General features: G+C 42.5%; 2 protein-coding genes and 1 long non-coding RNA gene across 7 annotated transcripts; all 3 read left to right on the forward strand.

Annotated features, from left to right (window-relative positions):
• The first annotated feature begins 1,175 nt into the window (after positions 1–1,175).
• Positions 1,176–7,196, forward strand: col10a1a (collagen, type X, alpha 1a). Its single transcript, XM_029674949.2, has 3 exons — positions 1,176–1,297; positions 1,670–1,805; positions 4,946–7,196. Exons 1-3 carry the CDS (start codon positions 1,292–1,294, stop codon positions 6,790–6,792), a joined length of 1,989 nt encoding a protein of 662 aa, XP_029530809.2. The 5' UTR covers positions 1,176–1,291; the 3' UTR covers positions 6,793–7,196.
• A 26,217-nt stretch (positions 7,197–33,413) lies between these two features.
• LOC135574331 (uncharacterized) lies at positions 33,414–34,998 on the forward strand. The gene is made up of 2 exons (XR_010465358.1): positions 33,414–33,882; positions 34,221–34,998. It is a non-coding gene; the product is annotated as an uncharacterized LOC135574331 (long non-coding RNA).
• A 22,499-nt stretch (positions 34,999–57,497) lies between these two features.
• On the forward strand, positions 57,498–116,915 carry LOC115138272 (brain-enriched guanylate kinase-associated protein-like). Of its 5 annotated transcripts, none has more exons than XM_029674951.2 (7): positions 57,498–57,636; positions 89,035–89,257; positions 95,152–95,313; positions 97,669–97,735; positions 105,925–106,032; positions 108,731–108,814; positions 111,353–116,915. In XM_029674951.2, exons 2-7 carry the CDS (start codon positions 89,187–89,189, stop codon positions 112,850–112,852), a joined length of 1,992 nt encoding a protein of 663 aa, XP_029530811.1. In that variant the 5' UTR covers positions 57,498–57,636; positions 89,035–89,186; the 3' UTR covers positions 112,853–116,915. The 5 variants fall into 5 exon arrangements, with proteins under 5 accessions (XP_029530811.1, XP_029530810.1, XP_029530812.1 ...); XM_029674950.2 differs by having other exon boundaries at positions 89,038–89,257; XM_029674952.2 differs by having other exon boundaries at positions 89,038–89,257; positions 97,669–97,723.
• Positions 116,916–117,599: the final 684 nt, after the last annotated feature.

Here is a 117,599-nt window from a genome sequence, read left to right on the forward strand (position 1 = left end):
CAGAACAGAGCATAGAGTCTCTAACCAGAATAGAAAGAGGAGTGGGAGGCCCCGGTGCACAACTGAGCAAGAGGACAAGTACATAGTTTGAGAAACAGAAGCCTTACAAGTACTCAACTGGCAGCTTCATTAAATAGTACCCGCAAAACACCAGTATCAACATCAACAGTGAAAAGGCGACTCCGGGATGCTGGCCTTCTAGGCAGAGTTGCAAAGAAACAGCCATATCTTTGTCCAGTGTCTGTGTTATTTTGCCCATCTTAATATTTTATTTTTATTGGCCAGTCTGAGATATGGCTTTTTCTTTGCAACTGCCTAGAAGGCCTGCATCCCGAAGTCGCCTCTTCACTGTTGACGCGGGTACTATTTAATGAAGCTGCCAGTTGAGGACTTGTGAGGCATCTGTTTCTCAAACTAGACACTCTAATGTACTTGTCCTCTTGCTCAGTTGTGCACCAGGGCCTCCCACTGCTCTTTGGGGTTTTAGGCTCGGTTTTTGTATAGCACTTTGTGACAAATTGGATTGATTGATTGATAATTAGTTCACTCCAGTGTAGAGTGAAATGCCTATTAGTTCACTCCAGTGTATTGTGAATTTCACACAGCCAGTGTAAATTATCTACTCTGTAAAGGGTTACAGAAAAACTGTCTAAATGTAGACATTTGAACAATTTTGAAAGTACGAAATTCACTCTGCTGAGAGTGGATGCATATACACACGGCAAAAGTGTTAAAATTAGCACTACAGCGAGTTAATTAACACTTTTAACACAGATTTTGCTGTTTACTCTTATGGTAATATTGACAGAAAACTGACAAAATCTCGAAGAACATTTACCAGATCTGTTCACCACACATAAGGTAGAGGAAAAACGTTACAGGAAAAACCCATATGAACAAGAGCAATAATTAAAATAAATCTTCAAACCAAACGGTAAACTATTTTACATTTTGGTGTCTAAACTTGATTATTTTGCTAGACTAAAATAAGTCCTAATCATGTGTCTTACTAAGGATAAAGCAAATAGGCATCCTTACAGTATGTGACATGCCTGCATTGGGCAGATCTGTTTGCTAATTACAGCATAGCTCTGAGAAGGGAGGTACTTGTGTGGTTGGGGCTATTTTTTATGATGCAAGGGGCAGATATGGTATAAATACTCACATCATTGTACTGGGAGGCAGCAGATTCTCCAACGTGCTCCTAACCTAAGGATAAACAGCAGCAGTAGGAGGACAGTGGTGCTGAAGATTTCCTACCCCTTTTTGGAACTCCAACTCACTCAACTGCATGCTGGTATGTGTGCTCTTCCTCTCTATCCTCTTAATCTCTTGGCGCAGTGAACAATAGGGCCCTTCTGAGGCCTGACTCCTACTCCCACTGGGATGAGCTAGGACTGGGCAGGTGGAAGAGATGTTGGTGCCTTATAAAACCAAGCAGGATAGCCAGAGTTCAAAGAGAACAGGCTGAAACTCAGTATTCAAATGAATTTCCTTGCTATCTATATAATTTGTTGTGCTTTTTCAGGGGGGTGATTCAGTTATGTGTGCAGTTCAGAGTTCAGTATATGTGTGCAGAGAGAAGAGTGTTACAAAAATGTCCTTGCTTGAGTCATTGCAGCAACTTCAAAATTAAAGCTAAGCAGTACTGAATATTTTCCTGTTTCAGAAAATGGAAGTAAGAGTATTGAGCATCCTCCTCCTCCTGGTGGGCTTGACAGCTGTTCATGGTAGTGGTTCATATATAGTGAAGAAGGTCATGAAGGCCTCCCCCCAGTACCAGCCCTACTCTGTGAAGAGCCACGGTAAGAACCAACATCCTAGTCTACATTGCCTAGTATGATACAGGTGATGTCTTTGAAAATCCTGTGATAGTTTCAATGGACAATGTAAGAGTTCAACTATAATCAATGATAAATCTAACATCTTCACACTTTACCACAAACATGCATATATATGTGCACATTTTTCCACTTAACATGTGATTTCCATCTGAGGATGTCCACTTTCATTTCTTGCACAGGGACACTCAGACATACAGTTGAATTAATAAATTACATTTTATTTTTGTGTCATATTGGCAGTAGACAACCCATCCCTTACGGGATCAATTGACACATAAACACACAGCGATAGTAACACAGCGATAGTAACACTTGAATCACATTATCTTACATACTGTCTGAAGTGAGTATACTGTGTATGTAGTTGTTATGCTCTCACTCAGGCTAAGGAGCCCTATTTCTTCAACAGTCAGTTTGTTACAATTCTCCAACTGAGCGTTTTAATACCTTCACGATATCTTCACTTCAAATTAGTTTAAATCAAATTTTCTCAGTCAATCTCTTGGTGCCTTCATTAGGTCTTAAGAAGTGATTTTAGGATGACCAGTTAGAGCAGTGATTCAGCAGTTGATTGATATTAGGATCCCCAGTTAGACCAGTGATTCAGCAGTTGATTGATATTAGGATCCCCAGTAAGATCAGTGGTTCAGTTGTATAGAACTTAGTGGGGAATATAGATGTGCTGATATTTTAGTATTTTTTTTAAATATTTAACCTTAAAAAAATTGACACTTCAGTACAGATGATGGCTCATTTCAGTCATTTATAAAATGGCAATAAGTTGAGCTGTCTATACGTTATTGAATTGTTATCTTCTAGATCTTCCATTGTAATGAATAGCTGACTTTTCCCTACCTAACTGATGGTAACAGTACCGATACTGGATTCATAGATATAGTTAGCTAATGCATTACTAAGGATAAAGACACATATTGTATGATTCTGCTTATGTTTGTTTTAATTAACTATATATATATATATATATATATATATATATGACTTTTAAAAATCCAGTATCAGTACTGTTACCATCAGTTAGGTAGGACAAAGTCAGCTATTCATTACAATGGAAGATCTAGAAGATAACAATTACATCATTTATAGACAGCTCAACATCATTGGTTTCTTGCCATAGCAAATGGACATTCACTTGTCTTCAACTGTATTTTCATATCATATAAAGTAGTGTGTAAAATAGTATGTGCCTCTTGTTAATATTATACGACTTTTACACCGTCAACTACAGTTCAATCACCCAGAAATGTATAGGTGTGCCTTTCAAAAAGTAGAGACATATGTTTTGATTCATCTAAACTAGGCCTCTACATTTGACCAAGGACATGTCGTTTACACACTGGGTCATGTGACCACATAAACAATTCATTTTAAAAAGACTCTTACAATTCATCATTCTGCTTTACAAATGCTTGTTTTCTCGCCATACTACAGTTTCTTAAGACAGAAATGTCCTCTTTTTTATGGTGAAATAAGAACAGATTGAACCCTTGAGAAAATTATTTCGAGCTAATAATTCAACAGGTTTAAATGTCTATGCAGGTTTGACTTGCACTGTTAATGCTATCATACCCAATGCTTTCAAAGTGTCAATTCCTAAAAAAAAAAAAAATTTGATTTAATATTCTAGTTTGCCTTATTAGGCGATTTCCTCCCCATGCAGGTTTAACATACATGGACAAAAGGGCAATTTCATTGATAAACATTTTGAATAAATGTGCCAAAATCGTTGGAATGACCTTGAGGGAGAGAGTACCCCGACATTTTGCAGTTGATTGGGGGCCATATATAACAAGCATCTCCGGGTAGGAGTGCTGATTCAGGATCAGTTTTGGATCAGATCACAATGAATAAGATTATATGGATCATAAATCAAAACTCCTAATTTGAGACACTTGATACATACAGCCCCAGGACTCAGGTTCCCATGTTTCCAGCAAAAGGGGGTGTTAACCAAATGTCAAACCAGAGCGAGGTTAAATTAGGAAACACTACTTACTTCTGTCTAGCTAGCTAACTATCCTGCCTACCCAAAACAAAGATGTAGTACACCATTTTGGTAAATGCGGTGAATTCCATTCTGGGAATCCTAGTATAAACAAATAAGGTTTCCACCAAATGTACATGAAATTTGAATATGGAAGCAGAACAGAGAAAAAAAATATGATAGTTCCTCTGACAATTGCTGAGTGTAACACAATACTTTACTTATTTTAATCAATTCTAATCCTCTTCATTTTTCATGTCCATAAATTAAAATGTCCATCCTCCATTACTCAAACAAATAGGAGGGCCTGTCCATGCCATGCCAGGCCCACCCAATTAGATTGAGCAAATACAAAACAAGAATACGTTATTATGAAAACAATACTCCATCCACCATCCACCAATGTATTTCTGGCTATGCCCCTGCTGTACAAAGACCAAAAGTACCTCAATTTGTTGCCTGGGGTGGTCTAGCGGTCTAATCGGCTGCCTTTGATCATATGTACTGTGCAGCTGTGAGCTCAGTGCTCTAGCACCCTCTCTCCTCCTTTCTTTCATCTCTACACCTCTATATCTACACCCTATCCAATAAAACACAACAAATAGGATAAGGTGCCCCACTTGTTTGTAAATTAGTGTTATTAGTAGTATTATCTTAGTATTCTTTTTTTTATTACATCCTGGCACCTAAATGTGCTCATAGTACCTTGAGGTGCCCACATAGGGTAATGGAAGTCGAAGAATTGTGCTTTTAATGTGCACTACATTTCTGCCTCCCAATTCTATACACTTCTGAACAATTATGTGCACTTATATATACTTAATGGATTCAAAAGGGAAAATATACGAATATGCTTACACCTTTCCAATGCTTTAAAATATGTATGGAGGAGTGGACAAATGCACACTTCAGGAGTGGCACACCAATCTCAGCTCCTAGTCTTAAATTAAAATAATAATAAATGGAGAATGATCGACAATAGTAGCTGACTTAATTATAATTCTATAATTAGGTAGAGACAATTGCCAATAACACATTTACTACAAGAGGATCACTTGGCATCAGTTGTATTAATAAGGTGACTTGTATTTCTCCACAGTGGTGTCAGTGGCAGGAGAGCCCGGTACCCCAGGTGAGCCCGGCCCAGAGGGCCCCCCTGGCCCACCTGGCCCCGCAGGGGAAAGAGCTGTGGGACAGCCCGGACCAGAGGGCCCTGCCGGACCACCCGGACCTGCTGGCTACTCCGCACCTGGCAAACCTGGCTCCCCGGGTGGTCCTGGTAAGCCTGGTGTTCCTGGTGCAGCTGGCGAGAAAGGAAAGGTGGGGGCAGCTGGACTTCAGGGTCCCAGGGGCATGCCTGGACCTGCTGGAAGCCCCGGACCTGCTGGAATCTCTTCCACCGGCATACCTGGACCTCACGGTCTGCCCGGAGCAATGGGACCAAGGGGGGAAACAGGTCTTAAGGGACATCCAGGTGTGCCTGGTTTGTCAGGAGCTAAAGGGGACAGAGGAGTGGGTATCCCAGGGGCACAAGGTGAGACAGGGGCTGTAGGACCTATGGGACCAGCTGGGCAGCCTGGAGCAGTCGGTGTTGGAAAGACAGGCAAGCCAGGATTCCCAGGTGAGGCAGGAAAATCAGGTAGCCCAGGTAGGGATGGGGGCGCTGGTCCCATTGGATTGCCAGGTGCTAAGGGCCACACTGGAGCTCCTGGTGTAGGTCAGCCAGGAAAACCAGGTGATAATGGCGCTCCAGGTATGCCTGGTTCATCTGGTCCTAAAGGTCATCAGGGAGCAACTGGAGCAACTGGTGCTCCTGGTATCCCTGGATATGGAAAGCCAGGAGCAAATGGACAGAAAGGTGAAAGGGGAGTTGTAGGAAGCTCAGGTACAACAGGTCAGAAGGGTGAGCCAGGAGCACAGGGATATACCGGTGCTACTGGTGCTACTGGGCCCATGGGTCTCACTGGTCCTCAGGGTGCAAGAGGCTTCCAGGGAGATAATGGGGCAATGGGTCCCAAAGGTGACACAGGTACAATGGGACCCCAGGGACCAAAGGGATATAAGGGAGATCAGGGAGCACAAGGTTTCCAGGGCAAGCAAGGTTATACTGGGGCAACAGGGCCAACTGGTGCCACTGGAGCCACTGGAGCTCCAGGTAACAAAGGTGACACTGGCCACACAGGTTCAACTGGTGCTTCAGGTGTCCCAGGACCTGCCGGGCCCAAAGGTTTCCCAGGGCGCAATGGTGAGGCAGGTGAGGCTGGAGCTGCCGGTGCCCCAGGTACCAGAGGCTCGGTTGGGCCTGCTGGTCCCGCAGGTACACCTGGCCTTAAAGGACACCCAGGTTTCCCTGGCACACCTGGCCCAGCTGGACTTGCCGTTAAGGCCACCCCCGGCCCTCAGGGTCCCCCTGGGCTCCCTGGTAGTGATGGTCAGGATGGTGGCCAAGGCCCTGCTGGACCTCCCGGCCCACCTGGTCCTCCTGGCGAGGTCATTTTCGAGAAGAGCATAGGCATGAGTGAGGTAATGGTGCCTACTCTTGTCAAGGTCCCAATGTCTGCTTTCTCTGTTTCCCTGGCTAGTCCTTATCCTCCATCTGGGGAACCCATTAAGTTTGACAATGAGGTGTACAATGCAGAGAATCACTATGACACTACCACTGGGAAGTTCACTTGCCAGGTCCCTGGAGTATACTACTTCTCATACACCATTCACGTGAATGGGGCTCATGCTCTGGTGGCTCTGTACAAGAACGTCAAGCCGGTCATGTTCAGCTATGATGAGTACAACAAGGGCTTCCTGGACCAGATGTCCGGTAGCACTGTCCTTATGCTTGATGTGAATGACACAGTCTACCTTCAGATTCCTGATGATGAGGCCAATGGCGTCTTTGCCGCTGAGAACGTCCATTGCTCTTTCTCTGGGTTCCTTATCGCTTCAACGTGATATCGGTGTCACCCAATAACCACACAACAAAATCCGCAAGCTATTTATCAAACAAGTTATCTCCCTGTCTTTACCAACCAGGCAGTTTTCTCTTTTTGAGGAATAGAAGCATCTCAAATTGAAAATACAAGAAGTGGGTGCTAAGAGGAAGGAAATCTAACACATTATCAGGGATGGGGAGGTAATCAACAAAGTTACCAATGATTCAGAGTTTTATTTTGTGAGTGGAGGCAACATGTGAAATTGAGGTGTTCTGGCTATGTTGTGTCCTGAAATGTTCTTATTTCACTTTTTTTCTTTTTTTTACTGATTACAGCAAGTGATTCTTGTTTTTGTGTACGTCTGTGTTTTTGTACAACCTTTTTTTTGGTGACCAATCAGATACATTCATTACTTTCTGTGCACCATGTTGTACCTGACTTCCTTGTATGTGACTTGAATATTGTGAAATGGCAATGGTCAAATTGACCATAAGAAATAAAACAAAATATAACACATCACAAAATACTGACATACAAATGTAAATTGTTTACCAACAACATTGTTATATCTCCAAAGATTAATGTCATGTAAAGCAAAATTACCAAAATAAATGTCTTTAAAAAAAATGGTGTGATTGGGACTTTCATACAATGCAAAGGCCATTAAAATGCACACATAATACTGATGAAGTTCTTGTCACATAGATGTCATAACATTTAAGGAAAGCCAGGCAGTTAGCTAGTTTACATAAAGGGATAGTGCAAGATTATTTTACACAGCATCAGATGGATACCCTTTTTGCGTCTCTGCGTGCATTTTGAAGGAAGTTGCTAACTAGTGTTAGCGCGATTGCTAACTAGGGTCAGCGCAGTGACTGGAAGTCTATGGGATCTGCTAACATGCTATAACTTATGTGGCAGTGTCATCTCTCCCTCTTTTTCAGAAAGCTCCATTTTCAGAGCACAACTTTAGCTTGGCTTGTGGAGGCGTAGCAAATTGATGAGGAAGTGGGCATTGCACATGCAAATTAGATGCATAGGAGAACCAATCAAAAATTCGGTCAAAGTCACTCAAATCTTTTGCTAACTTCTCTTTTTACAAGTCTGATATAGCAGACCAGTGAGTCACAGCTCGCTGTGTTTAGTCATGTGGGTTGCATGTCAGCCAGGCTAAGCTGACACTTTCTAACTGAGCGAGGCCGCAAAGCGGAAAAAAACAGCCCGCCCAGCTTCGCTTAGGTCGTTATAATTCAAAACACACTAGCTTTTGTTGAGTTTAGTTCATAACTGTATTGACAAGCCAATGGCTGATGTGTCTTTGGTAAATTCAACCAATTTAAATGAAGTATTTGGTGCTGGGAAATTGGATGTAGCAAGGGTTGTGCCTGCATATGACACATTGTGATATTAAGGGAAGTCCAAGATCAAGGCTTAACGTTTTCTGTACAGTGCACCACATGGTTTACAGCTCAAGTTTGATTATGGAAGGAACTACATTTAGTTAATCGTTAAACAATTGGTGTTCATCCCATTATCAGATTTCACTATTTGAGACTTTAGACTGCACATTATGCTCATGATGGGGTGTACACAAAGGACTAAATTCCTTTTTACGCGTTTTTCAATTTTGTAAGAACAAACGTTTGGAAGATATTTTTAAGCATACTGTATGTGTGTGTAGCCTCACCCCAACCCTAACCCTACTGACGGACTGACCCTAATGCCCAGCCATCGCACTGCCAGGGCGGCAGGTTAGCCTAGTGGTTAGAGCGTTGGACTAGTAACCGGAAGGTTGCAAGTTCAAACCCCCGAGCTGACAAGGTACAAATCTGTCGTTCTGCCCCTGAACAGGCAGTTAACCCACTGTTCCTATGCCGTCATTGAAAATAAGAATGTGTTCTTAACTGACTTACCTAGTTAAATAAAGGTAAAATAAAAATAAAATAAAAAAATTACAGGTGGGCAACCAAGGGGTCTACTACAACTCTGGCCGGGTGTACCCGGATCCCACGGGCTCATGCGTCAATGCCGTGGAGTCACCCTCTCTATTCCCCCCTCCGGTTTCCACATGGCAGAGATGGAAGTGGATCAACCGACTCCACAACTAGCAAAGAACCTAACACTAACCCAAGTTCGCATCCCACCCCTAAACCTAATCTTAACCCTTACCTGTGTTCGCATCCCACCCTTACCCTTACCCTAACCTGGTTTCGCATCCCACTCCCACCCCTAACCTTAACCTAACTCGGGTTCGCATTCCACTCCCACCCCCGACCCTAATCCTAACCCAGGTTCGCATCCCGCTCCCAACCTTAACCTTAACCCTTCCTCCTCATCATCCCATCAACAGAAAATACTCATCCCCTTGGTATCAACATGTGCACATAGAGTCAGACCCCTACATCAAGCAATAAAACACAACTTCTCCATTGTACAACAGGTACCCACCCCTTCAACCTTACAGAATCATTTAGACATTCAGGAAGACTAAAAATCTCAAAGACTTACAAAGTTCAGTAACATACCACCACAACCCCCCAAACCCCATACCACCCACTACAGAAAGAGAAAATGAATCTCCAATCCCAACAGTGACACCTCTGCCCCAATCACAGATAGCACCTCCAATGTTATCTATATTATCACCTGTACAATTTGCAATAAACCCTATATCGGTCAAGCAAAACATACAATAGAAACCTGGTTTAAACAACATCTGTACAACATCAAACAAGCATAATTACAGACAGTACTGGTTAATCACTTTCAAGATCACCCCATCACTAACCTCAGTGTATCGGGTCTGCAGTCGGGTCCTGGGTGGACCGGGAGACAGCGAGGGGCAGCAGAACGCAATTGGATCAGAGTTTTAAAAACCATAACACTGGAGGGTTTAAATGAGAAACAGGGATAGGGCTGTGGGGAGGGGTTGGAGGGATTGAACCTTTTTAGTTGTAATACAAAAATTTCAATTATGAAAGAAAGATGGTTTGATGGATAATGTGTATGTTTCTCTGTTAATAAATAGTTCTAAAACGGATTGATTTTAGAGCATGCACTTGTTTATTCATGACTTAGAAAATTCGGCCCTCCAGAGGCCTGGCCTACTGCTTTTAAGACTCTCAGTACCATCTTTGTTTTATTTATGATCCTATGCTGCCATCTAGCGACTCATATACTGCATTTGAATAACACATTTTATTGAGACATTGGAGGGGCACATAGGAATAGGCCTGTGTACCTAAATTTTTATTTATTTATTTTAACCCTACCAAATATAAAACCTAACCCTAACCCCCATCTCAATATTAACCCTAATCCTAAACCGAACCCCCATCCCAACCCTAATCCTAACCCTAACCACATCCCAATCTGGACGTGCTTGTGTGCCCCATTCTAACCCCCGTCCCGTCCCAACCCCAATCCTAACCCCATCCTAACCCTAACCCCCGTCCCAACCCTAACCCTCATCCCAACCCTAACCCTAACCCCATCCCAATCTGGACGTGCTTGTGGACGTGCTTGTGTGCCCCATTCTAACCCCCGTCCCGTCCCAACCCCAATCCTAACCCCATCCTAACCCTAACCCCCAACCCTAACCCTCATCCCAACCCTAACCCCATCCCAATCTGGACGTGCTTGTGTGCAAATTGATTTTGTCCCCCCACACCAAAAACGATCACGACACGCAGGTTGAAATATCAAAACAAACTCTGTGCCTGACCTCGTGTTGTTAACCTTGTCTGCCCCTTATAATGTATTGCGATCCCCATTTTGTCACACCCCATAGTTTTATCCATACCGAATAACGTTTTAACAAGCCTTGTGTTACTACAAGGTTGGACTTTTGTCATATTGGGTCACCAATGTATTGTTGTCATGTGTGCCTGACCTTAACTCTAACCCCCCACCAACTTTAATTGCATCCCACTCAAATTCTCCCCTTAATCTGAACCCCTTACCCCAAAACCTGTTATCTGCCACACGGCATAGCAACAATACGGACCAACCAAAAATTCACAACACCACCTGGGCCACGCCCACCAAACACTAGAGGAGCAGCAAACCCCCTTCCACACACTTCTCATAATTTTACAGTGGGACAACCAGAAACACATCGCTCCACAAATGTAACCAAGATTACATCAAAGGTAGGCAAAACACATAGAACACCACACCTACAGATATACACACATTTTCACTGACCTTAACTCTAAGCCTACACCAACCTTAATTGCATCCGACTGAAATTCTTATTTCAATCTGAACCCCTCAACCCAAAACCTGTTTTCTGCCGCAAGGCAGAGTAACAGAACGGACCAATCGAAATGACCCACAACACCTGGGCCATGCCCACCAAACACTAGAGGAGCCGCACACCTCAACTTTACAGGGGGACAACCAGACAACACATTGCTCCACAAACTCAACCAAGACTACAACAAAGGAAAGTAAAACACACAGAACACTGCACCTATAGATACAGTTGAAGTCGGAGGTTTAAATACACTTAGGTTGGAGTTATTATAACTCGTTTTTCAACCACTCCACAAATTTCTTGTTAATTAACAAACTATAGTTTTGCAAGTCGGTTAGGACATCTACTTTGTACATGACACAAGTACATTTTCCAACAATTGTTTACAGACAGATTATTTCACTTATAATTCACTGTATCACAAATCCAGTGGGAAAGAGGTTTACACTAAATTGACTGTGCCTTTAAACAGCTTGTAAAATTCCAGAAAATGATGTCATGGCTTTAGAAGCTTCTGATAGGCTAATTGACATCATTTGAGTCAATTGGAGGTGTACCTGTGGATGTATTTCAAGGCCTACCTTCAAACTCAGTGCCTCTTTGCTTGACATCATGGGAAAATCAAAAGAAATCAGCCAAGACCTAAGAAAAAAATTGTTGTAGACCTCCACAAGCCTGGTTCATCCTTGGGAGCAATTTTCAAATGCCTGAAAGTACCACGTTCATCTGTACAAACAATGATATGCAAGTATAAACACCAGGGGACCACGCAGCTGTCATACTGCTCAGCAAGGAGACGTGTTCTGTCTCTTACAGATGAACATACTTTGGTACGAAAAGTGCAAATCAACCCCAGAACAACAGCAAAGGAACTTGTGAAGATGCTGGAGGAAACAGATACAAAGTATCTATATCCACAGTGAAACAAGTCCTATATATCGACATAACCTGAAAGGCCGCTCAGCAAGAATGAAGCCACTGGTCCAAAACCATCATAAAAAAGCCAGACTATGGTTTGCAACTGCACATAGGGACAAAGATCATACTTTTTGGAGGAATGTCCTCTAGTCTGATGAAACAAAAAAAAGTTATATTTGGACCTAATGACCATCGTTATGTTTGGAGGAAAAAGGGGAGGCTTGCAAGCTGAAGAACACCATCCCAACTGTGAAGCACAGGGGTGGCAGCATCATGTTGAGTGGGTGCTTTGCTGCAGGACTGGTGCTCTTCACAAAATAGATTGCATCAAGCTTGTGGAAGGTTACCCAAAACGTTTGACCCAAATAAAACTATTTAAAGGCAATGCTACCAAAAACTAATTGAGTGTATGTACACTTCTGACCCACTGGGAATGTGGTGAAAGAAATAAAAGCTGAAATAAATCATTCTCTCTACTGTCATTCTGATATTTCACATTCTTAAAATAAAGTGGTGATCCTAACTGACGCAAGACAGGCATTTTTTATGAGGATTAAATGTCAGGAATTGTGAAAAACTGAGTTTAAATGTATTTGGCTAAGGTGTATGTAAACTTCCGACTGTATATACACACACTGTACAGTCGTGAACAGTTAACCCCTAGTACCGACTTTTTGCATTTTTTATCCCTATTTTTGTCCTTGCTACCTGCTGAAGCCGAGTAAGGCACGAACATGTCGTGGCTGGGACCCCTCTAGATCTGTAGTGTTGCTGTAAGGAAGGCAAGTCCCACACAGTCGTCAGAGGTGTCTCTTTTTGGCTCCTTCTTCATTTGTTCTTTTCTTTTTCCTTAATTTGAGTTTTACACGGCCTTATATATATACACACACGACGATGAAGGATAGTGTTATGTTGTATCACCACTATGTTATCCCTCAGTCCCCTTGTGGGGATGTATATGATTATAAACTCAGCAAAAAAAGAAACGTCCTCTCACTGTCAACTACGTTTGTTTTCAGCAATTTTAACATGTGTAAATATTTGTATGAACATAACAAGATTCAACAATTGAGACATAAACTGAACAAGTTCCACAGACGTGACTAACAGAAATGGAATAATGTGTCGATCGGGCGTATTCATGATGTAATGGCCGTACGCCATGGATGAAGAGTTGGACAGACTATTTTAAGTTTATGTAACTCAAAAACCTTTGAGGAAGTGGAATAGCCATTCCATTTAAAAATGGCCATTATATTATTATTGTGTTTAGAAGAGTATACTCGACTGGGCAAAAAGCTTACAGCACTTGGTATTCCAAAGCGGTCACCCAACCAAGCCTGCCCCTGCTTAGCTTTCGAGATCAGGAGTTTTCAGGATAGTATGGCCGTAAGCCATGGAAAAAGAGTTGGATAGACTATTTCAAGTTTATGTAATTCAAAAAACTTTGAGGAAGTAGAATATCCATTCCATTTAAAAAAAAATATTTGTGATTAGAAGAGTATCCTCAACTGGGCAAAAAGCTTACAGCACCTGGTATTCCCAAGCTGTCTCCCAACCAAGTACTAACCAGACCTGACCATGCTTAGCTTCCGAGATCAGACAAAATCAGGCATATTTTTTAAATGTATTTATATAAAAATTATTCAATTACAATATCTATAGAATTAACAATACACAAAACTCTAGACTAACATCGGCAGGTGAACAATTCACCCCCTATCAAATCAAAGAACTCAAAGAAATAAAAACTAATATACAAATACAGTCAAGAATAAGACATAAATTCCACTCACAAAAAGAAACAAAAAAGAAACAGGTTAAAGCAAACCCCTATCAACTATAGAAACCAAATAAAATACCAAAACAATGCTTTCAAAAATTATATGTGATTCCTCCACCATCCTCCCTTGCAACTAACCCACTCCCATCAACAAAAGCTTAATCAAAATCCAAATGTTCCATTCTATAAAAATAAAACATATCTATGTGCTTCTTAAACAATGCTATAAAAATACTCCACACCCTTACCCCCTTCCCCTCAAAATACGCAGAATTTCTCCCACAAAAAATAGCATACCTAACAACCTCAAAACAACATTCAACAAATTCACATGAACCCCATCCCATTCATCACACACACCAAATAAAACCTATTCCTCCCACACATACTTTCACAAAAAAACACTCCCCCAATTTTTACTTCTCATTTCCTTTACTTTCCAAAACAAATGTTTAATTCCTCACATTCTACAAATAAGTGTAATACATTTTCCGGTATCCTACAACATATATCGCATTCTCTTTTTATTTCTTTATTAATTTGATGCAACACTACTTTTGTGAATATCTTATTTTAAAATCATTATTTTTACATTCCAATTTATTTACAGGTAAGTATACATTTTTCCATGATAGATTAACATCCAAATTCAGAAACAGTTCCACCCACATCTTCTCAGCAGCAGGCCTGTCAGTAACCAGTTATCTAGAAGAAAAAGAAACGCACACCTATTCAGACGAGGTGCTGGCTAGCGGAATAGAAACTTGAAAATAAAAGAGAGCCGCACACTCTAGGAGCTCAGATGCAAAAAAAAATTAATACCAACGTTTCGACAGCCAAGCTGTCTTCATCACGGTATAATCACAAACACTGCGGGATGACTCGTTTATATAGTGTCAAAAGACACAGGTGTCTGTAATCATGGCCAAGAGTGGCCTAATATCATTGGTTAATAATCAAATATTAAAATGTCATACAAAGAACAGCATACAAACAACAAATGGATAGCATATGATCATAGATTAATTTGACTACACAAGTTTACAAACAATTACAATGGCAAAGTCACAATAATCACAAGAATGGCTTCAGGTCAAAGTCTACGTTGAGACCGAAGGGCGCAAGGGTCTTTAAATTAAAGATCCAGGCAGCCTCTCGTTCCCTAGGAGAGGGGGTGACCTTGATAATTTATTGTGAAACGAGAGATTTTTTTTGCATCTGAGCTCCTAGAGTGTGCAGCTCTCTTTTATTTTCAACTGTCAGTAACCAGTAACATTTTATAAAAAACATTTGTTCTGACACAAGATAATGATTTCCATTTATCCCCATTGCCAATATATAGATTCGGTAATACATACAAATCTTCCCTAATTTCATCTCTATTTATGACTGAAACCCAGTCTGCTGGAATGCTACCTGTTCAAAAGCATGCAATATACAGTCGTGGCCAAAAGTTTTGAGAATGACACAAATATTAATTTTCACAATGTCTGCTGCCTCAATTTGTATGATGGCAATTTGCATATACTCCAGAATGTTATGCAGAGTGATCAGATTAATTGAAATTAATTGCAAAGTCCCTCTTTGCCATGCAAATGAACTGAATCCCCCAAAAACATTTCAACTGCATTTCAGCCCTGCCACAAAATGACCAGCTGACATAATTTCAGTGATTCTCTTGTTAACACAGGTGTGAGTGTTGACGAGGACAAGGCTGGAGATCACTCTGTCATGCTGATTGAGTTCGAATAACAAACTGACGCTTCAACAGGAGTGTGTAACTTCCGGGTTGGAGCGAGCCGGTCGCATCCGCTTCGGTCTGCAGGTTGTATAACTTTTTCATTACATTTCATTACATTTCATTATAGTACAACGGTCTGATTTGTCTAATCTTAGCAATTTCTTCTTAGCTAGCTACATAGTCGTCGTTGTATCAAAGATAATTGCGTAATTATCGTATTTCGTCGTCTCCTATCTGCCCAACACGTTCACCGTCTACCGTAGCACTGTAGTAACTATCACACTCAACTGAATGACTTGATTAGTGTAGTGTTAGCTAGCTACATAGTTGTCTTTGCTGTCTTCGTATCCAAGATAATTGTGTAGTTTAGAGTGTGTAGTCTTAGAGTGATTATCTTAATTCACCGAGGTTAGCTAGCCAGCTATTTTGTCGTCCTTAACGTAGGAGACACTCCTAGCTAGCCAATAGCCAGCCAACGTCTACTGAATAGAACTTTCGCATTCCGGTCGCATTCCGCTTCGCTCCACAGGTAGTATCACATTTTCATTTCATTTCATTACAGTCCCAACGGTGTGATTTGTTTGATCGTAGCTAGCTACATAGCTAGCTACATAGCCGTCTTTGTTTCAAAGATAATTGTGTAGTCTAGAGCGATTTTCTAGGTTAGCCAGCCAGCTATTGTCGTTCTCCTAACGCAACGTAACGTAACCAACACTGCTAGCTAGCCAGCTAGCTCCCGAAAAGCAGCATTGTAGAAACTTCACACTCAACGGTACGACTTGATTAGGGTAGTGTCAACAACGCAGCTAGCCTACCCCAGCAGTACTGTATCATTTTAATCATTTTAGTCAATTAGATTCTTGCTACGTAAGCTTAACTTTCTGAACATTCGAGACGTGTAGTCCACTTGTCATTCCAATCTCCTCTGCATTAGCGTAGCCTCTTCTCTAGCCTGTCAACTATGTGTCTGTCTATCCCTGTTCTCTCCTCTCTGCACAGACCATACAAACGCTCCACACCGCATGGCCGCGGCCACCCTAATCTGGTGGTCCCAGCGCGCACAACCCACGTGGAGTTCCAGGTCTCCGGTAGCCTCTGGAACTGCCGATCTGCGGCCAACAAGGCAGAGTTCATCTCAGCCTATGCCTCCCTCCAGTCCCTCGACTTCTTGGCACTGACGGAAACATGGATCACCACAGACAACACCGCTTACTCCTACTGCTCTCTCTTCGTCCGCCCACGTGCTCTCGCACACCCCGAGAGCTTCTGGTCAGCGGGGTGGTGGCACCGGGATCCTCATCTCTCCCAAGTGGTCATTCTCTCTTTCTCCCTTACCCATCTGTCTATCGCCTCCTTTGAATTCCATGCTGTCACAGTTACTAGCCCTTTCAAGCTTAACATCCTTATCATTTATTGCCCTCCAGGTTCCCTCGGAGAGTTCATCAATGAGCTTGATGCCTTGATAAGCTCCTTTCCTGAGGACGGCTCACCTCTCACAGTTCTGGGCGACTTTAACCTCCCCACGTCTACCTTTGACTCATTCCTCTCTGCCTCCTTCTTTCCACTCCTCTCCTCTTTTGACCTCACCCTCTCACCTTCCCCCTACTCACAAGGCAGGCAATACGCTCGACCTCATCTTTACTAGATGCTGTTCCTCCACTAACCTCATTGCAACTCCCTCCAAGTCTCCGACCACTACCTTGTATCCTTTTCCCTCTCGCTCTCATCCAACACTTCCCACACTGCCCCTACTCGGATGGTATCGCGCCGTCCCAACCTTCGCTCTCTCTCCCCGCTACTCTCTCCTCTTCCATCCTATCATCTCTTCCCTCTGCTCAAACCTTCTCCAACCTATCTCCTGATTCTGCCTCCTCAACCCTCCTCTCCTCCCTTTCTGCATCCTTTGACTCTCTATGTCCCCTATCCTCCAGGCCGGCTCGGTCCTCCCCTCCCGCTCCGTGGCTCGACGACTCATTGCGAGCTCACAGAACAGGGCTCCGGGCAGCCGAGCGGAAATGGAGGAAAACTCGCCTCCCTGCGGACCTGGCATCCTTTCACTCCCTCCTCTCTACATTTTCCTCCTCTGTCTCTGCTGCTAAAGCCACTTTCTACCACTCTAAATTCCAAGCATCTGCCTCTAACCCTAGGAAGCTCTTTGCCACCTTCTCCTCCCTCTTGAATCCTCCTCCCCCTCCCCCTCCTCCCTCTCTGCAGATGACTTCGTCAACCATTTTGAAAAGAAGGTCGACGACATCCGATCCTCGTTTGCTAAGTCAAACGACACCGCTGGTTCTGCTCACACTGCCCTACCCTGTGCTCTGACCTCTTTCTCCCCTCTCCAGATGACATCTCGCGTCTTGTGACGGCCGGCCGCCCAACAACCTGCCCGCTTGACCCTATCCCCTCCTCTCTTCTCCAGACCATCTCCGGTGACCTTCTCCCTTACCTCACCTCGCTCATCAACTCATCCCTGACCGCTGGCTACGTCCCTCCTGTCTTCAAGAGAGCGAGAGTTGCACCCCTTCTGAAAAAACCTACACTCGATCCCTCCGATGTCAACAACTACAGACCAGTATCCCTTCTTTCTTTTCTCTCCAAAACTCTTGAACGTGCCGTCCTTGGCCAGCTCTCTCCACTATCTCTCTCAGAATGACCTTCTTGATCCAAATCAGTCAGGTTTCAAGACTAGTCATTCAACTGAGACTGCTCTTCTCTGTATCACGGAGGCGCTCCGCACTGCTAAAGCTAACTCTCTCTCCTCTGCTCTCATCCTTCTAGACCTATCGGCTGCCTTCGATACTGTGAACCATCAGATCCTCCTCTCCACCCTCTCCGAGTTGGGCATCTCCGGCGCGGCCCACGCTTGGATTGCGTCCTACCTGACAGGTCGCTCCTGCCAGGTGGCGTGGCGAGAATCTGTCTCCTCACCACGTGCTCTCACCACTGGTGTCCCCCAGGGCTCTGTTCTAGGCCCTCTCCTATTCTCGCTATACACCAAGTCACTTGGCTCTGTCATAACCTCACATGGTCTCTCCTATCATTGCTATGCAGACGACACACAATTAATCTTCTCCTTTCCCCTTCTGATGACCAGGTGGCGAATCGCATCTCTGCATGTCTGGCAGACATATCAGTGTGGATGACAGATCATCACCTCAAGCTGAACCTCGGCAAGACGGAGCTGCTCTTCCTCCCGGGAAGGACTGCCCGTTCCATGATCTCGCCATCACGGTTGACAACTCCATTGTGTCCTCCTCCCAGAGCGCTAAGAACCTTGGCGTGATCCTGGACAACACCCTGTCGTTCTAAATAACATCAAGGCGGTGGCCCGTTCCTGTAGGTTCATGCTCTACAACATCCGCAGAGTACGACCCTGCCTCACACAGGAAGCGGCGCAGGTCCTAATCCAGGCACTTGTCATCTCCCGTCTGGATTACTGCAACTCGCTGTTGGCTGGGCTCCCTGCCTGTGCCATTAAACCCCTACAACTCATCCAGAACGCCGCAGCCCGTCTGGTGTTCAACCTTCCCAAGTTCTCTCACGTCACCCCGCTCCTCCGCTCTCTCCACTGGCTTCCAGTTGAAGCTCGCATCCGCTACAAGACCATGGTGCTTGCCTACGGAGCTGTGAGGCGAACGGCACCTCAGTACCTCCAGGCTCTGATCAGGCCCTACACCCAAACAAGGGCACTGCGTTCATCCACCTCTGGCCTGCTCGCCTCCCTACCACTGAGGAAGTCCAGTTCCCGCTCAGCCCAGTCAAAACTGTTCGCTGCTCTGGCCCCCCAATGGTGGAACAAACTCCCTCACGACGCCAGGACAGCGGAGTCAATCACCACCTTCCGGAGACACCTGAAACCCCACCTCTTTAAGGAATACCTAGGATAGGATAAAGTAATCCTGGATGTCATAAGGTGAAAGCACCAATTTGTAAGTCGCTCTGGATAAGAGTGTCTGCTAAATGACTTAAATGTAAATGTAAACAGGAGGGTGGTGCTTGGAATCATTGTTCTTCCTCTGTCAACAATGTTTACCTGCAAGGAAACACATGTCGTCATCATTGTTTTGCGCAAAAAGGGCTTCACAGGCAAGGATATTACTGCCAATAAGATTACACCTAAATCAACCATTTATCAGATCATCCAGAACTTCAAGGAGAGCGGTTCAATTGTTGTGAAGAAGGCTTCAGGGCGTCCAAGAAAGTCCAGCAAGCGCCAGGACCATCTCCTAAAGTTGATTCAGCTGCGGGATCGGGGCACCACCAGTACAGAGCTTGCTCAGGAATGGCAGCAGACAGGTGTAAGTGCATCTGCACGCACAGTGAGGCAAAGACTTTTGGAGGATGGCCTGATGTCAAGAAGGGCAGCAAAGAAGCCACCTCTCTCCAGGAAAAACATTCCGGGTTGGATGTGCACTGTGTTAAGAAGCAGTGCGGCTTGGTTGGGTTGTGTTTCAGAGGACGCATGACTTTCGACCTTCGTCTCTCCCGAGCCCATACGGGAGTTGTAGCGATGAGACAAGATAGTAACTACTAACAATTGGATACCACGAAATTGGGGAGAAAAGGGGGTAAAATTCCCCCAACAAAGAAGGAAAAAAAAGAAAACATTCAGGCCAACTGAGGGCACAAGGCTGGTTAGGAGACACCGCTAGAGACACTGTAATTGTGATGAACTGAGAGAATATTAGGGTAGCACTGTAATTAATGAATCATATCCTGTCTGCCTCTGTTCTTACCTTTTTCCCTTTCTGTCTTCTACATCTTTCTCCCTACCTCGTCTTTCTTCTTCATGTTATAATGCACACCATATGTGCATTGAAGTACAGATTGAACTTGTAATATAATAATATATTATATTATAATTATCATAATTAATGTGCATGTAGTATGTATTTATAACACTTGGATATTGAACTTCTTTCAATAAAGCATTTCACATTGGTTGTCCACTGGTTGAAATTAAGTATCTCATTTAAATACTATCCTGTGTCCTCAGATTATTGTAGATGAAGGGAGTTAGATATGCATAGTTTTTTTCTGTATATATGAATTACAAATCAGCCTTTACTTAAATCATGTTTCTAGTCTATTGCATAGTTACAATGTGTAATCATTGATGTCCCAGTGTCACGATCGTCATAATGATTGGACCAAGGTGCAGCGTGCGTAGAGTTACACATATTTTAATTAATAGAAACTCACCAAACAAAACAAACAAGCACAAACGAAACGTGAAGCTACTGGTGTGCACACAGGCAACTATCTGTAGACAAGATCCCACAAATCGCAATGGGGAAAATGGCTACCTAAATATGATCCCAAATCAGAGACAACGATAAACAGCTGTCTCTGATTGGGAACCATACAAGGCCAATATAAACCATTAATCACCTAGATGACCCACCCTAGTCACTATCACGCTCCAACCAACAGAGAATAAACAGCTCTCTATGGACGGTGGCGTGACACCCAGGAGCAGGAGTGGTAAACACTGTTGAAGTGTGTAATTGTAATACATACATGTAGACACAGCATCATTCAAATAATGGAGTTTGATAAACCTGGTATTGGATATGACTGAAAAATAATGTCTCACATCTGAACCACATCTTAATATGCCAAGGAAGAGTACATGATCCGTTAATATTTTCAATGTACAGGCTACAATGTGGGGATCTCATGTGTGGTAGTAACTACAGTACATGTATATAGGACTTGCATCCTTGGCACAATAAAGTTATTATATTCTACTCTATCCATAGGCTTCATTAATGTCATTCAGACATGAAGTTGATACAACAACTATGATAGCTGAGGTTCATAGATTGGTATTAATATTAGTTCAGAACCTAACATTTTACACAGATCGGCTACATACCGTAGCTAGCTACACATCCATAGGCATACAGTTATTTTTATCCTCCATTACACAATAAGCAAGCAAATAGTTAGCTAGCTATGTTACTTCAGCTGCATTGCACGGCAAGGCAAGCTTACACAATTATACATTCAATTTGCAGTAAATGCTTTAGCTAGCTAGATTCTTTACATCCACTGTTTCCCATGACGACAGCCTGGTTTGCTGGTTTTCGCAGGAGTCCCTAAAACATTAAACAACACGAATTACAATGTCATACTCATGTCATAACACCAGCTAGCTAGCTGGCTAATGTTAGCTAGTCAGTTAACTTGCTAAATAGCGATTTCTGTAAATTAACTTTATGACAAAGAAATATGTGTTTGTCGCTACATTAACTAACATATTCCTCTCAATTGTAATGTTTTTGCTTGACTCATTATGACGTTATAATTACTTACATTTGTTTCCCGCGTAATGTTTTGTCAGGTATTTTTGCTGAAGAAAGTCACAAGTGACGGGTGGCTCGCATCAAATTTGTTATTGGAACCACTCGATATGATTGGTCATATAAAAACGTTGGGACCCAAATGCATAATGAGTGCTCTAACTCCCTCTTGTGGGAGTCTGGAGCAATTCAGCCTTGACGCTGGGTACCTCTAAGTCCCGCGGTGTAAGGTCGAAACTTTTAAAGGAGGAACCACTGTACCAAGCATACAGCACACTGTCCATGACACCAACCAAGCGTTTACGTGCATTTACCACTACCCCACTGACTGAGACTTTCCGAACCTCTCTGAGACATAAGACTGATGTTCTTACATGGACATCATACCCATGTGCAAATTGGTTTCAAACTCCTAAAATGAACATAAGTTCTGCATGACTGTTACTGTCAAAGTTGTGATTCTATTTGAACATTTCTTTAGCCACCAGTCCCACTTTTAAAACTCCATCATTCCCAATATCACGGATCCGTGATTTGGACTGGTTCTGAACACCTCCTTAGTCGCCTGATTCAGCTACAGTCTTCCAGAACGCGTCATTTGGCATGTCTATTTGTCCTGGATCCACCCATTATTATCCACAGGCCTGTGCTATGGATGGAGGTTGAGTTAGAGTGTAGTTTATGAGACCAGGAGACATCCCGAAATCAGTTGTTCTCATGGAAACATCTCTAAAGTCCGAACGGGTTGAACTACAGGAAATGTTACTAATTTCCGCACATGAAATAGGGTCTATAATGTTGTAATAAGCTTACATAGTTGCTGTCACAAACTCCAAACTCCACACAGTTGTCTGATTAGCTGGATATTCATTTCCCACTGAGCCACCCATTTCTGTACTTACAGCACTCTTATAAATAAAACATTTATCAGGTTTTTGCTTGCAGGCATTATTACATTTGTGAATGTCAATAAACAAAGACAATTGTGAAACACTTCAATCTGAGGCTAAATAAGAGGGCAGAGCAAGCAGATGAATGAAAGTAGTGAATTTCAGATTGTTTTGCTATGGCCTGGTTACAATGGCGTGAATACTTGTGTGTGTATGAATTCTCCAAAACCTCTATGATGGTGCATGCAAAGCCCCTTTATCTAAATATAGCAGGTCTATCTGAAGGTGTCTTCCAGGATAGCAGCTGTTGCTGACAGTGAGGATGAAAAAAGACCTACCCCAACAGATGTAACTTTGTCTAGACACCTGGCCATTAAGGATGTATTTCTCACTTATGGGCATCAGTTCTGCTGGTTGAAATGTAAAATGTTGGCCTCAAATTAATTATCCACCATGCCATGTCTTCAACATTAAATCCATATATTTCTAGTGAGCCACACCTTTTATGGTACAAAACGGGTGGGGAAAGTGAAGGGGGAAAAAATGGTTTTTACCCGCTTGTATCTTGTTTTGATGAGGTGATCTGTCAATGGGAAATAGGTAGTATGATATAAAATAATGAAATACTACCGGAAGCATATTTCAATTATAGCAAATACAGCACAATGCACCGTTTCTATTAAAATACTGTTTTGAAAGGCTCAAACTCATTGCATCTCTGCTTTAATAGTTGAATGCGTAGTGTACCCTTCAGGTGCTTAGTTACAACACATGGAATATAAAACAAAACTCTGTGTGACTGTAATGCGGTGCGTGCTGGTGGCAGGGAAGTCAGGCGCAGGAGAATGAACTTTGTTAAAAACGGAGCTGTTTAATAAACATTCAAAAAAACTTTGAAAACGTTTTCAAAGTATACAAAAATGACATAATAGGGTGCAAAACCCATCACACACCAGAACAAATAACACACCTACATAGAAACAAACCATCTCTGACAAGGACATGAGGGGAAACAGAGGGTTAAATACACAACATGTACTGAATGGGATTGGAACCAGGTGTGTACGAAGACAAGACAAAACCAATGGAAAATTAAAAATGGATCAATGATGGCTAGAAGGTCGGTGACGTCGACCGCCAAACACCAGAATCTCTCCTCCGGACCATACCCCTCCCAGTCCAGGAGGTACTGAAGGCCCCTCGCCCGACGTCTCGAACCCAGGATGGAACGAACAGAGTACGCCGGTGCCCACTCAATGTCCAGAGAGGGTGGAGGAATTTCCCACACCTCAGACTCTTGGAGAGGACCAGCCACCACCGGCCTGAGGAGAGACACATGGAACGAGGGGTTAATGTGGTAATCGGGGGGAAGCTGTAACCTATAACATACCTCGTTCACTCTCCTCAGGACTTCAAATGGCCCCACAAACCACAGACGCAGCTTCAGGCAGGGCAGGCGAAGGGACAGGTTTCAGGTCGAGAGCCAGACCAGCCTCACTGCAGTGACGGTCTGCGCCCACTGAAGGTGGACATGAGCCACCACAGGAGCCCTGGTGTGACTCTGATGCCAAGGAGCCAGAACCAGCTGATACACACTGGAAAGGGGTGAAGTTTGTGGAGGAGTGACGAGGTGACGGAGCGAGATTTGGGCCATCTCTGCCCAGGGCACGAACGCTGCCCACTACCCCGGCCGGTCCTGGCAATAGGACCTCAGAAACCTACCCACATCCTGGTTTACTCTCTCCACCTGCCCGTTACTCTCGGGGTGAAAACCTGAGGTAAGGCTAACCGAGACCCCCAGACGTTCCATGAACGCCTTCCAGACCCTTGAAGTGAACTGGGGACCTCGATCAGACACTAGTAGTATCGGAAGACGTGTGTCAACAAGGCCTCCGAAGTCTGTAGGGCCGTAGGGAGACCGGGCAGAGGGAGGAGACGGCAGGACTTAGAGAAACGATCCACAACGACCAGGATAGTGGTGTTTCCCTGTGAAGGAGGAAGATCAGTCAGGAAATCCACTGACAGGTGCGACCATGGCCGTTGTGGAATGGGTAAGGGTTGAAACTTACATTTACATTTACATTACATTTAAGTCATTTAGCAGACGCTCTTATCCAGAGCGACTTACAAATTGGTGCTTTCACCTTATGACATCCAGTGGAACAGCCACTTTACAATAGTGCATCTAAGTCTTTTAAGGGGGGTGAGAAGGATTACTTTATCCTATCCTAGGTATTCCTTAAAGAGGTGGGGTTTCAGGTGTCTCCGGAAGGTGGTGATTGACTCCGCTGTCCTGGCGTCGTGAGGGAGTTTGTTCCACCATTGGGGGGCCAGAGCAGCAAACAGTTTTGACTGGGCTGAGCGGGAACTGGACTTCCTCAGTGGTAGGGAGGCGAGCAGGCCAGAGGTGGATGAACGCAGTGCCCTTGTTTGGGTGTAGGGCCTGATCAGAGCCTGGAGGTACTGAGGTGCCGTTCGCCTCACAGCTCCGTAGGCAAGCACCATGGTCTTGTAGCGGATGCGAGCTTCAACTGGAAGCCAGTGGAGAGAGCGGAGGAGCGGGGTGACGTGAGAGAACTTGGGAAGGTTGAACACCAGACGGGCTGCGGCGTTCTGGATGAGTTGTAGGGGTTTAATGGCACAGGCAGGGAGCCCAGCCAACAGCGAGTTGCAGTAATCCAGACGGGAGATGACAAGTGCCTGGATTAGGACCTGCGCCGCTTCCTGTGTGAGGCAGGGTCGTACTCTGCGGATGTTGTAGAGCATGAACCTACAGGAACGGGCCACCGCCTTGATGTTAGTTGAGAACGACAGGGTGTTGTCCAGGATCACGCCAAGGTTCTTAGCGCTCTGGGAGGAGGACACGATGGAGTTGTCAACCGTGATGGCGAGATCATGGAACGGGCAGTCCTTCCCCGGGAGGAAGAGCAGCTCCGTCTTGCCGAGGTTCAGCTTGAGGTGGTGATCCGTCATCCACACTGATATGTCTGCCAGACATGCAGAGATGCGATTCGCCACCTGGTCATCAGAGGGGGGAAAGGAGAAGATTAATTGTGTGTCGTCTGCATAGCAATGATAGGAGAGACCATGTGAGGTTATGACAGAGCCAAGTGACTTGGTGTATAGCGAGAATAGGAGAGGGCCTAGAACAGAGCCCTGGGGGACACCAGTGGTGAGAGCGCGTGGTGAGGAGACAGATTCTCGCCACGCCACCTGGCAGGAGCGACCTGTCAGGTAGGACGCAATCCAAGCATGGGCCGCGCCGGAGATGCCCAACTCGGAGAGGGTGGAGAGGAGGATCTGATGGTTCACAGTATCGAAGGCAGCCGATAGGTCTAGAAGGATGAGAGCAGAGGAGAGAGAGTTAGCTTTAGCAGTGCGGAGTGCCTCCGTGATACAGAGAAGAGCAGTCTCAGTTGAATGACTAGTCTTGAAACCTGACTGATTTGGATCAAGAAGGTCATTCTGAGAGAGATAGCGGGAGAGCTGGCCAAGGACGGCACGTTCAAGAGTTTTGGAGAGAAAAGAAAGAAGGGATACTGGTCTGTAGTTGTTGACATCGGAGGGATCGAGTGTAGGTTTTTTCAGAAGGGGTGCAACTCTCGCTCTCTTGAAGACGGGAGGGACGTAGCCAGCGGTCAGGGATGAGTTGATGAGCGAGGTGAGGTAAGGGAGAAGGTCACCGGAAATGGTCTGGAGAAGAGAGGAGGGGATAGGGTCAAGCTTACCTCTGGGCAGGTGTCTAGGAGCCTTGCACTGAGCGCACACTGAGCAGGAGGTAACATAAACCCTCACGTCCTTAGCTAAAGTGGGCCACCAGTACTTCTCACTAAGACAGCTCACCATCTGACCTATACCAGCTTGACCAGAGGAGGGTGACGTATGGGCCCAATAGATTAGCCAGTCGCGGACAGCAGACGGAACGTACATACACCCAGCCGGACACTGAAGGGGAGCGGGCTCTGTATGCAACGCCTGCTCAATGCCCGCGTCCAGCTCCCACACTACCGGTGCCACCAGGCAAGAGGCCGGCCGAGGGTATGGGAGTGGGATCCATGGGCCGCTTCTCTCTGTCATACAGCCGGGACAATGCGTCTGCCTTAACATTTTGAGAGCCTGGTCTGTATGAAAGGGTAAATACAAAATGGTTGAACGGTCGCCACCTTGCCTGGCGAGGGATCTCCTTGCCTTGTACTCCAGATTACGGTGGTCAATCCAGATGAGAAAAGGGTGTTTTGCCCCCTCAAGCCAATGTCTCCACGCCTTCAAGGCCTTGACGACGTGAGCACTGCGAGAGCACCGCTCCTATTCCAGCCTGGAACGAGTCCACCTCCACTATGAACTCCAAAGAGGGATCAGGATGGGCCAGCACGGGAGCTGAGGTAAACAGCGCCCTCAGGTGGCAAAAAGCCCTGTCCGCCTCAGCTGACCACTGCAAGCGCACCGGGCCCCCCTTCAGCAGTGAGGTAATGGGAGCTGCCACCTGACTAAAACCCTGGATAAATAATTGGCAAACCCTAAAAACTGCTGCACCTCCTTTACCATGGTGGGAGTCGGCCAATTACGCACGGCTGCAATGCGGTCACTCTCCATCTCCAACCTTAAGTGGAAATGCGATACTCTAGGAAGGAGACGGACTGTTGGAAAAACAGGCATTTCTCAGTCTTGACTTACAGGTCATGCTCCAACAGGCAACCAAGCACTCTGAGCACCAGGGACACATGCTCAGCGCGTGTAGCGGAGTATATCAAGATGTCATCAATATACACCACTACACCCTGCCCATGCAGATCCCTGAAAATCTCATCTACAAAGGCTTGGAAGACTGATGGCGCATTCATCAACCCGTACGGCATGACGAGATACTCATAGTGCCCAGAGGTGGTACTGAAAGCAGTCTTCCACTCGTCTCCCTCTCGGATACGCACCAGGTTGTAAGTGCTCCTGAGATCTAGTGTGGTGAAGATGCGCGCCCCATGCATTGACTCTATCGCTGTAGCTATGAGTGGTAGCGAGTAACTATACCTCACAGTGATAGTCAATACACAGGCACAGACCCCCATCCTTCTTCTTCACAAAAAATAAACTCAAGGAGGCGGGTGAAGTGGAGGACCGAATGTACCCCTGACATTCGGAGACATATGTTTCCATAGCCACCATCTCCTCCTGTGACCGAGGCTACACGTGACTCCTGGGAAGTGCAGCGTCTACCAGGAGGTCTATTGCACAATCTCCCCGTCGATGCGGTGGTAATTAGTCGCCTTCTTTTTAGAGAAGGCGAGAGCCAAATCGGCATATTCAGGGGGAATGCGCACGGTGGAGACCTGGTCTGGACTCTCTACCGTTGTCGCACATACGGAAACCCCTAAACACCTACCTGAGCACTCTCGCGACCACCCCGTGAGAGCCCTCTGTGGCCAAGAAACAGTGGGGTTATGACAGGCTAACCAGGGTAGGCCCAGCACCACAGGAAACGCAGGAGAGTCAATGAGGAAGAGACTAATTCTCTCCGTATGACCCCCCCTACGTCACCATACTCACAGATTCCACTTGGTTCAGGCGGGAAAGGGGCATTCAAGAGAGACCCAGGTTGGGCTGGTGTAGGCGCTGGAAAAACTCCCTGTCTCTCCCAGCGGTCCATAGTTTGGACAATGCGATCCATGGTGGTGCTAAGTTGGTAAAGCATTGCTGCATGCTCCTGGACGCACTCCTCCACCTCAATGGCAGGGGTATCCTCTCCTGCTGACTCCATAGTGTGGTCAGAGATTCTGTCGGTCGGTGATGTCAACCGCCGAACAGCACCCGAACAAGGAGAGGGACCTCCGTCGGTGAAAGTTGTGACAGCGGCAGCTGTGCCAGTTGAATTTCAAGCACTTAGGTTCTGTAATAAGCTAAAGTTGACCAAGCTGTGTGTGTCTATTATTTTGTCCAAAATCAAATAACACCTACTATGTGCCACCTTAAAAACTGTCCCCCCCAAAGAGTCATTGATTATGGCAGTCTAACTTTGTTTGGATGCCCACATTCCAGATGTCACATGGTATCTGTGATCAATGTCTCTGCCCCACCAAGCCAATGACCTGGAAAGCATTCTGGGCTCTGCTGTAAAACCTATATAAATAGCTACACATATTCATTACAAATACTGTCCACAGAGTGTATGCACTTGAGCTTTCTAATGCCTTTTGCAAACAGTAATAGATTATGTTTAGAATGTCAGCGGGGCCATAATGGAAGTACATCCCCAAATCCAGTTCTACCCAGCTGGGGGTTGAAACTTTGTCAGTCCTCAGCAATAGGCAGAGATCATAATGGGAAGCCAACACATCTAGGACGACCAGTGATGTAGAAGCTACAGGACAGAAAACCTGTTTTAAATCTGTCCCACTCAGCTGGCCATGGTCAGTTGCCTGTGCGAGCGATTACTAAGGGTGCAGCTCCAAACTCCAGCCCTCAAATGCAGAACGGATCAAAAAATGGATCTGCAAAAGGATTAGCGAATGGATCATCAAAGACGGGTCGAGGGACGATGTTGAACAGGACCACAGGAGCCCTGCAGCAGCAGGAGCGCAGTTCCTGCTCCTCCACCGCCTCCTGTCCCGTCTTCTCCGGCAGGCATGGTGACCAAGAGGAGGACCCACCTTCACATTGTCCCTCCAGCCTCTCCTTTCCCAACCTCCAGGGCTCCAACTCCAGCCTGTACTCGTTTATCTCCGACTCCAGCCTCCACAAATTTGTCTCCAGCCTAACCTCGTCCGGCAAAAGACCCAAGTGCTCTTTACCCAGTCTCCACTCGTCCGGTCCCACCTCGAAGGGCTCTTTACCCAGCCTCCAAGGCTCCTTACCCAGCCTGAAGGGCTCCATCTCTGGGAGGCACTCTTTGGCGAGCCTGGATCGCTCCAGCCCGTACCTCCGTAGCTCTATCCTGGGTCCACGTAGCTCTAGACTCAGCCCTAGCGCCAACTTGCGCAGCTCCATTCCCAGCTTGCGAAGTTCTAGTCCCAGTCTGCACAGCACCTCTAGCTCCAGCCTGTGCAGCTGCAGCTCCAGCGAGGATGACAGCTGGGACACCAACACCTGGAGCTCCGGGGCCACCTGCCTGCTGCGCACCTCCATCAAGCAGCACAGAAACAAGGTGTTCTGGGCACACGCCAGCTCACCTGGTCCTGGTGGCAGGACTGATAAGGCCAGCGACACATCTACAGAGAACGTCTACCAGACCATGGGAAACTACAAGACTCATAGCAGAACAGACCGAGCTGAGAGCCAGGAGGGGCCGGCAAGTAAAATGGGATTCAACCCAAAGTCTGTCGTCATCCAGCAACCAGGGTCAGGCCAAGGTTGTAACCTTCTCAGCACAGCAGGAGCAGAAAGGGGATGAGCGGCTCAAATTCTCCCAGTTCCTGGATGAGGTCACCAACAGGGTGCTGATTCCCGGGAGTCCCTGGGAGTTCTTCAACCCAGTCCGACAGAGAGAACTAGCTGCAGGTGCAGCCTCCTGGTACAGCCCAATGTCTTCCTCTCTACAGATGTTTTATTGTATTGTTTTACATACATCCATGACTGAATGGTTTCACAAACTACCTTTAAAGGTTTTGTAAGAAAGTTGTAACAGGCCTCATTCACCAGTCTAGAGATGAACCCAGAGACACCAAAAACATCAACGTTTAGAGCAGCTTGGAGATTATTACCCATGTAAGGGGGGAGCAAAGATGACAACCGTATACCTAATGAGAAATATAGTCTAATAAAACAAATGTCTGCATAATGAAAGACATGAAAACTGTAGCCAACAATGTATTTTGAGCTGTTTTAAATGGGGACATTGTCAGTAAGGTCACTGAGACTAACAATAGACAATAGTTATTGTGGGCGGTTTAGGGTTAAAATATATGGGAAGGATCAGGAATGTTAGAGATTTGGTCACTGGGGCAAAAGAGGGAGATTAGAACCACAAAGTAAGAGGGTGGTAAGAGATCCTAAAGGTAATTTCATATTTCGGTTTAGGTGTTATTAACTTTATGGAAAACAATATTCCCACTATGTGGATTATAAACATGTACGTACATAAAGAGCCAACACATCAAGATATAACAGGGATGAGTGGGGATTCATAGTACAACAGGAGGCTTCTGTAACCTGCAATACGTGTTAAATATGTTTTACATACATCCATGACTGAATGGTTTCACAAACTACCTTTAAAGATTTTGTAAGAAAGTTGTAACAGGCCTCATTCACCAGTCTAGAGATACTTGAGATTATTACTAATGTAAGGGGGAGCAAAGAGCTGCGGTCAAATGAACCCAGAGACACCAAAACATCAACGTTTAGACCAGCTTGGAGATTATTACCAATGTAAGGGGGGAGCAAAGAGCTGATTTACCTCTACGGTCAAATGCATCAATAGTTTTTAATGAAGGGGTCGCTGCATTCATTTAGATTATTTCAACATAGTCTAGAACCAGTAAGAACAGAGTGAATGATCGGCTTTGTGCTATTGAGCAAGAGGCCTGACCCATTTCTATGTAAGAAGCCACACTTTTTATATTCAGCTTCTGAATTAACTAAATCATAAATATGTTTTTAAGTCAGCTTAATAGCTTGATACACTTCAATCATTAGAATAATTTGCATAATGTAGTTCAGATAGAGCACGAGCAGCAGGGCGGGCGATAGAGTACACAACTGTATCAACGGCTTGAATTTCTGACAAAATAATATTATCAATGTATACAATATATCTGTTTATTAGACCTACCAACATAGAACACAATAGTGTATATCATGGGTAACTCCCGTTTTCATGGTTAATGTATATGTTGTGCAAAGTATTTTGGATTCTCAGTCCACAGAATTGAACACCTATCAATTAACCAAAACTTTTTTTGTGTGTGTTTTGACTTAGTGGTTGTTTCTTTACTAACTAGGAAAACTCAACAGTGTGTAAGTCTGAGAAACATTATTGAGCTGGTTGGTTTATTGTTGTTGAAAGCTTGAAATGTACCCACATTGAGAAGTGATTTTGCAGCAACAGTTTTAAAGTGGGTAATCGTCATATATATAATATATGTTATATACATGTTTATATATATATATATATATATATATATATATATATATATATATATATATATATATATATCCTTGCATGTTTGAATTAGAGCTCCTTTAAAGTGTTTTAGATTATGATAATAATGTTATATTATTTTTATAATAATACATATCTGCAAACCAAATGTTTTTCTGAAAACCCCTTTTTGCATCTTCAATAGTTGTAGATGTTCCAACGTTCGTAGACCTTTCATACAAAAGACCTAATACTGTCTGTTTCTCGGTTCCTCCGATACAGGATATTTGGTTTAGAGAACACAGGCTATGAATTCAAACAACAGGAGGGGATGTCGAGACATTCTGTCTGCAACCGGGGTGGGGGGTCACCGGCCGCAGATTAGAGATATCTATGTTTAACCCCGGGTGGTCGGCTGATATCTCGACATGCCTTATGCATGATAGTGCACCTTGGTTTCAAACGATTCTCTACAGATAGAATGGGGCTACATGCTTGGGCCCCTGTTGAACACACACCCACACCCTTTGTTTTTGAAACAAACACACACACACACACACTCCTGCTGCTCCGTCACACGCACACTCATGCACGCACCCTGATTTTCCGTGTCTTTTTTCTTTGTGACAGACCGGGGTGATGTCGGGAAAGGACATTTTCCTATCGTTAAAGGGTGAGATACATTTTTTAAACCAGTGATTTAATTCCAAAATATTTAGTACATACGTTTTAAAGACGTGTTAGAATTAATGACCAAATTGTACTACTATTTAAACAAGAATCATTAGTATTTTATGTAAAAACATCGGAGGCCTACAGTTGTACCGCACACTCACGCACGCACGCACGCACCCGGATTTTCTGTATTTTTTTCTTCGTGACAGACGTGGTTGATGGCTGGAAAGGACATTTTCCCTTCGTTAAAGGGTGAGATACTGTTTTAAAACCATTGATTTAAGACCCAAAATATATAGTACTAACTTTTTAAAGACATGTTCGAATTAATTACCAAATTGTACTACTATTTAAACATGCATAATTAGTGTTTTTATGTAAAAACATTGGAGACCTACAGTTGTACATTATTACAAACTTTATAACATACCATTGTAGGAAAGACTATAAATTGCTTCTGAGAATCTACGTCTAACAGTCGCTTCCCAATCACCTATGTCCAGTAGCCTTCAGAAATATCTATTAGGAGGGATTCCCTTATTCACATCTCTTTTTAATCTGTCCTGGCAGCTAAATATTCGGGGCTGTGGGTTTGCGCTAAAGCTGTGGTAACAGTGTTAAAGTATATGCTCCACGTTCTGTCCCTAACTATGGGTGTGTTTCGAGACATTTTTTGTTTGTTTTAGTTTTATAATGGTTACATGTTCATTACACACCCCTGCATTCTATATTATTAAGTAGGCTGTTGGTCTTTGAGGTCCGTTATGTCAATTTGCCTTTATACATCTCATTGACCTACTGTCAACTCCCTCAGTTGTAAACATCTACAATAATCATTAGACGTACGCGTCAGAGTTATCATACCCCGTGTCGGGGTTTGTACAGAGTTGGTTAAATCCGCTCTTTTGCTCCCCGCTTACATGGCTAATAATCTCCAAGCTGCTCTAAGCGGTGTTGTTTGTGTGAATATTGTTTTCCATAAAGTTAATAACCCCCTAAAACGAAATATGAAATGACCTCTTCCCCTATCGTTAAAGCGTGAGATACATTTTTAAAACCAGTGATTTAATTCCAAATATTTAGTACCTACATTTTAACACATGTTATAATTCCAAAATGTTTACTATTTCTTACAGATAAAGGGTCCTGTTAGCCCCGACCTGTAACTGACAGTTAGACTTACAGGTTATGTCGTTGTCTTTTGTTTGTATTGTTTATGTGTCCGCTGTGCGGGGAAAATGATAATACAAGCGGAACTACGTAGCTAATACTGTTGTAACGGGGATCCTTATTGTAGCAACACACTTTTGTAGGGAAGGCAATCCTGCGCTGCGTTAGCTAAATTTTCATGTCATCGGGTGTAGTTCATAAAGGTTGAAGAGTGTATGTTAGGATGAAGTGTGAATTCATGCCAGGAATAATAAGTGTGAAGTTTGATTTCCTCCCTTCTGTAATAAGCAGCCAATGAGGTATTTTTTCCTTTATTCATGTGTTTAATCTGAACCCGTTATAACGCCTGTTAAACTGTTATGTATGTAAGCACTTCAGAGTTATACCAAGCTAATAAGTCACTCCTAAGATAATGTTGTAAGAGTGTGCTTAACTGTATTTTTAATTTACTTTATAGTTCTCACTGAAGGGGATAATTTTCACTGAAACTACAGAATAAAGCCGCCAGTTAAAATCATGGAACGGTTGTGCTCGTGGTTACTGAAGGGAGCTACAAGACCATTATTCGTTTCGAATTCACCAACTCAAAGACGCTTGCCCGCTCCATCATAACTCCGTAAATTCCCTCCCTGTGTAGATCAAACGTCCTGCCTGTAAATCCTGGGTATGCCCACATCATTAATGAATAAGATGTGTAGAAAACTGTTTAGCCATAGTTAAAGGCCTTTCATAAAGAGGCTGTCATGATTGCCTGTGCCTCATGTTTAACACGTATTGCTTGTTACCGAATACTACTGTTGTACATTTAATATCTACTAGCCGATTTCGTCGCATTTGCACAAATTCTGTCATGTTACTGTGGTCTTTTTAAAAGTCAATAAATATGTGTGTAGAGTGTACATGTTTGTTTCACTGTAGATCTGTTTAAGACCTCCTAGAAACACCTAATTTCATCCCACAGCATTAATTAATAAGCTGTGTAGAAGCTGTTTAGCCATAAGTAAAGGCCTTTCATAAAGCAGCTGTCATGATTGCATGTCCCTTATGTTTAACACGTATTGCTTGTTACAGAATACTACTGTTGTACATTTAATATCCCCTAGCAGATTTCGTTGCCTTTGCACAAATTCTGTCATGTTACTGTGGTCTTTTTAAAAGTCAATAAAAATGTGTGTAAAGTGTCCATGTTTGTTTCACTGTATATTTGTTTAAGCCCTCCTAGAAACACCTAATTAAAGGCCTTTCATAAAGAGGCGGTCATGATTGCATGTGCCTCATGTTTAACACGTATTGCTTGTTACAGAATACTACTGTTGTACATTTAATATCCCCTAGCAGATTTCGTTGCCTTTGCACAAATTCTGTCATGTTACTGTGGTCTTTTTAAAAGTCAATAAATATGTGTGTAAAGTGTACATGTTTGTTTCACTGTAGATCTGTTTAAGACCTCCTAGAAACACCTAATTTCATCCCACAGCATTAATTAATAAACTGTGTAGAAGCTGTTTAGCCATAAGTAAATGCCTTTCATAAAGCGGCTGTCATGATAAACCTGAATCTGAAAGTACCTTTAGGATCTTTTCTTTGGGGTTCTAATCTCCCCGTGTGTACATGCACTGAAAATCCTTAGGCTGGAGCCATCTGGAAGCTCTGTGCCTGTACATATAAAGAAAACTCAATAGGAAACTAGGCTGAGAAACATTATTTAGATGGCTGTTTAATTGTTGTTTAAAGCCTGAAATGGACACAATGCCCAAGGGACCTTGTTTCTAACACACACACACACCCACACACATTCCTTGTTTCTCACACACACCCACACACACCCACACATATTCAGGTCTTAAAAATGGCTTGTTCTGGACATTTATAATGCTGAGGCCCCAGCGCTATCTATAGCCCCAGACATTCCTGCTTCATAGATAACAACCATAAGGGAGATAAAACTGGGGGATGGAGGGGGGCATGGGCCCCAAAAGTTCAAACACCCTCTAACACATGACCACACGAACAGGTGGGGGGGGGGGGTGGGGCGGGGGCACATATTCAGTACACGTCATCAGGTCATAAGGTCAGCAATCAATCATTTTTGACACCTGTCAGCAATCAATCAATTTTGACACATGCCGTATCCTATTACTCTCTCACTGACTCTCTTACATAGACTCAACTCTAACCACACACTCACACATACTATACTGACACTCCAACACACGCACACATGCATATTGTAGGGGGAGGTATTATTACATTTTTTTGGCAGGGGAAAAAAATAGGGAAATAACATTGTAAAATTAATGACCTGCTCATTTGAAAAAGTAACTAAGTAACTGATTACTTAAATTAAATAACTAACATGTTAAGTTACTTGTTACCACACAAACGTTATCTGAGTACTCTAACAAGTTACAAGTAACGCATTACCCCACAACAATGGCCATCACCGGTGAGTAGGCTAGGCTTCAATTTATTTAGTAGCCTATAATATTTAGTCTACAAAACATGCTCTTTACATGATATAGACTGACCAGGTGAATCCAGGTGGAAGCTATGATCCCTAATTGATGTCTCCTGTTGATACTCCCAAGTGGCGCAGCGGTCTAAGTCACTGCATCTCAGTGCTAGAGGCATCACTACAGACCCAAGTTTGATCCTGGGCTGTATCTCAACTGGCCATGATTGGGAGTCCCATATGGTGTCGCACAATTGGCCCAGCGCTGTCTGGGTTAGGGGAGGGTTTGGCTGGGGTAGGCTGTCATTGTAAAATAAGAATTTGTTCTTAACTGACTTGCCTACTTAAATAAAAAGTTAAATAAATAATACAAATAAAATAAATAAACTGTTAAATCCACTTCAAACAGTGTAGATGAAGGGGACGGAACAGGTTAAAGAAAGATTTTTAAGCCTTAGGACAATTGAAAAAGATTGATTATGTATGTGTGCCATTCAGAGGGTGATTGGGCAAGACAAAGGATGTAAGTGCCTTTGAACGAGATATGGTAGCAGTTGCCAGGCGCACCAGTTTGTGTGTGTCAACAATTGCAATGCTGCTTGTTTTTCACGCTCAACAATTTCCTGTGTGTATCAGGAATTGTCCACCAGCCAAAGGACATCGGAATTCAAGTTTTAATGTCACATGCACAAGTACAGTGAAATACCTTTCTTGCTAACTCAAAACCCAACAATGCAATAATCAGTAACAATGTAATACTAGAAGAACACACAAGAAATAAGAAAAAATATGAAGAACACAATGAGAAAGTAAGTATGCATACTATATATAGGGTCAGTTCCAATACTATATTTACAATTAGCCAGCAGCGTACCCCCTGCATACCACTGCTGGCTTGCTTCTGAAGCTAAGCAGGGTTAGTCCTGGTCAGTCCCTAGATGGGAGACCAGATGTTGCTGGAAGTGGTGTTGGAGGGCCAGTAGGAGGCATTCTTTCCTCTGGTCTAACAAATGTGACACTGTGTAGGGTGCTGTCTTTCAGATGGGATGTTAAACGGGTGTCCTAACTCTCTGCGGTCATTAAATATCCCATGGCACTTATCATAAGAGTAGGGATGTTAACCCTAGTGTCCTGGCTAAATTCCCAATCTGGCCATCTAACCCTAATAATCCCCAGTTTACAATTCACTCATTCATCCCCTTCCTCTCCCATGTAACTATTCCCCAGGTTGTTGCTGCAAATGAGAATGTGTTCTCAGTCAACTTACCTGGTAAAATAATGGATAAATACAATGTGAAGGGATGTTGGAGGTAGATATGTATAGGGGTAAGGTGAATAGGATATAAGATAAACAGAGTAGTAGGAGCTTGTATGTGTGTGTGTAGAGTCAGTATAAATGTGCATTCAGAAAGTATTCAGACCACTTCACTTGAACCATATTGTGTAACGTTACAGTCTTATTCTAAAATGGATTAAATTGTTTTTCCTCCCTCATCAATCTACACACAATGCCCCATAATGCCAAAGCAAAAACATGTTTTTAAACATTTTTGCTAATTTATTACAAATAAAAAACGGAAAAAATGTTCAAACCCTTTACTCAGTACTTTGTTGAAGCACCTTTGGCAGCCTCAAGTCTTTTTGGGTATGATACTACAAGCTTGGCACACCTGTTTTTTGGGGAGTTTCTCCCATTTCTCTCTGCAGATCCTCTCCAGCTTTGTCAGGTTGGATGGGGAGTCGCTGCACAGCTATTTTTAGGTCTCTCCAGAAGTGTTTGTTCGTGTTCAAGTACGGGGTCTGGCTGGCCCACTCAAGGACATTCAGAGACTTTTCACGAAGCCACCACTGCGTTGTTTTGGCTGTGTGATAAGGGTAGTTGTCCTGTTGGAAGGTGAACCTTCGCGCCAGTGTGAGGTCCTGAGCGCTCTGGAGTAGGTTTTCATCAAGAATCTCTCTGTACTTTGCTCCGATCATCTTTCCCTCTATCCTGACTAGTCTCCCAGTCCCTGCCGCTGAAAAACATACCCACAGCATGATACTGCCACCACCATGCTTCACTGTAGGGGTGGTGCCAGGTTTCCTCCATATGTGATACTTGGCATTTCGGCTAAATAGTTTAATCTTGTTTTCATCAGACCAGAGAATCTTGTTTCTCATGGTCAGAGTCCTTAAGGTGCCTTTTGGCAAACTCCAAGCAGGCTATCATGTGCCTTTTACTGAGGAGTGGCTTCCGTCTGGCAACTCTACCACAAAGGCCTGATTGGTGGAGTTCTGCAGAGATGGTTGTCCTTCTGGAAGGATCTCCCATCTCCACAGAGGAACTCTGGAGCTCTGTCATAGTGACAATCGGGTTCTTGGTCACTTCCTCTAGGAAGAGTCTTGGTGGTTCCAAACATCATCCATTTAAGAATGATGGAAGCCACTGTGTTCTTGGGGACCTTCAATACTGCAGACATTTTTTGGTACCCTTCCCCAGATCTGTGCCTCTACCCAATCCTGTCTTGGAGCTCTAAGGACAATTATTTGTCCTCGTGGCTTGGTTTTTTCTCTGACATGCACTGTCAACTGTGGGACCTTATATAGACAGGTATGTGCCTGTCCAAATCATGTCCAATCAATTGAATTTACCACAGGTGGACTCCAGTAAAGTTTAAACATCTTAAGGATGATCAATGGAAACAAGATGCACAGGAGCTCAATTTTGAGACTCATAGTAAAGGGTCTGAATTGTAATGAAAAAAGTTATTTCTGTTTTTAATGTTTAATACATTTGCCAAAATTCTAAAAAGCTGTTTTTGCTTTGTCATTGTGGGGTATTGTGTGTAGATTGATGAGGGGGAAAAAACAGTTCAGTCAATTTTAGAATTAGGCCATAACGTTACAAAATGTGGGAAAAGTCAAGGGGTCTGAATACTTTCCGAATGCACTGTATTATTATGTGTGTGAGCAGGCGATGGAGTGAGTGTGTGTTTGTGTGTAGGGCCCTGTTAGTGTGCATAAAGACAGTGCAAAACTAAAACTAAAAGCTCAATAAAAATACAAGGTTAACTCCGATTGTCCGTGTAGCTATTTTGTTAGCTATTTATCAGTCTTATTGGTGGGAATAAAAGCTGTTCAAGAGCCTGTTGGTGCCAGACTTGATGCACCGGTACCGCTTGCAGTGCAGAAGCAGATAGATGATTGGTGGTTGTCGTCTTTAACAATTTCCGGGCCTTGCTACAACACCACCTGATATAGATGCCCTGGATGGCAGGGAGCCTGGCCCCAGTGATGTACTGGGTTGTCCGCGCTACCCTCTGTAGAGCCATGTGATTGAGGTAGGTGCTATTGCCACATCAGGCAGTGATGCAGCCAGTCAAATTGCTCTCAATGGTACAGCTGTAGAACCTTTTGAGGAAACCTTTTCAACCTCCTGAAGGTGAAGAGGTGCTGTCGCGTCTTTGTTCACGACTGTGCATGTGTGTTTGGATCATTTGAAGTATTTAGTGATTTGTACACCGAGGACTAGGTACACACCCCTGGGTTGCGGGTCAGTGTGGCGGAGGTGATGTTGCCTACCCTCTCCACCTGAGGTTGGCCTGTCAGGAAGTCCAGGATCCAGTTGCAGAGCTCCCTCTGTTCAGACCCAACTTGACACAGCTGTCGGAAGCATCCCTGTGGAACACTTTCGACACCTTGTAGAGTGCATGCCCTGACAAATTGAGGGCAAAACTGGGTGCAACTCAATATTAGGACGGTGTTCCTAATGTTTTGTACACTCAGTGTATATTTTCCTCTCCTAATATTGCAAAATCTGTGTCCCTTCATAGTTTTTATTGCTCTCAGTTTGTCACTGTCAGAGTAGCCTCTTATTTAAGTTATTTGTGTGGTTTTAAAAAATATTCTACTTATGCCTTCTATCATGTAAATGCGTTTATAAAAGTCATTTTTTTCCAGACCCCGCTAAAAGATTCTCCCGATGTGTAGAAATCCAGGAAAAATGCTATAGACATGTTTAATAGCAATGGACATATCCGCGGGAAGATGTTTTGAGTTAGAGGGGCTGGGATAAAAATCCCCTTCATAATAAAGCGTTGCATGAATAAATAATCACATTTGCGTATTGGCATACAGTTGAGCAGACAGATTACTTAGTTACAGTATGGTGTACAAAACTACACAGGCAGGACAGGGACCAGAGTTTTATGTAATGGCGTGATACGTTTCACACTTTGCAGCTAAACCATAAATGCAGATACACACATTTGACAAGTTTATGAATGGGATTATATTCCCACTACAACCTAATTTTACAGGTAACCCAAGCCTTTTTCCAAATTTTCATGGATTTGTGTAATGTCAATGGAATAGACTGTAGTTATACTATATATCTGTTCTAGACATCTGTTGCCCATATACAATTTTTCTCCCCTCTAAACTGTGAGCAGCCATAGCAATATAAATACTGATGATGGTTATGGTCTTTGGCATATGTCGATAAATATACATTAGCTTTATTCACAACCCCTCTCACTCACTGTCCACGCTGAGAAGAAACATGGCTGCTTTGACAGATGGTTTAAAAACACATTTCACAATTCTACCTGCCTGTGAAGGTACCCAACATAAATAATTCACTATCCTCTTTCTTTGGCTTGGCTCCAGCGTTGCTGCTTCTGAAATGCCATTAACAACAGTGGTCTCTTTAACACTGCTAAGGGCACTAGGGTAGTAGTATAGGCTATTATACAATGGGTGGGTCTAATCCTGAATGCTGATTGGTTAAAACCGCATTCCAGCTGTTACCACCATCTAAATCTATGATGTTAAAATGCCTATTTACTCTGGTCCAGCTGACTGCGCAATACATTGTCATCAGCTCAGCCAGGCAATTTTTAAACTTGATCTCCAATATAAAAAACATCTAGACATTATCTCACATTTCTTTTAGACTAAAATGTTGTTTTCAACAGTGGAGATTTGTATAAACCTTGCTCTCTGTCTCTACCGACATTTGCAGCATTGTTTCAATATTCAAATTTGATCTCCAGCTGTCCCATAGTAATGAACGTGTCGGGAGTCGAGATGAGACAGACAGGTAGGCAGCTTCTCTCAGCCAGTCGAAATCATGAATCGGCATAATTTTTATGGATATATACAAAGAACTATCAATAGAAAACAGGTCAAACTAAACAAAGTGCAGCTACTTTGAAGTTCCAATTTCAGTTTGAAGTGATTGTGTTAGCTGTGTTGTTGGCTAGCTCTCAAGCAACAGTGTCCATTTTCTATGCCAGGTGAAATTGCACATCATTAGCTCATTGTTATGGATGTATCCAAATAAATATTGATAGAAAACAGGTTAAACAAATGCAAATGCAGCTACTTCGTTGTCATTCTGGCTGCACTGTTTGACGTGACTGTAAGTTAGCCGTAGTTGGCTAGTTAGTAAACACGGGATAAGAACGTTGCCAGCCAATATCGCATAGGAAAATTTAGAATGAGCGACTGGGTCGCCATTGATGAAGAACAAAAAGACTGAATGACTGTCACATCTCTGGCAACCGAACTGATAGAACGAAAAACCAGCCGGCTTGGGTAGCAACCCAAGATTTGTGTCGGGACTATATCTTGAGGAAGGATGAAATAGTATAAATAAAGTAAACAAAATAACGTTTTTTAATGAAAATATGTCAATCATTATTTGAATGTGTTAGTAACCTGTTGTATAAAAGTGATAATGCACTCGAAGCCGGTGTTTGGGGGATATATTGGCACGGTTTGCCGGCCCGAGACAAAGTATTGGGCTTAACAACACCCGTGCCAACATACCCTCCAAACACCAGCTTCTCACAAAGCCTAAAATCAAGGGAAGGTCGATTTCCTGATTAGAATTCAATGTGAATTCAACGTGTGCCAGTAAACTAGCAACTGTCTATTAGTGTGTGGGTGTGTGTTGGGGGGACAGGTTGGGAGATTGAATTAATTTGAATCAATTTGAATTAAAGTCGTAGTCATAAATATAACGATAATAGTATTATCACAATGATATTTATAATAATCTGTTTTGTTATACAGCATAATAGGGGGCTGCAGGTAGCCTAGCGGTTAAGAGCATTGAGCCACTAACAAAAGGTTGCTGGTTTAAATCCCCGAGCTGACTAGGTGAAAAATATCTGTCGATTTGCCTTGAGCAAAGCACTTAACCTTAATTGCTCCTATAAGTCGCTCTGGATACGAGCATCTGCAAAATTACTCAAATGTACATGTCAATATTTTACAGCAGGGTTCTCCAACCCTGTTCCTAGAGAGCTACCCTCCTGTAGGTTTTCGCTCGAACCCCAGTTGTGACTAACCTGATTCAGCTTATCAACCAGCCAATTATTAGAATCAGGTGGGCTATATAAGGGTTGGAGCAAAAACCTGCAGGACTGCATTTTTCAGACATTTTGATTATTGATATGGAAATTCTGTTAGAACTTTATTTTTTGATATACTGTATGTGTGTGTGTGTGTGTGTGTGTGTGTGTGTGTAATATATTTAACATAAGTAATATTATTGGGTGTGTTTACGCATGCCGTGCATGCCATAAAGCATTGGAAGAATTGTAAATCCATTTTGAAAGGCTATGGAGTTTGCGTTGTAAAAAACAAAACAATTTACCATGTACTTGGATTTAGGTTAAAAGTTGGGTGAAAAAAAGACAAAATGACCTCACGTTGATGACTTTTTGGAAATTAAATTCCTTTCCCACATTGCTTTTTTGGGGTTCAAATGACGTGGAAACAAGGTTGATACAACCAGTTTTTGCCCAGTGGGATGCCGCCATCAGGCTATCACTACATTAGTATTTGCATTTGATGAAAATTGTATGTCAAGTTTGTATGTGATCTTTGATCACTAATTCTGTGTTTGGTTAATGTTTTTCTATGTTTGGGGTTCATCCACTTGGGTTGACTGCCTTGCTCAGGGGCAGAACGACAGATTTTTACATTGTCAGCTTGGGGATTTGATCCAGCAACCTGTTGGTTACTGGCCCAACACTCTAACCACTAGGCTGCTACCTGCCGCCCAACATGTTCTGCACATGTATGACTGAGCTAGGTGCACCCTGAATGCACATGCCCTTTTCTCAGAGGGCAGTGCAAGAGGCAGCCTTGCAAGTTCTGATTTGCATGCATGGTTTGTGGGATTTCTGTGTAGGACGTTTTACAAACTTAAAAGATTATGTTTTCTGTGGGTGTTTTGTCCCATTATGTATATTTTGACTTTAATAGTGGGCCCCATATTTCATTGCCATACACAAGGATTGGTTGGATAACGGAGACAAATATTTTAAGCCAGATTTTTATAGGGGGGGTAAATTTACATATAGTATGCTCTCCTTGCTTTCTCTGCCAGTGTTTTGTTAGTGACTTCGAAGCCACTGATGCACTGCTGTTAAAGGAAAACTCCATCCCAAAACTATCTTTTGGTATTTGTTTCATTAGTCCTTTGTTGATACTGTCCCAAAATGTTTTGCATGTCAGCAATCAAGTTTTCAAGATATGTAACTTTCAAAATACAGAAATCTGAAAACTAGATTTTTGACATGGAAAACATGGTTAACTTAACTATATATTTCAAAAATGGCGCAGTAGAAAGGACTATCAACATATACTGAGCAGCTCACGTTATAAACAGAAGCAATGCTACATGGAAGACCAATCCAAATTCTGGCATGTCTAGCCCATCAATTATCTGAGCCAATTATAGCTAGGGGGGAGGTTCCTATATTTTTCCATGGCTAAACCAACTAGGCTCGTAATTTTACATTTTTATTCGTATTTACGGATGAAAAACAAATGTGCACATTAACGTTCAGATGTTCCAGACGGCATTTCTGCCAAAAAACATACAGAAATACTTTTTGTTTACGTTCAAATGCCTTTCCATTAAACTAGTGACATGCGACAAACGCTTAGTTTCCTGAAAGTGTTGCACTCACATTGAGGGGGATGTAATGGAGCTGGTCAAGTTCCTTGGTGTTCACAACACTAAGAACCTATAATGGTCCAAACACACCAACAAAGTTGTGAAGAGGGCACGACAATGCCTATTCCCTCTCAAGATGCTGAAAAGATTTTGCATGGGACCTCAGATCCTCAAACCGTTCTACAGCTGCACCATCGAGAGCATCCTGACTCGTTGCATCACCGCTTGGTGATCATTGTGAGGTCAGAACTTTCGGAACAGCCCTACTTATTGGCCAGAGCGTCCAGTGAATGCGAAACACTCTGAATTTATGAACAGACAATCTGACAGCACAGCTGTTCTCTCTCTCTTACATGTCTGGATGTAGCTGGCAAGTCAGTACAGAATGCACAGATCAACCCTTAAAGAGATGGGTGGGGCTAAGGCTTAAGAGGGTGTGAGCAATGCTGAATGGGTGTAGACAAAGGGCTCTCCAACAGTAGTACCAAAACATACAAGTTGATCAACTTTCAAAGCAGAATTACTTTCCCATTGTTTCCTCAAATGCAGTGTATGATATACCATTTTGGGTCTACTTTTATCCAGTGTAAAAAACAGAAGTTCAAATGTTGCTACATAAGACAGAATCCAGGCAGTGAGTCATATATATTTATTTCTATATCTATATACAGTGCCTTCGGAAAGTATTCAGACCCCTAGACTTTTTCCACATTTTGTTGTTACAGCCTTATTCGAAAATGTATTAAATTTAAAAAATCCTCTGCAATTGTCATGGAGGATCGTTTCAAAATATGACACTATAGGCTTTTAACACAAACATATCAGAAGCCTAGCTGGTCCGCGGAACACACACCTTCCCAGAGCACTGGCTCTGTATTTATACACACACAGTATGAGTCCATTCCATATGTTAATGAAGTTACTTCCCTCAGGTCATCGGCCACCATTATCTTTCACTCCAGGCTTCCTCCATGTTCATGCCTAATAACGCCTGTATCTGCTCTTGATTAGATTACAATGGTGGCAGGACCCTCTCGTGTCCTAAAATTAATATATGTCTATCTTACCCTAAGCACTTATGGCCTTTACCCTAAGCACTTATGTTTGTTCCTCTCTATCTAATCTTTATAATGGTGTCCTGCTCTTTCCATAATAGATAATGTATTTAAGTGTCACCTCCTCCTCTTTGCCCTAAGCCCTTATGCACAGTAAAGCACGTATTGCTTCGGCCATTACACTTATGTCTGTTTAATCTTTGGTTTCCTGTCCGCTTTCTGTTTGTGGTCTAATGTATACCTATCTTTGCTCAATAGTGTCATATCTGTCTCTATATGTAACAATAACTACAACACAATCTACACACAATACCCCACAATTACAAAGCAAAAACAGTTTTTTAGATGTTTTTGCAAAAAAAAAATGCAAATATAAAACAGAAATACCTTATTTAAGTATTCAACCACTTTAGAGCTCCGAGCAGGAGGCACAGATCTGGGAAAGGGTACCAAAAATGTATTCAGCACTAAAGGTCCCCAAGATCACAGTGGCCTCCATCATTGTTAAATGGAAGAAGTATGGAACCACCTAAATTCTTCCTAGAGCTGGCCGCCCAGCCAAACTGAGCAATCGGGGGAGAAGGGCCTTGGTCAGGGAGGTGACCAAGAACCCGATGGTCACTATGACAGAGCTCTAGAGTTCTTCTATGGAGATGCGAGAAGCTTCCAGAAGGACAACCATCACTGCAGCAATCCACCAATCAGGCCTTTATGGTAGAGTAGCCATGGGAAGCCACTACTCAGTAAAAGCCACATGACAGCCGCTTGGAGTTTGCCAAAAGGCACCTAAAGGACTCTCAAGATTCTCTGGAATGATGAAACCAAGAATGAACTCTTTGGCCGGGAGGAAACCTGGAACCATCCCTACGGTGAAGCGCGGCAGTGGCAGAATCATTCTGTGGGGATGTTTTTCAGCTGGTAGGGACTGGGAGACTAGTCAGGATTGAGGCAAAGATGAGCAAAGAAAAGTACAGAGAGATCTTATACTGGGGCAAAGGTTCACCTTCCGAACAGAGCAACGACCCTAAGCACACAGCCAAGACAACTGAGGAGTGGCTTCAGGACAAGTCTCTGAATGTCCTTGAGTGGCCCAGCCAGAGTCTGGACTTAAACCTGTTCAAATATCTCTGGAGAGACATGAAAATAGCTGTGCAGCAACGCTTCCCAACCTGACAGAGCTTGAGAGGATCTGCAGAGAAGAATAGGAGAAACTTCCCAAAACAGGTTTGCCAAGCTTGTAGCGTCATACCAAAGAAGACTCGAGGCTATAATCGCTGCCAACGGTGCTTCGACAAAGTACTGACTAAAGGGTCTGAATACTTATGTAAATGTAATATTTCAGTTTTTTATTTGCAATAATTTAGTAAACATTTCAACAACAAAAAAAACATTTTTGCTTTGTCATTATGGGGTATTATAGGTCTGAATACTTTCCGAAGGCACTGTATAATATGTGACCAACCGGCTTGATTCGGTGTTATGTAGCAAAATTTGAAATTGCGTTTTTTACATTGGATAAAAGTAAAGACTCAGAGCTAGAAAATGGTGTATCCTACACTACAGTTGGAGAACAATTGGAAAGTAATTTGTATTGAAAGTTAATAAACTTGTAACCTCACTTTTGAGAAATTGGCCCTTGAATGTTTTAGTACCTACTGGTGAGCTCTTTGTCTGCACCCATTCAGCATCGTTCACACCTTCCTAAGCTTTAACCCCACCCATCTCTAAGGATTCACATGTGAGGCTATTGTCGTGACGTGACTATCCTTAATGTAATGACTGTTATTATTATAATAATTACCTACTATGTTAAGTTGATACTCGATTAAATTAATCATGTAACAATTAACTCATTAGGAATTTGGGACACCATGAGAAAAGTTATTTAACGTGTTAATATCTCCCGACTTAAACCCTAAAGATATATAAATATCTCTAACATCAATAACTGTCACACCCTGATCTGTTTCACCTGACGTTGTGCTTGTCACCACCCTCTCCAGGTGTCGCCTATCTTCCCCATTATCCCCTGTGTACTTATACCTGTGTTCTGTTTGTCTGTTGCCAGTTAGTCTTGTTTGTCAAGCTTAACAGCATTTGTCCTGTCAGCTCCTGTTTTTTCCTAACCTCTCTTTTTCTTGCCATCCTGGATTTGACCTTCGCCTGTCCTGTCTCTCTATCCGCCTGCCTGACCACTTCCTGACTCTGAGCCTGCCTGCCGACCTGTACCCTTGCCCTATCTCAGGATTATTGACCCCTGCCTGCCTTGACCTGTCTCTTGCCTGCCCCTTGGACTATTTTTTTTGTGTGAATTTTACCCCTTTTTCTCCCCAATTTCGTGGTATCGAATTGTTTTAGTAGCTACTATCTTGTCTCATCGTTACAACTCCCATACGGGCTCGGTTGAGATGAAGATTGAAAGTCATGCATCCTCCGATACACAACCCAACCAAGCCGCACTGCTTCTTAACACAGCGCCATCCAACCCGGAAGCCAACCGCACCAATGTGTCGGAGGAAACACCGTGCACCTGGCAACCTTGGTTAGCGCGCACTGCGCCCGGCCCGCCACAGGAGTCGCTGGTGCGCGATGAGACAAGGATTTCCCTACCGGCCAAACCCTCCCTAAACCGGACGGCGCTAGGCCAATTGTGCGTCACCCCACGGACCTCCCGGTCGCGGCCGGTTACGACAGAGCCTGAGCGCGAACCCAGAGTCTCTGGTGGCGCAGCTGGCGCTGCAGTACAGCGCCCTTAACCACTGCGCCACCTGGGAGGCCCGCCCCTTGGACTATTAAACCATTGTTTATTGAACGTATCTGCATCTGGGTGTTACCTACGTAAGGGACGCAAACGGCATTTGCTGTATGATTGATGAGGATCTCCATATTGCAAATGTACGGTCCCTTACTAGACGTCCGCGAATGTCTTTAAAATACACCAACGGCCTCGGGCCGTGCCCCAGGGCCAGATCTTCCGGGAAGACCTCAAATAAAGTATCTCTGACATTTGGTTTCCGTTTTATAAAAAGTTCAGATTTGTCATTTTTCTGCTGTTCCTGAAAATGACACCAGATGGCGAATGGCTGCTTATAGCAAATGTACAAAACATCAACAATAATGACATGGCCATTTCTCCTAAACGGAAAAGACTTTGAAGACGAAACTTGGTGAGCACAGGTTTGGCCTAATGGGCTGTTATCCCAGAAACAAGATGGCGTCGAGGCCCCAACACTTTTTGAGTTAAGACCATTGTTCTGGGATTAACTTCTTGGAGCACTCATCCCGTTAGTGGGATCATTTTCGTCAACATCCGCTGAATTGCAGAGCGCCAAATTCAAATTAAATTACTAAAAATATTTAATTTTCATGAAATCACAAGTGCAATATAGCAAAACACAGTTTAGCTTGTTATTAATCCACATGGCGTGTCAGATTTCAAAAAACCTTTACAGCAAAAGCTATCCAAGCGTTTATGTTAGGACATCTCTCTCAGCAGACAAAACATTACAAGCAGCAAAGTAGATTGGTCACGAAAGTCAGAAAAGCAATAAAATGAATCGCTTACCTTTGATGATCTTCGGATGTTTGCACTCACGAGACTCCCAGTTACACAATAAATGTTCCTTTTGTTCGATAGATTATTTTTATATCCAAAAACCTCCATTTGGTTGGCGCGTTTTGTTCAGAAATCCACAGGCAGGTCATGGCGGGCAGACAAAAATACCAAATAGTATCCGTAAAGTTCGTAGAAACATGTCAAACGTTTTTTATAACCAATCCTCAGGTTGTCTTTACAATAAATAATCGATAGTATTTCAACCGGACCGTAGCTTTTTCAAGAGGAGAGAGAGAGAAAAAGTCTGCTCCAAGCTGTTGTGCATGCAAAACCCTGCTGGCATCAAGCCATCCACTGACGTGAAGTGATTGTTCTCGCTCATTTTTCATAATAAAAGGCTGAAACTATGTCTGAAGACTGTTCACACCATGTGGAAGCCATAGGGAAATACATCTGGTTGTTATCCCTTTAAATGGAGGGAAGGCATGCAATAGAACAGGGAGATTAATTTCTCTTAGGCACTTCCTGGTTGGATTTTTCTCAGGTTTTTGCCTGCAATATCAGTTCTGTTATACCCACAGACAATATTTTGACAGTTTTGGAAACTTTAGAGTTTTCAACCCTAATCTGACAATTATATGCATATTCCAGATTCTGGGCCTGAGAAATAGGCAGTTTCATCTGGGTACGTTTTTCATCCAAACATCAAAATACTGCCCCCTACACTCAACAGGTTAAAGGTCAAAAACAAAAATAGAGCACTAATTTGACCGCTTCACGTCAAAGTACATGAACCTACGGTGTCAGGAAAAAACGAAAGAACCAGCAATTTATCTATCGCAATTTACGAGAAATCGTACAATTAGTGATCGTCAAATAATTCTTTTTTTTTCTTTAAGTTGCAGATCCAGTTGTGGCATGTTCAGACGAATCCGTTAAGGCGAGTTATGTGATTTATGTGATTTTCTGAAATCACACACACAGTCAATGGGGAGTAACAGAGTGAGTGGCTTACAGACACACAGAGCCTGCAACAGTTACCTTTGTTCGAACTATCAAAGAACCGTCAGACCTAAAGCTCTGAGACTTTAGAAACCTGTTCTAGAGCTCAAGTCAATAGTGCACGGTGAGTTATGTGGCTCTTTTACATTTTTTTCATTTTATTTAACCTTTATTTAACCAGGAAGGGCTCATTGAGATTTAAAATCTCTTTTTCAAGAGCGTCCTGGCCAAGATAGGCAGCACCAAGTCATTGCAAAAATTACAGACAAACAATAAGAAACTACAAGTAATCTAGTAAAAACCATAGAATTCACAAGAGTATAACAAAATCAAAAACAGCAAATTAAAAACATTGACAGGTCAGGGAATCAGTCTCAAGATCATTCATCAGTGATTTAAAAATACCAATCTGGACAAGTTCTTCCAGTTTAAAAGTATTTTGTAAGGCATTCCAAGACGATGGCGCAGAGTACATAAAAGCCCTTTTACCAAATTCAGTTCGGACATTTGGAACAGTTAGCAGGATAAAGTCCAGCGAAAGAAGAGAGTACCCACCACATTTCTGAACAATACAAATGCCCAAATAAAAAGGTAGTAAACCCCAAATGGCTTTGTAAATAAAAGTATACCAATGCCTGAGCCTACGAGTGACCAGCCAACCCTGGTATACAAAATGCAGTGGTGCGTAAGGATTTTGCAGTTTAAAATAAATCTGAAAGTGCCATGGTAAAGGGTGTCAATTGATCTCAAACACTGAGCGGAAGCATTCATATATAAAATATCCCCATAGTCTAGTAAAGGCATAAATGTAGCTGATACTCTCCGCCTTCTGGCTTCAAATGAAAAACAGGCCTTATTCCTAAAATAAAATCCCAATTTCAGCTTCAATTGTTTTTGTAAGTTGAATATGCAATTTAAAAGAGGCCGTCATCAATTTAAATTCCAAGATATTTATGAGGTTACAACCTCAATCTCCTTGCCCTGACAGGTAGTAATAGGTGAAAGGTTCAGAGGTCTATTTCCTGCTTTAGAAAACACCATTAGTTTAGTTTTGTCAGTATTGAGGATAAGCTTCAATTGACACAAGGTATGTTGAACAGTATAAAAAGCAGTTTGCAAGTTCTGGAAAGCTTTTGTAAGAGACGAGGCACAACAGTAAATAACAGTATCATCAGCATAAAAATTAAATTGCGCATTTTGGACATTTTTGTCTAAATCATTTATATAAATAGTTGTGTCGTGTCTTTGGCTATGCCGGATTAAGTGATATGACATGCTATTCGATAAAATAATTTCTCCGTAAATAATATCACCTGATTGAGCTAATCATGTAAATGTAATTAACTAGATAGTCTAGTCGGGCACCACGAAATAATATTTATAGAGCTGTTATCTTCCGAATAAACTCTTAAAGACCTAGTAATATTTTACATCCATAGCAGTCAACATTAATCTTAATCTTACTTCAGTCTCATCTGAGAGTTGTACATTCTTGGTTATCTGCAAGAACCCTGGCTAACAATTTGAATCAGCAATGCAAAATTGGGTTTAATCGTTTATTTACTAAATACCTAACTAATCACACATACACATAATTAAATCATAACTTGATTACAAATTACGTCATAAAGGAAAACGTCCCTAGCTGGCGGAACAGATATGACAGCTTGTTACACAAAGGAAAAGGGGCTGGGTTGAGTGAAAGAGCGGGACACTGAGGAACAATGGGAAAAAGCTGTGCTATCGTAAATACAGTATCTTATGCATTCTAAATTACCGCCCATTTGGAAAAGGAAAATGCAATAAATATTTACTCTGAGCTGCGCTTCAGTAGGTTGGAGGTAGATGGAAGACCGTGTTGCCAAACCGAGTCCTCTGTCCTTTGAAGAATGTCTCTGGTGGTCACTTGGATAAATTGTAGTAACGTCGTTGTGTGATAGACGGGATACTCTGTCTGATCCTTCCTATCCTGCGTTTGCAGCTGTGGTCGCTAACTCAACAGCTAGGAGTTATCACTTCTGTAGTGAATAAGAGTTGAAAAGTTCATACCATTCGCAACCAAAGCTCATGCTGATGTTGGCTTAGTTCTGTAGTTATCATCTGAACCATCCCGTCACAAATAATTTCATATTCAAACATTTAAATTGAACAACAATTCCATGTGAATCTGATAACTCTGATGTGTAGACTTTCTACTGTAGAGTTTATGTAATCTTATCATTGATGAGAATGTCTCAGATGACAACCGAACTGACATCATATTCATTAAGTACCACCGAATATGTTCAATTGTTTGGATTACCAGAATATAGTTCATTTCCCCCCACATTCTGACGTTCCCAGAATCTCTATGTTAACCAAGAGTTTTGCGAATGTAACCTTATAGTAGGGTAGAGAGAGGAAAAAGGGGGGAAGAGGTATTTATGACTGTCATAAACCAACCCCCCAGGCCAACGTCATGACAATCTTACTGGCAGAAATATCCTTGCCTGTAAAGACCTTTCTGTGCAAAGCAATGATGACGGCACGTGTTTCCTTGCAGGTAACCGTGGTTGACAGAGGAAGAACAATGATTCCAAGCACCACCCTCCTTTTGAAGTTTCCAGTCTGTTATTCAAACTCAATCAGCATGACAGAGTGATCTCCAGCCTTGTCCTCGTCAACACTCACACCTGTGTTAACGAGAGAATCACTGACAAGGATGTCAGCTGGTCCTTTTGTGGCAGGGCTGAAATGCAGTGGAAATGTTTTTGGGGGATTCAGTTCATTTGCATGGCAAAGAGGGACTTTGCAATTCATCTGATCACTCTTCATAACATTCTGGAGTATATGCAAATTGCCATCATACAAACTGAGGCAGCAGACTTTGTGAAAATTCTCTCAACTTTTGGCCACGACTGTATATATTTACATGTTGAAGGTCTTCGTTGGGTATCTTTGTTGGGCCCAGGCCTTCGTGGGCAGGGTTCCGCTTGGTAAGAAGGGGGGCCTGTTCTCGAGATGGTCTTCTACTTCGTTCTCAGGTGTAAGTCTCTGATTGTCCACAAGAGGTCACAATGTCCTCCCTCTTAGTTGTCTGTTTACTTGCACTCTTTCTGGAAGAGTGGTCTTCTGAGGACGGTGTCGATGATCCCATAGTGGTGATGAAAGCAGTGTAGGCAACAATGATTTGAAGAGAATAACTGGATGGTCCTACTTAAATGTACCGTCTTAGACACAGAACAGCTACTCAACTGTAGCATTGATTGTTTAGAGGTTCCATTGTCTTTTTCAACCTCATGTTGCAGTTTTCGGGGCCGTGACTAATGTGGACCAAGCTGCAGTCTGGTATGTTAATTCTTAACTCAAACCTCTTATACCCTTGGGTAGAAAGGGGCGTTTACGTCATGCTGACACACTCTCTGGGCTCCCTGGGGCATGGCTAGTTACGAGGCAAGGTATCATCATTTACTATGATCTCGTTAGAGAACTAAAATAACAATCTTATCTTCACAAAAACATTCTTTATCCTTGATATTTTCTACACAACAAAAAGGGTGTAAACCTGATATACACAGTGTAAAAGCTCTTCAAGTTACAATGTTTTCATTATAACGTATTTATAATAATTTTAATGGCATCACAAAATATACATTAATTTTCCACATTCCATCTCTCATCATTCCCAACATTCGGATGTTGAAATATATTGTCCCAGTGTTCATTGTTTGATGTTGAAGTTTACAGTTGCCAGAATCTCTCTGTAATTTTTAATACTGCAGGGCAAGAGAGAGAAAGTTCTCTCTAAATTTACGACCGGCTGTTAAGTCATAAAAACCGGCCCAACTCCCCCCTCTCCTGTGGGAGAGAGGGGGGTATGACTATCTGTCAGCCATTGCCAGTTGATCTGCACCTTTGATCCTCACCAAGGAGAGAGAGTCATGACACTATGGACTAAACAACCAAAGATTTCAAGATTAAAGTCTGGTTTATACTACAGGTGTGTTTGTAAATTTTATCTGGAGTGTCAGAGTGTGCTCTGGGCATTTGTAAACTCAGAGCGTTGTCAAATTGTCCGTGAATAAATCTAGAGCGTTTCACTCTCGGAGCTTTCATAGCACACTCTGGCTGAGGAGTTAGGTCAGAACGCTCGGATCACCCCAACAACAGCAGTCAATCACCCAAGCTAACTGGCTAGCGTTGGCTAGCTTGCTAGCTACTTCCAGACATAAATGAGAGAACAGCTCACTCTGACCATTTTACTCACCCTAGCAGAGCTGGTTAGGCTGTTTTTATGTTTTCCAGAGCGTTGGTGACTGCAACTGTGCAGCAGGCAAACATTTAATTACGCTTTTTTGCCAATGTTTACTGACATCGGTCATATTCAACTTTCATATAAATTCGTCAGTTATTCTGCGCTCTGGCACACTCAGACAAGAGTGCTCTGAATTCAAAGTAGATAGACAGAGTGAATTTACCAGCTACATTGTCGCAGTGACAACATTCTATTGAAATAGTTACTTGCATAGTGGATGGAGTCTTTTGTTTAGACATGTAGCTAGCTAGCTAAACAATGAATCATAATCCCAACTCATAACGTTACCACCCTGCATGAATCTGCAGGTAGCTAACCAACCAGGTTCAATGGTAGCTAGCTAATGTTAGGCTATAACTAGAAATGCCTCTGAGATACAAATAATATTACTTCACAGTTCATACACGTAACACTAACCAGCTAACGTTAGCTAGCTAGCTAATCGTACACTGTAACTTGAAATGAAAACAACTTTCTGTCAAAATTAGAAATGTGTAATATCTGAAAATGTAGCTAGCTAGACTATCTTACCTGTATACAGGGATGGCTTCTCCCTCTCTGTCACAGATGCCATGGTTGCCCTTAGTTTGAGGATGTAATCTGGAAACATGTGTTTTATACAACAGCCTTCTGTGTTCTCTTTTCGACTCCGTCTGCATATTTGCAATCAAATGTCAGAATTTTCTCCATCTCCTTAGCTATTATACTCTAATTCCACTGATTTCAAAACTCGGTCCTCCAGAAAGTGGACAGCAACACTTATGCAGTTCTATTACGTGATATCTTTCAAAAAAGAAGCGCTAGAAAGGATTACCTACACATACTGATGTTATAGACTGAAGTGTGCTATGCTACATGGCAGACCATTCCGAACTCATCTCTCAGCATGTCCAGGCCATTCTATCTCAGCCAATCATGGCTAGCGGGAAGGTTGCTGACTTTTTCCATTGCTAAACCAACTAGGCTACTAATTTAACTATTTTATTTGTATTTACAGATAGCATACACATGTGTTATGATGGCACATGAAAGTTCACATGTAACAGAAGGCATTTCTGCCAAAAAAAGGCATTTTGATTAAAAAAATACGTTTACATTCAAGTGGTGCTCTGTAAAGTAGTGACGTGCGAGATATGCCTAATTTCCTGAAACAAGTCACATATGTTATCCAACAACAGGAGCAAGCTCTCAATGTTCAAAATACCATAGAGCATAATTTAATAACTGTGTGATAACTTAAGTTATCACAAGCACATATAGATATCTGCCAAAATTAATGAAACACCAACATAAAGTGTCTTAAAAGGATGTTGGGCCACCACGAGTTGCCAGAACAGCTTCAATGCACCCCACACCAAAACAAATACCTTGTATCCCTTGTTTACTCAAGTGTTTTCTTTATTTTGGCAGTTACCAGTACGCCTAGAGTCGGGAAGGCCGCAGTTAAAAATTCCATAGGATTTCTTAATCCGGCCCTGGTGCTGGGGACCCTGTTGCAGTCACTCCTTCATAGCCATTCTGTTGTGCTGCATGTTGTGCTGGGTGCTCTGCAAGGGATGACTCATGGGGGGAGGCATGAGGACCAGGAGTAGTGGTGACTGGGTCCAGTGGGGATGTGGGCTCTCTGTAGCTTGGGGCACCTTGGATGTTGAGGAGGGGCCCTGGGATTCTTGAAGTGTTGGTTAGAGTCTCTGGGTTTGGTGTATTTAAGGGGGTCCGGTCCAGGGCAGTATCTTTCAGGGCTTTTGCAAAGAACCTAACTCCGTTCTTGGTGAGGCTGAATGTCCCAGTGATGCACTAGGTGCACCTTTGTCAGAGGGGAACAAGCCTGTGATACCTCTGTGTTGATGGTGTCTGATTGGCTGGGGCACATCTAGCCTGGGGAGTTGAGTGAAGTGTGGTACTGGCTGATGGGAACTCTTTAGTAGCTTTAGTAGCTACTTGGATCAGAGCATTGGCCATGTTGTCCCTGTATACCGTCACGTTGTTTTTCCCGGTGTGGATCAGGATGTGTTCTGCCTCTTTCAGTCTCTTGTCTGAGAGCAACTCCATGGCAGTGTATGTGGTGGGGCACCAGAGCTTGATGACTCTTTTCCCAGGGAAGAGACACTTCAGGTCAATGAACTTCCCGTTAGAATCACACGAGTGCAATCCCTGGGTTGTTCCTCTCATTGTTTCAGTGCTGGGCAGGGGTGTGTGTGTCAGTGCTGGGTGGGTCATGGTGTGTGTCGATGTGAGGGGGACAAAGTGTGTGTGTGTGATGGGAGGAAGAGGGAGAGGGGGTGGCTGATGACCTTTTCCTTCAGCTCTCTCTGTTAGTGATGCAGGTGGCTGTGGTAGTCAGCATCTCTCTCAGCGACAGCACTTCCATTCTGAGGCCCTGGTTGTCCTCCTCCAGTTCTCTCATGGCGGACTATAGCTCCCGAATCTTACTCTGTTGCTGTTTCATGTGAGATACCAGACTGGTCTCCTCCTCTGTCGGCTGCTGACTGCCTCTGTTCTCCTGTAGGCAAGTCAAGGATTTCCCTCAATGCAGCAAAGTCTCTTTCTAAAACAGACTGTCAATGAGCAATTTGATGTTGGATGAGTATTGGAGAGACAGGGCTGCTGTCAGAGCTTGGAGCGGTGTTCTCCTGGGTTTTGGTCTGTGGAGAGGCTTCTTGCTCCTTTGCTTCTTCTCTGAGGCAATGGAAGTCTTCCTGGAACTTCCTCAGGCTGCTTTCTGACCCATGATGGTGCAGTTATGGTAGATGTTCAAGGTGAAGCACAGGCCGTTTCCGTCATTGTCCTCGTTGATTGTTATCTGTTTTTCCAATACCATTCTTTCTGTTTTGGGTATTTCGTGGACAGGGCAGTGTGGAAGGCTGTGGGGCTCTCCCTGTGAAATAAGAGATGTTATGTTTTTTCAGATCTATTATTGAGAAGCTTGCCACCAAGGTCTCGGGTAACTCTCTCTACTTTACTTTCAATGTTTTTCTTTGTCCTGGAAGAGCAGACATCTCCAATTATATTTTCTCTTAGTCATTTATTTTCTAGTTCTTTTCCAAGCTTTTTCAGCTTTTTATGGCTCTGTTTTTATCTCAGTTCAGTCTTTCTACTGCAACAGCACCCCAAAAACCTTTGCAAAATCAGCAGGTAATTTTCAACTTCAATTAAAAAAGAAAAGTAAAAGTTGATCTCTCTCTCGTTACCCATGGCCACAGGGGTACCAGGTCCCATTCTTGTTTTGTCTTTCTGTAAATCTGTCATTTTCCTCTCCTCTCCTCTCTGTCTCTCTCTCTGTCTCAACGCTGATATGGAGTGTGTAAGTGAGAGACACTTCTACCACTGAAAAGTGGCTCGTTAAAGATACTAGACAGAGTGCCTCAGCTCAGTAACAACCGAGATAAAAACAGATTTTCCATCTAATCTTTTCATTTCTTTCTTTTATCTAACCCCCCTAGGCTTCTTCTGATGGAGAGATGTTTGACATGAGGTAGGCTACTTTCACTTTTCAACCTCTGTGCTAATGTGCTGAAACACCACAAACCCCTCCTCTCTCTCTCTCTCTCTCCCTCCCACTCATCTCTGCCCCTCCTGCTTCATTCAGCTTTGAGGTCCCTCCTGCATGCTGTATTCAGTCAGCATTGGCGGAGGGCTTATTTCTCAATGCATGCTGCTACTGCTCAGAGCTCCAGATGCACAGACCTATTAACATTGTCATCGTACCGGTTGAAAATTAGATGTTAAACATATAAACGGTAAGCAGAGGAGATTGAGGGAAGCATGCGGTCATGAGTGGGTGTGCTGTTTGTGTGTGTGAGTGCGTAAGAGAAAGCTGCCATACAATTTACACATAATGATTGGGAATTCTTTGCTGGAGTCATTTTTATTTGCCTTGTTGTGCTTTGCTTTTCTGACACTGTGAAAATTGAACCATTGACTGAGTGGTGAGATGATCAGGGTAAATTGTCAGGCATATTATGAGGCGGAAGCACAAATGTTATGTTTGTAGAATGCATGAAATACAGGAAGTGGACTTGCATGTGTATTTATTCATGCCGTGTGTTGTTGAGAGATCTTACAGTTAGTTTGATAATGGATATGGGTAATAGTGGTGTTAACACTTCTGTATGTCAATTATTTTTACCGTTGCCCATTAAGGTTATTTGTATCATGAATGAAATTGAACTAGGAATTATGGTACGCTAAGCATTTTATCTGTCATTTAGAAACACTTCCCTAGCTTTACAAAAATGGCACCACAGAAAGAGAGAATATGATGACATGAAACTAAGTTGTTATCCTCACTTGAAACTTTATGTCCAAAACCATGACGATAAGGCTTTGCCAAACATGGGAGATTGGAGAAGATTTGATTTAGCACAACGCTGAGTGATTTAGAACGCTATTTCCAGATATTGCTCTCAAACGCCTTGATAATGTTGTCGTCGGCATAATGGGACCATTACATTCTTGGAGTTAATTGCCTTCCCCTTAAGACTTAGCCCCGAGGTAGAAAATGCATTTAGGAGAAGGTGGCGATTTTGCTGTTGAGTGATTCCTCACAAAACCCTGACAAAAAAAATTATCATGATTTGCGGAATTTTTACAAAATATAATCCATATAATAGTCCTTGGGATAAAGGATTGTTGACATATATTTGACATTTGTATCTAAAAGCATAACTGATGAATCATTTATCAAAGTTGGCATATTTATTACATTCTGGCCTTACCCAGGCCTCCTTTAAGACTCCATAATGTATAGTCTGTAGATGCTACAAAGCAAACATTGGTGTCATATAAAGCTTCTATAGCACTCATACACAGAGCTCACTTCAGCTAGGCATGAAGGGATACTGTGTAATGTTGAAATATTACTGGCAGGCTACAGATATGCTGCTGATAGTCTAAATATGGATTGTTGAGCATCTATCGATGGACTATAGACTACCTTGTTGGAAATTATGAGATATACTGTTGAGATGCTACTGAAAGGTTAAAGACATATTGCTGAAATGCTGCTTAGTCTACAGATAGTTTGTTGAACATCTGTAGATGGACTACAGACACTTTCTTGTTGAAAGTCAACAGACATGTTTCTGATAGTCTGTAGATTATTTGGATAGTCCATCTGTAGATGCTCTACAAACTAACTGTTATTCCATCTACTACTGGCCAGCTTGCTTCTCTCGTTAAGTACACCAAACATTCACTTCTTTTTTATTGGCTAATCTGACCAGGTACACCTCACAGGGGCTATGGCCAAAACAGAGTCAAGATTGAAGAAACAACGCTGTTCATACGGTTGTCTTGGGCTAAAGTGAACACTAGCTAGCTAACATCAAAAGCCTCATGGCTAAGCTTCGAAAAGCAAAACCCGGTTAAGAAATGCTTCTCCCCAGAGTTATTATGACCCCGCTGTACCCAATGGGAAACAAACATGCTCAGGCAGCTCTTCTACAAGTCCTGCGAGTGTTGTAAAGTTTTTTCAGTGTACCGGCCTGTGCTGAGCTCAAGTACCGCTACGAGTCCTCACAGCTAACGCCAGCTAGCTACCCACATCTGGCTATTGCTAGCTTTGCTCTCGTATTAAGTTTGCCTAGCATTGAGTTGCTTTGTGCCTACTAAGTGAACCAGCCCCACTTTGCAGTGATCTGGTCCGTGACACGGATTATAACAGGCTAGCTAACGCGACATGGCTGGCTCTACCACTGCTAACCTATGCTAGAAGTTTTTGTGCTTACTTACCCAAGTGCCCTCCTCTCCCCTCAGCACCTTTTTAGGTTCAAGCCAAGGCTGGATGAGTAAATGTCAGTCGCCATCAAGCCCTGTCCGCACTCCATGCCTTCAGCACTTTGCCTCCAGAAATATATCCCTCTCTGTCCCCTTGAAACCAGGGGCACAGTGTCGTGTTATTTTGATAAAAGTGGCTGTCTTTGATGCCACCAGAGGTTGCAGCCAAACTACTTCTGGTGAGCGGGAGTCATCAGGCTTGTGGACAGCTTTTTCTCATAGCAGAGAATTGACATGCTTTTTAAATGTTATATTTTACCTTTATTTAACTAGGCAAGTCATTTAAGAAGAAAATCTTATTTTCAATGACTGCCTAGGAACAGTGAGTTAACTACCTTGTTCAGGGGCAGAACGACAGATTTTACTTTGACAGCTCAGGGATTTGATCTTGCAACTTTTCGGTTACTAGTCCAACGCTCTAACCACAAGGCTATGCTGTTATGCCCTAAGTGCTGTCTAATATTACGAGGGGATACAAGCTTCAGTTCGCTATGAAATCAATTATTTTTCTTCTGGTTTCTGTTTTCAATCGCCAACATCGACTCGACAAAAGTCGCCTACATGCAGCTGAAGTGTGACATGCGCAAGAAAGTGCAGATGTCAGCATGTCAAAATCAAATAAAATGTTATTTGTCACATGCTTCGTAAACAACAAGTGTAGAGTCTCAGCAACACACGAAGCAGAATGGCAATATGTCTTTCGCCATCCACTGTAGCCCTTTCCCCTTGCCTATGGCCTTTTTCCCCCACTGTTAATGCGCAAGCAATCACTGTCAAGTCAGCTCTGAGACGCCTGTTTTCCTCCTGTTTTCCTGCCAGAGGGACCTTCCATTCTTAGAAAAAAAAGGTGCTATCTAGAACCTTAAAGGATTCTTTGGCTATTCCCATAGGATAACCTTTTGTGGTTCCAGGTAGAACCCTTTTGAGTTCCATGTATTACCCTTTACACTGAGGGTTCTAGATGGAACCCAAATCATTTCAAACTTGAACCAGAAAGCGGAACCTTTTTTCTAAGAGTGTAGACTTAGAAAAAAAACGTGTTCGCTTCCCAGTTCTACGGGAGAATAGTTACCAGGGTTCACTATGAAAGCCCTTTTTAGGTTCTGAGGGATGTTTATCCTCTACATGTCAAAGGCGGCTTGGCTTGGCGAAAACTCTCCATTGAGCTAGAGATCATTCAGTATAGTAATATAGTTTTACAAACTGTACTTTATGGGTCTTAGGAAAGAAGGGGGGAACAATGCACTCCCCAGGCGTCAGAGCCCCAGACAGGTATCTAGTAATCCCGAGTCCACAATGATACATTTTTTCCTTGTCCCGTCTTCACTGCGACTGGTTCACACAACAGGGACACCTACTCTGGCTCCCCATCTTACAAGAGCAAGAGAATGACAATATACACTATATACACAGCCCTTCAAATTAGAGGATTTGGCTATTTCAGCCACACCTGTTGCTGACAGGTGTATAAAATCAAGCACACAGCCATGCAATCTCCATAGACAAACATTGGCAGTAGACTGGCCCGTACTAAAGAGCTTAGAGACTTTCAGCATGGGACCGTCATAGGATGCCACCTTTCCAACAAGTCAGTTCGTAAAATTTCTGCCCTGCTAAACCTCCCCTGGTCAGCTGTAAGTGCCGTTATTCAGAAGTGGAAACATCTAGAAGCAATAATGGCTCAGCCGTGAAGTGGAAGGCCACACAAGCTCACAGAACGGGACCACAGAACGGGACCACAGAACGGGGAAGGCCCTTTCCTGTTTCAGCATAACAATGCCCCCGTGCACAAAGCTAGGACCATACATAAATGGTTTGTCGAGATCGGTGTGGAAGGACTTGACTTGCCTGCACAGAGCCCTGTGCCCTCAACCTCATCGAACATCTTTGGGATGAATTGGAACACTAACTGTGAGCCAGGCCTAATCACCCAACATCAGTGTCCAACCTCACTAATGCACTTGTGGCTGAATGGAAACATGTCCCCACAGCAATGTTCCAACAGTGGAAAACCTTCCCAGAAGAGTGGAGGCTGTTATAGCAGCAAAGGGGGGACCATCTCCATATTAATGCCCATGATTTTAGAATGACATGTTTGACGAGCAGGTGTTCACATACTTTTGTGTATCTTCGCTCTTGACAAGCATCATCCATGGAGCAGTGCCACGATGAGTTACATAGCTGTCCTACTGCCCAGGATTAGGAATACTGCACTGCAGTTGTTTCTAGAGGTCGACCGATTAATCGGAATGGCCGATTTCAAGTTTTCATAACAATCGGAAATAGTTTTTTTGGGACACTGATTTTGCCGATGTACACCTTTATTTAATCTTTATTTAACTAGGCAAGTCAGTTAAGAACACATTCTTACTTTCAATGACGGCCTAGGAACGGTGGGTTAACTGCCTCGTTCAGGGCAGAACGACAGATTTTCACCTTGTCAGCTCGGGGGATCCAATCTTGCAACCTACAGTCAACTAGTCCAACACAATAACGACCTGCCTCTCTCTCGTTGCACTCCACAAGGAGACTGCCTGTTACGCGAATGCAGTAAGCCAAGGTAAGTTGCTAGCTAGCATTAAACTTATCTTATAAAAAACAATCAATCAATCATAATCACTAGTTAACTACACACTACACATAGTTGATGATATTACTAGATATTATCTAGCGTGTCCTGCGTTGCATATAATCTGACTGAGCATACAAGCATCTAAGTATCTGACTGAGCGGTGGTAGGTAGAAGCAGGCGCGTAAACATTCATTCAAACAGCACTTTAGTGCGTTTTTCCAGCAGCACTTTGTTGTGCGTCAAGCATTGCGCTGTTTATGACTTCAAGCCTATCAACTCCCGAGATGAGGCTGGTGTAACCGAAGTGAAATGGCTGGCTAGTTAGCGCGCGCTAATAGCGTTTCAAACGTCACTCGCTCTGAGCCCGTGGTTGTTTCCCTTGCTCTGCATGGGTAACTCTGCTGTCGTTGTGTTCCTGGTTCGAGCCCAGGGAGGAGCGAGAAGAGGGATGGAAGCTATACTGTTACACTGGCAATACTAAAGTGCCTATAAGAACATCCAATAGTCAAAGGTTAATGAAATACAAATGGTATAGAGGGAAATAGTCCTATAATTCCTATAATAACTACAACCTAAAACTTCTTACCCGGGAATATTGAAGACTCATGTTAAAAGGAACCACCAGCTTTCATATGTTCTCATGTTCTGAGCAAGGAACTCAAACGTTAGCTTTCTTACATAGCACATATTGCATTTTTACTTTCTTCTCTAACACTTTGTTTTTGCATTATTTAAACAAAATTGAACATGTTTCATGATTTATTTGAGGCTAAATTGATTTTATTGATGTATTATATTAAGTTAAAATAAGTGTTCATTCATTATTGTTGTAATTGTCATTATTACAAATAAAAAAATAAAAAATTGTCCGATTAAATCGGTATCGGCTTTTTTGGTCCTCCAATAATCGGTATCGGCATTGAAAAATCATAATCGGTTAACCTTTAGTTGTTTCCTTCTTTCTCCGGCTAGATTGCCTGATATCTTATGTCCTTCCACTGCTCTAACGAGAAAGCCCTCTTCCAGCATCAATCAGTACTGACTTGCTGCAGACTGGTGGAAGCGACGACCCTGTGAGGCTGCTTAGAAACCCCAACCGCAAAACGATGACCACTCCATTTGGGGTGGGAGAGCTGTCACACCCATGAAAATAGGGTGATGCCGTATGCTTTTCCTCCTATGTTGCCCATCTTCCCTTCCCTCATCTTTGAACCCTTCAATGACCAGTGACTTTCCGGTCTAAAGTTACACACTGCTTACGACCAGTCCTGGCAGCTATCGCCATGCAGAGTACCCTAGCAAATGAAGTAATTCTCTATCCGCACCCGGATGCTTTGCTGGTGAGAGAGGAGACAGGCCCACAATTCTTGGAAGAGAGTGCCAGCTCCCTTATGCACACTGTTTTACAGTTGTTTAGTTTTTCTAGGAGAAGTGGTGTGACTAAACACATTGTTCCTTCCTACACTTTTCCATGGTCCTATCCTCCTTGTAGGATTTTGGGGATGGAGAGAGGGTTCATCATTAAGGTCCTTTAGCCGCTTTCTTTTCCAGCCAAGGCCTCGACAATGATACAGTTTATCCATACCCCTTAGAGAATTCACAAAGGTTATGTCACTTACGCCCAGTCTCTAAGCCTTTAGCTCATCCTGGGAAGTGTCTATTGTGCTTAACTTCTTTCAGATCATTGGGAAGCTAGCGCCCCACCTCGACAACATCCGGTGAAATTGCAGAGCGCGAAATACAAAAGTAGTAATATTAAACATTCATATAAATACAAGTGTTATGCACAATTCTTTAGCTTAGAATCTTGGTAATCAAACCGCTTTGTTCATAACCCGCCCAGGTGTCACAAAACTCGAAAATAGCGATAAAATAAATCACTTACCTTTGAAGATCTTCATCTTTTTGCAATCCAAAGGGTCCCAGTTACACAATGAATGGTCGATTTGTTCGATAAAGTCGTTCTTCATAGCCCAAAAATGTCAGTTTATTTGGCGCGTTTGATTCAGAAATCCACCTGTTCCAACTCGCCCAACATGCCTACAAAGGAATCTAAAAAGTTACCTGTAAACTTCGTCCAAACAATTCAAACAACGTTTCAAATCCAACCTCAGGTACCCTAATCCTAAACCCTAATCCGGGTGAACAGTCAGAGGCGTGGGAGCCTGGCGAGCCGGCTGAGGCATGGGAGCCTGTCGAGCCTGCTAGCTAACTACAGTATGTAGCCAATCTGTGTATGGACTCTAAAATGTTTAGTATGAATATTAGTTCCGAACCTATCTATGAACCTCAGCTATCATAGTTGTTGTATCATCTTCAAGTCTGAATGGCATTAATGAAGCCTATGGATAGAGTAGAATATAATAACTTTATTGTGCCAAGGATGCAAGTCCTATATACATGTACTGTAGCTATTACCACTCATGAGATCCTCACATTGTAGCCTGTACACTGAATATATTAACTGACCATGTACTCTTCCTTGGTAAATAAATGTGGTTCAGGTATGAATCATAATGCCTAATCATTGATGTCCCAGGAGCAGGAGTGGTAAACACTGTTGAAGTGTATAACTGTAAAACATACATGCAGACACAGCATCATTAAAATAATGGAGTTTGATAAACCTGGTATTGGATATGACTGAAAAATAATGTCTCACAGAAACTATACTATAGAATAGAAACATGATATAAGTAAAGGCTGATTTGTAATTCATATATACCGAAAACATCTCTTTAATAATACTTCCTGTTGACCCGACCAAATGACCTCTCACTTATGATCATGCTGTGCCATCTGTGTCAGACAGTTCAGATGCGGGAGGGGTTCACCAACACAGCTGATATAACCTAGAAGATTTAGGGAGAAGGGGGAGAGGGATGAAGTGAAGGAGAGAGACTGTTATTGTGTGTGTGTGTGGTCTCACCTGGTGTCCACACTAAGTGGCTACAGAGTACTTTATGCTGAAAAACAGACACATGAGGAAAAACAAAAGACGATAATGTCATTATTAGACATAAATACCACCTGAAGATTGATTATATATAGTCTATAAAACAAATATGACATGGCATGTTTATGAGTTGCCATAACAGACAGTTAGATTAATTCAACTGAAAATGGCAAGAACAGGCGTTCGTAGCGAAATGCTTCCGCCGAAGTCGGTCCCTCTCCTTGTTCGGGCAGCGTTTGGCGGTCAACGTCACCGACCTTCTAGCTATTGCCGATCCACTTTTCATTTTCCATTGGTTTTGTCTGGTCTTCCATCACACCTGGTTCCAAATCCATCAATTACATGTCGTGTATTTAACCCTCTGTTCCCCCCCATGTCCTTGTCCGTAATTGTTTGTTGTCAGTGCTTGTGCACGTTATGTTCTGGTGTGCATCGGGTTATGTCCCCATTTATTTCATTGTTCTGTATCCGGTGGGTTTTGATGATTAAACTGAGCCGTTGGAAACACAGTTTTGCTCTCCTGCATCTGACTTCTCTGCCGCCAGTACACACCTCTGACATTCTACGGTATGTAATATAGTAAGTAGAATGTTATGAACCGACACTGAATCATAGGAGCTAACTAGCAGCTATGTAAAAGTTGGACGGAAGAACACCCAGTGCTGTTTGCCTGAGATGCCATCATCACACATTGTCTGTTATGACCTCCTTTGTGTTGGAAAAAAGTAGCTTTCAGAACAATTATTTTTGATTGAAAATAAAAAGGGTTTGCACTTGACAAAAAGACACAAATGTACCACCAATGCATATAACAATTTGCCTGTGAATAACCATACCTTCATACATACTTGCTACTGTATGCAGAATTATTGACGCACAACACTGAAGGTGCTGCCATATCCTGCCAGCATGCCCACAAGCGAGCCACTCAGGTGCAGAATGATGGAAGAGGGCGAGGAACAAGATCAGAGTAACAACACTTTTTTGCAAGTTGGGGAGGGGGTCTAATAGCTGAATAATAGACTATTCAACCTTTACTAAAGAATAGTCTGATTGCCAAGCTAGGTGTAAAAATCCCCCCTCCTATCACAGACCAGATTTTCCCTAACGACCAAGGGGTAACTTGCTACTCAATGTAATAAAGTAATGACTTTAGAAAAATAAGTTACCTTACACGTTATGTTGGCTGACAATTTGTTAGCTACGCTGTCCTTAAGACCCACATAGCATATCATTACAGCAGTGTGTACTGGTATGTTAGCAAGCTACCTAACGTTAGTAGTTCTACATCAAACTTGCCAGTATATTAACTATAGGCTATCTAACTACCTAAAGTTTATTGACTTGATTATTCCCGTCATTCTTAGCTCAGCTAAATGATATAGTCATTGTGCGTTTACAATGGACATTCGGATGCTTTCGTAAATTCGCTCTGGCTATCTACACCGATTTCAGAGCACTCTCGTCTGAGTGTACCAGAGCGCAGAATAATGAATTTGCGAGCGCTCAACACCTATTGAATATGGCCGGTGTCAGTAATCATCGGCAAAAAAGCGTAATTAAATTGTTTCCAGCAGCACAGTTACATTCAGAAACGCTCTGGTTAACACAAAAACTGCCTAACCAGCTATACTAGGGCGAGTAAAATGGTCAGAGTGGTCTCATTTGTGTTTGGAAGTAGCTAGGAAGCTAGCCAACGTTAGCTTGGGTGCTTGACTGCTGTTTTACGGCCAGAACCCTCGAAATCAAACCTACTCCTCGGCCCGAATGTCCGGTGTGCACTCCGAGAGCGAAACAGTCTGAATTTACAAACTGACAGTCTGACAACTCTCTGAATTTATGAGTGTCATGTTGTAACAGCGTCATATTTTCTGTTCCATCCTAACAGAAACCCAGAGTGTTTTTCGTTTTTCCTGGAATGGAAACACCACATCAAATGAATTAAGCAAGTACCAGTCAAAAGTTTGGACACACCTACTCATTCCATGATTTTTGTATAGTGTTACTATTTTCTACATTATAGAATAATAGTGAAGACATCACAACTATGAAATAACACATATGGAATCAGTTAAGAACTAATTCTTATTTACAAGGACAGCCCACTCCTTCCTCCCCTATTGTAACGACCCTGGGTTTATAAGCGCGGATATCGAATCTGCCACTGGAGCATGCTTTTGGGGAACAGTCGATAGCGCACTGGACTGGGAGTCTTGTGAGTGCAACCATACGAAGATCATCAAAGGTAAGTGATTCATTTAATTGCTATTTCTGACTTTTGTGACTAATCTCCTTGGCTGGTAACTGTATGTAATGTTTTGTGTGCTGGGGGCTGTCCTCAGATAATAGCATGGTATGCTTTCGCCGTAAATCCTTTTTGAAATCTGACACCGCGGTTGGATTAACAAGAAGTTCATCTTTAAACCGATGTATAACACTTTTACGTTTTATGAATTTTGTATTATGAGTATTGCTGTTTTTGATTTTGGCGCTGTGCAATTTCACCGGATGTTGGCCAGGTGGGACGGTAGTGTCCCAAACCCCCTAGAGAGGTTAACCATGCTTGTTCTCTTGTTTTGTATCTAATTGATTTATTTATCAATACCAGTCCCCATGCTTGCCTCAGAGCAGTGCGAAACGGTGATGAAATAGTTGATCACATGTCATTCAGTGATATTTATTCCCATAGTAATTCGTTGAAATAGCCTCCAGCTGTCCATCACTACTGTAAATTAAAACCCAGCATCTTGTTTACATCTTGCTTACATTCTTTATTGTAACCACAATGTCACAAATCATTTGTATCTACCTTTCCAATTACTTGTAGAGGTTGGGATTTACAAATGTGCACTTTTCATGTCATTTTTTGTTAAATCCAGTTCGGATTTAAGCATAACATTTGCCCTCCGAATTAATACAGCATTTAAGGGGCATTTTTCACGAGAGCAAATCTGCTCTGTGAGAATATCTAATAATAATAATTGCTTTGTAAATAAGCATGCATGACATGCACAAAGATGGTGGTAATATTTGTCCTGTTACAGACTGTAATACATGGCATCCAGGTCATTTTAGTTTCTCTTAGAATAAAAACCTTAGTGGAACAACAGTTTTAGTAAGTATTATGCTACAGTCCAGTTACAGCTTCTTCTGACAAAGTAGAAACAAAACCCCAAAATTGTTTTGGGTGTGTGTGCAGGACAGAGGAATAGCAATTCTTACACTATTGTTCTAAATTCAATTGCCTTCTTCCTCCTCATCATTCAGTTAATTGAAATCTGAATTTCATTTAATTAAAGTCGTGCACAATTATCAGTTTCTATTTGGTTTATATTGCCCATTCATTGTCAGAGACACAGTAGCGCATTGGGACCAAAAGCATAATCAGTGCTCGAACTCACCCTTGCGCTGGTCTGGAGCAATGACGTAGTGATGCAGGACACCTTACTAAACCACAAATAACCTCTAAGTCCCGCAGCATAATCTCAAATGTTTTAGTAGAGCAACCACTGTAGGCCGATAGTTTTTAATATTTTCTGGGTCATGGTTTGGCTTTTTCAAGAGAGGCTTTATTACTGCCACTTTTAGTACATTTGGTACACATCCAGTGGATAGGGATAGATATTTATTATGTTCAACGTAGGAGGGCCAAGCACAGGAAGCAGCTCTTTCAGTAGTTTAGTTGGAATAGGGTCCAGCATGCAGCTTGAAGGTTTAGAGGCCATGACTATTTTCATCAACGTGTCAAGAGATATAGTATTAAAAAAACTTGAGTGTCTCCCTTGATCTTAGGTCCTGGCAGTGTTGTGCAGACTCAGGACAACTGAGCTTTGGAGAAATACGAAGATTAAAAGAGGAGTGCGTAATTTGCTTTGCTAATGATCATGATCTTTTCATCAAAGAAGTTCATGAATTTATCACTGCTTAAGTGAAAGCCATCCTCTCTTGGGGAATGCTGTGTTTTAGTTAGCTTGTGTAAAAAAATACATTTTGGATAGTTTAGGGCTCTTCATTACTGCACAGTACTGTCTTTCCAAGCTTGTCAGAAGACGTCCAGTTTGGTGTAGCGCCATTTCCGTTCCAATTTTCTGGAAGCTTGCTTCAGGGCTCGGGTATTTTCTGTATACCAGGGAGCTAGTTTCTTATGACAAATGTTTATTGTTTTTAGGGGAGCGGCTGCATTTAATTTATTACTTAAGGTTAAATTTAGTTCCTCAGTTAGGTGGTTAACTGATTTTTTTATTCTGACATCCTTGGGTAGGTGAAGGGAGTCTAGAAGGGCATCTAGGAATCTTTGGGTTGTCCGAGAATTTTTAGCACGGCTTTTGATGATCCTTGGTTGGGGTCTGAGCAGATTATTTGTTGCGACTGTAAATGTAATAAAATGGTGGTCCGATAGTCCAGGATTATGAGGGAAAAAATTAAGATCTATCGTAAATGTTAGCAACACCTCCGCCTTTGCGGGATGCGCAGGAGATATGGTCACTAAAGTAACCAGGCCTCATTTAACACAGTAAATTCATCAAGCTTAAGCCATGTTTCAGTCAGGCCAATCACATCAAGATTATGATCAGTAATTAGTTAATTGACCATAACTGCCTTGGAAGTGAGGGATCTAACATCAAGTAGCCCTATTTTGAGATGTGAGATATCAATCTATTTCAATAATGACAGGAATGGAGGAGGTCTTTATTCCAGTGAGATTGCTAAGGCGAACACAGACATTTTTAGTTTTGCCCAACCCAGATCGAGGCACAGACATGGTCTCAATGGGGATAGCTGAGCTGACTAAACGGACTGTGCTAGTGGCAGACACCACTAAGCTGGCAGGCCGGGTAATAACCTGCTGCCTGGCCTGCACCCTATCGAATTATGGAGCATAGGGGCCCTCCTTTTCCCATATAACAAGATCAGCTCCTTTGTATTGCTCACATTGAGGGAGAGGTTGTTGTCCTGGCACCACAATGCCAGGTATCTGACCTCATCCCTATAGGATGTCTCATCGTTGTCGGTGATCAGGCCTACCACTGTTGTGTCGTCAGCAAACTTAAAGATGGTATTGGAGCCATGTTTGGCCACGCAGTCGTGGGTGAACAGAGAGAACAGGGGGTGACGAAGCACGCACCCATGAGGGGCCCCTGTATTGAGGATCAGCGTAGCAGATATGTTGTTGCCTACCCTTTAGTCCCAGGGTCTTTAGCTTAGTGATGAGCTTTGTGGGCACTATGGTGTTGAACGCTGAGTTGTAGTCAATGAACAGCATTCTTACACAAGTGTTCCTTTTGTCCAGGTGGGAAAGGGCAGTGTGGAGTGTGATTGCAATTACCTCATCTGTGGATCTGTTGGGGCGGTATGCGAATTGGAGTGGGTCTAGGGTTTCTGGCATGATGGTGTTGATGTGAGCCATGACCTGCCTTTCAAAGCACTTCATGGCTACTGATGTGAGTGCCATGGGGCGGTAATCATTTAGGTAGGTTAGCTTCACTTTCTTGGACACAGGGACTATGCTTGAAACATGCAGGTATTACTCGGTCAGGGAGAGGTTGAAAATGTCAGTGAAGACACTTGCCAGTTGGTCCGTGCATGCTTTGGGTACACATCCTGGTAATCCATCTGGCCCCACGGCTTTGTGAATGTTGACCTGTTGAAAGGTCTTGCTCACAATGGCTATGAAGAGTGATCACACAGTCGTCCAGAACAGCTGGTGCTATCATGCATGCTTCAGTGTTGCTTGCCTCGAAGCGAGCATAAAAGGCATTTAGCTCGTCTGGTAGGCCTGCGTCACTGGGCAGCTCGCTGCTGAGTTTCCCTTTGAAGTTTTCAAGTCCTGCCACATCCGATGAGCGTCAGAGCCGGTGTATTAGAATTCAAGCTTAGTCCTGTATTGACGTTTTTCCTGTTTAAGGGTTGGTCTGAGGCATCACGCATATTAGACATCGCGCTACAGCACCAGACGTAGCTGCTCTGTCCAACCTATACACAGAGAAGCCAGCCAGCTCTATATTATACATGTCGTCGTTCAGCCATGTCTCGGTGAAACATAAGATATTACAGTTTTGGATGTCCCGTTGGTAGGATAGTCTTAAATCGTAGATCGTCCAGTTTGTATTCCTAGGATTGCATGTTCGCCAATAATATAGAGGGAAGTGGTGGTTTACCTACTCGTCAGCAAATTATTACAAGGCAACCCGCACTCCTCCCCCTTTTCCTACATCTTTTCTTCTCGCTGATGATGGGGATTTAGGCCTTGTCTTGACAAAGCAGTATATCCTTTGCATTCAGTTCGAGGTGAGTAATCACTGTTCTGATGTCCAGAAGCACTTTTCGGTAATAAGAGACAGTAGCAGTAACATTATGTACAAAACGAGTTACAAATAATGAGAAAATACAAACAAAATAGCCTCAAGTGCCATTATACTATGGGCTGAGGGCAACGGAGGGTTTGGGACCAGGCTCTTCTCTGAGGGGATGTTGGCACTCCCTGAAGCGTACTGCTGATCTACAGTGGAATATTATTCACAGGGCTATCGCTCACTAACAGCACCTTGATCCATCAGTAGGGAGGGGGGGTGTTGTTTCTGTGGGGAAGAGGAGACATTAATAGTGGACAGTAGTGGTTTCTCTCTCCCCTTTAACTGCATGAATATAACATGAGCTGTAGTACATTTTGTGTACATTTTGTGTTTCCTCCCTTGACTTGGGGCAAGCTGTGTGGTTTTATGCTGCCAACTATCACAACACTTTTCCACAAAATTATACAAAGTTTGACTTTGTTTGATTGTTTAAAACAAATGTGTATTAATTTTTACTGTGAATTTAGAGAAGGAATACATTGAGTTTACGAAACATTAAGAACACCTGTTCTTTCCATGACAGACCAGGTGAATCCAAGTGAAAGCTGTGGTCCCTTATTGATGTCACCTGTTAAATCCACTTCAATCAGTGTAGATGAAAGGGAGAATACATGTTAAAGAAAGATTTTTAAGCCCTAAGACAATTGAGACATGGATTGTGTATGTGTGCCATTCAGAGGGTCAAAGGGCAAGTGCTTTTGAACGGGGTATGGTAGTAAGTGCCAGGCGCACCAGTTTGAATGTGTCAAGAACTGCAATGCTGCTGGGTTTTTCACGTTCATCAGTTTCCCATGTGTATCAAGAATGGTCCACCAAAGGCCATCCAGCCAACTTGACACAACTGTGGGAAGCATTGGATTCAAAATGGGCCAACATCCCTGAGGAGAACTTTTATACATTGTAGAGTCCATGCCCAGATGAATTGAGGCTGTTCTGAAGGCAAAAGAGGGTGCAACTCAGTATTAGGAAGGTGTTCCTAATGTTTTGTACACTCTGTACATGTAATCTACAGTGGATTGTCCTTTAAAAGTTGCAGCGTACTGCAGCACAGCTTGCATGGTGCCGCAGAATTCTACGGCACATTATTTAAGTGCCAACCACTGGTACCATTATTGCTAGTTTGACCACCAGAGGGCATCTTTGAGAAGCATTTAATAGCCAGCAATAGTGGCTGTACTAGATAATTTTTTGTAAGAACATAGTATATGGGACTAATTTTAATAAATGTTACATAATTCATTTGATTAATATTATGGTGTTTCTATTCCAAGTAAAACCATAACGTTAGGATGGAATGGAAAATTTGGCGCTGTACAACGTGATGGTCTGGAGTTGGCTACAGTACTTGGCTATTTAGCTAAAGAGTCCCTGTCGTAAGGGCACTCGGGAGACCGGGTTCAATTCCCCGATGGGGAGGAAGGAGTAGGCTGTCCTTGTAAATAAGAATTTGTTCTTAACTGACTTGCCTAGTTAAATAAATGTTAAACTAAGAGCATAACATTTCTACTGTATAATTGTATTCTAACCAATACCCAAACGGAGATTGAAAATAAAAATCTCATTGATTTATCAAGACTAGTCCCCATGCTTGTCTCAGAGCAGCGTGAAATACTGACAGCTTCATTAAATAGTACCCGCAAACACCAGTCTCAACGTCAACAGTGAAGAGGTGACTCCGGGATGCTGGCCTTCCAGGGAAAGTTCCTCTGTCCAGTGTCTGTGTTCTTTAGCCCATCTTTATCTTTTATTTTTATTGGCCAGTGAGATATGGCTTTTTCTTTGCAACTCTGCCTAGAAGGCCAGCATCCCGGAGTCACCTCTTCACTGTTTGTATATGTATTTATTATGGATTCCCATTAGCTGCTGGGGCCCAGCAAAATTAAAGCAGTTTCTACAATTTTAAAAACATTACAATACATTCACAGGCCCCTAATCCACCACTTCCACATATCTACAGTACTAAATCCAAGTGTATGTATAGTAAGTATGTTATCATGTGTGTGTATGCATGTGTCTGTGCCAATGTTTGTGTTGCTTCAAAGTCCCCGCTGTTCCATAAAGTGTGTTTTATCTGTTTTTTAAATCTAATTTTACTGCTTGCATCAGTTACTTGATGTGGAATAGAGTTCCATCTATTTAGTACTGTGTGCCTCCCATAGTCTGTTCTGGGGACTGTGAAGAGACTTCTTGTGGAATGTCTTGTGGGGTATGCATGGGTGTCCGAGCTGTGTGCCCGTAGTTTAGACCGACAGCTCGGTGCATTCAACATGTCAATACCTCTCATAAATAAAAGTAGTGATGAAGTCAATCTCTCCTCCACTTTCAGCCAGGAGAGATTGATATGCATATTATTAATATTAGCTCTCTGTGTACATCCAACTGCCAGCCGTGGTGCCCTGTTCTGAGCCAATTGCAATTTTCCTTAGTCCTTTTTTTGTGTCACCTTACCACATGACTGAACAGTAGTCAAGGTGCGACAAAACTAGGGTCTGTAAGACCTGTCTTGTTGATATTGTTGTTAAGAAGCCAGAGCATCGCTTTATTATAGACAGCCTTCTCCCCACTTAGCTACTACTGCATCAATATGTTTTGACCATGACAGTTTACAATCTAGGGTTACTCCAAGCAGTTTAGTCATCTCAACTTGCTCAATTTCTACATGATTTATGGAGACAGTAAAGGTTAAGGTTCAGGGTTTAGTGAGTGTTTTGTTCCAAATACAATGCTTTTAGTTTTAGAAATATTTAGGGCTAACTTATTCCTTGCCACCCACTCTGAAACTCACTGCAGCTCTTTGTTGAGTGTTGTAGTCATTTCAGTCGCTGTAGTAGCTGAGGTGTACAGTGTTGATTCATCAGCATACATAGACACTCTGGCTTTACTCAAAGTCAATGGCATGTCATTAGTAAAAATTGAAAAAAGCAAGGGACCTAAACAGCTACCATGGGGAATTTGTGATTCTAACTGGATTATATTTGAGAGGCTTCCATTAACCTCTCTAGGGTATGTGGGATGCTAGCGTCCCACCTGGCCAACATCCAGTGAGATTGCAGAGCGCCAAATTCAATTACAGAAATACTCATTATAAAAATTCAGAAAACAAAACATATTTTACATATGTTTAAATATTGACTTCTTGTGAGTCCAACCACGGTGTCAGATTTTTAAAATGCTTTACGGCGAAAGCATAATTTACGATTATTTGAGAACATAGCCCAGCAGACAAATCTTTACCAACAGTAACCAGCCAAGTAGAAGAGTTACACAAGTCAGAAATAGAAACTAAATTAATCCCTTACCTTTGATGATCTTCATATGGTTGCACTCAGAAGACATTAATTTACTCAATAAATGTTCCTTTTGTTCGATAAAATCTCTTTATATCCAAAAACCTCCATTTTGTTTGCGCGTTTTCTTCAATAATCCACAGGCTCAAACGCAGTCAAAACAGGCAGACAAAAAAATCCAAAATGTATCTGGAAAGTTCATAGAAACATGTCAAACGATGTTTATATTCAACCCTCAGGTTGTTTTTAGCCTAAATAATCAATCATATTTCCACCGGACAATAACGTCGTCGGTCGCGCGCATTGAAAAAGCTCTGTGACACGGCAGGGTCCACTCATTCAGACTGCTCTTACTCCCTCATTTTTCAGAATACAAGCCTGAAACCATTTCTAAAGACTGTTGACATCTAGGGAAGGCATAGGAACGGCAATTTGAGTCCTAAGTCAATGGATACTGTAATGGCATTGAATAGAAAACCAAGAAGAACCTACTTCCTGGTTCTTCCAGGTTTTCTCCTGCCAAATCAGTTCTGTTATATTCACAGACACTATTTTAACAGTTTAGGAAACTTTAGAGTGTTTTCTATCCAAATCTACCAGTTATATGCATATCATATCTTCTGGGCCCAAGTAGCAGGCAGTTTAATTTGGGCATGCTCTTCATCCAAAATTCAGAATTCTGCCCCTTACCCTAGAGAAGTTAAAGAACACCCCCTGTTCTGTTAGACAAGTAACTCTTAATCATTATAGCAGGGGGTGTGAAGCCATAACACATACGTTTTTCCAGCAGCAGACTATGATCGATAATGTCAAAAGCTGCACTGAAGTCTAACAAGACAGCCCCTACAATCATTTTATCATCCATTTCTATCTGCCAATCATCAGTCATTTGTATAAATGCTGTGCTTGTTAAGTGTCCTTGTATGCTGAAATTATGTTGTCAATTTGTTTACTGTGAAATAGCATTGTATCTGGTCAAACACAATTTTTTGTTTACTAAGGGTTGGTGGTTACAGGCTGATTGGTCGGCTATTTGAGCCAGTAAAGGGGGCTTTACTATTCTTGGGTAGCAGAATGACTTTAGCTTCCCTCCAGGCCTGAGGGCACACACTCTCTAGTAGGCTTAAATTGAAGATGTGGCAAGATTTTCTGCTATAATCCTCTGTAATTTTCCATCCAGATTATCCGACCCCGGAGGCTTGTCATTGTTGATAGACAACATTTGTTTCACCTTCCACACTGACTTTATGGAATTCAAAAGTACAATTCTTGTCTTTCATAATTTGGGCTGATATACTTGGATGTGTAGTGTCAGCGTTTAGGCTAGCTGGGCTTTCGCGTTTCTCTCCCTATACAGAATCTGTCAGGATCCCGGGACAGATAGCAGCGCTCACAGCAATTATGCCCAACAGAGCCGCAGGATTCAAAATAAAATAAAAGTATATAAAACACTGTCAGCTTTTAAACGGAGTTATTTTGTTCAGGTTTCAGTTTCGCGATCGACAGTTTTCGAAAACTGCAAACATACGTTGCGCTCTGAAGAAGTTGAGACATTGTGTATGTGTGCCAGTCATCGGTCAATGTTGACATTGAGACTGGTGTTTTGCGGTTACTATTTAATGAAGCTGTCAGTTAAGGACTTGTGAGGCGTCTTTTTCTCAAACTAGACACTCTGATGTACTTGTCCTCTTGCTCAGTTGTGCACCGGGACCTCCCACTCCTATTTCTATTCTGGTTAAGGCCAGTTTGCTCTGTTCTGTGAAGGAAGTAGTACACATCGTTGTACCAGATCTTCAGTTTCTTGGCAATTTCTCGCATGGAATAGCCTTCATTTCTCAGAACAAGAATAGACTGACTAGTTTCAGAAGAAAGTTCTCTTTCCTTCTTTGTGGCACCTGACCTCACAAGAGTAGTCTAGAAGCGACAAAACTAAAGCCTGTAGGACCTGCCTTCTTGATAGTGTTGTTAGGCAGAGTAGCGCTTTATTATGGACAGACTTCTCCCCATCTTAGCTACTGTTGTATCAATTTGTTTTGAAGACGACAGTTTACAATCCAGGGTCACCTCAACTTGCTCAATTTCTACATTATTCATTACGAGATGTAGTTTAGTGAATAATTTGTCCCAAATTACAATGCTTTTAGTTTTGTAACTATTTAGGACTAACTTATTCCTTGCAACCCATTCTGAAACTAACTGCAGCTCTTTGTTAAGTGTTGCAGTTATTTCAGTTGCTGTAGTATCTGACGTGTATAGTGTTGAGTATCCACATACATAGACACCGTCTCAGGAGGCCGTCTCTGGAGGCTCGGGACTGGAGGCCGTCTCTGGAGGCTTAGTGCCATGACTCCTCCCTGGAGGCTTCGTGCCATGGATCATCACTGGAGGCTTCGTGCCATGGATCATCACTGGAGGCTTCTTGCCATGGACCATCATTGGAGGCTTCGTGCCATGGATCATCACTGGAGGCTTTGTTCTGGGCACAGGCACAGGACTCACCGGGCTGGAGAGACACACCGGAGGCCTGGTGTGTGGGGCGGGCCTCGGATACACAGGGCCATGAAGTCGCACTGGCAGACTCGAGCGCAGAGCTGGCACAACCAGTTATGGTTGGATGCCCACTTCATAGAAGAAAAATAAATGCACACCTATTTAGGCGAGGTGCTGTCTAGCGGAATAGAAAACTTGAAAATAAAGGAGAGCCGCACACTCTAGAAGCTCAGATGCAAAAATATAGTATCTAACGTTTCGACAGGCAAGCGGTCTTCATCAGGGTATAATCCTGCCCACTTCCACCCGGCAAATGCGGGACGCTGGCAGAGAGCACATTGGCCTGTGAATGCTCAACCGAGACACCGTGAGCATCACCCCATAACACGGTGCCTGACCAGTCACATGCTCCCCACGGTAAGCACACCCCGTGTGTCCCCCCTGCCTCTCGTGCCTGCTTCGATGGTTAGCCTTCTCATATCGCCGCCGCTCCTCCATTGCTGCCTTTACCTCCTCCCTTAGACAGCGATACTCCCCAGCCTGCCTCCAGGGTCCCTTACCGTCCAGGATCTCTTCCCATGTCCAGGAGTCCTCTTTACCACGCTGCTTGGTCCTTTGGTGGTGGGTAGTTCTGTCACGGCTGTTGAAAGAAGTGGACCAAGGTGCAGCATGGTGAGCGTACATTTTCCTTTATTATAAAAATGACACCAACAAAACAACAAACAAAAAAACAACCGTGAAGCTTACAGGGCATTAGTGCCACAAACAAAGTTAACTACCCACAAAGACAGGTGGGAAAAAGAGCTGCCTATGTATGGTTCCCAATCAGAGGCAACGATAGACAGCTGTCCCCGTTTGAGAACCATAACCCAGCCAAAACAAAGAAATACAAAACATAGAAAAATGAACATAGAATGCCCACCCAAATCACACCCTGACCAAACCAAAATAGAGACATTAAAAGCTCTCTAAGGTCAGGGTGTGACACACACTTTCTAGTGGGCTTAAATTGAAGATATGGCAAATAGGAGAGGCAATATCGTCCACTATTATCCTCAGTAATTTTCATTCCAGATTGTCAGACCCTGGTGGCTTGTCATTGTTGATAGACAACAATATTTTTTTCACCTCTTACACACTCATTTTACGTACAGTTGAAGTCAGAAGTTTACATAAACTTATGTTGGAGTCATTAACTCGTTTTTCATCCACTCCGCAAATTTCTCAAACTTGGCAAGTCGGTTAGAACATCTACATTGTGCATGACACAAGTCATTTTTCCAACAATTGTTTACAGACAGAATATTTCACTATCAGAATTCCAGTGGGTCAGAAATTTACATACACTAAATTGACTGTTCCTTTAAACAGCTTGGAAAATTCCAGAAAATGTTGTAATGGCTTTAGAAGCTTCTGATGGGCTAATTTACATCATTTAAGTCAATTGGTGGTGTACCTGTGGAAATATTTCAAGGCCTACCTTCAAACTCAAATAAATCAGCCAAGACCTCAGAAAATAATTGTAGACCTCTAATATTATTCTGACATTTCACATTCTTAAAATAAAGTGGTGATCCCAACGGACCTAAAACAGGGACTTTTTACTGGGATTAAATGTCAGGAATTGTGAAAAACAGAGTTTAAATGTATTTGGCTAAGGTGTATGTAAACCTCTGACTTCAACTGTAATTCTAAAGTACAATGCCTGTCTTTCATAATTTGGTCAGATATACTTGGATATGTCGTGTCAGCATTTGTTGCTGGCATGTCATGCCAAAGTTTGCTTATATTGCCAATGAAAAAGTCATTAAAGTAGTTGGCAATATCAGTGTTTTTTTTTGATAAATGAGCCATCTGCTTCAATGAATGATGGAGCAGAGTTTGCCTTTTTTCTGAAAATATCATTTAAGATGCTCCAAAGCTTTTTACTATTATTATTGTTCTTTATATAATTTATTTTTGGTTCATAGTATAGTTTATTTTGATTTAGTTTAGTCACATGATTTCTTAATTTGCAGTATGTTTGCCAATCGATTGGGCTGCCAGACTTTGCCATACATTTTGCCTCATCCCTCAAGCATACATTTTTTTTAAATTCCTCATCAATCCAAGTGGATTGAACAGTTTCTACTGTCATTTTCTTAACGTGTGCATGCTTATTAGTAACTGGAATAAGCAATTTCATAAATGTGTCAAGTGCAGCATCTGGTTACTCCTCATTACACACCACAGACCAGCAAATATTATTTACATTATTAACATAAGAATCACTACAAAACGTATTGTATGACCTCTTATACACTATATTAGGCCCAGCCTTTGGAACTTTTCCTATATATGACTACTATATTGTGATCACTACATCCTCAGGATCGATTAACAACATTGTAGTTACTCCACATTACTAAATTGACTGAGTGAAAAGAAGGGAGCCTGTACAGAATACAAATATTCCAAAACATGCATCCTGTTTAAAGTAATATTGGAAAAATGTGGCAAAGCAATTTACTTTTTGTCCTGAATACACAGTGTTATGTTTGTGGCAAATCCAATACGACACATTACTGAGTACCACTTTTTATATTTTCAAACATAGTGGTGGCTGCATCATGTTATAGGTATGCTTATAATCATTAAGGACTGGGGAGATTTTCAGGATAAAAAAAGAAACAGAATGGAGCTAAGCATAAGCAAAATCCTAGAGGAAATAATTCGTTTTTGTTTGGCATACATTTTAAAAGGTGACAAATCTGAGTCTCAGTCAATCCCGTTACCATTGGCTTGCCCTTATCGCCTTTGGTGGCGCACACTGAGGATTACATAGGAGAAGCTTCCTGGAGTGTTCAGAATCAATTGCTGTGTTTTGCCCACAGAAAATAGGAAAAAAGTTGGACCAAACTGTTTTTAAATTCTTGCCATTCGTACAGCCAGTTTTCACTTTTTTATACAATGCATACTTTTTGCATGGATTTACACCAGTTGGTTTGTTCTCATAGGTACATTTACAATGTAAGTACAAATTATAACCTAGTACCGACAACTGTTATACTATATAATGTAAAGTGGAACGGCTACTCCTCCAGTGCATTTTGTAGTTATTGCGTGGTGGATCTGGTTCCTTGATTAAAACTTTAACAGACCATGCTGTTTTCCCTGAAAGGTCCACACAGTCTAGCCTATAAGGAGTGATCACATTACATTGTAGTAATTAAAATTGCAGACCTCCATTAGCTCATAAAGTAATGTATCTCGGAGGTATCTCTATCTTACCATCCATGACTCAAAGGCACTAAATAGCCTCCTGACGCTGGCACTAGGCACCACACTAAAGATGGATGTCGCATTGCAGTGACCTTTAGCGCATGTTCAGCCGAATTAAGGATCATTTATCTTCCCCTTTCTCTGAGGGGAAGGAATGCTCAAAGGTGTTGTGTGAAAATGTGTTTACTGTGCTGTGGAGGGTGGGAAATTAGAATGTATGACAATTGAACAAATATTTTGTTCAGGGTTTGTTTGTTGAGTAGCACATGTATTCAGGAGTACGACTAGGCTGCAAACATGGGCCCTTTGAAGACTGTGGAAGACATACCTTGTGTTCGTTTACATCCTCCAGCATCAGAAGTGTCTTATGTCGTAGGCCCAGTCCTCTCTTAACTCCCCTGAGGTATTCGATTACAGGTCCAATGTCATACACACAGGGAGGGAGTAACAATAGTACCGGATAGTAAAGAGGGGGGCGGCTAGCCACAGGCACAATTCCTCACTCCAGCAACTTTTCTCTGCGGGTTAGAGAGAAGACCACAGCTAGCGACCGTGTTCAGTGTGTATCCCGGCTCCTTTTTGTTTTCTAGCAGGCAGTGTGAAAGGGAGATTTAAAAAATAAAATAAAAAAATAGTGGTGTCTTTGGAGCGAAAGAGACAGGCGACGAACATTCATTTTGCTGCCTCGCTGTAGTACAGCAACTCTGTTCTGCAAGGCCCCGATGAAGTGTTACTGCAGCTCTTTCGGTATTTACATTGAGGCTTTGGCTCTTAAAGCACAGTGATAACGCTTCCCCACAGATATGTATAACTTCATTGTCATGTTTTTATCAGGTTAATGGGTGCCTGTAGCTGGATCGTTTATAGGGTAAATTGCTAGACATTGACAGTATCTCTGCCTATTTTGTTTGTGCCATCCTCTCAATAAGATGCTATCTGAATGATGTTGAATACTCTGTGGAGTCACAAATTGACACTTGAAGTGTTCATCTAAAAGAGTTTGTTGTGGGATTAATGGGATTGAAAGTTTGTTTAGTATTTCAAATTCGTTTATGCTCTCAACCACTTTAAAAGCGATCATTGAGAGTGGAGAGTTTTTCTGTAATAACTGTCAAAGCATGCAAAGGTGAAACGTTCCTTTTGACTAATCACTCGGCATAGGCGAGATCCCTGGAGTGAGGACAAGCCTGCACATAAAGGCCTCTAATCCCTTGCAACTGTTGTCATAGTGAATTATTGACAGCCTGAAGTTTCTCTTTCATTTTAGAGGATGTTTAGGAGCCAATTGCTAAAGATGTGTCTGAACTCTGTGGGGAATTAGAGTTGGTACAGATTCATCACGGTCTCCTTTGAGTTTGAAGGAGAGAAAATCAGTGTTAAGTGAATCAGTTATGGAGAAAATGTGTTAGATTAGTGTTGGATAAATTAGTGTTGGAGAAATCAGTGTTAAGAAAGTCAGTGTTGGAGAAATCAGTGGATATGAGATGTCTGATCACCTCCCACCCTTCAAGCTCCTCTTTTTCCTATCTTAGTATCATATCGTAAATCATGCAGTCAACACTGCCAACATTAGCCATAAATAAAGTAAAAATATTAGGAAAGCAGCAGCCTGTCGCTATTGTGATTCAGCTCCATCTCACAGTTAGCCAACCAGACCTTTTACCTACGACTCCCAGGGGGCACTGTGACAAGGTTAGCAACGCTAGCTAGGCATCTTCTTCAAGCTCCTCCACTGACAAATGTTAAGCATTGTCAAGTTAATGCATCATCCACAGCATAATTATTAAACCTCCCAGACACATAAAAAAACGAAGGTTTCCTTCTGAGCTGCAGGACAGGAAGGAAACCACTTAGAGATGTCACCATGAGGTCATAAGTGATTTTAAAACAGCTACATAGAGGTCAATGGCTCTGATGGGAGAAAACTGTGGCGAGATCAACAACATTGTAGTGACTACAATAATGACCTAAATGACTGAGTGAAAAGGAGACAAATATACAGAATAAAACTATTCCAAAACATGCTTCTTGAATGCACTGAAGTAATACTTTAAAAAGCAAAAGGAATACACTTTTGAGCCTAAATGCAAAGTAAAAATTGTCTGTCTTCGGTTGCAACACTCACTACTGAATTCCAAACTGCCTCTGGAAGCAACGTCAGCACAATAACTGTTCACTGTGAGCTTCATGAAATGGTTTCCATGGCCGAGCAGCCGCACACAAGCCTAAGATCACCATGTGCAATGCCAAGTGTCGGCTGGAATGGTGTAAAGCCATTGGACTCTGGAGCAGTGGAAACGCGTTCTCTGGAGTGATGAATCATGCTTCACCATCTGGTAGTCCGACGGACTAATCTGGGTTTGGCGGACGCCAGGGGAACACTACCTGTAAAGTTTGGTGGAGGAGAAATAATGGTCTGGGGCTGTTGTTCACGGTTCGGGCTAGGCCCCTTAGTTCCAGTGAAGGGAAAAATTAACGCTATAGCATACAATGACATTCTGGCAACAGTTTGGGGAAGGAACATGTTTCAGCATGATAATGCCCCATGCACAAAGCAAGGTCTATACATAAATGGTTTGTCGAGATTTCCTTGAATGGCGCCGAAGGAGATGGCTGCCATTTTATGGGCTCTTAACCAATTGTGCATGTTTTTTCATGTTATTTGTAACTTATTTTGTACATAATGTTTCTGCCACTGTCTCTTAAAACCGAAAAGAGCTTCTGGATATCAGGACAGAATGACTCACCTAGTACTGGACAAAGATTTTTTCTTTAACGGAGTCGGACGAAAAGGATTTACTTCAGACACCCGACAAGGCCCACATCCCTGTCATTCCCAGGAGAAAGAGACGGAGATATCGGGGACATATGTCGGGGTGCCTTGTAAGGATCCGACAGAGTGAGTAATCTGCCTCTACCATCAGTCCTATTAGCCAAAGTACAATCATTGGATAACAAAATAGACGAGCTATGATCACGAATATCTTACCAACGGGAATTAAAAACGAATATCTTATGTTTCACCGAGTTGTGGCAGAACGACAACGTGGGAAAAATACAGCTGGTGGGGTTTACACTGCATCGGCAGGATAGAAAAGCTGCCTCCGGTAAGACAAGGGGTGGCGATCTGTTTTTTGTTGTTGTTGTAAACGACAGCTGGTGCACAAAATCTAAAATGAAGGAAGTCTAAAGGTTTTGTTAGCCTGAGGTAGAGTATCTCATGATAAGCTATAGACCAAACTATTTACCAAGATAGTTTTCATCTATATTTTTTGTAGCCGTCTATTTACCACCACAAACCGATGCTGGCACTAAGTGTGCACTCAATGAGCTGTATAAGGCCATAAGCAAACATGAAAACGCTCATCCAGAGGCGGCTCTCCTAGTGGCCGGGGACTTTAATGCAGGGAAACTTAAATCAGTTTTACTTCATTTCTACCAGCATGTTAAATGTGCAACCAGAGGAAAATAAACTCTCGACCACCTTTAATCCATACACAGACGTGCACACAAAGCTCTCCCTCACCCTCCATTTGGCAAATCTGAACATAATTCTATCCTATCCGGTGGCAGGGTAGCCTAGTGGTTAGAGCGTTAGACTAGCAACCGGAAGGTTGCAAGTTCAAACCCCCGAGCTGACAAGGTACAAATCTGTCGTTCTGCCCCTGAACAGGCAGTTAACCCACTGTTCCTAGGCCGTCATTGAAAATAAGAATTTGTTCCTAACGGACTAGTTAAATAAAGATAAAATAAAAAAACAAGCAAAAACTGAAGCACCAGTGACTCGGTCAATAAAGAAGGTGTCAGATGCTAAGCTACAGGACTGTTTTGCTAGCACATACTGGAATATGTTTCGTGATTCTTCCGGTGGCATTGAGGAGTAAATCACATCAGTGACTGGCTTCATCAATAAGTGCATTATTGACGTCGTCCCCACAGTGAACGTACGTACATACCCCAACCAGAAGCCATGAATTACAGGGAACATCCGCACTGAGCTAAAGGGTAGAGCTGCCGGTTTCAAGAGGCGGGACTCTAACCCGGACGCTTATAAGAAATCCCGCTTTGCTCTCAGACGAACCATCAAACAGGCAAGCGTCAATACAGGACTAAGATTGAACCGTACTGCATCAGCTACGATGCTCGTCGGATGTGGCAGGGCTTGCAAACTATTAGACTACAAAGGGAAGCCCAGCTGCAAGCTGCCCAGGGACACAAGCCTACCAGATGAGCTAAATTACTTCTATGCTCGCTTCGAGGTTCCGAACGACTGTGTGGTCAAGCTCTCCGTAGCTGATGTGAGTAAGACCTTTAAAAACTGGTCAACATTCACAAGGCCCCTGGGCCAGACGGATTACCAGGACGTGTACTCCGAGCATGCGCTGACCAACAGGCAAGTGTCTTCACTGACATTTTCAACCTCACCCTGTCTGAGTCTGTACTAACAACATGTTTCAAGCAGACCACCATACTCCTTGTGCCCAATAACTCTAAGGTAACCTGTCTAAATAACTATCGACCCGTAGCACTCACATCAGTAGCCATGAAGTGCTTTGAAAAACTGGTCATGGCTCACATCAACACCATTATCCCAGAAACTCTAGACCCACTTCAACTTGCATAATGCCCCGACAGATCCACAGATGATGCAACCTGGACAAAAGGAACACCGATGTGAGAAAGCTATTCATTGACTACAGCTCAGCGTTCAACACCAAAGCTCATTACAAAGCTAAGGACCCTGGGACTAAACACCTCCCTCTGCAGCTGGATTCTGCACTTCCTGACGGGCCTCCCCAGGTGGTACGGATAGGTATCAACACATTTGCCATGCTGATCTTCAACACAGGGGCACCTCAGGGGTGCATGCTCAGTCCCCTCCTGTACGCCCTGTTCACGCATGACTGCATGACCAGGCACAACTCCACCACCATCATTAAGTTTTCCGACAACACAACAGTGGTAGGCCTGATCTCTGACAATGACGAGACAGCCTATAGGGAGGAGGTCAGAGATCTGGCTGTGTGGTGCCAGGATAACAACCTCTCCCTCAACATGATCAAGACAAGGCGATAATTGTGGACTACAGGAATAGGAGGACTGAGCATTCGACGGGGCTGTAGTGGAGCAGGTTGAGCGCTTCAAGTTCCTTGGTGTCCACATCACCAACAAACTATCATGGCCCAAACACATTAAGACAGTCTTAAAGAGGGCATGACAAAGCCTATTCCCACTCAGGAGACTGAAAAGATTTGGCATGGGTCCTCAGATCCTCAAAAAGTTATACAGCCCCACCATCGAGAGCATCCTGACAGGTTGCATCACCGCCTGGTATTGCAACTGCTTGGCCTCCGACCGCAAGGCACTACAGAGGGTAGTGCGTACGGCCCAGTACATCACTGGGGAAAAGCTTCCTGACATCCAAGACCTCTATACCAGGCGGTGTCAGAGGAAGGCCCTATACATTGTCAAAGACTCCAGCCAGCCTAGTCATAGACTGTTCTCTCTGCTACTGCACGGCAAGCGGTACCGGAGTGCCAAGTCTAGGTCCAAAAGGCTTTTTAACAGCTTCTACCCCCAAGCCATAAGACTCCTGAACAGCTAATCAAATGGCTACCCAGACTATTTGCATTGTTCCACATGACCTCGACTAACCTGTACCCCCGCACATTGACTCTGTACCGGTACCCCCTATATATAGCCTCGCTACTGTTATTTTACTGCTGCTCTTTAACTAGCTGTTATTTTTCTTAAAACTGCATTGTTGGTTAAGGGCTTGTAAGTAAACATTTATTTCACTGTTGTATTCGTTGCATGTGACAAATCAAATTTGATTTAAGATCGGTGTGGAAGAAGTTGACTGGGCTGCACAGATCTCTGACCTCAACCCCATCGAACACCTTTGGAATTAATTGGAATGCCAACTGAGAGCCAGGCCTAATCGCCCAACATCAGTGCCCAACCTCACTAATACTCTTGTGGCTGAATGGAAGCAAGTCCCCACAGCAATGTTCCAACATCTAGTGGAAACCCTTCTGCGAAGAGTGGAGGCTGTTATAGCAGCAAAGAGGGACCTTCTCCCTGTTTGGGCGCATGAATCGCTAGCGGGACACCTACGACAACATCCGGTGAAATTGCAGAACACGAAATTCAAAATACAAAAATAGTAACATTAAACATTCATGAAAATACAAGTGTCATACATCATTTAAAATCGTAACTTCTTGTTAATCCAACCACATCGTCAGATTTCAAAAAGGCTTTACGGCGAAAGCATACCATGCAATTATCTGAGGACAGCTCCCCACATCAAAATACTTTTTCAACCAGCACAGGCGTTACAAAATCACAAATAGCGACTAAATAAATGACTTACCTTTGAAGATCTTCCTCTGTTTGCAATCCCAAGGGTCCCAGCTACACAATGAATGGACGTTTTGTTCGATAAATTCCTTTATATCCAAAAAAAGTCTGTTTAGTTGGCGCCAATGATATCAGTAATCCACTCGTTCAACTTGCATACAAACGAATCCAAAAAGTTACCGGTAAAGTTCGTCCAAGCAAGTCAAACGATGTTTCTAATTAATCCTCAGGTACTCTAATATCTAAATAAATTATCATATTTAAAAGACGGAGAATAGTATGTTCAATAGGGAAGATAAATAACGAAGAGTCACGCTCCAACAAGACTACTTTTCTAATGAGAGACACCTTGTAGTTTTTCCAACTACTTGCTCATTTCTCAAAAAACAAGCCTGAAACCCTTTCTAAAGACTGTTGACATCTAGTGGAAGCCATAGTAACTGCAAGCTGGGTCCTATATATTTGTATTTGTCATAGGCTAGCACTGAAATGTCCTGTGACCTCAAATAAAGAATATTCAGGATGGATTTTCCTCTGATTTTCGCCTGCCATATCAGTTCTGTTATACTCACAGACATTATTTTAACAGTTGTAGAAACTTCAGAGTGTTTTCTATCCAATGCTACCATTATATGCATATCCTAGCTTCTGGGCCTGAGTAGCAGGCAGTTTACTTTGGGCACGTCAGTCGTCCGAAATTCCGAACAATAACCAGTCTCCCAAACTTGTTTTAATGGGGAGAAGTCTGTCTATAATAAAGCGATGCTCTGCCTTCTGAACAACACTATCAACAAGTCAGGTCCTACAGGCCCTAGTTTTGTCCTTGACTACTGTTCAGTCATGTGGTAAGGTGACACAAAAAAAGGACTAAGGAAAATTGCAATTGGCTCAGAACAGGGCAGGACAGCTGGCCCTTGGATGTACACAGAGAGCTAATATAAATAATATGCATGTCAATCTCTCCTGGCTAAAAGTGGAGGAGAGATTTACTTCATCACTAATTTTATTTATGAGAGGTATTGACATGTTGAATGCACCCAGCTGTTGGTCTAAACTACTGGCACACTGCTCAGACACCCATGCATACCCCACAAGACATGCCACAAGAGGTCTCTTCACAGTCCCCAAGTCCAGAACAGACTATGGGAGGCACACAGTACTGCATAGAGCCATGAGTACATGGAACTCTACTCCACATCAAGTAACTTGAGCAAACAGTAAAATTAGATTTTAAAAAACAGATTAAAAAACACCTTATGGAACAGCAAGAACTTTGAAGCAACACAAACATTGGCACAGACACATGATAACAAGCCTTCAAAACTGTAGATTTTTATTTATTTTTTATTTTACCTTTATTTAAATAGGGAAGTCAGTTATTAAGAACAAATTCTTATTTTCAATGACGGCCTAGGAACAGTGGGTTAACTGCCTTGTTCAGGGGCAGAACAACAGAATTTTACCTTGTCAGCTCGGGGATTCGATCTTGCAACCTTTCGGTTACTAATCCAACGCTCTAACCACTAGGCTACCTGCCACCCCAAAAGATATATGTGGTGGTGGAGTAGGGGCCTGAGGGCATACAGTGTGTTGTCAAATCTGTGAATGTAATGTTTTAAAATGGTATAAACTGCCCTAATTTTGCTGGACCCCAGGAAAAGTAGCTTATGGGGATCCATAATAAAAACAAATGGCCATGATTTTGGAATGAGATGTTCGACAAGCAGGTGTCCACATACTTTCTCTTCCAAAAATGTTTAATTACACTACATGACCAAAAGTATTTCACTCATATTGTAATTAATTATAAGTCATATTTCATAGAATTGTGTAAACACTGGACAGTTACTGTACTTTAAATGGGACAAATGGAGAGATATGAAAGGGGAGCTCATTAAGTGACATATTGGGGTCACTGGAGAAAATCTTAGTTAATGATGTGTTCATTGATATCCATGAAGAATTAGTTTTTTTTCAATAAGAGCAAATGATTGCATGAATTCACAGCACATACCATAGTAGTAATGTATTACATGTACACTTGAATCTGCAAAGCTGTTTTTTCTGTGCTCTGTTAGCAGGATCAACAGTCAACCTAGATAGACAACTGCTTGCTGCCTGACTCTACAGGCAAGACTTACAGCTCGAGTGGTTGGTGATAGAGGTCACACTCTGCATCAGCGTCATCAGCAACTAGAAAAGAAATGAAGGTGAATGCACAGCGAAAAATATGAAAAAGATATATATTGGGAAAACAGCTCTCAAAGCCCAAAGAAATGGTTGCAAGCATCAGAAAAGAAGGTAAGAGTGGTGGTTTGACTTATAAATGCCATTGATTTCATGTGAATCAATCATATTCATTGGAGAACCCATTCCAAAAGATTTTGTCTCAATACTACCAAAATAATCCAAATGTCTTTTCAACTATACACCACCTGTACGACCATCTCACGGTACCAATTTCTCAGTCAGTCATTCTCAGTCATCAGTATTCTATTTAAACTTTTAGACATATAACCTTCAAAACCTGGATGTATTATACAGTACCAGTCCAGGGTTTTTCAGAATTTGTACTATTTTCTACATTGTAGAATAATAGTCAAGACATCAAAACTATGAAATAACACATATGTAATCATGCAGTAACCAAAAAAGTGTTAAACAAATCAAAATATACTTAAAATAGCCACCCTTTGCCTCGATAACAGCTTTGCACACTCGTTGCATTCTCTCAAACAGCTTCATGTAACCTGGAATGCATTTAAATTAATAGGTGTGCCTGGTTAAAAGTTCATTTGTGGAATTTATTTCCTTAATGTGTTTGAGCCAATCAGTTGTGTTGTGACAAGGTAGGGGTGGTATACAGAAGATAGCCCTATTTGGTAAAATACCAAGTCCATATTATGGCAAGAACAGCTCAAATTAGCAAAGAGAAACTACAGTCCAACATTACTTTAAGACATGAAGGTCAGTCAATACAGAACATTTCTAGAACTTTGAACATGCAGTCACAAAAACCATCAAGCTCTATGATGAAACTGGCTCTCGAGGACCGCCACAGTAAAGGAAGACCCAGAGTTACCTCTGCTTCAGAGGATATTTTCATTAGAGTTAACTGCACCTCAGAATGCAGCCCAAATAAATGCTTCACAGAGTTCAAGTAACAGAGACACATCTCAACATCCTCTGTTCAGAGGAGACTGCTTGAATCAGGCCTTCATGGTCGCATTGTTGCAAAGAAACCACTACTAAAGGACACCAATAAGACGAAGAGACTTGGTTGGGCCAAGAAACACGAGCTATGGACATTAGATCGGAGGAAAACTGTCCTTTGAGATTTTTGGTTCCAACCGCCGTGTCTTTGTGAGACGCAGAGTAGGTGAACGGATGATATCCGCATGTGTGGTTCCCACCGTGAAGCATGGAGGAGGAGGTGCGATGGTGCTTTGCTGGTGACTCTGTAGCATACATAGCATTATGCAGCGATACGCCATCCCATTTGTTTTCAACAGGACAATGACCCAACACACCTCCGGGCTGTGTAAGGGCTATTTGACCAAGAAGGAGCACGATGGAGTGCTGCATCAGATGACCTAGACTGCACAATCACCCGACCTCAACCCAAGTTTCGATGTTTGGGATGAGTTGGACCGCGGAGTGAAGGAAAAGCAGCCAACAAGTGCTCAACATATGTGGGAACTCCTCGAAGACTGTTGGAAATAGCATTCCAGGTGAATCTGATTGAGAGAATGCCAAGAGTGTGCAAACCTGTTATCAAGGCAAAGGGTGGCTACTTGGAAGAATTTCTAATATTAAATATATTTTGATTTGTTTAACACTTTTTTTGGTTACTACATGATTCCATGTGTTATTTCATAGTTTTGATGTCTTCACTATTATTCTACAATATAGAAAAATAAATCAGAAAAACCCTGGACTGGTACTGTACAATTACATCAGGTTTTGAAGGTTATATGTCTAAAAGTTTAAATAGAATACTGATGACTGAGAATGACTGAGAAATTGGTACCGTGAGTAAGTGGCCTAGTGGTTAGAGCGTTGGACTAGTAACCGAAAGGTTGCAGGATTGAATCCCCGAGCTGACAAGGTAAAAAAAATCTGTCGTTCTGCCCCTGAACAAGGCAGTTCGCCCACTGTTCCTAGGCTGTCATTGAAAATAAGAATTTGTTCTTAACTGACTTGCCTAGTTAAATAAAGTTAAAATAAAAATCTTGTCAAGCTGTTTCTGCACTAGCCAACCAGGCTGTGAGAAAGTCACATGGTCCCTTAAAATGGGCTGTCCTCGGACTGTTATGACATGAGATCAGTGTGCCACTGGCAGCTTGATATTGGACCTCTAAAGGGGTACTGTCTCGGAGTCAGAATCTATAGTGCCTTGCAAAAGTATTCAGACCCCTTGGATTTCTTCACATTTTATTGTTACAAAGTGGGATCAAAATTGATTTAATTGTATTTTTTTTTGGTCAATCTACACAAAATATGTCAAACAGCATGTTTTTTTTTTATATAAGATGAATACAAATGTAATAACTAAAATATAGTAGTTGCATAAGTATTCAGCTCCCCGCGTCAATGCACGTTAGAAATACCTTTGGCATTGATTACTGCTGTGTCTTCTTGGTTAAGTCTATAGGAGCTTTGCACACCTGTATTGTGCCATTTTTGGCCATTTATTCTTTTCAAAATTATTCACGCTCTGTCAAGATGTTGAGGAATATGACTAGACCGCAACTTTCATGTCTTGCCATAGATTTTCAAGCAGATTTAAATCAAAACTGTTACTTGGCCACTCAGGAACATTCACTGTCTTCTTGGTAAGTATCCGGTGTAGATGTGTCCTTCTGAAAGGTAAATTCCTCTCCCAGTCTGCTGTAAAGCAGATCAAAGCAGGTTTTTCTCTAGAATTTTGCCTGTGCTTAGCTCTATCCCGTTACTTTTTATCCTGAAAAACTCTGCAGTGTTTGCAGATGTTAAGCATGCCCATACCATGATGCAGCCATCTCCATGCTTGAAAATAAGGAGGCAGTTACTCGGTGATGTGTTGTGTTTTTTCCCAAACATAAGGCTTTGCAAGTAGACCAAAAACCCTATTCCTTTCTTCTTCATGTTTTTGAATAGATTTATTCTCTATATTCGTATTCTTCTTTTCACTGTCATTTAGGTCATTACTGTGAAGTCACTACAATGTTGTTGATCAATCCATCAGTTTTCTCCCATCACAGCCATTGAATTCTGTAGCAGTTTTAAAATCACCAATGGCCTCATGGTAACATTCCTGAGCAGTTTCATTCCTGTCCTGCAGCTAAGTTCAGAAGGATGACTGTATCTTTGATGTGTCTGGGTGGTTTAATACATCATCCACAGCATAATTATTAACTTGACCATGCTTAATGAAATATCCAATTGTCTGATTTGTTATTGTTACCCATCTACCAATCACTGCCCTGCTTTACTTGGCCGAGGGACCTTACAGATATCGTATGTATGGGAGACAGAGGTTTAGTCGTAAAAACAAAACAAAAAAAATCACACAAAGTGAGTTCATGTAACTTATTATGTGATTTGTTAAGCCACATTTTACAAATGAACTCATTTAGGCTTGCCTAAACAAAAGGACTGAATAATTAAGCAAACAACTATATTTACTTTGTAACACAATAAAATCCAAGGGGTCTGAATACTTTTGCAAGGCGCTGTATCAGTCTCCTCTAAATCCCCAGAGCAAACTGCTCCTTGTTCTACGCTCCCTTTCCGACCTACTTTATTTCCAGCCTCTCTCTTTGTCTTTGTCTGTGTATCTTTCTCTCTCACACACACGCAAGCACTCACGCACACATTCTCTCTATCATTTACCAAAGAAAAACGTTTGCACGTTAGAGAAACTCTCCAGAGGTTGTCAGTATTCTCCTGTATAATACAGTACTTTATAAGACCAAACTTATTCACCAACTGAGCAACCCCAGTCATATCCCTCTTCCCACAAACCCCTTATGGCATTGTATCTTGATAGAATCAGAATCTCTTTCTGGTTTGCCAGTGATGACATGGAGATGTGTGTAATGGGACTCACCATTACATTGTGAGCTGCCCTGCTTCCCTATACAGTGTGGAGAACAAGTATTTGATACACTGCCGATTTTGCAGGTTTTCCTACTTACAAAGCATGTAGAGGTCTGTAATTTTTATCATAGGTACACTTCAACGGTAAGAGACTAAATCTAAAACAAAAATCCAGAAAATCACATTGTATGATTTTTAAGTAATTAATTAGCATTTTATTGCATGACATAAGTATTTGATACATCAGAAAAGCAGAACTTAATATTTGGTACAGAAACCATTGTTTGCAATTACAGAGATCATACGTTTCCTGTAGTTCTTGACCAGGTTTGCACACACTGCAACAGGGATTTTGGCCCACTCTTCCATACAGACCTTCTCCAGATCCTTCAGGTTTCGGGGCTGTCACTGGGCAATACGGACTTTCAGCTCCCTCCAAAGATTTTCTATTGGGTTCAGGTCTAGAGACTGGCTAGGCCACTCCAGGACCTTGAGATGCTTCTTACGGAGCCACTCCTTAGTTGCCCTGGCTGTGTGTTTCGGGTCGTTGTCATGCTGGAAGACCCAGCAACGACCCATCTTCAATGCTCTTACTGAGGGAAGGAGGTTGTTGGCCAAGATCTCGCGATACATGACCCTATCCACCCTCCCCTCAATACGGTGCAGTCGTCCTGTCCCATTTGCAGAAGAAAATCCCCAAAGAATGATGTTTCCACCTCCACCTCATGCTTCACGGTTGGGATGGTGTTCTTGGGGTTGTACTTTATCCTTCTTCTTCCTCCAAACACAGCGAGTGGAGTTTAGACCAAAAAGCTCTATTTTTGTCTCATCAGACCACCTTCTCCCATTCCTCCTCTGGATCATCCAGATGGTCATTGGCAAACTTCAGACGGGCCTGGACATGCGCTGGCTTGAGCAGGGGGACCTTGCGTGCGCTGCAGGATTTTAATCCATGACGGCGTAGTGTGTTACTAATGGTTTTCGTTGAGACTGTGGTCCCAGCTCTCTTCAGGTCATTGACCAGGTCATGCCGTGTAGTTCTGGGCTGATCCCTCACTTTCCTCATGATCATTGATGCCCCATGAGGTGAGATCTTGCATGGAGCCCCAGACCGAGGGTGATTGACCTTCATCTTGAACTTCTTCCATTTTCTAATAATTGCGCCAACAGTTGTTGCCTTCTCACCAAGCTGCTTGCCTATTGTCCTGTAGCCCATCCCAGCCTTGTGCAGGTCTACAATTTTATCCCTGATGTCCTTACACCTTCTCTGGTCTCGGCCATTGTGGAGAGGTTGGAGTCTGTTTGATTGAGTGTGTGACAGGTGTCTTTTATACAGGTAACGAGTTCAAACAGGTGCAGTTAATACAGGTAATGAGTGGAGAACAGGAGGGCTTCTTAAAGAAAAACTAACAGGTCTGTGAGAGCCGGAATTCTTACTGGTTGGTAGGTGATCAAATACTTATGTCATGCAATCAAATGCCAATTAATTACTTAACAATCATACAATGTGATTTTCTGGATTTTTGTTTTAGATCCCGTCTCTCACAGTTGATGTGTACCTATGATAAAAATTACAGATCTCTACATGCTTTGTAAGTAGGAAAATCTGCAAAATCGTCAGTGTATCAAATACTTGTTCTCCCCACTGTAGCTATCAATGGAAGATCATTACCGCTCGAGCCTCCATCTATCAATACATACCCACGGGCCTTCCTTGGCTGGGACTTTTCACACCATGCTGAATTAGATTTAATCTCCATTTCATACCTCTCTCTTTTGCTCTTATCGAAGTCTGACTGTGTTCAGGTTATGCAACAGTACTGTGAACAATTAGTACCTTTTGAGAATTTAGTCACAATTCAGAAGATAGTTGATATGTAGATTACATATTGTATATTGATACATGCGTAGATAATAAATAATATATTATTTTTCTAAATGACTGTGAAATGTTGTTTAGTTCATTCATATCTAATGTACATTATGTCTAATCATGCACTTCAATTACCTAAAAGACTATTCAGCAGTTTTGGGCACAGCCTAAATGAAGACCTCATGATACCATGAGCTGTTTTGACCCTGTCTGTCTGCCCGTCACTCTACTTCCTGTCTAGTTCTCTACATGATCACAAGGATGATTTTCACAAGCGCCTGTCCTACACCACCCACAAACTAGAGATGGTGGAGTCTGAGTTTGACTCCACCCGTCAGTACCTGGAGACGGAACTCCGTCGAGCCCAAGAAGAGTTGGAGAAATTCACTGACAAACTACGCAGGTATGTCAGCCCTGTTACATGACGTCAGTCCCGGTACACCATGTCAGTTCCTTTACCTCATGTCCTTCCCGTTACTCCATGTCAGTCCCGTTATGCCATCTTTATTCTCTTACCAGAGCTCCTGTGTCTAACAAAGCGTGACTATGCCATCTTTCACTTCAACCTAATGAGTCAATGGATTTACAAATCGACTAATTAAACTGAGTCTGCATTGGGAATAATCTAATGCAGGGTTCTACAACTATTGTCTATGATCCTATCCCTGCAGTAACATTGCCTGGCTACCCTTCCACATTGCTCTGGTCAACTGATTTTTCTTCTTCCAAGATTAGTCTGGATTTCTCTCCCTCCCCAACAATTTCTATAATGCGAACACATTCTGGCTGGTCCCAGAAACCGATTGGTTACTACATGAAGAAGTTATGAACTTTGATACTCTGATTGGTTAGATTTGTTAGAGACGATCCAATCGCTGATGAATTTGTTTTGTACAATGCCCCTCATTTCGAAGTCAGACAAACGACTTCTAGGATGGCAGTCTCAGACTTAATGTATGTAGCGATCGATAGAGCAGTGGAGTTAAATTCAGGGTGAGTCGTCTGGCAGGCAGGAACACACCTTGATTCAACTAATCAATGTCTTCAGTCCGACCCATAATTAGCCGAATCATCTGTGTTACTGCAGGGCAAGATGATCGAAAGCCAGTAATAATTCAAATGTAAGTCATTTACAACAGAAGTACTGTGGCTTTTCCTTTCACCAGAGACAAAGAAAAATGTTTATTTTAATTAAAAAGGTCACATTTTCTGACTTAAAGTAATTGATATTCCCAATTAATAAGGTGAGACGGGAGAATTGAAACATATTTTAGAGTTGTTTTAAAAATCAATGTACTTTTAACACTGATGTAAAGATTTCAAAATGTACATTTGTCTGCTAACTAAAAGTAACATTCAGAGAACTGTGCTAAATGTGTCTTTTTCACAGTTCTGCCTTAAGTCTGAAAAAAATCCCGATGTTACAATTAACCCCAATAGCAGGGTTAGTTGAAACAGTTTATTGGACATTATCTTTAATAGTACAAATGAGTAGTAATTCAACAATGTTAAGATTTGAAACTGATATATTTGGATGAAAATACACTAAATTGACAAAATATTGTCATTTTATATTTTAGGCATGCTATATTTAAAAAACATATTTTGTATAAGCATTCAACATTATTTTTTCTAAGGTGTAATCTTAGTTGCACTGCCAACATTTATGTAAAAATCTTAATTTGTCTATATACTATATCATTTTAGGTAAGGGGTAAGTTGTAACACTGTGTTACAACTAACCCCAAGTATACTAATTAAAGGCTTGTAAGAAGAAAAATATATTATTGTCATGAACTATATTCATCAAAATACCTTATCTTACTGATAACAAATATCTACTGTATGTTAGATATATGGAGAATGTTCCACAGATCAATAATCACTTGATTCATGAATTTCAAAATCTTCATAGTCATGTTTGTAAAGACACTAACCATCGGCTCATTGAATAACACCTTTCTAAGTGGCTTCTAATTGGAGTTGTTTATTCTGTAACCTGTGTTACAATTGTCCCCGGTCTCTCCCTGCAATACCAAATGTTTTTTGGCCTACAATTTAACTTGACAGGAAACAAAGAAATATATATAGAACGTGTTATGAGCTCAATCATTGTTGAGCAGCCTGAAATATAACCTCCAAATCCACTTCTAAAGCACAGTCTTCTTCTATAACAGACATTTTTTACAATGAATCTCCAAATGCTTGTATCCAAACCCCCAAGAGACTGGGGCCAGTGATAATAACATGCAGAAAGCACTGTGTGCTGACAGCCATAGTAGCCTAATGCGGGTAATGATTTAACTAATGGAAGGTGAAAGAACAGCTTATTCCATTAATCCCACTAATGTTTTGGAAGCCGACCAGACAGTGTTTTGTGCTGGGAAACGCACCTCGACCCGTGCTGAAATGTTGCCAAAATCCTCAGCTCATTCATGAGTCATGCATAAGTCCTATGGGTTTGATTCTGCATTTTCCATCACCTTTTCTCTCCTAAAAAAAAAAAAATTCTGCTTTCATCACATGAAATGCGTTTCTCCATGCTTCAATTGTGAGGATTCACATGTAAAAAGTATTACTGTTCAGTATAGTACAGTAAATCAGATATATCCATTGAATGATCTTGAAATTCAAATAACTGTTTTTGGATTTTCATATTCATCATCTTGAATTAAAGGGCAATTAATTATTTGGTTTTGAAAGCATATTCAGACTCGAGACTATGTTTCATCAATGTGTACTCTTTCCTGTCCTGCAGGATCCAGAGCAGTTATGCAGCTCAGCAGAGGATCAATCAAGACCTGGAGGACAAGGTGCACAGGACAGTAAGACTGCTGCTTCAGCCATACACTCCGCTGCTTCAGCCATACACTCCGCTGCTTCAGCCATACACTCCGCTGCTTCAGCCATACACTCCGCTGCTTCAGCCATACACTCCGCTGACACCCACTTCCAATACTACACAATGTTTTCACTTTTGACACTGTGATTTGTTCTGCCGGTTAAGCTCAATCAAGCAGAACTGAAGTAACGCCATCCTTCACATTTGACTCCACTGAGCCGGTGTACAGTGAAATGACCTAAAAACAACTCTATTGTTCCCGGCAGTTTGCTGCGAGACTCCCAAACAGCATTGTGTCTGCCTCTGATAGTCTATACTGGTGTCAACGAAGAAACGAAGAAACAGCAGCTCACCCTCAGGTCTCCTGGAATCTTCCCGAGACCTGCGAGAAGACCATTTGAATTGGCAACATTTCAACCTTAAAATGGCATTCCTACCTTCATTACTCCGTGTTACATTACATCACCTAGTGTGCCCATAAAGTCCTGTCCCTTAAGCACTTCTTCACTCCTAAGAGTCTCCACCTCTTCACAGTTGTGGCGGAGGGGCATTACCAAGATGTTGCTATTGACATTGCAGGGAGAGATTTGTTGCGTCCTAATGCTCCCTGTAAGTACCTCAGCTCTCACTTTGTTCTCATAAATAATGTAGGAGGTGGATGGAGGTTTGCTCTACGCTCCCCACCGGCCACTCTGGTGGCACCCTTGGGGCCCCTGGTGAATACAGAATCTAAGGAATAAGCTCTATTTAGGGCAGCCTGGGGTGCAGCTCCATTGCACCACACTCCAGTGAATTGAGAAATCACGTTTACTTCCCCTGCAACCATTCCAATGATGGTTGTCAAGTCGATGTCTTGATAGTTACACCTCCGCCGTGCACCTTATGTTGCATTTACAATGGAGTTATTTTAATGTCTCATATCCTTTAAGATAAAAAAGGCTTTAGAATATGAATGTTGCTGATAAGGCTGACCTGTTGGTCAGGGTCTGGCATCAGTGCATGAAAGGGGAAAGCCCCAGCTCGGTTTCACTAAGCAACACATAGAGCATAGCATCACACACGTACGTATGCATGCACGCTTGCATCACACACACCCTCGTCCCTCATGGAGAGACTACATAACAGAAATGGTAGCGTCACGTCTGCCAAAAGACTGCTGAATGCAACGACTAACGAGCAACCGTAGTTCTGGTGCTTTGGTTTCCCGTCACTGGTTATTTTGACTTATCAGGATTGGGTGAAGATGGTACTTAACGTGGGGGGGGGGGGGGGGGGGGGGATTTCAAGCAATGATTTCAAGCAGAACGTTATTGGAAGGGGTGGAGCTTTGTCTGAGATCTTCAGTTTAGGGGGGTTTGAAACTTTGTTAGTCTCGTTAGTATATTTTCCTTATACATCTCCCACCAGAACCTGATCGAGCATCTGACACAATCTCACGCACACACTTACGCACGTGCACACACACGGCTCTGAGGCACCTTGGCCCCTGTAATTGGAGCTCGGACAGATGGGCTATAGGAGTGAGTGAGTGAGTGAGTGAGTGAGTGAGTGAGTGAGTGTGTGTGTTTGAAGACGTGTGCGACAGACTGCTAAGAGGCTCACCAGCTTTGTTTTGTAAAATAGAGCCAATATAACATAGGCCAAACAGTAAAAAAAATTATAACAAGAACAGCTATCATGAAAATATTAAAAGTAAGAACACCTAAGAATGGGTATATTGATTATTCCATACCCCCCCTGAATTGAGGTGGAGCTGTCTCTCTTGGTGATCGGTTATGTGGTCTGTGGTTTGAGATCTTAGATGAGAACTCCAGTATAATTGATCCGAACATGCGGTCTCCCTTGGTGAGAGGCCCCTCTCACCACTCTAAAAGCAATTACATGATCAGAGACGGAGCGCAATCCATGTCCAAATTGATAGAACCTGCCATAGAACCTTGTTAGAAAACTACTACAACTTCTTTTTCTGGGCATATCTCTCCCAATCTCCCCCGACAAGAGCACCCCTTTCCATTCGTTCCTCCTTCAGACCCCAAAGACACTGTCATTAATGTTCAAGAGGAGTCCCTGGTCAGGCCTCAGGTCCATATTTAAGACGTACTGTATGACTGTATCATGATTAAAAAGAGATTTTTAATCTCATCAAAACAGAAGTTTGAGTCAATGGCTGATTCTCCGTGGCCATTTTAATAGAATACGACTGTGTGAAATTAATGTATTTTCCCAACCACCTCTTAGATGATTAAGATGATTGCCTCAGGCAAGAGATTGTGGTGATAACACTGTTCATACAACATTGTCTCAACATTAACCCTAGATATGCCTATTTGTGGGCTACATGTTTTGTAGGCCTATTATATCCATTGGTGCTGAGGTATAAGAAAACTAATAGCCTATCTATTACATGTCGTTATATGACAAATTTCGAACATTGATCCAGGCAAAGTACTGTATATTATTTACACCAGTTCTACAGTATTTGTGTATTATTCGCTGTTTCTTCACCCATCGCTCTTTAGCATGTCACAAAAGACAACAGCCACAAAATGTATCCTGAATCATATTCTGTCACACACTTCTACTGTATTCCAGTCATGTGATTTTTAAAAAAAAATTTAAGTGGTTGGCTTTTCAAAGGAATTAGCTTCCTTGAACCTTGGTGTAACTAATCACCATTTATGACAGGAAGTAGTACAGGATTGCTTCAGAAGCATGCCTCATTGTGATTGCCATTCCTTTTGATGTCTCGAAATGGCATTTTAAGGGCAAAATATTTCTCGAGCAGGAAATGGTCTTAGACACTCGGTGACAAAGAGGTTCAATCAAATCATGCAATTAAAAAGTTCTGGAGGAGAAACTACAGGGAAGGTCATTAGAAAAAAAAACTACAAACTAAACTATTAAAACAACCAAGTAAGAGAATAGAGTGGGAGGATTTCCACAAGGGTTTCTATTATTTTGCATCGGGACAAGAGTTGTTTCAGACCATGTTACTCAACTACGGCCCAGAGTGTAACCTGGTCAGGTCACATGGTCAGTGAAAAACCCTCCCTGGACCCTGGCTGTGGCGACTCGTGTTGACAGAGCTGTGGAGCTGTCTGCCTGGTCAGTGCTGAAAAGCCATTTGGGCGAAGGCCAGAGGAAAGGGCCCTCTCCGGGGTGCTGAACTAGTGCTGCCTAGCCAGCAGCACACTGAACCATATTAAATATCATATTAACTGTACCTTAACTATGTCTAACACTTTTCTAGCTCTACATAGATCAAAATAGTATTTCGTAAAATACCATTTTGAACTGTATATAGATTAGTAGAATAGAAGGCCCCCAGAACAAATGTGTACTCTAATGACTACTTTAATTAGACCATCAGAATAGAGTGGAAAGCTTAATGAAGCCTTGGTTCTATGAGGAAGGGTTAGCTTGCCTCCTCATGACACCAGTGAACAAGGTCATTATTGGGGCTGAGGCTCCTGGAGTGGTTGTTGTTTTTGTTAGTGTTGTTGTCCAAAGCCACCACACACGATCTGGGGGCGAAATGGCTAACAGCTAATGAATGATTCACATACAGTATGGCACCTTGAGGGTAATATTGCTCTTGTGATCAAGGAGATGTTTGTGTGTGTGCTTGCACACAAGCAGGGGTGTGTGTGCCTTTCAAGATCCTGGCTAAGCAGGCAGCTCCCGGCCCTACTGGCACTGCAGTGAGCGGTGCTGACACTCTTAGTCTAATTAGAGTTCTCATCAGGGTGTGCTGCCTTTCTGCCATGCTCACCAGTGTGCCAGAAGAGCCTGTTTTCTGAGCCGTACATTTCTCAATGTGCTATTCGCAGTGCACTCATTAGTCAATGCTTTTCAATGAAAAGTGTAAATTACACCCAGGGGATAGGCATCACAGAACATACAGCTCACCAAATTGAGTTATTGTTGCCACCGTTCTGCATCTTTGTTTGTTTACCAAGCTTCTTCAAATCAAATATATTTCTAAAGCCCTTCTTACATTAGCGGATATCTCAAAGTGCTGTACAGAAACCCAGCCTAAAACCCCAAACAGCAAGCAATGCAGGTGTAGAAGCAAGGTGGCAAGGAAAAACTCTATAGAAAGGCCATAAACCTAGGAAGAAACCTATTTTATTTTGTAAATTTTATTTCACCTTTATTTAACCAGGTAGGCTAGTTGAGAACAAGTTCTCATTTACAACTGCGACCTGGCCAAGATAAAGCATAGCAGTGTGAACAGACAACAACACAGAGTTACACATGGAGTAAACAATAAACAAGTCAATAACACAGTAGGAAAAAAAGAGTCTATACATTGTGTGCAAGAGGAGGTAGGCGAATAATTACAATTTTGCAGATTAACAATTCTAGCAACATTAAGGAGGCCTGCGTCTTGTGACGGTAGCGTACGTGTAGGTATGTACCACAGGACCAAATCGGAAAAACAGGTAGGGAGCAAGCCCATCTAATGCTTTGTAGGTTAGCAGTAAAACCCTGAAATCAGCTCTTGCCTTAACAGGAAGCTTGTGTAGAGTGTTGTGTAGCTTGTGTTTATTGTGTAGAGAGGCTAGCACTGGAGTAATATGATCAAATGTTTTGGTTCTAGTCAAGATTCTAGCAGCTAGTAACTGAAGTTTATTTAGTGCTTTACCCGGGTGGCCGGAAAGTAGAGCATTACAGTAGTCTAACCTAGAAGTAACAAAAGCATGGATTCATTTTTCTGCATCATTTTTGGACAAAGTTTGATTTTTGCAATGTTATGTAGATGGAAAAAAATCTCTCCTTGAAACAGTCTTGATATGTTCGTCAAAAGAGAGATCAGGGTCCAGAGTAACGCCGGAGGTCCTTCACAGTTTTATTTGAGACGACTGTACAACCATCAAGATTAATTGTCAGATTCAACAGAAGATCTCTTTGTTTCTTGGGACCTAGAACAAGCATCTGTTTTGTCCGAGTTTAAAAGTAGAACATTTGCAGCCATCCACTTCCTTGTCTGAAACACAGGCTTTCCAGCGAGCGCAATTTTGGGGCTTCGCCATGTCCATTTCGATGAAACAACTGTTTGTCATCAGCATAGCAGTGAAAGTTAACATTATGTTTCCGAATCACTTCACCAAGAGGTAAAATATATAGTGAAAACAATAGTGGTTCTAAAATGGAACCTTGGGGAACACCGAAATGTACAGTTGATTTGTCAGAGGACAAACCATTCACAGAGACAAACTGATATCTTTCCGACAGATAAGATCTAAACCAGGCCAGAACTTGTCCGTGTAGACCAATTTGGGTTTCCAATCTCTCCAAAAGAATGTGGTGATCGATGGTATCAAAAGCAGCACTAAGGTCTAGGAGCACGAGGACAGATGCAGAGCCTCGGTCTGATGCCATTAAAAGGTAATTTACCACCTTCACAAGTGCAGTCTCAGTGCTATGATGGGGTCTAAAACCAGACTGAAGCATTTCGTATACACTGTTTGTCTTCAGGAAGGCAGTGAGTTGCTGCGCAACAGCTTTTTCAGATAAAATTGAGAGGAATAGGAGATTCGATATAGAGCCAATTTTAATTTATTAATTTATTTTTTATATTTTCTGGGTCAAGGTTTGGATTTTTCAAGAGAAGCTTTATTACTGCCACTTTTAGTGAGTTTGGTACACATCCGGGGTATAGAGAGCCGTTTATTATGGTCTTGCTAGTTTTCTCAGCATTTGACGTACCCAACATGCATTACCCGTTATCCATTAGCCAGGCTTGTCACGGATTGATGTAAAAAAATCTCAAACAGCAATCAAACTTGAGCTAGATAAAGACATGAACTAAAGCTTCTTCAAAAGATACTGTCTCTCACCCTAAGAGTTGAACTGGGGCCAGAAGGGAAAAGGAGATAAAGAAAACCTAAAATATTTAGTTGAAGCACATCAAACTTTAGATTAATTGGCTTTCAAGTCACATATGGCCAGCCCTATCCTTTAGAGACTTGTAGGCATTTCAGAGAATTTTACACCGATTGATCATTGAAAACTTTTGAGCAGGTAGTTATTTATTTCTTGAGAGGCTGATATCCTTTTTTTTTTTTCAGGTTACAAATGGTATTTTTTCTCAGAAGCCTGTAAATCTTGTATTTCTCTCTCCCCTTCCCCAACTCTAGTATACAGTAATTGCGTCTCGTGGGGGGGAGGGGCTCCGTTTGTTGTCAGGTGAAGACAGCAGTTCAGTGGAGACAGCCAGGCAGGGGGATATAAAAATAAATAAATAATAAGAACACACTGCAAAACACAATTTATCTCCAAATTGAGGCTAAAGTGAGGGACAAGGATTGCATCTGCATGTACAAATTTGATTTTTCAATATTCACATAAGCCCAGTCGTATTCTGCAGTCTATGATTTAAAAAGTTCTCTAACCTCTGTAAATTGCCTTGCTGCCCCGTTGTGTGAGGCATTGGCACATCAAATGATCTAACTTTGGCTGGATGTGGATGAAAGTACAGTAGGCTACACTGTCGACTCTATGGGGAACAAAAAAAGTGTTCAAGTCATGGATGGCCATGACTAGGTCTGTTGCGGTGACCATATTACCACCACAACGCCAGTCATGAGTCAATATACTTAAGTATATTTAAAACCAAATACTTTTACTCAGGTGACTCACTTTTACTTGAGTCATTTTCTTTACTCATGTATGACAATTGGGTACTTTTTCCACTACTGGCCACTTCATATGCGCAGTCTCACTCTCTCCAGACTGGGAAAAAAATGGCCTTTCGATTTTATTCAGCTAAGTTCAATTATATTCTTCTTACTATAAAAGCATATAGTATTAAATTAATGGCACGGGACTTAGAAACATATCTTGTCTGCTAAATGAACAAGCCTACAGCCTATGGCAAGGCACATAGCCAGATTACATACAGTAATACGACTCATATTGTTCTTCTGAAATAAATGTTCTTCACATCATCATGCTTCTTTAAACTTGCCTAAAATAAACAATGGATTTATTGTGATGGTGTATATTTAATTGATTGAGACTTTTTTTCAAATGTAGATGTTCCAAAGGTGCTTGTATGTGTGGAGGCCATTACTCACTCTCAACCCCAACAATTGTAATTAAATAAAGCCTCAAACTGTACTGCCAAGATGGTATATGACCATGTCAGTCATCATATGCAAATCTATAATATCCTTCACTCTTTTAATCTATGGGCAACCTCTAGACGATTTATAATATTCGGATGTTAATCAGCCCATGGCAGAATGTCAATCCAAACAGGTTGCAGATTAGGGTATTCAACTAACCCAAGAAACAGTTAAAGTGAGTCATTCAAATTCAAGCGAAATGTACTGGCTACAACTCACATTTTTACAATTTCCACCTTCCCTGGAGTGGACACGCTCAATACCTTTCTGGCAACTTTACAAACCCATTCCACGTTAGGAAGGGCTAGTTTTGTGAGAGGTGGTTTTGGGATGTGAAAATCTCTGAAAAAAGCCAGGGACAAGGCATTAGCAGCTTTGGAGACTCGTGTCAGGAGGAGACTCATGTCAGTCTCCTATGTCGGAGGTATATAGCAAGACTCACCTTCCCCCAGAGTGAAAAGTGATTACAATGCTGCACATAATGTGCCTGAATGAGACTGCCAAAGCAACATGCCAGAACAGATTAATGAGAGACTTCCAGAATGGATTTGAATATCAATGCCAACCCGTTGCTTGAAGTGACAATAATTGACTTCTATTAAAACTGCTCCCCCACCCCCGTGTTTCAAAAACAATCGTGACCCTTGTGCGGTGGAGACTCAATGATGCATCCTTTGTCAAATCCTATCACACAACAGGGGATTAACAATTATTGGGTGAAGGGGGGGAAAGGATCTTGTTGGCATGTAATTGTTTGAGGCTAAATCTCAGGAAATACTAAGGTGTCAAACATTGACCATTGCTTTAACCGCTTTAATTTCTCTGGACTATGATCGATGCTTCCCCCACCCCCCTGGCAGAGTAATTGATTTTATTTGGGCTCTGGCCAGTGAAGTCTTATTTTAATTAAGACCTGCTACTGGCATAGAGAGCAGGAACACTGACTGACTGGCTGACTGACTGCTCGACACCTCTTCTCACTCTCCTTTCTCTTCCTGGTCTTTCAATTCCTCCGCTCGCGCTCCCTTCACTCCTTTAGTCCCAGCACCATGAGGACGAGAAAAGAGCGCTGAGCCGGGAGATCCTCGCCCTCAACAATCACCTCCTGGAGGCTGAGATCACCATTGAAAAGCTCAGGGGAGACAACGTGAGTATACTGTATAAGCCAGTCGTTGCGAATCGGGGAATCACTGAAACAACTAAACGGCCAGTTAGACGACCAATGCCCGGTGGCGGCCTTGCCACGTGTGCCACCTATAACATGAACCCAACATAAAAACCTGCGCTGATAGTACATTCTTTGAAGTGCTACTGTCTGGAGAGAGACACGTGAAAAAGTATCTCTATTTTTGATACTGAATGTTATCAGATCTTCAACCAAAACCTAACATTAGCTCAAGTGAACCGGAGTTCACAAATAAAACACGTTTTGTACTTATTTTACTTATTGAATTAACAAAGTTATGCAACACACAATTCCCCTGTGTGAAAAAGTAATTGCCCCCTTACACTCAATAACTGGTTTGGCCACCTGTAGATGCAATGACTCCAACCAAATGCTTCCTGTAGTTGTTGATCAGTCTCTCACACTGCTGTGGAGGAATTTTGGCCCACTCTTACATGCAGCACTGCTTCAACTCATTCATGGATAACATGGGTCCCATTGTGCCTGGCGAAAAGCAAAACACTGCATTCCACAGTAAGAACCTTCTACCAACGGTCAAGCATGGTGGTGGTAATCCCAGACCTAATCCCAATTGAGATGTTGTGGCAGGACATGAAACGAACAGTTCATGCTTGAAAACCCACAAATGTTGCGGAGTTAAAGCTGCTCTGCGTGGAAGAGGGGGTCAAAATTCCTCCACAGTGACGTGAGAGACTGATCAACAACTACAGGAAGCGTTTGGTTGGAGTCGTTGTAGCAAAAAGGTGGCAAATTACTTTTTCACAGCATACAGCACATGCTCGTTCCTTGACATAGACTGACCTGGTGAATTCAGGTGAAAGCTATGATCTCTTATTGATGTGACTTGTTAAATCCACTTCAAATCAGTGTAGCTGAATGGGAGGAGACCAGGTTAAAATACAGATTTTTAAGTCTTGAGGCATGAATTGTGTGTGTGTGCCATTCAGAGGGTGAATGGGCAAGATAAGTGCCTTTGAACAGGGTATGGTAGTAGGTGCCAGGTGCACTGATTTGAGTGTGTCAAGAACTGCAATGCTGCTGGGTTTTTCACACTCAACATTTTCTTGTGTGTATCAAGAATAGTCTACCACCCAAAGGACATCCAGCCAACTTGACAACTGTGGAAAGCATTGGAGTCAACATGGGCCAGCATCCCTGTGGAATTTATGCCCCATCAAATTGAAGCTGTTCTGGGGGCAAAGGGGGGGTGCAACTCAATATTAGGAAGGTGTTCATAATGTTTTGTACTCTGTGTACAGTAGTTACTCCTAAATCAATAGGGGATTTGAGACTGTAAGCAGGTTTAAAGCTAGAGTCTGGATTTGGCCCTGGGGACCTACTGTGTCAATCTACGGTCTTAGTCTTGTTGATGTGAATCCCCAAGCATCTGCCTAGCTTCGCACTCTACCTAGCTCTCTGCAGGGCTGCTGTGCTAGCTAGACACATCTGAGCCATTGGGCATGATGAGAATCCCCTTGAATCCAGGGAGGCTGATTGGGGTCAGAATTAGGTCTTACAGGAGAACTTGATCTGTTAGCAGGAGTAGGCAGACATTTTGTCATAAGGGAATGCTTTAAATTAATTGGAGATGGCGAACTGATTCTAATATGAGGAAGACCAAATAAGTCATTAGGTTGACTCTGGCTGCATTTACAGATGTGGAAGGAAGAGTTGGGTGTAACGGTAAATGTGTCTTTGTCACCTATTTTTTGTTGCTGTACCTACTTCTGTTAGCAACAGCTTTCACAGCTAGCCATTTCCCTCTGGTTGCAGTCAAAAGCTATTCTCTCAGTTAGCATGGAACTTCTTCACATCAGAGTCCTGAGAGAAAACAACATGGCTGACATTGAGACATCAATGACTGGATGAGACAGGTCTTTGTGCTGCCTTCAAACTACCACAGTCCCAATTGTTCTGTATGTGAGAAAAAAAATAGCACACAGTTAACTAGAAGGAGAATTGAAGCTGTCAAAGAAATGCCTTTGATGTTTATGAGAGGGCTGTCAGAGTTTGCTGTGTCACAGAGGAGTTGCAGTGGGAAAGCGAGAGCATGGATACAGACTGACAGAGAGGAAGCTTACTAGCCTAGCCTCTAGATCAGAGGAGAAGAGCCCATTTCAGAAGCCCCGTAATGAAATTACAGTGAAGAGCTTTATTGCAATTGAAAAAAGTCCCTCAGAGTTAATACGATTTTGCGGATCATTAATGCCATTGTCAGCGCCACAGGGGCCTGATGAGAAAAACAAGCACTATTTTCTGGGTGGATGGATTTGTTCCGTGGCCGGTGATGCGTTTGTTACTTCGATTGGGTTCTCCCAAAGTGTTAGACCCTCAGAGCTTTAAATTGAAGTAAACATTTGGGGTTGTCACTAGAGGGTTGAGGGGGAAAACAGCTTCAGGATGTAGCAATCAATCTGGAATATTTTTTTTCGGGGGAATTCTTTTTTGTTTGTCAAGCATTGGTAGGTTCGCAACGCCACATGCTGAAATGACTGTTTGGTCCCATTCTACTTGGTTGTAGTAATACCATGTCGTTACATGTAGCAACCTATTTGAAACAAATGTTGGTCAGTTACTCCCATTACAATTTATACACTTCTTAGTCTGCATGGCATCCCAACCTATGACTCAACAGAGTTTAATCTTTCCCATTTCCCAGGACCTTTACAGGAAGGACTGTAACCTGGCAGCGCAGCTCCTCCAGTGCTCCAAGTCACACCACAGAGCCCACAAGCTATCCGAGGTGAGTTCTGCGCTGCTCTACACTCACACTAACAAGTAGCCCCACGTATTATTTCCCCTGTTGATTTCACCGTGCAAAACCGCCTAAGACAACATCTAGTCCACTCGAAGGGGAGTAAGGAAGTGAGGTATGAGAGAGAGAAAAATCCTCACAGTTCCTCATTAAAACAAAAAATCCTCAAAAGACGTGGGACTACCTTTTAAACAATAAGGTCACGCATATATGGATGAAGTAGTAATGCAGCTATGGTATGAAATTGACAGAGTTATTGAGGTACTGTAGGATATCAGCATCCACAGCTGCTGACTCATTCGGCTCCCCATAATCATACGCCGATGAAATAACAGTGATTGGCTTTTGAAAGCACATTCCTCTTTTCGAGTCGACAAAGTGACCAATTCCAGAGCATTGACGAATCCATCACAAATGCAGCGATGAATATAGCCGAGTGCGATCAAAGGGATGCTGTATGATTTTCACTGGGACTTAACTCTGCTACCCAGCCAGAGAAAATGTATAGTGTACAGAGGAGCCCCTCCGGAAAGCTGCTGAAAACAGCATGTTGGAGTGAGACTCATTAACCCTGCAGTCTCACCTACTTTTCCACTCAATTCTCAAATGGGGAAAGCAAGGCTGCAACAAATAAAATAGCTCCATACTTCAAAACACTGGTATTTTTTCTGCTAGGTGTCTATTTTCAACAACAACAAAAAACAACAGTGGCTATTTTAGATTTGTTTTATTCTCAGCTGGAGACCTTGAGCACTGGTCTAATTTAAATTGAAGCTGCTCCCGGTGATTTTTTATTTATTAAGGGCCTACACACAATACCCAATAATATCAGAGTGGAATTGTTTTTCGAAATGTTTACAAATGAATAAAAAATGAAAAGCTGAAATGTGTTGAGTCAATAAGTATTCAACCCCTTTGGTATGACAAGCCTAAATACGTCCAGGAGCCTAAATACGTCCAGGAGCCTAAATACGTTCAGGAGCCTAAATACGTCCAGGAGCCTAAATACGTCCAGGAGCCTAAATACGTCCAGGAGCCTAAATACGTCCAGGAGCCTAAATACGTCCAGGAGCCTAAATACGTCCAGGAGCCTAAATACGTCCAGGAGCCTAAATACGTCCAGGAGCCTAAATACGTTCAGGAGTAAAAATGTGTTCAACAAGACACATAATACATTGCATGGACACAATAATAGTGTTGAACATCATTTTTTTTTTTTATTGACTACCTCATCTCTGTACCCCAAAGGGCACATATTTGTAGATGGTCCAAAAAATAAGCAGACATTGAATATCCCTTTTAGAGCATTTTGAAGTTATTAAACCACTCTGCATATTTTTAGGATTAGTGGTGGTTGCATCATGTTATGGGTATGATGGTAATTGTTTTAACAAATTAGCGGAATGGATCTAAGCACAGGCAAAATCCTAGAGGAAAATCTGGTTCAGACTGCTTTCCACCAAACACTGGGAGATGAATTCACCTTTCAGCAGGGCAATAACCTAAACACAAGGCCAAATCTACACTGGAGTTGCTTATCAAGAAGACAGTTAAATGTTCCTGAGTGGCCAAGTTACATTTTCAACTTTAATCTACAGCAAGAATTGATTGGTTGTCTAGCAATGATGAACAACCAATTTGACAGAGCTTGAACGTTTTAAAGAATAGTGGGCAAATGTTGCACAATCCAGATGGGGGAAGCCCAGAAAGAGAGACAGCAGTAATCTCTGCCAAAGGTGCTTCTACAAAGTATTGACTCAGGGGTGCGAATACTTATGTAAATTAGATATTTTGAGATTTAATTTTCAATAAATGTGCAAACCTTTGGTGTGGTGTATTATGTGTTGATGGGTGGGATTTTTAATTTTTTTTTATAACTATTTTGAATTCAGGCTGTGACAACAAAATGTGGAATAAGTCAAGGGGCATGAATACTTCGAAGGCATTGTACAAGTGAGGATTGATGAAAGTGTGTGTCTTGATGTACCTCTGTCCACGAGGATGTGTGTATCCCTACAACTTAGCGATTGTAAACTGAGAAATTAGAAAAAGAAGGGCCAAAGCACAGTAATGGAGGGGTTGTGGTCAGCAAAGTTCTGACAAGTTCATTAGAGAGGGTCCCAACGGGTGTCCGAGCTAGTCTAAGTAAACACACAATAATAATTTACTTCTCTAAATTCAAACTCTAGATTGGAGTCTAGGGAACAGCATTGACAAAAACAGCTGTGTGGATGTGGCAAGCATTCGATAATGGCGTGGTTGTGAATATGTATGGGGAGATTTGATAGTGGTTGTCAGCATTGTATGAATCTATATGCAGTCTATTTTTAGGAATGCTTATGCTGGTAAGAATCGCTAAAACATTACTTTGTTAGAGCAGCAGTAGTCCTCCTTTGTTATTGATTGCTGTCATTTCTGAATCCATCTCTTAAATTCACTCCCATTTCTTCCTTTGTTTGGCTATCCAGGTTTCTTTCCTTCCTCTCTTAGAATTTCTTCTCACCATCCTGCTCTCTCTCTTTCCAGCTGCCCATTGACTTCCAGGAGCGGGTGAGCTCCCACATAGAGAAGCACGGATGCGACGTCACAATGGCACTGTGCCACTCATCCTACTCCGATGCTGTGCCCACCGCCGTCATCGCCAAGGTGCTAGAGAAGCCCGAGCCAGGCAGCAGCTGTCCAGTCACCCACTCAACCAGCCCCCAGCCATTGGTGGACGAGGGCCATGACCATGACTTCGTGACCAATAGCGTGGTCGGTGAAATCTTTCAGCGCCGTACCGCCTTCCGGACTGCCGACCTGTACTGTAGTGACACGGCCCTCTACTGCCCCGGGCGCTGGCAGGAGCGTAGGCAGAGCGTAGACGTCCACGGCCTCCCCAAGGATCTCTTCCCCCAGGCCCAGAACTCCAACCCTCAGGAGATAGCCTTCCATTCAGGTAACTTCTCCCAACACAGGGCCCCCTCCTTCCACGGAGAGTTTACTGTGGGCTCCTTGCCGCTCTCTAGCTCCTACTCCAGCTTCAGCCAGGCTTCCGAGGAGGAGAAGGGAGGGGAAGGCTGCGGCGGCGGCACCAGCAGCGTCATGTCCTCCTCCCACCAGGCGCTCTACATGGACTGGCGGGATGGGGGGTACGGTGAACACAAGAGCACCTCTTCTTATGAGAAGGACAGCCCTCCCAGCCTCAGCCTCTTCCCCAAGTCCCACAGCTTCCAGCACATGGCGATGCTCCCTTCCCCCAACCCGGCGAAAGGCGGTGGCGGCTCTTCGCCAGCGTACGTGCACACGCCGTCCTGCGGCTACAGTGAGCCGTACCACTCGCCCCACCTAGCATCGTTGCACAGCCAGGGCTCAGCCCAGGGTGGAGGAGGACCCCGGGCGGTGGAGCGCTCAGACAGCCAGGCCAGCATAGGTGTCCCCACCGAAGAAGAACTGTCTGGAAGCTGGAGGCAGCGGAGTGTAGAGGACATCAACTCGTACTCCTACAACTGCAATCCGGGCCGCATGTCTCCCTACAGCTTTTCCGAGCAGCACTTCACCTTCCAGGAGGGGGACGCGAACGTCTCTCTCCACAGCCATGTGCTGGACCAGTGCTTGGCCGCTGCCGTCGGTGGTGGCGGACTCTCACCCAGTCCCAAACACCCCAGCATGGGCCTGCGGGGCAGGCCCCAGCCCCTTTACAGAGCCAAGGAGGACAGCCAGGACTCAGAGTGCAGCCAGTTCCTCTCAGGAAGCTTGAAGGACAAGGAGAGCGGGGCGGCTGGAGCGGCACGGGGGACCATGAACAAGGAACATGTGGATGTGAGCCCCAACAGCTTGGCCAAGTCCTTAGACCACCAAAGCTCCCTGGAAGCCCCCGGTCTGCAGCAGCAACACTACCAGAGGGAGAGAGTGAGGCCCAGCCTGAGCCTAGCTGTTCCCAGGAAGAGTTCTCAACACCACCAAAAATTTGGAAGCACAGGAACAGGACTTAACAGGAAGGACAGTCTTACCAAGGCCCAGCTGTACGGCACCCTCCTGAACTGAACAGCTCGGTAACACTTTAGACTTGACAGGTATAATGCATTAAGATGCGGTTATAATTAATTGTAAGACTTGTCATAAGCACGTATGACCCCTTATAAAAAGTCTTAATATTATCTCAATGGCCAAATAACAGCAATTGTGAGCAAGTTGAAAATATACTTCATAAAAAGCCATAACATATTGTAACCCTTGTAATAAGAAATAAAAAAGCTCAAGCTTATACAATTATACCGGTTAGCTTGAAGTAGTGTTACCAACAGCTCTTCCTTTTACGCGTGACGATTATGTACATCATGTTTTCTGTGGCAAACACACAGTTGGTGTGGATTTGAGATGTTTTTGTAATCCGGTGAAGGCAGGCTTCAAGCTGTCAGATGCTACACAGCTGTGTTTTTTGGGGGGCTGTTTATGTCATGATACGGTGTAGTTATCAGAGAGACCAGACACCAGATTTCCTACAGTATATCATCCCTTATTCTCTGAGACAGCCATTCAGCAAGCTCAAAGCTATTTCGGAGAAGGCTCACAAGACAAATTATCGCTTAACAATTACGACAGTATTGAGGCAGTAACTATTGTACTAAATACATAAGCTATTAGCATTTGAAGTATGTCAGTAACACAACATAATTTAGTACAAGCATAATGTCTACCATTCATTTCGGCAGACAGACAGACCTATGCTGTGAGAGCTAAGGGCTCCAAGTTCCCATCAAACCCCCGCTATTGAGAATTTCATTACAATGGCATAATACCTACTAAAGGCTACATAAACTCCTCAGCAAAAAATAAAAAAATAAACATCCTTTCACTGTCAACTGCGTTTATTTTCAGCAAACTTAACATGTATAAATATTTGTATGAACATAACACGATTCAACAACTGAGACAAGTTCCACAGACATGTGATTAACAGAAAAAAGTAACAGTCAGTATCTGGTGTGGCCACCAGCTGCATTAAGTACTGCAGTGCATCTCCACCTCATGGACTGCACCAGATGTGCCCGTTCTTGCTGTGAGATGTGTTACCCCACTCTTCCACCAAAGCACCTGCAAGTTCCCAGAATTTTTAATGGCAATGGCCCTAGCCCTCACCCTCCAATCCAACAGGTCCCAGACGTGCTCAATGGGATTGAGATGCGGGCTCTTCGATTGGCAGAACACTGACATTCCTGTCTTGCAGGAAATCAGGCACAAAATGAGCAGTATGGCAATGTCATGCTGGAGGGTCATGTCAGGATGAGCCTGCAGGAAGGGTACCACATGAGGGAGGAGGATGTCTTCCCTGTAACGCACAGCGTTGAGATTGCCTGCAATGACAAGCTCAGTCCGATGATGCAGTGAAACACCGCCCCAGACCATGACGGACCCGCCACCTCCAAATCGATCCCGCTCCAGATTACAGGCCTCGGTGTAACGCTCATTCCTTTGACGATAATTGCGAATCCGACCATCACCCCTGGTGAGACAAAACCACGACTCATCAGTGAAGAGCACTTTTTGCCAGTTCTGTCTAGTCCAGCGACAGTGGGTTTGTGCCCATAAGTGACGTTGTTACCGGTGATGTCTGGTGAGGACCTGCCTTAGTGTCCTAAGTTTTCATAACTGTGACCTTAATTTCCTACCGTCTGTAAGCTGTTAGTATCTTAACGACCGTTCCACAGGTGCATGGTCATTAATTGTTTATGGTTCATTGAACAAGCATGGGAAACAGTTTTTAAACCCTTTACAATGAAGATCTGTGAAGTTATTTGGATTTTTACTAATTATCTTTGAAAGACAGGGTTCTGAAAAAGGGACGTTTCTTTTTTTGCTGAGTTTATGTATCCTGCTGTCTCGAAAGCTGTTAACTTCTAAGGCCTCATTTTCTCATGTACAAACTGCATGTTGTGCATTTGGAAAGTGTTCAGACCCCTTGACTTTTTCCACATTTTGTTCCGTTACAGCCTTATTCTAAAATGGATTGAATCGCCCCCCCCCCTCATCTACACACAATACCCCATAATGACAAAGCAAAATCTGTTTTTTAGAAATGTTCGCAAAATTATAAAAACATTTAAAACTGAAATATTACATTTATATAAGTATTCAGACCCTTTACTCTGTACTTTGCTGAAGCACTTTGGACAGCGATAACAGCCTGACCAAGGCCCTTCTCCCACGATTGCTCAGTTTTGCCGAGAGTCCAGCTCTAGGAAGAGTTTTGGTGGTTCCAAACTTCTTCCATTTAAGAATGTTGGAGGTCACTGTGTTCTTGGACTTTTGATGATGCAGAGATGTTTTGGTACCCACCCCACATCTGTGCCTCGACACAATCCTGTCTTGGAGCTCTATGGACAATTCCTTCGACCTCGTGGCCTGGTTTTTGCTCTGCCGTGCAGTGTCAACTGTGGGACCTTATATAGACAGGTGTGTGCTTTTACAAATTATGTCCAATCAATTGAATTTACCACAGGTAAACTCCAATCAAGTTGAAGAAACATCAAGGATGGTCAATGGAAACAGGATGCACCCGAGCTCAATTTCGAGTCTCATAGCAAAGGGTCTGAAAAGGTGTATAAATAAGTTGTTTTTTTTTTTATTGAAAATAAATTTGCACCTCATGAAAAGTTATTGCTTTGTGTAGATTGATGAGGGAAAACTATTTAATCCATTTTAGAATAAGGCTGTAATGTAACAAAATGTGAAAAAAGGGAAGGGGTCTGAATACTTTACGAATGCACTGTATGAAAAGTGTTTAACCTTTTTTAACCCTAAAGTGATTTCTTCTAGGCAGCAACTCATGGTTAGCACCTGAACATTGGGGAGAGACTACAGAAATAATTGTTAAATGTCTCTTATCCAATTGACATGCATATTGATACTTAGGAGGAAGACGTCTGAATAATAAATGTCATGCACTGGGATTCGATGAATCAAAAGAATAGACTGTTAAATAACCATTTCAAAGACATATTGTACATTGTAATACAAATGTAACAAGTTGGTGGAGCAGTATGGGGTGTTTTCCTTCCAATAATACTGAAAATAAGGAATATATATGTACAATATTATTTCTAGGAAAATATCCCCACAGAACAGACGTTGACAACCCTTTTGATAAAAAGTGAGATACTGATAAAGGATTTAAAAGGTTGCACAGTAGGGTGTAAAATAATCCATGTACCTGGGCTAATTTTACTCTGTCTAAATATTACATGTAGGAATTTGGCCAGGGCACCTAATGTCTCAACTTCACAGTTTTGATTGTCCAAGTTGGAAAAGAGCATGAATTCAATGCTGTTGCATGAATACCCAACCACTAGCTAGTACATTTTGCCTTAATTCTGTTCAGTAGCAAGTCTTCTTTTTTTCTACACTTCTGACAGTGGGTGTGTGTGTGTGTATGGTATTAATGTTAATTAATATACCAGCCAGGTTTCCTACTCTAGAATCTTGTTGGCATCAGCCGTATTGGATCTCTAACTAAAACAAGGCATTTCATTCTTTGACAAGTCCTCTCACTGTGGCTTTTTATTTTATTTTTTATAAACTTTCCCCAAAATTTTAAGACCAGGACACGTTGTTCATGCCCTGGACTCAGGATACCATCTGGGGGAGGTGGACACCTGCAAAATGCTGCTAAAGCCAGGGACAGAGAGAGCACAGAGGCAGTTGCCCCCCTCTGTGCACTGGCATCACTGTACCTCTTCCACCAGGCAGCCATTTTGGTACTTTGTCCATTTTTTTGCAGACCTGATGGTTTCCCTAAATCGAAACTACTGTACAGAAGGGGCCCAGATTCTGATCCCCTATAGACAGAGTATTTTTTATTGTGGATGTAATAAGAATATATTCAATCGTTACCATTTATATTTTTATCCTGGTTATGTTGATGTTCTTGACTTTGACCCCTGAATAAATTGTCCTCCTGTCCTGTTCTACCTCAGACTACGACAAATAACTTTTCAAGGACCAACAGGCCAGCTGGTTGTTTGATGCATGTTTCTATATTTTTGCTGTATGTTTATTTACGTATTAATAAAGGAGGTTTCTGCATTATGATGCATTAACATGACAATTATTTGGGAGCCACGTCAAATCAATCCAAATGTTATTGGTCACATACACATTTACCAGATGTTATTGCAGGTTTAGCGAAATGCTTGTGTTCCTAGCTCCAACATTGCGGTAGTATCTAACAATTCACAAAAATACACACAAATCAAAAATAATGGAATTAAGAAATATGTAAATATTAGGATGAGCAACGTCGAAGTGGCAATGACTAGAATACAGTATATACACATATGAGATGAGTAAAGCAGGATGTAAACATTATTAAAGTGACTAGTGTTCCATTATTAAATTGGCCAGTGATGCCACGTCTATAGGGCAGCAGCCTCTAAGGTGCAGGGTTGAGTAGCCGGCTAGTGATGGCTATTTAACAGTCGGATGGCCTTGCCTCTCGGTCCCAGCTTTGATGCACCTGTACTGACCTCAATGAAAGCAGGGTGAACATGCCGTGGCTCAGGAAGTTCATGTCGTTGATCTTTCTGGCCTTCCTGTGACATCGGGTATTGTAGGCATCCTGGAGGGCAGGCCCTGCAGTTGTGGGCGGTGCAGTTGCCGTACCAGGCGGTGATACAGCCCGTCAGGATGCTCTCAATTGTGCATCTGTAAAAAGTGTGTGAGGGTCTTAGGGGCCAAGCACAATTTGTTCAGCCTCAGAAGATGCGCTGTTGTGACTTCTTCACCACACTGCCTG

Source organism: Oncorhynchus nerka, linkage group LG12, assembly GCF_034236695.1.
Source record: "Oncorhynchus nerka isolate Pitt River linkage group LG12, Oner_Uvic_2.0, whole genome shotgun sequence".
NCBI lineage: Eukaryota > Metazoa > Chordata > Actinopteri > Salmoniformes > Salmonidae > Oncorhynchus > Oncorhynchus nerka.

Coding starts and splice junctions, on each gene's coding strand:
- LOC115138272 (XM_029674951.2), top strand. CDS start 89,187: ATGAAAAAGATATATATTGGGAAAACAGCTCTCAAAGCCCAAAGAAAT. Junction 89,258..95,151: donor TGCAAGCATCAGAAAAGAAG/GTAAGAGTGGTG, acceptor CTTCCTGTCTAG/TTCTCTACATGATCACAAGG. Junction 108,815..111,352: donor GAGCCCACAAGCTATCCGAG/GTGAGTTCTGCG, acceptor CTCTCTTTCCAG/CTGCCCATTGACTTCCAGGA.
- col10a1a (XM_029674949.2), top strand. Junction 1,806..4,945: donor CTACTCTGTGAAGAGCCACG/GTAAGAACCAAC, acceptor ATTTCTCCACAG/TGGTGTCAGTGGCAGGAGAG.